At 45.2% G+C, this 144,179-nt stretch overlaps 4 protein-coding genes, 1 long non-coding RNA gene and 1 pseudogene across 5 annotated transcripts; 2 read left to right on the top strand and 4 right to left on the bottom strand.

Annotated features, from left to right (window-relative positions):
• LOC8034385 overlaps nt 1-1,336 on the bottom strand; it is a 2,329-nt pseudogene extending 993 nt beyond the window's left edge.
• Nucleotides 1,337-1,378: 42 nt separating this feature from the next.
• Nucleotides 1,379-2,206, bottom strand: LOC120836079. Its single transcript, XM_040220263.1, has 3 exons — nt 2,163-2,206; nt 1,686-2,077; nt 1,379-1,626 (listed from the first exon to the last, which is right to left on the bottom strand). The coding sequence occupies exons 1-3, from the start codon at nt 2,204-2,206 to the stop codon at nt 1,379-1,381; spliced, it is 684 nt and encodes a 227-aa protein (XP_040076197.1).
• A 32,212-nt stretch (nt 2,207-34,418) lies between these two features.
• Nucleotides 34,419-36,434, top strand: LOC115317802. Its single transcript, XR_005717660.2, has 3 exons — nt 34,419-34,550; nt 34,614-34,820; nt 36,267-36,434. It is a non-coding gene; the product is annotated as an uncharacterized LOC115317802 (long non-coding RNA).
• A 3,346-nt stretch (nt 36,435-39,780) lies between these two features.
• Nucleotides 39,781-49,846, bottom strand: LOC120848293. Its single transcript, XM_040220264.3, has 9 exons — nt 49,225-49,846; nt 48,941-49,145; nt 47,339-47,639; nt 46,251-46,620; nt 45,965-46,138; nt 44,146-44,332; nt 43,246-43,488; nt 41,814-41,985; nt 39,781-40,003 (listed from the first exon to the last, which is right to left on the bottom strand). Exons 1-9 carry the CDS (start codon nt 49,582-49,584, stop codon nt 39,781-39,783), a joined length of 2,235 nt encoding a protein of 744 aa, XP_040076198.2. The 5' UTR covers nt 49,585-49,846.
• A 1,809-nt stretch (nt 49,847-51,655) lies between these two features.
• Nucleotides 51,656-110,715, bottom strand: LOC115319715. Its single transcript, XM_040220238.1, has 14 exons — nt 110,655-110,715; nt 102,908-103,084; nt 97,742-97,830; nt 96,101-96,227; nt 94,903-94,938; nt 82,326-82,456; nt 79,459-79,533; nt 79,203-79,363; nt 74,004-74,053; nt 71,559-71,670; nt 64,428-64,592; nt 61,889-62,030; nt 58,166-58,273; nt 51,656-51,916 (listed from the first exon to the last, which is right to left on the bottom strand). The coding sequence occupies exons 1-14, from the start codon at nt 110,713-110,715 to the stop codon at nt 51,656-51,658; spliced, it is 1,695 nt and encodes a 564-aa protein (XP_040076172.1).
• Nucleotides 110,716-134,405: 23,690 nt separating this feature from the next.
• On the top strand, nt 134,406-139,194 carry LOC120848823. The gene is made up of 8 exons (XM_042293541.1): nt 134,406-134,434; nt 135,877-136,246; nt 136,357-136,530; nt 137,208-137,436; nt 137,819-137,852; nt 138,106-138,347; nt 138,526-138,661; nt 139,146-139,194. Exons 1-8 carry the CDS (start codon nt 134,406-134,408, stop codon nt 139,192-139,194), a joined length of 1,263 nt encoding a protein of 420 aa, XP_042149475.1.
• The last annotated feature ends 4,985 nt before the right edge of the window (nt 139,195-144,179 follow it).

The raw sequence follows: 144,179 nt of genomic DNA, 5'->3' as shown, positions 1-144,179 counted from the left end.
TAGAGTCGACGATGGACAGTGTACTCTGCATCGTCGTGTACGTGCTACAGTACTCTGCACTGCATATATCCAGTTCAAAAGCATGTTTCAAGCACTGTGGTATTCAGCAAGTGTGCACCATATCGCTGCAAACAATTATGCAGCAAGCTCATAAATGATGCGGTGTACGCTAGGCGAGTGCTAGCACCGGACTTGTTTATCACACAGAGATTGTTTGTGGAAATGATGATGATAATGAAACTGCACCCCTATTGTTCGATCTCCTCACCAATATAGAAAATGTAAGGTCGAGGGAACACGGATAGATAAGCAACAAACTAGATGCAAGATGACTTTGCTTGAGGAAGTTTTGGTGCTCCAAGAACCCATGTGCTACTGGGAAGTGTGGCAGAAAAGGGTCGATCATAAAGGTGCAGATAAAGTTCCGGTAAACATTGATTCACCTTGCCATCATTCCTTCTGGACTGAATGCCCGAGACTTGGAGGCAAATTTAATGAGCACGCTGTTGAAGGATTCTACAGAGTATGTTTGGGACCCAGACGACAGGTGCTGGATGTCCTTGATGAGCCGGGGGTTAGAAATGATGCTCCGGAGCTTGTTGTAAGCTGGTGAGCCTGGAATCAGTACACAGCTTTGGCAAATATTGTTGACAAATACTGTATCTATTCTTGTCCCTATCAAAATCACAAAAGGGTTATATGAAAAATTTATTGAATACTGAACTTACTCACAACTAGCCAAGAGCGATCAGTGAGTGGCTGGTGCAGGCACTCGTCGTAAGGTCCACCATGGCCGCTGTGCTTGTTCACCACATGATTAAGAAGGCTCAGTCACATACTCACCAGAAGTGGGCCGTTGCAGTCCCCCATCATGGCACAGAAATAAAGGTGATTGGTGACAGGCTGGACCCACACCTCCAATTCCTTGCAGAGGCCACTCCGACTGGCTGCCTGGAGCTTCTTCACACCTTGAAAAGTGTTTGTTTTTTAGCTATGCCTCGACCTGGACATTCCCATATAGGAAATCACTAATAACAACTCACTCCACAAACTTTTTGAAAGGTGCCACGTGTCAAAGTAGTGTGCTGTGCCACTCTCCAGGGTCCTCATGTGGTGCTGCACACCCGGGTGACGGTCTGCATAAGGGTTTGTTTGGTACAGAGCCTGAAAAGAACAAATGAGCTGGCAATCTATCTGGCAATTTTTACATACCTGACGTGAAAGAGCTAATCGTAAAGCCTTGATCTTTGAGCTTGTTGAAACCACGGACGAAGGCCACCTTCTCCGTGGCGTTGCTTGAGGCCACTTCATCAGACTGACACCAATATGTATACATTTAATGGCTCAGCAGTCACTGTACTCCGACATAAAAGGATTATCAAAGGCAAGTGATTGTAAATAAGGGGCATATCAGTATATAGTAACCTCCTTTGCCTTCATTAGTAAATCTTACCTCACCAACCTGTACCTGCTCCATGTGGATGATTTTTTTGGTGGTCGCCTCGTGAAAGGTGTAAGTACAGTACTTCGCTGAGAACCCTGGCGAGTCACAGCGCCCGTCACAAGCCAGGTCGATGGCCTTGCCTCGTAGTCCTTCCAGGAGCTCGGTGTTGCGTCGCTCGTACACTTGGCAAGCAAATATGCTTTTTAAATGCCACTCTTAATTTATGAAGCCACTTCCTAACTGACCAGTTTCACGGCAGACAGCAGGTAACCCTCCTGGTAGTAGTAATAGAGGCGGTCCAAGATGGTTGAGATGTTGATGGACCTCAGCAACCTCAAGGTAGTGGCAACATCGGCGCCTGAAAAGAGAATGGCCGCACAAATCAATGGATTGCCTGCTGCTTTGTTACCCACCTTTGGCTGGCTCCTCCATGTTTCTTTGTGCTCGTTGGTACAGGTGCTTGTTATCGTTAGTAGAGTGCCGCTGACTGCAGTGGTGTTGCGGCAAGGGGCAAAGCACTTGCGGCACACCCGGAAGCGCTCCAAGAGGCAGTCCTCAAAGATAATGAACTTGCGCTCCTTATGTGAGGGCACCTTCTCGGGGTCCTGTTGGTCACTAAAAATGTAAACACGACTGTAACACACACTGGAGATTCTTCTGAAGTATTACCTCAGGAAGCTTTCGTCTACAGAGAGCACATAGCTGCTGTCGGGCTCACCACGAGAACAGACTCCTCCGTATCAGCACCTGCAATGTAAACATGTTTAATATCGTCAAGAGTTGGCCCAGGATCATAATGAGAAAGGTGATCCTGGGCAAAATTTTGCGTTTTTGAAGGGTAAATTTGTGACCAGCATTTGCCTCTAATCATAAGAACCCGTCCGAGCTGGTTTGCTTGAAGCTCGGTTAACTTTAATTGCGGTTGAAAGTTAACTGTACTCAGTTGCTTCCATTTATTCCCGACGTCTCATCTCTGTCAGTGATGTCCCAAAAATATCTATCCAACTAGCCGAGTTGGGTTTTAATTGTGGTCATCTTTAAAGCAAACCGGCCGTAGTGTGGCATTTATCTCTTCGTCTATGAGGCTTGTGCGCCTCCTCACCCAAGTCAATGTCGCTCCAATGTTCGGAAGCTACGTTTGACTCTTCCTCCAGGTCGGTGCTCATATCACTGTCGATGCTCATGTCACTGTCGATGCTCACGTCAATGTCGGTGTCACTGGATTCATCTGACGAGTCCTCCTGCTCACGATCGCTGCCTGCATACCAAGGCCCATCAAGTACATCACTGGAGCTTACCTGGCCTTCACTGTTCTTGCCCTCAGGTGGTATAGGTGTCGACCTGCGACGGCTGTTGTCAGTTTGATTGCTCAGTTGGTCCGGGACTTGCAAGCTGGAGGCCGACCTAGGGATGGGTGATGGCAGCCTTGCTTGCAGAGCTCGGCCAGACTGAAGCTCCGTGGTAGGCTCTGATGGTCCAGGCGATGCTCCTGGGGACTCTGCACCTTGCTGCGATGAGAGTGCTGCAGCACTGCACTTTTGGTCGACCTGTGTACCTGGAGATATTGCCACGGATGAAAGCGACGAGACAATGAACTAAAAATGAAGGTTTAGCGCAATTGTGCCAAAAACAAAAGGAAGAACAAAGGCCGGCTAGCGCGTGAGTGAATGTGCCTCGTTGAAGGGAAAATTTGCTGGTATATTCAGCTGATGAATTTTCAGCCCCTTGGGGCACTCTGAAAAGCCGGTGCCCATTCGACTGGCCGAAGTGAGTCGCTCTAAGTATGTTGCCTGGTTCTCTCAGAGCGCTCTTAGATATTCAAATCGCACCATCCTCTGACTCGTAGCGCTGTCAGGTGCTACGAGTCGCTGCATGGATAAATCGTTTTGGCTAAACCCTTTGTATGAAGCGGTAGCTTGCGCCATGGCAGTGCAGAGGTTCTGGAAGTTGCCCTCGGAATCCTATTCTGTATCGGCGCTCCGGCCGCTCAGAAAAGTTGCCATGCAGTCAGCTGGAATGCCGTTCTTCCAGCTTGGATTCGTAGGTACTCTCGGATTTGGCAGATCCGACACGGAGAATTGGAGCGCTTGAAAAGGATCAACCGAATATACCACCAGTGAATCGGCATAGCCGTGCCCGGCTCCTTGTATCCTACACTCAGGGCAAGAATAAACATGAATCTTCTAGATTTACGGCGAAGCGTTCCTTCTCGGTCATGCATGCGGCAATATGATACACATCTCAAGCGCAATGTGATATACACACCGAGTACTGCCTAGGTTGATAAACTACCATTCATCAAATATTCGGTCACACTCGCAGATGGGTGCTACAGGCTCGGCAGCTTCCTTTTGTTCGCTGTCTGTCTGGGTGCCAACGGTTGTACCAGGCACAGAACACGTGCAGCAGTAAGACTACAACACAAATTGCAAGAGATTGAGTTTTCCTTACTGGCAACTGCACTCATTGTCAGCTGCAGAGGTGAGCAAAGTACAGAAAAGAAAAATGCCTGTAGCTTACAGGAGTGAAGCCTCCAAGAAGACTGGCGCAGCTAGGTGCAGCTGCTGGGCTTTTTGAGCCGCTTCATCCCGTTGGCAGCTGGTGGGACGTGTAAAAGTGGGCAGTGGTAGGTTATTTCTGTGACCTGTGTCTGATTTAAATGTGAAGCTATTAACTAGAACGAGTTTATTGGCGTTAAAAGAATATAAGGGCGTCATCAGGAGCTTTTAATGAAAACTACACTGTAAAATCGCTTTTTTTATGGTAGTGGCTATTTTTTTTTTTTTTACAGAGGGAAAAGTAATATCCAGTGGTACACGCACGACGAAATGTCCCTACAGCGTGCAATTCGCTTAACGAGTGTCGAGAGAGAGAAATGTTGAAAAGGAAGGAAGCCTGCAACTTATAACGAGTATTGATGAACCATTTATGTTGCCGAAACACACGTGTCGTTTCGAACTGAATCGAATGTAAGGGATTTAGCGAGCGACGACGACAGGCGACAGGTTAGCAACGAGCGACGGACATTTTTGAGTGTCGCTTGTCGCCCCGCCCGGTTTCCAGATTTGTAAAAAAAACATGGTTCATGTCCCGTGGTCGCTTGCTCCGCCGCTTGTCGTGCGGTTTGCCCTGATGCACGACAGCGGATTCTCGTCGCTGTCGCTGGTCTCGTCACTCGACGAATCGACGAGACGCGATTTTTCGAGATGCGAATATTCCCCCGGCAGTTGCCACATGCCTTCAGAAAGCTAGTGGGAGGTAGCTGCCGGCAGAATTTCAGGGGAATTGTTTTTGCCGGCTGCCGATAGAATAGAAACTGCCTTTTCGCGAAGCGTTACAAACATTGGAAGTTTGACTGTGCCTCACTTACCGGTGACGGAGCCGTTGCTGCTGTTGGCGTCGGCAAGAAAAGCGTTGGGACCGTCCCTGGCTTTAAAGTCGCGCGTTGGGTTCGCTCGCAGCGTGGCTCGAAGGCCTCCGGGGCGAAGTGACGAGAACACACCCTGACATTCTTCTCGCCAGGCGTGCCAGACGTACGCCCGATCGCCTCTAGCCAGATCGCTCTCAAATGCTCGTCCGCCGGTACCCCATGTTTACTGAAATCCTCCTGTTGGTCTCGATCACGAGAACTGCAGCCTATCGTCGAGCAGCGGCGTCGCTTTCGTTGAACCGGCATGTCACAACAACGCCTCCTTTGGTCCCAAACAACACCGCGCCGACCGCGCTCCGCGCCCCTTCGCAGAAAAGATGGCGGTCTTTGTTTGGTTTCGCAAGCGTCAAAATGGAAGTGATGATTTTCTTATACTTGAAGTTTCCCAGAAGTCAAAATATTTTGTTATAAAAGAAGTGCAAGAAAAAAATGAAGAAAATAAATAACTTTCAAAGACCACAGAAAGCTTTCGAAAGAGCGCAAGCTCCACGTCATAAATAAGGACTTGTCACGTGATAAATACGGACTATTTTTCCGCGGTGTCCGCGGGCGCAAACTACAAATTCGTTTTGCGCCGTAAATATAGCTCTAAAATGTTTTTCTTCGTTGTAAAATCGTTTTATGGCGTCCTTTTTCTATCTAAGCCGTTTAAAAAAATGTTTTTTTCCCTTTGCATGTGTCCTTTAAGCTTGATTTGCACTTTACACTGTACTGTGCCCCCAAAGATAAGCTAACTACCATTAAAAGTTTTATGCTTATACAGCCTTTTGAATATGCATTAGAGTGATGCTGCTAGTTTCTTCACAAAAACACGGAGAGGAAAGTTCTCTGTGGAACGAATTGAACAACGAAAAGTCCAATATCTCTTGAAGAAATGTATACAGATGCATACAGTAAATAAAATATTTCAGATTTTTTTTCTCTCAAAATGATTTATGAAGTGCATATTTCATGCATATTTTCGCAAATGCATAGTCTAATTATTTATTGTGCAAAAAACGGTTTAAGAATAAAAGAATTTTAAATGAAATATTCTCGTTTTATGCTTAGAAAGTCTTTAGGCTAAAGCATCAAAACTTTTTCGGGCTCATGAATATAATTCGTCGGGCTCACACCGGGGTTATGCTTACATTAAATGAAAAAAAAATTGTCAGGTTCAGTCCCGGCTTGAGCTTCTGTCTAAAACTTCAGCCGGGCCCAGGTCTGGCCCGGGCAGTGTCTCTGCCGGTCCGGGTCGGGGCGGGCCTAGAAATTAAATATTATGTCAGGTTCGGGCCGGGCCCGGGCCGTGTCCCTACCGGGCCTACAAATTCTGGCCCGTGCAGTGCTCCAAGAGCCCCTGCCTCAAGGACACGCAGCTCCATGGGGAGGCACTAATTGGAACTGACGCCCGGCGGCTTCATATCACTGCCATTTTGCGTGGCTTCCTGCGAAATTTCAAAGCTGGGATGCCTCAAATCGCGGCTTCAGTAATTTATCTGCCGTTTGGCGCGGCTGACGACGTTGGCTCGCACCATGGACCAGTTAACGCTTTCGGATTAATATTCTCGATCGCTGGCGCCCGGAAAGCCACTTCGCGACTGCCCTGGTGGCTTGTCCGCCTGCCCGCCGGTGACCTGCGTGGGTATCGAAAAGTAGGGATTGTTTTTTGTTTCCAGTAGAGAGTCGCCTCCTGGAAGCCCTCGAGACCGGCGTAATTTCAAAATTCAAAATCTTCAAAGAAGAATTTTGGATTTATAAAGTGTTTTTGCTATCAGTTGAGAAAGGAATGTTAATGCGGTCTGCCAATTTGCAGCAACATTGAAGGGTATAAAAAATCGTCAGGAGTTACCATTTAATGCCACATGGCGAGGCAAATAGGGGTGTCGCGAACCGGTTGAAGTGCAAATTCGACCAGGTTCAACTTGTTCAAACTTTTATTATAAGGTCGAGAAAGTTTGACTGGGGTTTGACTGTTATTCGAATGCTCAAAGGGCTGTATAAGTTGAGTTTATATTGGATGGTGATCACTAAAGGATCAAGTCATACATTCTACATTTAGTAAGGGCAGAACAGTTTAGTTGTTTTTGTAAGATAGCAGTATTTAAATTATGCTATTAACTTTTAAGTTAATAAAATATCTTCCGTTGATTTATAAAATAAAACAAACAATTTCGTAAAAACATTTTTTCGAAACCTAGTCATGCTTGTATCGAAGTCTAACTACACTGCCCAGAAAGTCTAACCTTGTAGAATCGGGTTTCAAGGTCGAAGCTTCGTCGACCCAGCCGAACTTTGAGGTTCGACGAAAAAATCCGGTTCATGGAAAGTTCGGGACATTTAATGTTCTAACATATCCATAAGCGAAGCTCCGCCTCCAAAACTCGAAGACAAATGGCGCTACTATAGAAATGCGGAACTTTTCCGGCGTCACAGAATCCGTATGAAAGGAAAGCGCGCTTCTATAACCATATGCATTTGCTTGGAAATAGCAAACATGACGTCGGTGTAACAGCGCACAACAACGGAAACGAGGGAAAGGAACGAACAACACAGCACATAATTTACAGCTTTCCGTGTCGTCCATTCCTCTCCTTAGCTTTTCTTGTTTTGCGCTGTTGCATTTACATGATGTTTGACTTTCACCAACTAGCCCAGCTAACAATTGTATTGCTTTGTTCCGCTTAGTAATATTTCACTTAAAGGGGAGGGGGGGGAAAGGGCTGTAGATCTGATCCTTCCTTCAGTGAGGGCGAAGCGTCTTCTGCATATCTTAGGTTGCAACAAACTATAGTACCGAAAAGGCGCAAATGGTTCTTCCAGTACCCAGTGGGAAGTTTCTTAGGGTTGTTAACAAACGCTGTAGAACAACAAAGTAGAGATGCTTATTTTTATTTTTATTATATAGAACGAGATGATCTTCGAGTAGCGGGGGTAACATGTGTGCTTGGGTATCCAACTATATAATGCAAATATATGTAGTGAAGGAATTTTGGTACTAGAAACGTGTGCGATTTTTGACCAATTAGAAGTACCGTATTTTCCGGGCTATAGTCCGAGGACTATCCACGTTTAAAAGTTGAAATTTCTGGCTGTGCGGACTATCTACGCCTGCGGACCATACAGGAATTCCGTTTTTCAAGATCGTTCATTGTGACAAGACGTGACGGAATTTGTGAATGCCAGAGTAGGTTACTTATGATTTGTGTATAATTCAAGCTTCTTTGTGAGCCAAAAAATTCAGACATCTGCCAAGGTGTGCTGTGTACCTGAAGATTTTCCTATCGACTAAGCACCAGGTGCGCACTATACACGGCATGCGGAATATGGACAAGGTGCGGATTATCTAAGCAAAAACTTTTGTTTTCGGCCTAAATTGACCCCGGCGGACTATAGCCAGGATAATACGGTACTTGCACGATTTTGAATTCTTGTTATCTTGAATGTCCCGTTGTTTGATATCTGGGACTACTGTAAACCGTTTATCATAAAACGACTATCTAGCACAGTGGTTCTCAACCTTTGAAGTTTCGCGGACCTTTGGTGGATCGGAGGAAATGATGGAGAACCCCGCTCGTGGTGAGGGGAGGAGAAAGGTATAAGTTAGATATAATAATAATTTAATAACTGGGTATAACTAAGGGCCAGTGTAAAGTAGACTTCTTTCATGGTCATACACCTCAGAAAACTCACCCGAAAATTGGAGCGTCTCTTGTGAATGTAAGAAAATACAACTTTTATTGCCGGGCTTAGGGACCCCTAGAATGCCTTCGCGGACACCACAGGGTCTGCAGACCCTCACTTGAGAACCACTGATCTAGCATTTTAATAAAACAAGCTGCAACAAAGAAAAAATTAGGAACTAAAACGGTAAGGGGGGAGCAGCGAGCCGCACTTTATCACGCGAAGAGCCGCATGCGGCTCGCGAGCCGCAGATTGGTCACCCCTGCTTTATAGCATCTTCGATCAACTCGTACCAGAATCGCTCTGAAAACTGGACAGTGCGCAGCGCTCCTCGGTCGCGTAGCACGAAGTCGGTGCAACATCGAAGACAAACTGCGCCGCGGTGGTGCACCTAAGGCCCCTGTATACACCAACTCAACTCTCCTACGTCACGCCGCGGTGGTGGCGCGCCGGACGCACTTCCGGTCTGGGGCGGTGGGCAGAAGTCGCCGTGCCAGACATGCATTCCTGTGTTCCTTCGGAAGAAACGAGACAAAAAACCTGCCTTCTCGTCAAAATGCTGCGATGGGGGCTTTACCAAGAGAGTCTGGAAAGGTTTGAAGATCAGTTTTCATGTGTTTTTGCACCCTCCGTTCTTCCGAGAACGTGGATAGCAGCCGTGAAAAGGCCAAACCAGACGCTGTCGCACTACAATTGCGTGTGCGGGCCACAATTTGTGGTCGCCAGATGTATTTGCTTTGTTCCAACATGAACAAGAGAAAACCCCCAAGTTGTCCGGACCACCCACGCATTCAGTGCGTCTTCAAATTCACACGGCCGCCTGATCGTTCGAACTTTCGTCTGCTCTTTCAAACTTGTCTGCTTTTTGTCGTCTGCTCGTTCAAACAAAAGCGGCCCGTAGACCAAACTTTGACCCGGTGAGCAATAAGGCTCGGTGTAAACAGTCGATACAAGATGTTAATTATTGGTACCGGTGGCCATCGCCTACTTGTTACGCTTGGTCTGTTCCCGCTTCCGATTTTCAGTATCGACGTCGATCATCGCCGCTACCTTTTACACTTTTGCAGCACGAGCGATGTCACGACCGAAAATAGCTACAAGAATTTCATCATGGTTTTGGCGTCCATTCTGCAGCGTTCATGCGAATGAATCGCCGCACGTCAAATTATTTACGGAAAGTTAAGCGGCGTAACGAGCCTTGATAATTTCGCTCAGACGATTGAATTGGTAAGACATTGCGTTGACGACGTAGAATCGACAATTCCAACGCGAAAAAGAGTATGCAGACTCACACAGACGCCAACAACGTGACATTCGAATGGTTTGTTGACGCGGGACGCGGTGTTTCTTGCCCGTACTCCATTGCGCGTGCGTTCGAACTGTCGTCTGCTCTTTTAAACTTGGCTGCTTTTTGTCGTCAGTTCGTTCAAACGACAGCGGCCCGTAAACCAAACGTTGACCCGGCAATTGCGATAAGAACTAAGTGCAGGCCTCAAAACACTTTTGAAGGTTGGTTGGGGTAAGTCGGCTAAGTGTAAACAGATACAAGAAGTTGTTGATCATTGTTACCAGTGGCCATCACCGACTTGTAATGCCCGATTCTACTTGCGGATTTCAGTATCGATATCCACCATCTCAGCTACGGTCCACGCTTTTGCAGTCCGAGCGACGTCGCGACTGAAAATAGCGAGCGGAATCTCATCGTGGGAGTCAGACTTTAGCGCCCATTCTGCGGCGTCCACGTGAAATGAATCGCCGCACGTCACATTATTCACGCAAAGTTTTGCCTCGATAGTTTTGCTGAAGCCGCTCAAGTAGTCAGACATTGTTAGGAGGACGTCAAATCAACAATCCCAACGCGAAAAAGAGCACGGGGACTCCCACCGACGCCGACAACAACGCAATTCAATGGTTTGTTTATGGGCGACGGCGGGCCTCTTGCCCACCATCCACCGCGCATGCGCGGCGCCGGTGGCGTCCGCTAGGGGCGCTCCGGTTTGTTTGTAAACATGAGTTGGTGTATACTGAAAGGTCGCGCAAACCATTGTCTGAATTGGGGGAAAGAAATTTCTCCTCGCCGATGCCCTTTCCCTCTCAATAGTTCTCTTTCCCCTCACTTCAACTGGATCTGGCGCGACACGGGACCGTTGTCTTCCCGTGACCTCGCGCGATTCCGTCGTCTGCTCGAAACCAACGCCATCACTGGGCGAGGCTTAGAGGTGGCTCCGTTTTTCGCGGCCCGGCCGTAGGTTTTTTTTTTTTTTTTATATATTTTACCACAACCTCCGCGGCAGCGCGATGCCATCATGCTGCGCTGTAGATTGCACAAACAGCATTGCGAAAGAAGACCGTTTTTGCCGTCCCGACGGGAAAGGAAAATCCTTAACGGCGAAGACAATGGCTCCACCGGATCCGTCGGAAAAGTTTCGAGTGCCTCCGAGGGAGACTTTGCGCGGTAAATCATTGTCAAACTCTGAATTGTATTACCTGTCTCTTTCGGTCCCGCCAATGAAGATCACCTAGTACGACTATAAGTCGAGACAAACACTGAACTATATTACCCTCACGGAGGACTTTCAGACGTCTTTTACCGCGTATTTGATATTGAAAACCGACTCGCTCGCTCTTAGCTCGCTTGCTTTCAGTCGACCGAGTTGAGAATGGTGCGTGAGAGACTAGGGCGCCACTAAAATAAAGAGGGTTGTAGTGTTACCGCGTGCATCTTGCGTCAGTGAGAGGAGAGTCACCAACGATCGAGCACCTCGCGATTTTGTTTGTGCAACATATTTCCTCGATCGGTGCTTCACCAATGGGAGCTAAAAATATGCGATACTGCATTTATTTTTCAGGATCACTTCACGAACGATCAGTTTGTGCCAGTGATCTTGGCAAAGACTTGGCCTCAAGAAACTCAAGCCATATGCAAATTTTTTTTTTTTTTTTTTTCATTTTTTCACACCGACCTTTTCCGAATGTGAAATATTTTGCCTTGTAGCAATAATTATTTTTTGTCTTCATCTTTGTAGGTGATTTGTTCTTTTGTGATTAATAATACATCAATTATTGACAATAAAAGAATGGCTCTTGTATTTAGAAAGCTTTGATGAAGGATCTCTCTGTCCTCGTTTTGTAACTCACGCAGTAGGTACGCCCGCGGGTATGCGGCAAAGCTTATACGCTTGGAGAGTGAACTCAAGGGTGTACCTTGCGCGTGCTAACGTCAAAACACTAATATATGTGATAAATGAAAAACGTGCTGGCAAGGCAACCGCGAGCACGCGCTATCTTTTCATTTTAACGGAGGGGATACACGTGAGTGTATCTGATGGGTAGTTATATGCCCGAGGCGCGTAAATAGGCGGACGTCGCATATTCTACCGCGCGCATGTTCACAGTTGCAGGTGGTATTCGAAGCTTATAGACGCTTTGCAGCAGCTGTGCATGGGCGCCGCCATAACTGACCTTCAGTTTTTGTTCACTCTTATTCCGTTCGCTTCACTTTATCATTACCACAGCAGGACAGGTTATTGCAATTTTAGATGGTACTGTGTTCTTGTGCCCAGCATAGGCCCTTGTGAAGACCCGTCAACGCCCGCTTCAGTGGCTCGGTATCTTGGTAAGACAAGAGAAGGGCGGCAATGGCGGCTCAATCTGGCGCCTGTGCAAAGCGTCTATAACATGGGTATGTAGTAAACCAAGCTGCTGGATTGACAAAACTATCGGTGATGCTAAACATTACCGAAAAGTTCTGTTTTACACGCGTTGTGGTGTCATTTATTTGCCTAACTCGAGCGATGCCGATTCTCCAAATGCACCTCGTTCAAGATACTAAAAAGTTTTAGTAGGGCGTACGTTAAGGACTGCGAGCCTTGCGGGCACGTGCCCATTTCATGCTCAAAGCGACGGTACGAGCTCCCGCAAGCAGCGCAGTCCTTGCCCACGAAACTATTTAGACGCAGGGAAAGGTGCATTCTATCGTGTGCCTGCTCTCAGCTTCTGCTGCTATAAACGGGTGAACGAAATATATTGTCGTAGTGCATGTCAATGTTCTAAAATACTCGACTACATTTTTTTTTAATCGTTTGCGTTTAGCGGAATTGGAGAAATTCTTCTTCGTCTTCACGCCCGAGCGATTCCAACTCTGCTCGCGCTATTATATTTGCCGATAGAGACGTCTTTCCGTGCTTTATAACTCCAATAAAGGTGCACAAACGCGAGATTCTTCACGTTAAAAAACAACACTGTCTTCATATCTGAAAAAATAAAAAAATAAAAAAAAAATCTCTAGTCCGCTGTATGCAATGACATGTTCGGCCCAGCACCCGGTTGTGCCACGCACACAGGCGGGCGCAGTCGCGCTCCTTGTGGACCCCGCTCAGACATGGCGGCGGGGGGCGCGGCGCGGACATTGGGCGAGGAGGATTGCCCTCGATGGAAAGGAGGAAAACTAGGGGAGAGGAGGAATTGCGCTACCTTTCCGTATACAGGGGCCTTAGGTGCACCGAGGTGAGCTCCACCTTGAGTCACCTCGCATTTTGTTCGTTTTTTCTTGCGTAGGTCTCTCCTGTTTTATTGACTCGCGGATTTGGCGATCCCACACGAATGAACATCGTGGACGTGATTGTCGATCGGGTCACGAAGCGGGTGACAATTCCACAGGTATATGCTGCCCATCATTGGTGGTTCGAGAAAGAGAACCACGACATAATGGCCGTACCTCGGTGTCATCGAAACACCTCTCAACGCTTTCCACAAAGTTCATGCCTTTCGGACGCTCCTTGCCACCGCAGCATTCGAGGGTAATCGCGCCGATGGCAAGAAGGTCGTCGTCTCGCTCTCAGAAGAGCTGAGGATTTAATCGAGTGCAGCTGCGAGGCGTGTTCGTCTTTGCAAGGTCGCCACCTCGATCGAGTGCGCGTCTGCTATTCCCGCCATCTCCTCGATTCCCGCTCCTCACTCTAAAAAAAGTTTGTGCGTCTGCTTTCCCGCACAACACTCGGAGAGCCAATCATCGCAACTTACGGAAGCAGCTCAGCGAATGACATTGCCGAATCCTATGTTTAGACCAAAAAACGCAGTCTGAGTTGTGACATTAAGCAATGCAAAACGTCACGCTTGCATTGCTCAAAGTCACAACTCAAACTGCGTTTTTCACTCTATACTTCGTCTCATCCTACAATGGACTAAAGGCCAAAGCCACGGGCCTCCCAGGTCCAATCACGTTCCACGCAAAACTATGACACGCTTAGCATTGATTTGGCTTTTGGACGAATAATGCTCCAAATCTAAAAACGCCGCGTCATTTTTAAAGCTTCGACACTACAAAGAGCCAGTACGTCGCGGTCTTCTTTGCGATGTAAAACTGTGGAGTCAGTCATTGCTCGATCCGAACCACTGTCCGCCCATTCCCATCAGTGATCCAAGACGCGGGCACCGATACGCGCATCGAACCGAAATGCCAAGCAATGCCTAAGCTGCTCGTGATTGGATCTGGCGGTTCGCAGCTTCTGCCTTTAGTCCATCGTCGGGTGAGACCAAGTGTAAACATATGTTTCGGCATTGTCATTCGCTGAGCTGCCTCCGTAAGTTGCGGTGATTGGCTCTCCGAGTGTTGTGCGGGAAAGCAGACTTACGGGCTTTTCTTTAGAGTGCTAGCCGCAATGTCTGATGGGGCTGCATCCCGGCGCACCGTCGATTTTCTTGCTGCGTGTTGGGGCAAAAGCTGCACCGGGAGGATGCGCTCCGTTGATCGAGGACGTTCGGTGCGCACTGGTGCACTTGATCAAAGATGATGGGGCGAACCTCGCTGCCCCGGTGCGCACTGGTGCGGGTGATCGAGGATGCTATTAATAAAGGGCAACTCCGGTCGAAAATCAAAAGGAAATAAAATGCTGGTATCACTTTAGCGACACAAAATACGACCCCAGCCAAAATATTACGTCAAGAAGACGCCGCATTCCCAACTAATGTCTATAATAAAATTGCGACCAGCTGCGAGCAGCCGCTCCTTAGCGGGCCGCCAGTGGGTCATCGATCGCTAAAGCAACCTTGAGCCGTGACGTCATGGTCGTTTTGCTGTTTAAAATAGTTTTGAAAGAAAAGGGAAGATATCCTGGTAGCAAAACAGGAAAAGTGTACGATTGGCGCGACGATGAAATAACTTCCGCTTAGAAAGGAATACAGGTCTTCTTTCACCACGAAGATTTCGTAAAACAAAAGGCCAATGCTACACTCAGTGCTTTCTGTCCTAGAGTTCCTCGATATGCCCTCTGAAAGGGGAGCAGAGTTGCGCATTCGTTTTCCCCGCGCCACCACGCTGCTATTCGCCGAGATCCATCAAGTGAACAGCAAAGCATCCGGCGCCGTGCAAGAAATTCTCCGTCCGCGCGCCCACCACATCTGCGTGGTCGGTGTTTCCGTACTGTGCGTCCTTACCTACGTCTGCTTCGAGTTTCGCCGCGTCAGGTGAATTCCGCCGAGGTGCCCGCGTCGGCTAGCGGTCCTAGGGGACATTTTGGCGTCCGCTTTGGCGTTTTCGGGTTGCCGCACGCGACAGTTTGAGGCACACGCTTCCGACCTTGCATGCGACGTGACTATCCGTTCGGCTCCGCCCAGGAGATCCAAGCACTCCAGCCGAGGTCCGCGTTCATAGATATCTGGTTCCAGATTGACGGTTTAGCTCGCACGAGCGAAGTTAGGAGCTCGTTGATGCTATCGCGTCCATTCTTTCCTGGCCTTCTTTTTCGAATGGGTCAGCGAAGTCCACGCGTCCGGCTTCCATCGCTCGTCCCGTTTTCTTGTTCGTCCCGCCAGACCCTGTACGTCATCATGACGTTCGCGCTAGCTGTGCTCTCATTAACTGGATGCTTTCGACAGTCCGTCGGTCATGCGAAACTATCTGGCACGTTTGACGTCGGCGCGAAACACATGCGCGTCAAAACTGTCCGATCCGACGTGCGAACAGCCGGAACGACGTTCGGGGACGAGGGATTTCGTAGCACCGGAGAGCGTCAAAAACCCTCGCCTCCGAACGTCGTTCCGGCAGTTCGCACGTCGGATCGAACAGTTTTGACGCGCATGTCTTTCGCTAGCGACCAAATTTTTCGGATCAGGCAGTCGTACTGCCCGTTGGACAAAATACTCGACAAAAGTACTTAAGTTAAGTTACTAAATATCTGCGTCATAAAGTATTTAAAATACTACTCAAGTTACTTTCACTGTAAAGTATCTTGAGTAGAGTACAAATACTTATAAATGTAATTCAATTACTTTTGAAAATACTTCCGCATTGCTTAATTTGTATCGACGTCATTGACAACGACAATTCTACAGCTGCGCAAATGTGGTTTACCAGAATGGTTTATTAGCACGCAACAACACAAAACGGCAAAAAATGCATCGTACGGTTATTTGTTGCAGTCATATTATAAGGAGCAGGATATTGTCACGAATGAAAAATGATGAGGCGGCCAATAACTGGCGAAACTAAACGTTTAATGGGGTGAACTTGTGCCCAAAACAAAATCGAGTAAAAAGCGTCGCAGGCGTCGATGTCGGCGAAACAGCAGGATCGAGCGCTGCATTCTAAAAAAAAAGGGAGTAGTACTTCCTCCCTTAAAGAAGGAACTCGCGTGTCCGCTATATTGCTCTATAAAGGGAGGAAATTTCCTCCTACAAAACGTGGAGGAAATTCGCTCCCTTAAAAAGGGAGAAAAGTTGCCACCTTTTTTCTCTCAATGGAGGAAACTTTCTCCCCTCGTGTAATTGATATAGCTTCCAACAGATGGCGCGCAAAACGGAAAAAAAAATGTCGGAGAGGCGTTGTTTTTTTCTTTAGGTTCCGCCGGCTTTCGAAGGCTACATGGGAGAGATGCACATGCATCACTGAACAGAAAGAATACATAGAACACAAGCAGATCAACCACGTACACAACATGAACAACGCAGCGAACACCTCGCCCCCTCGCCTCTCTATGTACGCCAAGTTCGCACTAGCTCTATATATGGCAGCCTTATTTTTGAATCCGACTTTTTCGGTGTCTGCCATCATTTGGCGCATAAACACGGAGAGGCGGAGTAAATATTACTCTTACTTAATACATTATTTGAATTGTCTTGTGGAATAGCCGCCATCTTTTAATTCAACACCCTGAGCAAAGCAAATGTAGATCATTAGGCTAATTCACTAAAATGTAATAATTATCTTTTGAATAAGTTCGATGAATCATCTTGACAATGCAGTGCTGAAATGCAGTACCCTGTGCTAAACATTGCAATCAAGCTATTGCTTGATTGCAGTGTTCAGTGCCAGTGTAATTATTTTCAGTTTTGGTGGGGTAATTAATCATTTTAATTGTTGCACAAGCTCAACGGATTTTCAAACAAATAATATTACTGTTTTTAACAAGACTCGTTGCAACAGCAGAGGAGATATCTTGGGTCATGCTTTGTCACCGGTGTTACAGAAATTTAGAATTGTTTTAATTTACTAATCTCGAGCGTTTTTCCTATAAAAAGTAACTGGCGGGAGTGATGAAGACTCACGAACCATGACTTTGGTATCCACAGCAGACAAGTACAATAAGACTGTCTTTGGTGATATAATGCAACCGCTTGAAAACATCACATTGCCCGAGTCAGAAAGTAAAAAAAAGCCCGTGTTGAGAGTTTTAATAAATCGTTTAGTCACTCCCGCTGCTCCATGCGCAATCCGTTATGGCTTCCGCTATGTATAGCGTAGCGTAGCCTCGCTCTCATGGTCTAGTAGAACGTTTGCAGCCCGGTGCAGAATATAGCGTTGCGAGAGCTAACGCAACGGAACTCTTTCGGACACTAAAGCTAAACTAGAGGTTCGTAAAGCAATTGTTAGTAATCTTCTATTCATGTCTTTATCTAAATAGTATTTTAATTGATTATCGAGTGCTTATGTTCATGTTTGATCCTTTTATAAGTACGCCCAGTACGTTTGCGACGTGTTTGAGATCCAGGTTGTTGACGCCGGGTTGGCTTGGTCGTGTACTACAGCCGCGCTCGTTTCGCGACACAAAAGGAATGGCGCGATAATAGACCAAGTCGGCCACATAAAAAAAAAAAAAACGATTTTTTTCTTTTTTTTTTTAGGGTGCGAGTTTTGACATGTAGCAGGAGATGCGGCGCAGCACAAACTAAAAAGACGCAGCGGTGAACCGTCGGCTGTGGGGAATATTTCGTTCCTTCAAGACCGCGGATCTGCCCTCCTCCCCCACTTTGCCCCGCCACCAGAATGGAATGTCTGTACTACCCTTTCTTCCAAGTGGACTCTTCCCGAATGCATAGTGGACCTTGCTTTCCGGATCCGCTGCCTCGTCCCTTCCCCGAATCGTCATTTCAGTGTCGTTTCTTGTGCGGGGCTATGGTTCTTGGAAAACGCGTGTTCCCGCAAGCCACAACGCAGTGCTCGTTCCTATCGACGGGATATGGTTTTCTGTTTTATAGAGAACTGAAATAAACGCCTCATGGATTACCTTTCGCTGTATGGTAGGTACGCTTTATTTCAAAAGTATACGTTTCTCGCGGAGGTGACGGCAACCAAGCTACCAAGCGCTCAAGTTGGCGTCCCCGCCATTAAACGTGTTAGCGGTGGCAGCGGCGGTTCGACCGCCGCTGCCGCCACAAATATAGAGGAGGAATTTTCGTCCTTTTTTCAAGCGCCACGAGGTCGCGCTGCATGTGGATCGGTGAAAGGGAGGAGCGGGGGCAACTTCCTCCCTTCCGTTGGCGACAGGGCGGAACATCGCTTTTTCCTCCATTTCTCCTCCCCTTTTTCTTTTAGAGTGTGGGGCGAGACTGACTCCTGACCGCCACTCAGACCATCTTTTGTACCCGCGTGGATTTCTGGAACATTCGGCGTAGAACATTCGTAACTCGATCACACGACAAGGTTTTCAACTTGCGAGAATGTCAAGTTGAAATAATAAATAAAACGAGGAGTCAGTTCCCTGGAATCGAAACCGGAGCCTTCGCGCGAGAGTCAAGCGCGGCAACCATTCCGACACGCATTCGCTCTGTAACGCGCGTGGCAATATCACCGATAATGTTACAAAACATCTCTGGGACAAAAAGAAAGGTCGCTTTCAGAAGGAGATCAGACCGTGGCGCCCCAAGCGGTTAACTTTAGAACTACATGGATAGGGACAACAAATAGAACGACTCAGCACTCGGCTGAAATGACCGAATGCGCGCCAGCGTTCGGCTGGAGTTCGTGTTCTCCGGTGAGGGGAAGGAGGATCTCTTTTGATACCGCAACGGCTTGCATGAACAATGCAGCGTGCACGGTCTTCAGCTTATCACAAAAGCCGAAGTGGGTCAAGCTCGCATCCTCTGGCGACTGCTTTCGGTAGAGATCCCGCACCTAACGTCATTTCGTTATTTGTTTGTATTTTTACATTACACTGTGCCCCGCGCTCTATTGGGCACGTGCACAGTCATTGTGTTGGGTAAACGCCAAGGTGTGGAGACAACAAACGGGACAATCCGCCTCGCCAATAGTGACTTCACTGAATATCACGTCCTGCGCGCACTTTAGAAACATCGTTTAACTTTAATCCATATTCCCTATGGGGGGAGTTCACTGTAAACGAACTTGGGATAGGGATATAAATGAATGGATAACAAAAAGAGCCTACATAATAGCTACGGCAGTGGTCGCTAACGACCCTGTTAGTGGTCGCACCTTCAAGTAGGTTGCGTTCAGAAAGGCACTCAACGTTGGGGGACGCTTCGTTGGCATTTTGAGTGGTCATCCAGCTCGTAGTTCATTTTCTGTCCTGTTCTCTGCTTAACAATGTTTGTTTACAGACAGTGTTCGCCAGAGCAATAAGTGCTGGACTAGCGACAGAACGAAAAAAATCCTCGACGTTTTGCAGCAGCGTTGTCAAATATACAAACAAAAAAGTATTATTTTTCATTCCACCTTTTTTTTTTTCTTCTATTTGTTATTTTCTTAAAGTACAAGTCCGCATTGTTGTCGTAGGTCATTTCCCGGACTGCGTTGAGCCTCAGTGTGGCAACCTTTACTTACGTAAAACCACCACTTTTGTTTGAGGATTTTGGGGAGAAACTCTAGGAAACAAAAGGCGCCTTTGGGAAGGCAAGGGGAAAACCTTCATTGTACGCGCTTTGGGCTGAAATATGAATCAGAATCGGGAAAAAATAGACGTTTTCTCGAGCTGAATCAAAGTCACCGTAGCTAATCGGAGCTAGCACCATGATTGGGTTGCTCAAAAGAATGTCCACGTTTGCTCGTGCCACGCTCACGCCACTTAATACCGCAAAACTCGGAAAATGGTGGAATGTGAAAAATGTATTTGAGATAATGTGTACAAGATACTCAGAAATCTAATTAAGATAGACTATCAAATACTCTCGATCAAAAGTATTTGCAAGATACCAAGATACTTCAAAAAGTATTTGAAATGCAGTATATTGAGTAGAGTATTTGAGATAGGCACAAGTCTGGTACTGCCAGATCGGACGTCAGATCGGATGGATTTTTCGCTCTCGTGTCTCGCGCTTTACGGTCGCTCCGCCGACGTTGCTCGCGCCCCGGCGTATATTCCCCTGCTTTCCGCCTCCTTTTCCTCCTCTCCTGTTTTCTATGCGCGGCGGCGCGCGCGGCGCCGCTATTCGTCAGATTTAGTCACGTGAGGAGCAAAGCATCCAAGGCGTGCGGGAAAGCCGGCGCTACGGCCACCCGTTGAGGCTGAATGCGCAACTCTGCTACCGTAGATAGCTATATAGAGGAACTATTTTATCATAGTGGTAATTGATTAAAATCGTTCATAGCAGAAGGTTAATTCTTGCAGCTTTTATATGTAATTGTCTGGGGGTATGTTTCTGCGGAAAGGAATCGTGCTTTTTGAATCTCCTACAACCTACTCAAGACTGGTCTTTTTCCCCTTCATCAAAACGCTTGCACCATGGTGTATTTACACGTAAAGGAACTCTATTATTGTATAGACAGTAACATATTATAGACCATTTCCTAAATTACCAAAGTGCCAATAAGCGCGCGCGTGCTAGCGTTTACAAAATTACTTTTCAGAGAAAAAAAAGAAAGAAGGAAAACTTTGCACGCACGTTTGTTTTTTAACGCCTTGTTTTGGTTATCTGCATACTTCACATATACCCGCAGGGGGCACCTGTGAAAGCAGGTATTTGGAGAGTGGTGTCTCCACGGACCCCGAGCTCCGCAGGGGGCGCCTGCGCCTTAGGTGCTTGGTGCTTGGTGAGTAGCGTCACCACGGACCCCAGCCACATTGGCTACATAACGGACCCTGAGTAACAAGTGGGTAAGACCCAGCCACGTCTGGCTGTGCGTGGCGAGCCCGTGTCCGGGGAAAAGGGCATCCTGGTGGTTGAGCCGAACCCGGGGTAGGTTTGGACCCTTCGGGGCCCCCAGGGTCAGGCAACACACCACTTTGGCCCCCGCTTCTCGTAGACGGGAGTCCTGGTAAGGCCCGGCCAGGATGATTCAGTCTAGTCGCCTTTCCTTCTAATATCCCCTCCGATCTTTCACTTTTACCTTTCCTGTTTCTTTTTCTTCTCTCTCATTTCTCTTACTCCCTTTTCACCCCTCTTTGGCAGCAAGGGCTAACCTTGGGTGGAAACAGGTCCTGTCCCTGCAACCACATTAGGGTATAGTGCCCGGGCAGCACTGGTAGAGTAATTGTGTCAGCCAAGCCCTTCTTGCTATGGCACATTACCTACCCCCTTGTTGGGCTCCGTGGTGGGCGGTGCACCCGGGCACTGAACTCCCTTTCCCATCTTTATGGGTTCCAAGCTAAACAAAAACTCTGATCGGGCTCTGAAAAGGGCCCGCACCGAGGACAAACTTCTTAAAAATCGTACCACGGCGCCGGAAACCTTTCCAAAATTTTTGGTTATGCACTCAGACAACGAGGACAAACCGCTGGCAAAACTTTCTCCTTTCCTAGTCGCAAAGACTTTTGAGATGGTAGTTGGAAAAAATTTCAAAGCAAAGAAGCTTTTTTCTGGTGACCTCCTTGTTGAAGTCCATACTGCAGAGCAGAGTACTGCATTACTTGCCCTCAACGAAATCCAAGACTATGCCGTTTCTGTTACCATTCACCGCTCTTTCAATAGCACGCAGGGCGTCATCTCCGAGGATGATCTACGTGGAAGCCCGAACGAAGAGGTCCTTGAAGGTCTTAAAGATCAGGGAGTCATCGCTGTTCGACGGATCGCTCTTCGTCGTGATGGCCAGGAAAGGGACACTAAACATATAGTTTTAACGTTCAACTCAACAACTCTCCCCTCCGCAGTCAAGGCTGGCAACCTTAACTGCAAAGTGAGGCCCTACATCCCCAATCCAAGACGTTGCTTCCGCTGCCAACGTTTTGGCCATGGGTCAACCACGTGCAGAGGAAAAACGACATGTTCCAAATGTGCAAGCAACGATCACCCCACAGACAACTGTTCTAGTGACTCACACACCTGCTTGAATTGCCGAGGACCTCACCCGGCATACTCTCGTTCGTGCCCTAAATTCAAACTGGAAAAGGAAATAATAACTCTAAAGACAAAGGAAAACTTGACTTACCAGGAAGCACGTAAGCGTCTCTCCTTCCTGCAAGGAGGCACGTATGCTGAGGCGGCAGCCAGGGGGGCTGCTCCGCCAAAGACCTCTGTGCGTACACAATACTCTGCTCAGGATATGGTGGCCCCATTTAGCCCCCCTTTCCTTGCAAAACCAAGGGTGGATAACACACCCTTACAGACGCCCATGACGCAAACAACCGACACGTCGGTGCGTCTCAGTGGTCTCTCGCAACCCCGACAGCGTGCAGAGGAGGCACCTCGGGGCTCCCCATCCTCCTCTTCTAATCACTCTGGGAGCGCTGCCAGCACATCGGCCACTCCCAACGCCAAGGTTCAGGAGAAGGTGAAATCTAACAAATCACCTTCATTTGGACGCTCCCAAAAGGTTGTGCTCAACCTTCCCATACTACATGGAAAACAACATAGTACACCTCAATCAAACGCTCTTGATGCATCCGAGTGTAATCGTGGTGCATCCTGCTCGCATCATGAAGCCCCTGGTGTACAAGGAGGGATGGCTGAATCCTGCACTGATCCTGCAGATCAAGCTTCCCCTATGGAAGTTGACAAGCAACCAAAAAAGAAACAGAGCCCTCGCATAACAGGACCGCCCTAGCATAATGCCAGTGAATATTGTGCAGTGGAACTGCAGAGGAGCACGCTCAAACATTGAAGATTTAAAGGATCTGATGCAGGCCCTAGACCCAGAGGTGACCTGTCTTCAGGAAACCTTCCTTTCCGAGTCCGCCTCGTTCAGATTTGGCAGATGCACAGTATATCGTAAAGACCGTCCTCCGGATGTGAGAGGTGGAGGAGTGGCTCTCATTGTGCAGCCATCGTGTCCTTCAGAGCAGATTCCTTTAACCTCAAACTTGGAAGCAGTTGCTGCACGTATTTACATCGGTATCACGGTAACTGTATGCTCTCTTTATCTTCCACCTAATGATCACGTTGACAGAGCTAGAACAGCTTGCGAACTCTCAACCCCTTACCAGCTTCTTGGAGACTTCAATGCTCACAATAGACTATGGGGAAGTCAATTGGATGACTCTAGAGGCAAAGTGGTGGAGAATTGTTTGCTCAAAATTCACTGAATCTTTTAAATGACAAGTCTCCTACGCATATTACCCTAAGCTTACCTGTAAAATACTCTGCCATAAACTTATCATTTTGTTCAGCTTCTCTTTTTACGAAATTGTCCTGGCGTGTTCACCACAATCCATATAACAGTGATCACTTTCCCATTGTCATCCAACACTCGTGCGCTACTCCTTATGTTACGAAAAGAGTGCCTCGGTGGGTCTTTGAGAAGGCAGACTGGACGAAATTCAGTGAACAGGCCCAGATTCCCGAGGATGGTTTCACCGCACTTAATATCGATGGGGACACGTCTGCTTTGACAACTGTCATAATTGACGCAGCAACAGTTTCAATTCCAAAAACATCATCACGGTTTCCAAAATACCCAAAACCCTGGTGGTCTCCAGAATGCACAGAAGCCAAGAAAAATAAAAATAAGTATTGGGGAAAGTTCAAGAGGTACCCCACTTCTGAGTGGTTGATCGCCCTTAAAAGAAGCAAAGCTGAGCTCCGCCGCATAATCAGAAGCCAGAAGAAAAACTCCTGGTGCAAGTACACCTCGGAGGTTACCCAGGACACATCAACAAAAGAAATCTGGGACAAAGTCCGGAAGATGGAGGGCTTATATAATGATATTTGACTCTCTATTCTCAAAGATGGAACAGTTGAAGTGTGCTCTCCCACAGACCAGGCAAATCTGCTGGGACATACTTTTTTCAGTAGTATCCAGCAAGTCTTCATATCAAAAACTTTTTCTAGCTTATTGCACGCAAGTAGAAAGAAAACCACTGCCAATAAAACTCAGTAGCGAGGAACCTTACAACGAAACTTTATCTTTTCGAGAGCTGGAGCTATCGACCCTGCATTGCCGGAATTCTGCAGTTGGCTTAAACAACATACACTATAAAATGATTGCTAACTTATCCCACGATTCCAAACTTGCTCTTCTGAAGTTCTATAACAGTATATGGGAAACGGGGGTGTTCCCAACATCCTGGAGGAAAGCAGTCGTTATAGTCATTCCAAAGCCAGGCAAAGATCACACAAATCCTCAGAACTACAGACCAATAGCTCTCACCAGCTGCCTCTGCAAGGTGCTGGAACGTATGATAAATTCAAGGCTTGTTTTTTGCCTAGAGGCAAAAAACTTACTATCACGAGCTCAGTGTGGTTTCCGCAAAAACCGCTCCACCCTCGATCATCTTGTGTCTCTGGAGATGGAGGTTCGCTCGGCCTTTGTGAGGCGTGAACATCTGGTGGCAGTTTTCTTCGATCTTGCTAAGGCATATGATACAACATGGAGGCATGGTATTCTTAGTAACCTGGTGTCAATGGGTTTCAACGGTAACATGATGGTGTTCATTAAGAACTTCTTAACAGATCGCACTTTTCAGGTGCGCCGGGGAGCTGTTCTTTCTGACGAGTTTATGCAGGAAACGGGCGTTCCCCAGGGCTGCATTTTAAGTGTCACATTATTTTGGTTCAAATAAATTCACTCTCCCGTGAAATTTCTCTCCCCATCGAACACTCTTTATATGCCGATGACCTTAAAATTTCTATCAGGACTTCATCTCTGCGAGTTGCCGAGCGACAACTCCAGCTCTGCATAAACAAACTGGGCAAGGGGTGTTTTCGAAACGGATTTCAGTTCTCGGCAGAAAAAAGTGCCATTGTACATTTCACGCGGAAACGTGGACTGTACCCCAATCCCAAACTGTCACTAAAGGGCACACAACTTACTTGTAAGGACTCTCAAAAATTTCTTGGAGTCAATTTTGACCGAAAATTGACATTTGGAGAACATATTTCCTATCTTCGCAAAAACTGCCTAAAAAAACTAAATATTCTTAAAGTGCGTGCATACACATCTTGGGGAGGACACGTGGAGTCTCTTCTGCATATTTACCGGGCTACAGTACGTTCCAAACTGGATTATGGTAGCTTTGTTTATGGATCGGCTAGACAAAGCACGATTCGACAGCTTGATCCTGTTCATCACCAGGCAATTCGTTTGTGCACGGGAGCTTTTCGAACATCACCAGTGGAGAGCCTATACATAACAGCCCATGAACAGCCCCTATGTCTTAGGAGAGAATTGCTAGGTCTATTTTATGCAGGTAGAATTTCAATGTACAAGGACAATCCAGCCTACACTCATGTCCTAGCCCCATCTTTCACTGAGCTGTTTGCTCGACGCCCATCAGTCGCCCAACCATTTGGAATTCGTGTGCAGCAAGTTTTGTCGGACACTAGGTTTTCTATAAGCAGGGTTTCAACTTTTCGTCCACCACTCCCCCCTTGGTATGACCCAAGCATTTCCTGTGATCTGCGGTTAACTAAGTTCCAAAAGCCATGTACTGCGCCTCTGGTGTACCAACAGTGTTTTTTAGAGATCCTTAAAGAGTTCAAGGACTACCGGGCTTTTTACACTGATGGTTCTAAAATGGGCGATGCTGTTGGAGTGGCCTTTGTTTCTGGGACCACCAGAAATGCTTTCCAGCTGTCTCCAATAGCATCTGTCTTCACATCTGAATTATATGCAATTATTGTTTCGCTTAAGCACATCAGAAAGTCCCGGATCAAGAAATCACTGATATGCTCCGACTCCTTAAGTGCACTTATGTCCATCTGTGCTATAGAGCCTAAGAAACACCCGTTTATTGTAGATATTTATACGCTGTTACGAGAAATCCAGTCAATAGGCGGACACGTTCGGTTCCTCTGGGTTCCAGGGCATAGTGGCATCACTGGAAATGAGCTTGCCGACAAAACTGCCCGACAAGGTCCATTCGAAGACAGAACACGGATGCCTTTGCCCTTAAGTGACATTCGCCGTGAGATGTCCAAGAGTGTCGCGACAAAATGGTTGCGGCAATGGAAGAAATGTGAAGGTAACAAGCTTCATACCCTTCACCCTACTACAGATAAATTTCAGGACCATCGTCACCTCTCGCGTCATGACAGTGTATTGTTAACACGACTGCGCATTGAACATACACGCTTAACACACTCACATCTCTTAATGGGCAATGAACCTCCTACCTGCGAAATATGTGACTCAGACCTTACAGTAATGCATCTGTTTGTTTGCAGGAAGCTGGAACCTTTCCTTAAACCACTTTTAGCACCACTAAGAAGATTAAACATTTCATTTCATCCGTGTTTGGTGTTAGGTCCTGAACCTCAGATTCCACTCAAAGGCTTATTCACGTTCCTTCAAAAAAGTGGCCTCAAGTCACTTCTCTAGTATACATGAATTTTTGGAGCCCTTTACGCTCTATAGGCCTTATTACCCATTTGTATATTAGCTAAACATAGCACATTAGTTTTACCCATAAGCACTAACATACTACATATTACATCAGCTAAACAGGATCTTGGCGCTATTTAGCCCTCGTGTTGCCCTTGCGCCATAAAACACCAACAAACAAACAAACAACTTCACATATTTCATGCAGATGCGAACGCGCGCGTGTATTCTGCTCAATATGGGTAGACTGGAAAATGAAAAGCAGAACCGTCCAGGAGTCCTCTTTTTTTAAATGTCCTTATTTAACAGAGTGAGGAGCATTCTGGAACTTAATTCGGTCATTTTCAAAGTTCGGGCCGGTATTTGGTTGCTGAAAACCTTGAACTGTTTTAAGGTGAACTGCAGTAAATAACCATTCTGATGTTAGCCTGAGACTGAGGCAGGAAAAAAGGAAGTTTCAAAGTAGAAGAAAAAAGGAACAGTCGAGGATACGTCTCTAACACAGCTAAAGACAAGTTTATTCGGTCACCCTCTTATATACTGGGACCGGACATTTCATCGAACGCCGTTTCGTCGAACGCCGTTTCATCGAAGCCCTTTCATCGAATGCCGTTTCATCGAACGCCGTTTCATCGAACACCGTTTCATCGAAGCCGTTTCATCGAATGCCGTTTAATTGAACGCCGTCTTATCTAACGCCAGGGTGACATTCCCGCTTCCTGAAGCTGGTCGGAGGTGCCCATCCGGGCTTCTGGAAGTTTTTGGCTTGCATCGCCGCAGAACATCAACTGACGGAAGATAAGCTGGACGCGATGCTGAGTACCCAAGAGCCTCCTCGCCAGAAGAAGGCCATAGCGGCAAGAAATGAGAAGGTCCGTCTTTTTTATGAGAACCGACGGAGCATGGCTGTGGGGGACTTTTTGAGAGCAATTGCTCATCATTTAAAACGGTGAATGGCTGGCGCACGAACACATGACCCCCTTAAAGTTTTAAAATAAAATTTGAAGTGATATACTTATTTTTGATTTCATTGAGTCTCAAAACTAAAAAAAAAATGTTTCGTTGTAGTTTCATAAATAGCACCTCAGCTTTAGCTACTGCAAGCTTCGGGCAGTAAGAAAGTATCAATAGCAAGACATGAGAGGCTAGGAGGCTCACATGGCATAAGTTGTTGCGCCTGCACAAAACCTAAGTCGCCTTCTGGCCTCCATGAGTTGGAGTGAGCTCTTACCGGGAGTGCGACTTTTTATACATTTGTTACAACACCCTCAAGGCTCATCGAGTAATACAGGATTGGTGAACAGATAAGCACAATATGCGAAACAAACATAAAAATCGGTACAAATATCCTCATGGGTTACTTGCATCAAAATAAATTGCAAGAGCTACAAGTTTGGACATCAAAAAACCTGAAGATGAAATGGGAGAATGACACGAAAATGCACTCGATCCGTGCATAAAAAAGCATCTTTCACATTTTTTTATATAAAAGACATTCGATGAAACGGCCGTCAGCGATTCGATGAAACGTCCCTTTTTTCGATGAAACGGTGTTCGACGAAACGGCGTTCGATGAAATGTCCGGGAACCCTTATATACACTCCACAATCTTCATCACAGAACCTTGACGACCTTCAAAGCTAAAAGATAACAAAGAACTCATCTCTTTCCACCACAATATTCAAACGACGTTGAAACCCAAGCAGCACAGAGTTGGCCAGTCATCGGCCAATGGCTGGCAATGGTCCTTGGCCAAGTGGCCAGACAGTGGCCAGAGACTGGCCGGTGACTGGCCTTTATCTGGCCACTGGCCATCAGCCATCGTCTAAGCAGTGGCCAAAGAATGGCCACTCTCTGGCCACTGGCCAAAAGACCATCGCCGGACATTGGCCATTGCTTGGCCAAAAATCGTGCTGCTTGGGAATCCTACAAAGCCCCCCCCCCCCCTCACCAACACAACCTAGCTCCACTCTCCCGGAAGACAATCGTCCTTCGCGTACATAGCACACCCTCCTCCTCTCCTCCCCGGCCCACAATCCCAAAACAACCCGGCAAGAAAAGATACCAATCCACCTGATCCAAACCGAAGACACAAAGGAGGAAACCACTTACACCCTTCCACAATCAACAACCACTTAACAAAACTCTCAAATCCGCAAGAAGGTTTTTGCACTGCTGCTAAGCTCTAACGACACTTGACTAATGCAGTTGCCCATTGATTTCATTCTTATTGTTTCCTTTACAACCCTTTTGATGTCGTTTACTTCCCTGTGTATTATTTCTGTTTCGGACCAGCGTGGTATACAATTATTACATTCTTGAACATGTTTCGCTATTTCCGAATCAGTCGCGTTGTTTTTGACATTTCTTTTGTGTTCACTCAATCTATCATTTATACACCTCGACGTTTGACCCGCATACTTAAAACCACATTCCAGGGGGATTTCGTATACCACTCCATTATCACGCGGAATAGACTTTTCTTGATGCATTTTTGTGCATTCCCTTACACCCTTGTGGAAGGGCGTGAGCTTCCGTGTGATAATGGAGTGGTATACGAAATCCCCCTGGAATGTGGTTTTAAGTATGTGGGTCAAACGTCGAGGTGTATAAATGATAGATTGACTGAACACAAAAGAAATGTCAAAAACAACGCGACTGATTCGGAAATAGCGAAACATGTTCAAGAATGTAATAATTGTATACCACGCTGGTCCGAAACAGAAATAATACACAGGGAAGTAAATGACATCAAAAGGGTTGTAAAGGAAACAATAAGGATGAAATCAATGGGCAACTGCATTAGTGAAGTGTCGTTACAGCTTAGCAGCAGTGCAAAAACCTTCTTGCGGATTTGAGAGTTTTGTTAAGTGGTTGTTGATTGTGAAAGTGTGTAAGTGGTTGCTCCTTTGTGTCTTCGGTTTGGATCAGGTGGATTGGTATCTTTTCTTGCCGGGTTGTTTTGGGATTGTGGGCCGGGGAGGAGAGGAGGAGGGTGAGCTATGTACGCGAAGGTCGATTGTCTTCCAGGAGAGTGGAGCTAGGTTGTGTTGGTGAGGGGGGGGGGGGGCTTTGTAGGATTGTCAAGGTCGTTTGATTATTGTGGTGGAAAGAGATGAGTTCTTTGCTATCTTTTAGCTTTTTAGGTCGCGAAGGTTCTGTGATGAAGATTGTGGAGTGTACATAAGAGGGTGACCGAATAAACTTGTCTTTAGCTGTGTTAGAGACGTATCCTCGACTGTTCCTTTTTTCTTCTACTTTGAAACTTCCTCTTTTCCTGCCTCAGTCTCAGGCTAACATCAGAATGGTTAATTTCCACCAGCTCGCCTGCGCACTCACTACAATATCAATGCAGTAAATATTAGTAGCAAGTCTGATTTAGCGAAACAGCGCGAGCTCCCTGGCTTCCGCAGTGCTTTGGTTGCGCGTGCCTGCGCGTCCACATTTGTGTTAGCAAGGGCGGGAAGCTCGCGCTGAAGACGGAGCTTCCAGTCTCAGCTTAAAGGCCGGTTGTCGCATACTTCCCACACAACTTTAAGTCCGGTTCTCACATACATCACAGACCATGCTGTTGCAACAGCGAAGCGCTGTTGCAGCGCTGTTCACGAGGCATTAGCTACTTATCGTCTGCCATGGGCACCAGTTTTGACGGTGCAATACAAAGCTGGTGAACGCTCCCGTCAGCGCGGGCTTAGCGCAATTCGTGTGTTGAGAGCCACTCACTCACCAAAGCACCGAAGTATAGCGGATCGGCCTAAACGCGCTGCTTTGGATCTACTGCATGAGTGGGCTTGTAACGGCGGAAGGCGCTACCGCGCTACTCGCCCAATTAGAGAACGACAAGCAGCAGTAAAAGACGGGAATAATAGGCAGTTTTATGATACTCTTCAAACGTATGATTTCGGAAATATTATATTTACAAAAATATAATTAAAACGGCGGTTATCGCACAGAGCTTTGCATGAGTCAACAAAGCAGAGGCGGAGGAGCCAGAGAACTTCAAGCGAAAGCGGCGGTGGTGTCTTCTACTAACATCCCCACAAAGAGTAACCTCTCCGACCAGCATCTGGACTCACTAACCCCTCTCTAGTTCACTGTATCGGCGTCCTACACCGTCAGCAGCCCATACATTAAAGACTAATTCATGCTTTACGGGTGCGTCGGCACACCTTAGCCCGTGGCGGAGGGGTACCGCGTCGGGCTGCGGAATTAAAGGTCGCCGGTCGACGCTTTTTAAGAGACATAAAAAAAAAATTGTGTATGCATTGTTTTGTATATTTATGATATCTATGGCGGTGGTGGTGGTAAAGCTTTAATTGAGTCTACAACGCCTGCGACGCTCTTTCGCTAACTACCGCCCTGGTCCAAAAGGGTTCTGGTGCAACTCGGTGCTAAATAATGTGGGTTTTTCTACCTTTCGTGTCGCCGGTTTTAGTACCTTTTGTGGCTCGACGTGCTTTCTCTCAAGAATTTTGAAAGGTCGACTGAGCGATAAAACATATAAGGTTTTCCTCTTAATAGAAAAAAATCACTTCAACCCATTGGCCACGCGGCTGCGGCTCATCATATATCATACGCGAGATTCAACGACAGCTTTTTTTTTTTCGCAACATAGCCTCAAATCACCTATTTTGTAGCGTGCAAATTCGCGGAGCCTCCTCGACTTTGAGCTGCTTATTCAGCGAGGCGGTGGCGCATTCCCCCAACTATTTAACCTTCGAGCGAAGTAAATCAAAGCAATGGCCGCGCGGTCTGTTTGGAAGCCGAAGTTAATTGCCGCCGCGACCGTCCGATGCGCACTACAACGGTCGCGGGGCTGCGGGGTGCGGTGTCGATGAAACATAAAGTGTCGACGAAAAGTCTGCTGACTTTTCGTTGGTAATGAAAGGCGTAGATGAAGCATATGCGAAACGATGGACCCTACCGTAAGTACGGGTTTCCACGGTGCGTATGATTGATTGCAGACGAACGCACATTTGCCGGTGAATCGGGGGCTCAGTGTGTGGAGAGAAATCTCGTGATATGTTAGTTGTGTCAGCACCTCGCGAGCCCTCGACTCATCACATACTGGCAAATATGTCGCGACCTATTAAACGCTCTTACGGCGCCGTCAAAATACCGTGAGCAACAATTAATCAAGCACTTTTGATAAAGATCGTGTGCAAAGAAAGTCCCGACGGCTGGTCAACAAGACGCTTTTGATGAATCCGAAGTGAAACATAAAACTTTTGACGGACCATTCGACCACCTCTGATGGCCCATCAAGAATGTCCAACAGACAACTGGCGCCGTCAGAAACTTCTGAAGGACCATCTAAACGCCTCTGATGGTCTATCAGACTTTTTTGTTGGTTTATCAGACTTTATTAATGGTCCATCAGGAAGCCTGATGGGCAATCAAAGAAGTCTGAGGGTCCATCAGGACAGTCGGAAGGTCCGTCAGGATTAGGCTGATGGTCAATCAGGAAAGCCTCATGGTCTTTTCGATCGGGAGGTTTACTACAAGAGATTATACTTCGTATCAGCTTAGGTCTGAGCGCGGCCGATGTTATGAGCCGAAGGGCCAATCAAACAGCGAAAGAAGCACAATGTCATGGCATGCTTTCTGTAGTTAATAAGATCAGCCGGTTTTCCTCGTCTTTCTGTGCACTGCTCCTCCGCCGATAATCAAACGCAAAGAGTACGTCATGACGTTGCGCTTTTCACGCTGTTTGATTGGCCCTTCGGATCATAACATCGGCCGCGCTCGGACCAAAGCTGAAACGAAGTATAAAAGATAAATGTTTCTTTTCTCCTAATTATCTAATGGGTGTCATAACATCAATTCGAGTGCCTACATACATCTTCCTGGAAGAGGGCACCAGAACTAACTATAAGTATAGAGGTGACCCGTACAATTTAAATCATCATGTTCTTAAAGGGGTACGGAAATGAAATTCCAACGCTCATTTTTTAGCTTTAATGGGTTGCATGTGGCAGCATAACCTCAAATATACCAGTTTTTCGTTGAAAGGCACAAGAAAACTAATTTTAAAGCTAATTAGACGTTATTTAAATGTGCACATGGTGGATGCATGTGGAGCCTATCTGGGAGGTAATCTAGCAACGTTGGGGAACTTGCTACGTAGTCATGACGTAGACAGCTCCATCGGAGCAGCGCCGCTCTTTGGAATTCAAAATTTTCCTACAAAGCTTTCCTCAACTCTCAAATCGCGCATTGTACCAAACCCTCGCTTGTGTATCCGGATACATCCATTGTCCTCCTAGAAGATGAGCTCGTCGCTCAAAATTTTGACAAAAGTTGCTTTTCCCACACCGCCCACCCCTAAGCTGACAGCGCTGTGGAAGCTACGTGCTTTTTGGGTCAGAAACACGCTCGTCACCCACGGGTACTTCGAACGGCTCGGCTGTAACGCGTTGACGCTATTGACTCCACCATAACGCTTACAATGCCACCAACGGCAAGGCTCATAACCACGCCAGGCTTGCTACGTCCGGAATGCGGGGAAGCTTCTTTCTCTGTTTTTCTTTGCTCCAGATATCCCATGACCCATCGCGCTCTCCGTTCGCTTCTCTTCGAGCGCTTGCTCGAGCACGTGGACCGTTTGGAACGAAAAATACAGCCAGTCGTTCAAAATACAAACGTGCGTTTATCATTTACGGTTTGTGTGCGGTTGCATGTGCAGTTGCATTTTGATATTGTATAATTTTGACTTCTGTTGGCTGTCGGGACCCACCCACAAGCACCCTCGTGCTTTTGCGGGCCCGTACGTATCTGTATGTTTTCGTTCAGAAATAAATAAATAATAATAAATAAATAATAATATTATCCGTCGTGCTTGACTCATTTGCGAACGAAATTTGAATACTTCAATTTTTGTTTCTGTACCCCTTTAAAGGGCCAATGAAACAAATTTTGGGCTTCAGTAAATCAATTTATATTAGAATTTTACTAATAGCATATCGCTCAGTGGGCCAAAAGAAAAAGGTAGAAAGTCGAAAGCCCGACTTTCGGGACGTAAATTTTGAAAACACAGCGGACTATTTCGTACTTCCTTCCCTTCGTAAGCTCTCTGCCTTCTCACTGTGATACATCCGCGGACCCCGCAGCGCGTCACCGGGCACCCGCAGCGCGTCATCGGTACCAAACGCACGTCTCACGGCACCGGACCTCACTTAGTCCCTTCACCCCCAAGCTGACATTGTGGTGGAAGCTACGCGCTCGCCGGACCAATCAGCCGCCTCCCTGTCATCACCTGACCTCATTTTCTGCGCGTCGGTATGCGCGAGAGATCGTGATCCCGTGGCAAACGTGTGGCTGGCCCAACGAGCGCGTAGCTTCCACCGCACTGTCAGCTTCGGCGTGAACGGGGTGGTGAAATCAACTTTTGTCTGAAATTTTGAGCGACGGGATAATCTTCTAGGGGGACAATGGCTGTGTCCGGCTATACAAACGAGATTCCGAGCAAGAAGGACTCCCCCTTTCCGTCTTCTTGAACTGTTTGGTAGAATGCGCGATTTATGAGTTGAGGAGGAAAGCTAAACAGGAAAAAGTTAGAAAAGCGTTTCATGACTTCTTTAAAGGAGCTGTGCAACAATTTCAGGGCTTTGCTTAAATAATTGTGGAAGTTGCTGCCTGACACTTCTGAAGTGAACTACAGAAAACAGATTTTGCCTGGATACCGTAGTTTTTATTTAAAAAAATGAAAAAGATCCAGGTTTTTGCCGCCTCTCAACTCGTACATCGTCTTCCGGGTCACGTGCGCAGTGACGTCGCTTGGGTAGGCGCGGGGTTCCGGGAAATTCCTCTCTCTAACGCCGTCAGTGAGCGGCGAGAACTCATCCGCTCACGACCACGTGACCGCGTCACCGCATGCTTGCGATCAACATGGCCACCGGCTCCTGGAGAGGCGAACTCAACGAGGTCGAGCTCCAGACGCTGGAGTACAGCGAGTCACTGGGGCTCGTTCCGTACGCGGGGACGCCGTCGAAATGTCTGAGTGAAGAGGACGCGCGGGCGGTGCTCGACGGAAGCCCCAGCCCGACTCCGGACCCAGATTCGTGGCGGCTGACCACGACGGCATGGTAATAATTGCACATGCTGTTTGCAGGTAGCTTTCGTCTGACACTGGCTTATTCTGATCTCAGGTGCTCGTGCAAGAGGTGCGGCATCATGCCGACGCCTAAAGAGTGCATCTGCTGCAGGGAGTGTCCCCCCGCGGTCGCGACTCGCCCGGGAGGGTGCATCACGGAGCACAACAACTTCGCACCGATCTGCCTCCAGCCCGGCGTGCTCGAAGTCGCGTTCTGGGCTCTGCAGGAGGCAGGTCGTCACCCGGCGCCGCGAGAACAGAAGTGCGTAGTTTGTTTGAAATTTCCTTGTAGGAAAGTGTTGCTCATTTGATAGACATGCTTCCTGCGCTCAGGGATTGCAGAACGCGACCCCGCTAGCACGTACTGCATACGCCAGCGCAGGTTTTCCCTTATAACCAAGAGAAAGTTATCTCTGGGAAACCTTCTCCTAAAATTTTGTTCGGTGATTTTATAAGTTCGACTAGAATGTAATAAAACGCCAGTGTGATGCACACGGCAAGTCTTTCGCGCACAGTACCGACCCCACTCCCGTCTGCAAATATGCATGCAATGACCATGCAGACGAGCTGTCCCCTGCTGTGTGAAGCTTTGCATAGTTAGGATGCTCACTGGAGTGGAACAAAATGCTTGTGGCCTACTCTGTGCAGACCTTTCTGGGATCCTTCGGAATGTGCTGGCCAAGTAAAGAAGCTCGAGTACTCAGTGGTCACGGAGCCTCTCCTTAGTCCAGCTTATACTTCCAGACCTCACTTCATACTAATCCCAAGCGAAAAGGAAGCAACGGAAGCGAGCGCAAAACTTTGGGCCTGCTAAGCACGCGTTCGTGAAGGCAAATCGTTGTCGAAGACAGCGCACTCGTGCCTGTAACATCAATTTCAGTCATACAAAAAGAAGAAAAAAAAAAAGGAATAGTTTATCAAGGTCTAATTTTTTGGGTTTTCCCTTTGTGAAAAAAGAAAAGGTATGCCTTATTTTTTATAATGCAGGAGTTTTTAAACATGTGACAGTCTGGGGCTGACAAAACATTTTGGGTGGCGCACACGCACGTCACCATGCAGATATTCCCATGGAAGAACACAACACCACGTTTAGGAGACTGCATCACAACTCTCTGAAGTTGCCCAGTTTATTTGAGCACAAGGTCTTGTGTAATAGGACAAAAGGCGGGTGTGCTCTGCATGAAGTGGCCCTATTACCCGCTTATATTGTTCAGCCAGAAATCGCAAAGTACAGACAATCAGTAAAACAAAACATTCAAGCTCGACACATGATGCTGTTTTTTATTACATGCGGTCAAGTCTCCTATGTGCACAAGTAACATGGTCAGGCATTCATTGCATCTTATTGCACCGTCCAGCTTTTGAAAACATCACATCTCTGTAGTCCTGCGTTTCACTTAATTAGATACTCCAAAGTAAATCTTGATGTATTTTCATTTGTCACATGCACCTCAATTCCATAAACCTGCCCTATACTCGGAGTCCCAACTTGTGTGCAGTGTAGGCACAGGCACGAGCGCGTGGCTTCCAAACACACCCTCCGCGTGCAAGTGCTTGTGCACACAAAACACTGTGGAAAGCTGTGCCTGCACTGCACACAACTTGAAACTGAGTATAGTATCATCGAGATGTGTAGTGTGTCTTGGCTGGCACTTCAAACATTTGTATCGGTGGTAATTGACCAGCTTTGTCCTTATAAATTTTCCAGGCTTCGTTTTGCGGCCTATCACCAATTCGTGCGGTGGATGTGGCGGAGGCTGGGACGTCGCAATCGACGTGTTCTACCGGCCTGCGTGGTCAAGAGGATCCACGATGAATTCCCTTCGGAAACGTATACGGGGTTTCATGATGTAGAATAAAAATGTTGTAAACGCCACATTGTTTCACTAAAGTTTTTTCAAGCATACTACTTTATGCACCCAGACAACAAAACATTTCGACTGATTAAAACAAACATACAACTTCAAGCACTGATGCTGGTTTTCCCGCAGCTTACAAAGCATTGCAATCAATTTTGCACTGTTCATGTAGTCATTCTACATTCAGTACTTCCTACAGCTTACGAAGCATTGCTGTTTATTTTGCACTATTCATGTACAATGTGCTGCAATACGAAGGACCCACTGGGAGAGCGTGACCGAGGCGGTGGCTGGCGGGGGCACTGCGGGCAATTTCATTCTGCTTCAAGGAGAGGATGCTCACTCGGGGCTCAGCACAAACTGATAAGCACATCGCACTTTAGCCGAGGCTTGACTCGAGTGAGCGTCCTCCCCTATCAGTTTGACACAAGACTTATTATGTGAAAAGGGGGCAGACGGGATGTAAACCAAACGTATCAACTAAACACACACAAAACAAGGCTGCAAGGCAAGGTCCCAAAAACATAGTGCATTTGCAGGTACTCAGATTGTGCTACATATGAAGTGGTACTCGCAGCTTGCAATCAGTGTAAAAGGTGATGTACGCTAGACAATAATGTGCCAACATCGGACACCCTGTTTCGTGTCCTTGATTTGACATGCACTAATGCAAGGAAGACGACTCCCCCCCCATGAATGCTCTTGAGGACCCTTGGGGGTTTGTGTGAGAACTGCTGTATCCGAGTGTTGGTGTGCCCTGCATATGGGCACGCTGACTGGCTGTCCCAATACTGTAAAACCCTTTACTTTTGCAAGCCCTTAATTTGGTGAATTTCGCGAATTGAAGGATTAGTGAAATTTAGGAGCATGCGAAAGAAAACACTGGCCTCTAGAGGCCCTCAATTCTCACTTTTGGAATTCACAAAATTCGGGGGTATGTTCCTTTGCCTGAATTGCAAAAAAGTGGGGACTGTGAAAATAAAGCCAGACCAAGCTCATACTTCGTTCCCTCTCCTTCAACCTGGTAGGCACAAACCAGGCCATGCCTCTTTGGTCTACTGTACTGTAATGAACAGTTCAATAGTGCAGTATCCTAGGAGATTCTAACACATCCATGGACACATGATCCGAGATAGCTATGAATGTGTAATAAACATGTTTTGTTCCGAATCATAACCGGACGAAATTCATCCCTCCTAAACGCAGACAACGCTACAAATGGCCAAGAAAATGTGCAAGAACAGCATAAGGATCGCCCTGCAATGAAGTGGAATGGACCCCAACGCATCCAACAAATGACACCTGCCTAGCAAGATGGACTAAGGCGTGCTCCCCCCCATTCCCCTCCTTTGACGCTCGTGTCACTGATACCAATAATGTCGGCACTGAGTGGTCAATGTGGGTAAAACGGTTCGAGGACTTTGTGGTCGCCTGTGGAATCAAAATGATGCCAGGAACACCGCCTTTCAGTTGCACTATATCGGAGAAGACCTCTACGACACTTGCTGCATGCTACCAGAACCTCCAGTGACTGCGCCTGTCTCAACCGCAGCAAAGTTCTGCAGCGACACAACTGCTCTATACACAGCTACACGCAGGAAGCTCGACGCTTACTCCTACCCCAGGTAACTACGAGCTTCGAAGTTTACCGCTTTCAGCAGACGAAGCAGGTGGGAAGCGAGTCACTCAACCTGCTTTACGCTTGACTGCGGCAGCTTGCGAGGCACTGTGTGTTCGTTGGCCTGGACACCGAGATTAAAAACCAGATCCTCATCACGACAAAGTCCTCAAGGCTGCGCCGCTATACCATACAACACGACCTCGACGTACAAGGAATACTCAAGCAAGGCCGGCTATTCGAAGAGGCGAAGCACAACGTCAGCATCATAAAACAAAACTCTAGCAGCCCGACGAAAACAAAAGAAAGGTGCTCGCAGTGAACACCAAGCCATCACCACCTCATCTGTCAAAGAACTGGGAAGTGTGCAACATGTTACCAGTACTTCCTAACCCTGGTGACAAAGGCTACACCGAGATCGAGGCACAACAAACAGATGCAGCGAGGAAAAGATACGACAAGGCATATGTCAACAAGTGACATTACGCACAAACGTACAACTTCATTTCAAGTCAACTCGCGCTCTGCAGAGAACAGCAGCACAACAAATCCACTCCATTTTATGACCCCAGGTCTTTCACTGTTATCTCATTCCGAGGATCCTGCATCAAGGCATCTCGAAACGGAAAAGTCGTCAGGCAAAATGCCAGCTTCCTCAAATACACAGTGCGAGCGACCAGAGCCCCACTCCAGCTCATGTTACAACAGCCCCAACTGCAACAAGAACTCAACCAGCAAGTGGAGTGCGCTGGTATTGTGCTTGCAAAGCAAACCATTACTCCGTTGCGTTGGGCGCCTTCTTTCCAAAACGGCTGATTCTGGCAGCAACCAGATCCTCCTTTGGTGGTCTGTCGCAGCTCCGGTTCAGGTTTGGCAGACGCGGCGTCCTCGCATCAAGCTTGAAGACCTCCCTCAGAGGTCCGATGTCCTTGCAGATTGCCACGGCCCAAGCCACGAGCTTTCCGACGTAATCTGAAAAATTAATTTATCATATTTTTTGATAGCTTTAGTTTATATCAAAACATTTTACTTCCAGTTATTTCAGTTTCGGTGCAAAGTCGGTAGCACCGTGATACAACATATGCGCCTTCATAAATTTCTGCTCAGAATTGTATACTCTACACATCTATATCACATAAAACAGGTGTCAGCTCGCATTTAGATTTATACCCGCTGTCCCGGAAAGAAAAGTTTGCACGGGTGAAACCTTCTTCCTCCTCAGCTGCCTATTTTCCACCTTGCGTGGGTGATTATGGCCCTCATGTGAAATTAAAAAGAGGGTGCCTCTCATTAAATTAGAAGGTGCTGATGCCATGGAGTAGATGACATACTATCTTTTTGACATATAAATCCAATGCCGTGGGGCAGAGGACACATCTTGATGCATGAAGCCAATGCCGTGAGCAACAGCAGTTTATCTGAGCACTTAACTTATGGGCAGATACTGTCCTGGTCTACAGGGTGTCTGATGTCAAATTCTGTGACTTTTCCAGATTTTTACCTATTTCGATAAAATACTCGGACTGTTTCGGCAACATTCAGCATGGCTATGCTGATGTGATACCGTCGCGCCCTCTTCTGCGCCACTGTGACACTTTCATTGGTCATTTCCCTTGATTTAGTCAACTTTTTGATGATTTCCTTGATAATTCCCAGACTTTTCCTGATGACTGAAATCTTCTGAGAATTCCAGGTTCTCCCGGTTGGTACACACCCTGTGACTAATCAGTCATCAGCTGTAGTCACTACTTAAATTGATCTCCTAATAGTACAGGAATAGCAATTAAAAAGACCACAGAGTAGAATTCTTTCAGAATACCATATGTGACTTTTGTCTTTTGGGGGCAGACGGTGTGATGCCCTTTCCTGGCCTTGGGCGATCTCACTGCCCACTGCCTTTCACCCGCCTTAGTAGTGGCCTGCTCCCTTTCGCTGTTCTCATTCCAGTGTAGCGCTGCTACACGGGTCCTGAACAAATAGAGAATGCAGACAAACAAAATGTGGTGCAGCTCCCACAAACAGTATGTGCTTTGAAATGCCGCCCGGTATGTTTTGATGAAACTTCTGCATTCTTAGGTCTTCCTTAGCAGTGGAGATAGCAGTCATGTCATTTGGGTCTGTGCTGGAACCTGCACACTGCCACGAATCCAACGAAGGAACGATAAACAAACAGGGTGAATGATAGATTTAATGGGGGTGAACCTGTGCCCAAAGGCAAAGAAACAAATTAGAATAATGGAACGTCGCAGGCACCGATATCGGCATGAGAGCAGGGTTGAGCACTGGTGATGAATGGCTCCATACTGTCCCGCCAACTCTTCTTTCATGTTACACTGGTTTCTTGAACATCCGAACGAACACGATCGGGCATAGAACTTTCTAAGTCGGAACTTACCACTAATTATGCAATCATTCTAGAACCTTTCTGTAAAGTAGCAAAATAAAAGCACCCATGGTTCCGGGTATTGAATCTCGGCCACCAGCGTGAGAGCCCAGTGCACTGCCCAGTAGGTCAACCAGGCTATACGTGCAGCTACATAGAGTTGATATTTAGCAACTCCGCTCTATCTACTGAGAAACAACGGTGATTCTGACGGAGCAGGATGTTAAAAAAAAGAATTAGGCCACCATGTTACACCCTCACACTGAGACTCTCGTCTTTCTGAAGAATTCCGAAACACTGAAAGAACTTAAAGGGCAACTCCGCTTCATTTTTGGTTTTGAAAAAAACAATGCAGTCCTCTTCAGTATCGCCTAGGAAGACCACACGTGAAATGTTACGACGCAGTTCTGTCTAAATGTTTCTTAAACGGTCCGGCAAACTTTGCAACTCGCCAAGTTGCCGAAATCGGCTGACTTGAGCGGGCGAATTCAAACGCAACCAACAGCGCAGTCAAGGCTACGGCATGGGCAGAGCCAACATTGAGCTAAATGTCATTATCATGGCCCCCTTTAGCTTGTTTTCACTTATCCGGGCGAGCGTAGTGCATGACGTCAGCAACGTTGCCTCTCGGCGCTTAGCGGTGTCCACGTGATTGGTGTAACGCGCCTGCGCAGCGCGTTTCTTGGGAGCCGTCCGGCCGCCCGCCGTGGTCCCGCCGTCTTCCGTGTCACAACCGCCATCATCGCCTCACCGATTGTGATTATTGTCTCTCGGAGTTTCATCCATACTACGGACACCACATAAGCCATAAGTCTGCACACCACATGTGCAGACTTATGCCGCAGTTGTGCAGACGTCGTTGAATGCCGTAGACACCAAAACGTGGCAAAGAGTGAGGTGCAGACGACACTCGCACCAGCCACACGCCCGACCCAATCCTGCCCGTCGTTGGGCCGAGGATCACGTGACATCTCATACCACGTGATGGTACGAGATGGTACCAACACTTGGCGGCCCGAGGCCAATGTTGCCGGGCGGAGCCAAAGTTTCGGTTTCGATTTCCGCTCGTGTTTAAAATTAGGTTTGAAAATATATATCCCATTTTTTGCGAAGCAAACGACGTAGTGTGTTTTACTAGGTCTTTTTAATTTGAAATTACTCATTATCCCGAAATCTTCGAAATTGAGTGGAGTTGCCTTTTAAAAGGGTTTCTTATTATTCTAAAAAAATAAATAACAGTGGACGAATGCCGAAAATGACAACATATCCTAAAACGGAAAGCAGTGAGCTGAAATGCACATCACAAATATATCACCTGCTTTCCGGTTAGCTATGTGGGTAGTCACCAACACCTCCTTTCTCTAACATTTCTCTATGTGTTCTGTGAGTACATACCTGGCGAGCATGCCTTTTGTGCGAAAGGCAGCCCACTTGGGTGCAAAGCGGTTGAGCACACTATGGAAAGATTCCAATCCATAGGTTTGTGTGTCAGGGGAAAGCTGGCGCAGGTCCTTGAGTAGGGACTTGCTGGACACGACGTCCACAAACCTGGCATGGGCAGGTGTGTCTAAAACAAACAGAAAGCAAGATTAAGGCTTGCAGCACGAAATTTTACCTGAGTAACATTTAGTCCATTTACATTGGAACAATAAACACGATTTTGAAGTTTTATTTGACGGTTATAATATGTTCCGGGCACATCCCTAACAATGTTGGTAAGTTTTAGGTGGAACTGATCCTTGTGTCAATTTAGAAATTCCATCAAACTTTGCACTAGGAGCAATGACAGCGACATCCCGAAGAGCAGGAGAAGCAGTTGGTAGGTGTGGGAGAAGACAAAAGAAGCGGCTCCTGTCCGCGCGCCAAGAGCAGAGACGTCGCACCCGACGTCTCTGCTTTGCTACCACTCGCCGCAAAAGTCATGCTTGACAGCCACTAAATGCTACCGAAACCGATTAATTCGGTGTTGACGTCACTTCTGATTTCGGAGGACCAGAAAATGAAATTGAGGATAGCTAGTTTCGGTTTCGCCAGTTTATTTGCAGGCATGAAATATGCGTCGCCGAATTCTATAAAACGTTGAGGAGCGTGTTCAGCCTCCAAGGAGTTCAAACACACTATTTTCTAAACCTTTTTTTTTTTAATTGTGTTTATGGTCCCTTAAACATTACTGCATTTCATTTAAGTCTATATTTCTTTCATTTATACACTTTACTCATTCCAACTCAGTCTTTTCTTTAAATGGTTGGATAGTTACAAGTAAGGGTGCAGTCCCGGAAATCATACATTCAAGTCTATGTAAAATAGGTGCGGTAATTCAAAGTCTACAGTCAAACCTAGTTAATTCAAAGGCTTGTTTTGCATGCAAATATGCTGACTACGCCTAAAACACTACCATGGCTATTTGGCAACAAAGCTGTTGGCAGTTGAAGGTGTTTCGTATAACGGATATCTAGATGTCGACACATTTCATAACCTCTGGTCAATATTTTGAGAGTGAAACTGTGAATGGGGTCAGACATAAAAACTATCGCATTGCTTGTAGTTTCAAGCTGCCGAGTGCTGAAAAATGAGAAAGCTGCATTGCCTGTTGTGAAGTACTCCTTCAACAAACCGAACACTGATGACGTTTGCAGATACATTTGCGATATGCATAGTGTTTACTAAACTGCCAACAGTGGAGGACAAAAAAAAGTATTGTTTGAGTGCTTGCTCATAACTCGAAGGACATTTCATTAGAAGAATTTCATTTTTCCTGTCTGCTCCAAATCACCGAAAGTCAACTTGCTAAGTAGAACCTTTAGAGACATGTGAAACGTCTACTGACCTGGCACCAGCCATTCACCATCTTCGATGGGCTCATGAAGGCACTTGGTGTACATCCCGGGGTGGTCTGCATGGACGTCGACCACGTGCCTTGTCATGCTCGACCAGGCACCCACCAGCAGGTCAGGGTTGCCCCGGCTCGCCGTCGCACACCAGTACATGTGGTTGACCGCCGGCTGTGCCCACCCAACCAGCGAGCCACAGTCATGGCTCTTGCTGGCTGCGTTAAGGCTCTTCTTGACACCTGCAGTTCGACCAGTGTGCAGAATTAGCACTTGTCTAGTTTTTCGAACAGCTCATCTGCAAGAAAATATTCAACACAGGAAAAGGAAGCATCTCACTTGCAAAACATATTCACGCCTTTTTTCACTGCTGCCTTTATGTCAGCTGGTAATGCAAACTGCCCATCATATTTTAATAAACTAAAGAAACAAGTGATGTGCATGCGAAAAGCACAAGAGAAAACATCATGCTGCTAGAATCATAGTTTTAAGTCTGTTTATAGTTCATTTAATTGACATAATTTAGACACTACAAAGAGAAATGAATCATAGTCGAGATTGTGTAGGTGAAACCAACAGGCATAGACGGTTTATCCCAATTACAAAGCCACATCAGCTTCTCTTCAAAAGAGAGTCACAACACAAGGGTTGACTACCAACATATAAAAAGGCAGAAAGAAGTAGCACTGCTAGGCAACACGGCTTGCAGACATGCCAAGGGCATTTTGTCATCTACCTTTCTCAGGTTTTAAACATTGCCAACTGTCAACAGGTGCCCATTTATTACCAAGTGATAGTGCAGACGCTGGAGTCACCAGAACTTTGCTTCTGCCATGTCGGCAGTCAGTGTAGGTTGTCTGTTTATGTACGGTAATAGGACCATGAGAAATGCCATTTACTCTTTGACACATGCCAGACGTCGAAGAAGTGGAGGACAGCCGGCTCTTTCTCCCTCATGTGCTTGGCGATTGAGCGGTGCCTGTCCGTGGCCAGGGACCGCACTGTCAGCTCCTTCTCCCTTGCAAAGGCCAGGGACCTGATCAGGCCTTCCTTCTCCATACTTCCACTGTTGGGAACCGCCTCACACTGTAATCAGAGGATAGTAGAACAAGTTATTTCCAGTTGCTCTAATCAGTACATCGTCCACTGCATGTATTGACATATCCTGCAGCATTACCGATTCAGCACCGGACGCCAGATAGAAATTTTGGTTTCAGAGCTTGGGATCAATCTGACCATTGCTGTATTGGTAATGCTGTCACGAACAGAAGCAGTGGATGTTAGTAAAACTGAAAAGCTGCTTTTTATAAGGCGAATCTGTGCCTCCAAAATGAAAATATTGTGCACCCTGCAACGGTGGCAATGGGCCTCGGCCGGACGACTGACTGTAGGCAGGCGCTATAAGTCACTTTTATAAACACGCTACCGTCTACCACATTCCTACTACACCCGTTTTCACGTGAAGAACACTAGTAAAAAAAAATCCGGCTTCTCGCTGAGCATCATTAACTTCCCCCTTTATGTAGGAGAATTTGTGGGTGAATTGTAGGTTAGATATATGTTATCTTATTAAGCCGTACACACTCCAAAAGCCAAAAGCATTGCTTTTTCCTCCGACAACTAAATCTCATAAGAACTACTTTGCGCTGCATATGAACAATGTGCAAAACTTGTTTTTTTCTTGAGGTGAAAACGGGTATAGATAGTTCAAGAAGAACAGATGTGCCAACAGACTAAAACAAGAACTTTCGAGATTGTTCTGGGTCCTCCCAGTACCCTAAATAAAATAAGAATTAAAAATGTGTCCGCTGCTGGGAATTGAACCCCACGCTACGGTGTCCAAACCATATAGGCAAACCGCCCGGCTATGCCTCAAAAGCTGCGAACGCATCAATACTATACAGTGTGGGCCCACTGAATCTGACCTCTAAACAGACCACAAAATTCAATGTATTGCACTGAGATTTAGTACTGGCAGGTGGTGTTTGCCTACTTGGAGGTGCTGCCAATGAATGGTGCAACCTGAGACACGAGGATGCAGCACCTTGCGACGCCACATCCCATACCAGAAATGGGGCTAAAACACCGCAGCTTGAATAAATTACAGACACATACTGCACTAAAGGACACATCAGAAGCTTTCAGAAGATTGTCTGTTATCTAGGCACACCCTCGATGCTTCTGACATCTGTAGGTAGCACATCCAAGTAGGCAAGCACAGTCTGCTAACACTGTCACCATAGAATGCATATAACACTGACAAACAGATTCTTGCAACCTGTTTAGAAAGGCCAATTCATCGGGCCAATGCTATACATGTCTGGAACAAGAGCTTTGTGAACTCTGTGGGTCAAGTACTTCTGTGACATTTCGTAGAGACACATGGTGGGTGAAAGGGCAAGAAATGTTTGAAGCAGAAAAGGTCTACCGAAGATTGCGGGTGACCATAATACAAGAAACGAAATTTAATCTTTTTCAAAAAAACCCGAAGTATAAAGAAATAAAAGCTGCCTGCTTGTGTTTTTCAGAATCACTCCAAGTTGCCGAAAGCCACGACGACCTGGCTTTGGTCACAACAGTGCCAAATGACATTGCCAAACACAAAAAGTGCCAAAAGCATTAGGTTTAGTTAGAAGCTTTGCTGTGCAACTGAGTGTATTAATTCTGTTTCACAAAATTACATGTTATTGTAATGAGGACGATGGATCCCTTCCTTACCTCTCCTACCTGAACCTGTTCTAAGTGAACGATCTTGTTCACGTGGGGTGCATGAAGAGAGTACGTCAGATATTTTGCGCTGTAGCCTGGGGAGTCGCACCTCCCGTCACCAGCAAGGTCAAGGGGTTGGTCACGGAGCTCTCCCAACAGCTTCTCCTGCTCCTCCTCCCACACCTGTGGGAGATAAAAGTAAAATGCTTGGTACTTTAGCAAGCAGTGTGGTCAAACACTGCATTGGGATACAAAAGCATGTCAGATAATGCTCATAAGATAGCATCATAATCACCTGTTCAACAGCTGGGATCAAAATTGCCCGCTGGTAGTTTGTGTATGTCTTCATTGAGATCACCACGATGTTCATTAGGCGGAGCAGGCGCAGCGTGATGGTTGGGGAGGCCCCCGTGAACAGGACGAAGCTGGTGATGAGGAGGTTCCCCAGAGGCCTGCCGTTGATGTAGGGCTGACTGTCCCAACGGTTCTTATGCCCAGCGGGGCAAGAGGTGTGCACCGTCAGGAGCGTGCCAATCGTGCTCAGTAACACACTGCAGGGGCTGTAGCACGTCTGGCAGACCGCAAACAACTGCCGCAGGCTGCTCTCAAACACGAGGAACTTTCGTTCTTTGTAGTCTGGCTCTCCGGACACAGTGGTGGCACTCCTGGAAAAGTTGTGAGTGCTTACTGATCAACAGTCACTTCTGTGCTTGGCTTACAAAAACTAAAGGAGCAATGCTGCCTTGTTCATTTTCTGAACCGTTCACTAATACAATTTCAGAAACATTCGGTCCAAGATGAACCCTACTTATAACAAACTTCCAAAAAGAATTTGCAAAATGGTTTAGTCAAGTTTATTTATTTGTTATTTATGGTCCCTTAAAATTCAGATTGATATTTACATAAAATAAGTTGGGATCACAATTTGATGTTGTCTTTTCGTATATTTGTTAGCATGTGAAACCATTGCAAAGCACTGGCAACTACCCCTACCTGTTCTTGAAAAGAAAAAAAAAATTCTGTGCTGTGAAACATACGACCCGAAAGGTTTGCAATCAATAGCAAAGCCACCACAGTCGTGTGGAACACTTCTCGTTCTTCTTGCTATGGCCTGCTCTTGATCCGTTGTATTGGTAAATTAAGCAGCAGTACAAGCTGGAACAAGGGTACTCAGGCAGGAGGCAATAATGCCATGCTAGGAGCACTAGGTCCCTTACTGCTGCATTGTGGTGTTTGGTTCTGTGACTCGGCATGCAAGGGGCAGCCTAAGCGGCATTTTGATCAATTCAGCTAGCACAAGACATGTGCCAGCACATATTGGTGCCAGCTGTAAATGTTCATTCATATTTAGCCTGCCTCATCCCAAGAGGAAACCATTCTTACTCGACAAAGCCTCCTTTGGTGGGTGGCTCCCACAGAGGGTCATCGTCGCAGTCGTCGCCGTCGTCGTCGTCCTCTTCTTCCTCCTCCTCCTCGTCCGAATCACTGAGGACAGGGCTCATTGCACATGCTGGGCCCGGTCTTCGCGGTGGCACTGCAGAGGTAGTGGTGGTGGAGGCGAAGGCTGCGGCAGTGGTTGTGCTGTTGCTGCCGGCAGTGGTGCTGCTACTGTCGGGTGTCTCCAAGTCCTCGGTCTGTACCCAGTGGGCGGTGATACCTTTGGCGTAGGCATTCCACTGCGTGCCTGAAGGGCAAAAAGAGGTTTACTTATCCGACTCTTCATCCTGTTTGACTAGTACAAGCCTCCACAAAATGGCATTCTAGCAGTAACATTTTTTTCTTAACATTTAGAAAGTGGAGACACATAAGGGACGTCCCTTATGTGTCTCCACTTCCTAAATGTTTTGAAAAACACCAACACGCTCGAATAGTAAAAATTTTTTGGTTATTCCACATTGAAATAAACGACAACCTAGACCTGGAGAGTGAAATACAATGGAAAGTCAAAGAAGGTGAAGGCCAACCAGGGCTGTGCATGCACACTGACTTTCGTGTTAGCTTTCAAGGTAACATGTGCCTTCCGCAATGCCGCCTGGATACAGGGCCCAGACCCCGGCCCCCTGCATCGGCTGCAGTTAGGCGGTGTGTGGTGTGGGCCTGGTGAGAGTATTGCGCCGGTGCTCGGCTGAAAGTGTCTCAGTCGCGCTGGCATGGCATTTGGGCTCGGCTGGAAAAAATATTCTGTTTTCCCGTCCCGAATGGTGCTGGGGGCTCCGGCACTGGGACTTTGTATCTAGGCGGTGTTACCTGCCTCTCCTTTGTTTCGTTATTTGTTTTAATTTGCATTCTATTGCTTCGGCTGGCTGGCTAGCAAACGCTGATAAGTAAGGGCTCCAGCCTATCTGTCTAGCTTTGCAGGTCACCTAGTGTACCGCTACCTTTGCTAGAGATTATTATTATTATCTAGTTACCTACAACAAGCAGCAGCACGTTTATAGGGTTTACCTGGCCTAACGACAAGAAGGAATAAGACTACATCCCTCATGTCCCAGTTAAATTAAGAAATAGTACAGTACTAAATTTGCGTAGAATTTATGCTGTTGCTGGTGTACCATCAAGTGTGTTCATATGTGTCATCTGAGGGCACTTTATGTGCTCGTTCGAAATTTGTCCACAAGTTCTGGGGGCAGTAGATGTCATGGCGTGGGCTAGTGTTACATTCTGGAATGCATTACCCCTTCCTCTTTTTTTCTTCCCGTAAACACATGAAAGGTGGAGTTTTGGACGCAATGTTCGACACTTTCCACAGCAAGAAGGAATTCAAAATCGTTTGAGCTCGAAGCAAAATGAAACCGCATAGAAAAACAAAAACACCATGCAAACGCGAAAAAAAAAAAAAAAAAAAGCACATTCGCGCAGTATTGTCAATATTCGCGTGGAGTGCCGTCGGAAGGCACTTGGCAGAGCAATGAAGACCCTTCCTACAGTTTCTCCTGCAATATGACGTCAAGCACGCGAATACAGGCGGCTTTTTTTGATGCGTACCGGTAGATCGCTTTCCCAGCCATCGGTCTGTGCCCACAGAACTGTCCTTCGTGCCAGGCGGCCTCGGAGTCTGTGCGGGTCCCGGATTTTCATGCAGGTCGGCCTGGACCGCTGTGTCGCGTGTCGCCGGTCGGTGACGACAATGACAGCTGTGCTCGCGAGGTGTGGTCCTCTCGAAGCAATCCACCTCCACCGGCTCATCGTTCTGCAAAAGCAAAAATGTTCGTAAACCTGTGCTCGAAAGGTTCACGACCGTGTGCCGCTCGCGAACGTGCGACACTTACCTCAGTTCTTCGGCGCTTCGACGTTGGCACGGCTGGGTCCTTGGCAGGGGAGAGGCGCTTCGCAGTGGGGGGCAGTCGGAGCGAAGGAATAGCATCTGGCTTCAGGTAGACGTTCTTCATCGTCTGCCCGGCATCGCGAAGAACACTTGGCAGGCGACGGTAGTCGCGGTCGCTGTCGAAGTGTTCGGAGCACACGCGCACGTCTGCCTGTCCAGGGTCCCTTCTACCAATCCTTCCACACCACTCACTTCTGAGACGTTCTTCGCGTGGTAAACGATGGAACTGGAGCTTTTTAGCACGGACAAGAGGGCTTTGTGCAGTCCGGTTAGGACACAGGAGAACGGAGCACCCGGTCGGCATTGCCGAGCGGCGACGTTCGAAGTCGAGATCGACACGGCGGAAAACCAAACCAAAGCGCTCGTTCGGCTCCTCGTGCTAGCCGCTGATGCTGCTCGAGCTGTCGGTTTTATTGACCTCGGGTAGATGGCGCCACTAAAAATTTCTGTAATTGATACTACGTTTTTCAAGCATTTATGTTGTTGGGACGGCAATATTTATGGAAAAGATACCCTTTATTGAGCAGGTATTTGCAGAACTTTATATCTTTTATACAGGTACCCAAGTGACGTCACGCGCGTGTTTCCCATGGCGGCCGCTCGCGGCTGCAGGTCTGGGAATATTCTAATTTTTACCTCGCGATTACGCGGCGAAATCGCAACATTTCGATGAAAGGGGGTGTGTTTTCTGTCATTTGTGACAAGGTGAACAATATCAAAAGCAGAAGATGCCAATTCTTTCAACGTTAAAATCGTTGCACAGCTCCTTTAAGAACGACCGAGTAGTGGAAATGCTCGAATGACCACTTTTGGTGAAGTTCATAATACAGAATAGATCGAAATTCGATTTTCACGAATATACTAAAAGAGGTGCCAGTTCGTTTTAGATAGTTTAAGTGGGATGATTTTGTAAACGTACATATTTATAATAAAAAAAACACTAAAATAATACCTGTCAGTCCTTGGAGGTTCCACGTTGGAAAGCGGCAATACCCATAGGGAGTTCTATGTGATATAGGCATGTATATCGCTTGTTTGATCCCGAATTTCTTCTGTGATCTAATACCTTTCTACAAAAGTGCAACTTTTTATGCCATTATTTGACAGCGACGAATGTTTTAAAATTTATGATACCCTTTCTACGATTGTTTTATTAATAATTCATTCATTCATTTCACACTTAAAGGCCTCGTTCAGGGGAATTACACGAGGAAGAGAAAGTTCAAAGTTATAATAAAAATTAGCAACCAAACAAACAGGTGGTTCTCAGCTAACAGTGCTGCACATGTAGCTCGTTATTGGGCAGGAGCTCTGACCTGTTTGTTTCCTCATACCTTGGTGTTTACTCAACACAAGGACTGTGCACATGCCCCCAGGCCTTATGGACATGTCCATGTCATCTTCTACAATAAAGCGCGGGGCACAGTGTAATGTAAAAAATACTAACGATCGACGAAGTGAGGTTAAGTACCGGATCTATCCCGAAAGCAGCCGTCAGAGAGTGCGAGCTTGACCCACTTCGGCTTTTGTGCTGCACTGGGCACCGTGCACGCTGCATTGTTCATGCAGGCCGGAGTGGTAACAAAAGAGCCCTCCTCCCCGTCGCCGGAGAACGCGAACTCCAGCCGAACGCTGACGCTGCGTTCGGTTATGTCGGCCGAGCGCTGAGCTTTAGAGCTCCCCATCGGTGGAGTTCTAAAATTAACCGCTTGGGGCGTCACGGTTTGTCCTCCTCCCCAATAACTATACAGAGTATGGAGTGAAAACGCACAGGTAATTTCAGTTCATAAATGTTAATTCTCTAATGAAACCGAGCATACAAATAGAGAGGTTTATTGTATGTCTGAACATGATTATATAATAATAACAGGAACAGTATGCCTAAAATTTATCTTTAGCACGTTTCTCTACTCCGTATAACCTTACTGTTTGCCGCAACGAACATTACGAGCAATATCTGCCAACCCAGCAATCTGCGTGTACCACGTGACCTCTCACAGAGCGTCGATCTACGTATTCGGAAGGTCACATGACCCACTCCGCGCTATGGATTGCCGCCGGTGCCTCATAGCGACCGTTGTGGTACATGGCAAAGTGAAACGGAGTATAGTGCTGAAGTATTAGGGCGTTTCAGCAGATCCTTCCGGTAACTCCAATTACCAAGCGCCCTTGCGCATGCATCCTATCGTTCTCGGGTATCGTTATCGGAGATCAAAATCAACCAAGTAAAACAGACTATATAGTTACTAGACTGGCGCTCCAGCTATCACTTTATTTCTTGCATTTTCGCGGTCATAGTTCAGGCAGGTGAATTTGACAATCTCCGTGTGAGTCCTTGAGCGGGGTGGCTCTGTCTGAGATTCGGCGCAGTTAAATTAGTGTGGGAGCGTAGCCCTGGCCGTCTCCACGAGCGAATCCGTCACCTTGCCCTGTACTGAGTCCATCCTCGAGTGATGGGTTCTCTTCGAGTCGGGGATTGTTTTGTCTTGTCCCATGTTATGCCGATACGACCACCAAGGTCTCCGTGTCCTCCGTGTCGTGGTGGTTGTCGTTGACCGGGTTGTATAACGTGTAGGCGGCGCTGGCCTGGATGACTGGTACATCGTCTTCTTAACGCATCGGTGTTGGACGCAGTGCTGGAACATCAAAACATGTTGTAGTTTTGAAATCTTAACTCGAGTGACTTAATTTCGACCTGCTTCGCTCTCGCCTGGATTCTCGCTTCCGTTAAACTCCACACAGGAGGGTTAAACTATTTAGGTTGGTGACTGACGTGACGCAAGTCATATTGAAGCGTGGGAATGAGATCACCATTTGTTACCGGCACCCACCGAGTCGCCTAAGGAAAGGTACAAAGGACACCGTCGTCTTTCCTGAAGCGGAAGGCGAGAGAGCCGCATCGCTATACTCCGATTCACTTTAATGCCGACCGCAGCCGATGCTACATTTCAATGTAACCAATAAAGAAGCGACAAACTGAATTTGAATATTTCGTGGGCTTTCATTTTAGACTGATTAAAAGAAGCGCGCAAACCATGTCATGTAGCAAACACCTTAATTTTTGTGTTTATCAATGTGTTCTGCAATTATCCCATTCACATCTCGACCCATAAAACTCATTCACACCTCGACCCATAAAAAAATAATTAAAAAATTTAGCAAATTAGTATTACCAATTTAAATGACTGGGCACAGTGAAAAACCGCACCTTTGTAAGGTGCTTGATAACATACAGTTGCAATATTAATTGAAAAGTATTGTGTTGGTGAATTAGATACGAATAAATGAAAGCATGAAAACATAGAGGACGGGGCGGAAACAGAACTCCTCTTTCCATCCCCGTCTTCTGTGCTTTTATTATTTCGTGTATTCGCAATATACGGTTCATTTCCCTTTCTGAGCGCTTGTTTTTTTTTTTTTTTGTTTTTTTTTTTATTTGGTGTAAGTTACCTGGGACACCCTGTATTTATATCTTATACCATGGTCCAAATAAAAAAAAGTATTGCATCAGACCCATTTTTATAAATAAGTATGTTTTCCTCCAGCTGATGTGTTTACTGCGCGTGTACAGGAACCGTTTCAGGAGGTGTGAGGCGATGGGAATGTCCAGGTCCACTTCCGCTATTGTAGCTCTCAAATTACTCTGACCTTTTCAAGCGCTAACCCCTCTCGTCACATATATCTTACAAAGAAAGTCTGCGCTTGTACTCCAATGGTACTTAAAAAATAACCTAAAATCCTGTCATTCCCCGCAAGCAGTGACAAAGTAATAAAGGGGCCCTGGAATCCTATCTATGCGTCTACCTTTTTTTTTAATTGGTTTCCACTTCTCTTGTGGTTCGGGCAAGTCAGGGCACAGAGACAATGACTAAATATCAGTTCGTCATATTTTAACCGGACGACGCGGAAACCTCCTCCTTCTTCGGGGGCGGTCTGCTGTGTATAACGCGCGCGGCATGTGACGAAATCGTGACGTTGTTGGTCCTGGTCAGCCGAGGAGGGAAAGCTGCCTCGTTCCCGGGCAGCTCTCTCTCCTCGGCCTCACCTCCTTTCTCCGTCTTCCCCTCCCTCCCCTCATTCCTCGGTCACCGCGGTCCACGGAGGAGGGAAAGTGGGGACAGAGGACCAAGGATGTCACAAAGGAGGTTATTTTTTGCTTGTTTTTGTAATTTTAATATGCCTGTAACTTTTAAAATAAAGTGAAATTCGAAAAAAAGAAAAAGTTCACTAAGTTACTACGTTCAATGCACTCAGTATCGGTGCAAGTTAAAAACCAATGAAAGGTCGTTACAGGGCCTCTTGAACGCTGTCTAGGGCTTTCAAAGCGCCACACGCCAAAATCTGCACGTACGTGATCATTTCGAGAAATACCCAGCCGCAGCCGACGCTACGAGGTAATGAGCTCTTTGTTTATGATTAGTTCAGCGATGATAGAACACTCACATGGACATAACGAACTATGTGTTGGTAAGTTCTTGACGTTGTCTGACTGGATCCATCAGCTCGCAGCCTCGGCTCCGCCTGGACTTAACAGGGCACTAAACTACTTTCTGTGATAGTCTATTTATCTATTTATGGTCATTACTTAATCTATGGGATCTAAGCATCCTAACAAAATCAAAGATTAAATTCATGAGCGGCTGATTTCTCTATTAAAATTGGCATCAAAGATAAATTATGTGAGATCCTGGTCGCGACATAATTACTACACAAGCACATAACATTCTCTAAGCAAAAAGAGGTACGGTTACAGAACAAGGATGGACGGCTTGACAGTGCAACGTCCATGAATGCGAGCGCTCCCAAACATGACCCGCCGTGCTCCGCAGAGTGGCGCGGTCTACTGTGTATTTGCTGGACGGCGACTCCATACAACTTAATACATAACAGATTACCTCGGAATAATCGCAGACACCAGAGGGTGGCGTCAGAGGACCTTTAGTGTCTGCCTAAATATAAAAAGTTCATTAACACATTTTAAACAGTTATTTGGGTTGTAGTGATTAGCCCTTATAATATTTTCCCTTGGCCTTATACCTCACTGGCCGAATACGCATCAAAGTAACATTCACTGTTCTTTTTTAAGAAATCTGTTTGGACAAAAATGAAACTCTTATATATAGCTAGTTTGTTGGCAAAGTTTGAGAGTTTATAGAACAATTAGCAAATGGTGTTTGTCCCCATCATTACCAAATAGGTGATCTAAATTGACTCATATCGCAGTAAAAGTTTCTAAGATTATTTATTAAGTACTTAAATTGCCTGTTGATTGAATACGAAATAAGCGAAGAGATTATAACATTTTGTATTTATGCGCTTCTTCGACAGCGTTCATGTACATTAACGCTTCGAAATCAGGTTACACGGTCCGAAAATCGGTTTCTCAACGTATCACTGTGCGATTTACTACAGATGTGCAGCTCAGTGGCTATATTAACGGACTAGATGATGTCGTTAACGAGATTACCTCGTTAACGTATTTACTACAGAGTTGCGGCTCGGCAGATTTATTAAGGGACAAGATTACCTCGTTAAATTGTAATAATAATAAAAAAGCTGTTTTAGGCATTCTGCGATGAAGGCATTCGGACACGATGACATGACCGCGCTCGCCTAGTCGTGTGTGCTGCCGACAGATGACGCTACATAAGACTTCTAGTGCGGGCAGGGCTGCTGCAGCTAACGTCCAAAGTGCGAACGCAACGCGCGTCGCTGTGGGAACGGAGTAGCGGGAAGAGTGCTGAGAAGCGGCAGACAAAAACTAATAGGAGGTTGGAGAATTGGTGGCGAAGAACGCAGGAGGAGTTACATTATATGTGTTTTGTTTCTAGAACTATTTTATTTTCATCTTGGCTCGATATGAACAAATTGTTTTGCAACCGCTTGTTTCAAAGGGAGTAGTCTTAAAATCGTCGTCATCATCAAGATTACGTGTGCGGTGCCTCAATCCAGGGGGCTAAAGCGCGAAACACATGTACGACAAAACCGTCTGATCCACGTCCGATCAGGTAATACGACGGTCGGAGGCGAGGGTTTTCAACGCTCTCCGGTGCTAGGGAAACCCGCGCCCCCCAAGGTCATTCCGGCAGTCCGCACGTCGGATCGGACGGTTTCGTCGTACATGTGTTTCGCACTTAAAACGAGAGTGGAACGCGGCAAATCCTTGGCGCTGACATCGCCGGCTCCGAGAGAAAAAACGAGAAACATAACAACTGAACAGCGGAGAAAGAAAGCAGACGAAATGCTAAGAGTGTTCGTTTTACCGCGGAGGGCTGAAGTTGCTCGAGCGCTTGTCAACTTTATTTAATTTTACGCAATGCGAGCTTTCGTTGTTTTCCTGCAAAGCAAGCTAAAAAGTAACAGGGTAGAGACCTTACATGTGTTGTTTTGCTGCTTTTTTCTTCATATTAAAGCGACGCCAGTGGGGTTCATCGCGACCGCCGATGTCCGCGTCTACGCCCCGCCGTTCGCATGGTCCCTCCCCAATCGAAAAACCGTTTATGGGGTCCACCATGATTTCTGAAATGTTTTGCCGTACCTTTATTTATTTTTTTTGAGTTTGAGATGTTCTTTCAAGTTGTCTTAGGGTCCTGAAGTAGCCTTTAAGAATTTCTAATACGTGTATAATGACCCTTCATAGTTTTTGGGAGGCCTGTGGATTGTCTTACATTGTTTTCTGTGGAAGCACAGCACCCATCAAAATCGTTTTAACGTGACTGTGGGAGTGGTCATGTAACCCTCCAGGATGCGTGCGTCGGGGAAGCCGCTTGGCCAGTCTGTACTGGGCGAAAGCAACGAGCGGACCCTCAGTGTTGTCTTCCAGTACCATGCGTGGGACCTATCTTATAGAGCAGCTCAGTGTGCGGATCAAGGAAAAGGTATCTCAGTGCCCTGTTTTTTGCGCCTCTTCGTCCGTCCCGGCTTCAGAAACTTGTCCAGCGAGTGAAAAAGAAGCCGGGGACGACACCGCGACGGCAGCCGGGACGACACGTTCACCATGCTCAGAATTTCTCAACGGCGGTGGACGTTGATTTGGCGTTCGTGGTTTTCGCTAAACGTCCTACTGAATGAGAGTATCTGTGCGTGTGGTAAACCTGCTTGACTCTATTGAACTACCGTACATCTCAAGAATTTACCCAGTGCATTATGAGTACTTATAAATATATTTTTGTGATAAATAATTCAGTTGTTCCTATTTGGTTTGATTGCTTTTGTCTACAGCTGCTGGCGCTCGGGTTTGAGTACGCGCTGGTTCTTATCGTCTTTTTCAGTTATATTGTGCGTATAAAACCCAATGTCAAAAATAGACTTCCCGTAACTCTTTAAACTGAATTATTTCTTCTATGGCTCCGAGTAATTTGGGTGTCTGGGCGGTTGAAGAGCTGAAGAGGTTTGAAGGGCTGAAGGGCTTGATGAGCTGTAGGGCTTTGAATGGCTGAGAGGGACCATTTACACAACAGGGCTAAAGTGTCCTTTGCAAAGGGTTGTAGATTATCATATTAACTTTATGCCTTGAACGATTAATTTTATATAAAAAATGTAAAGCCATGAAGGATTTAAAAGCCTGCATGCTTATTAAGGCTTCTCTTAAATTAATTAATTGTCACACTCTCAAAATTGTACATAAAACAAATGTGCGCTGGTATAGTGAAGACATTCGTAAGATCGTCTGCTAAGCACGGCGCTGGCGCACCAACGACGTTTCCGACATCTGTTTCAGGCACATGCAACTAGGAGAGCATGTTCATGACATCGGCTGCGAATGCCGCCGCAAACTGCCCGAAGCTCTACATTTTTTTTAAATGGAGTCCTTTATATGTTTACTCCAAGATTCTACCACATAGCAGCATGCATCTGTATTAAATCGCAGCGCGAAATCCCAACAAATCAATTATTGCGAACCGACTAAACGCGTTCGAAGCGTTGGTGTACATGCGCTGGTTACATAACAGGTGCGTATGCAGTCATGTTTCGTTAATATGGACACCTCCGTACCCGTAAAAATCATCCATAATGTGAGTTGTCCATATTAACGAGACAAAAATGCATGTGTTTTCCCAGTTTGTCCCCGAATGTGGTGCTCATATAGTGGGGTATTCATATTTGCGGGGTCCGTATTAACGAGACATGACTATTACAATCAGTAGGATCAACCAGCGCCCCAATAAAAGTCACCTAGCATCTGCCCGTCTATTGATTCTTAAAATTCAACAACCTTGATCATTATACCTCGTGGGCAAGCTGGTGATACACAGCGTTTGGCCAGGTTGCCCGCATGTTAAATCATGTCCCGTCCTTTCCACCGCTAGTAGCTACGTGCAATCGGCAAGGCGCGTTGCCCTCCACCACTCATAAAAGGCCGGCGCAGAGTGTGCACCGGGCCTTTTTGGGTCAGGCGCGCGGCCATAACAGTCAACAAGCGTCAACGTGTTGTTGAACCAGTGCATTGCGTCATACTCCGAGGCGGGTGCAGCAAGTGTAATCTTACGAACTACAGTAATAACTCAACCTCGGGGGGTGTGTGGAAACGATATATTAATGATATTATTGAAAAATGCCTCGCAAGGCTAGTTAATGATACCGACGCAGCCTATGTGCCCTTCAGCTATATAATTACCTCTGCTAATTTAATAGACAAAATAACCTGCACAACGTGTTTACAATTTTATAAAAAAAAACAAAAACTTTAACAGTATCCGAATGATTCTATGATAAAAAGACAGGGTTAATAATTCTGTTATTACGTGACTAGCCGCTTTTCTTTCACCACAGCCGATGCTAACCCATACATATTTCAACAAGCGAATTCTAGTGAACTGAAATGTCTTTCCATCAAATGTCTTTCACGGGAAGTCTCCAGAATACAAATTAAAAAGGGCCCTTACAAATCCTCGTTGACATTCCATTCCATCCGTAAGATGAGCTCGTAGACATCGGTGGTTGTAATTATGAGGACAGCACCATATACTGCAATCTGAGGCATTCAGGGATTCCTGTGGATAAGAGTGATTGACAATGTGGCGGGAGCGTTACAGAATCGCACTGTGATGGTTTCATTCAGCATCTCTCGCTGCACAACGTGAAATATTGTAAAAATAAATCAACGTAAGAGATTATTTGCCGTACAATATAGAGAAAGGTCGGGCATTTTAATAGTAATGAAGGAATAAAGGTCCTGGCCTCAGCATGCCACACTGCACAGTTTGGTACCAATATAGCAAAACTTCTTTTCCGTCAAAGTACACTTACCCTAAATAAAAAAATAGTGTTTTAAGCCTGGTGAAACACTGCTGAAGAGATTGTGACCTGTGTGAGTTTTGAAACGATTATTGGTACAATTGCAAGATGGCATCCTGCTGGCTTCCTAGGAGGACAATCATTGTGTACGGGATAATTATATTGGCAATTTTGCGATTGTCCCTGCTTAAATAGTCGACCAAAGTGATGGCAGCTTTCAGAACTTTATATGTCTGACTCTGTCAGTTGCGTCTTGCGTGTAGCATAAATCTGCCCACGTGCTTCCTTATTTTTCGAATAAACATAACAAGGTCCCTTCACCCTGAATTAGATAGGCTTAACGTGCTGCAGAAGTGATTTGAAAGCTTCTTCTGAATCCCAGAAGCTGCAGTTCTAACAAACACACGTATGCATCAGGACACATTGAAACTTCCCCAATTCCATAAAGAGCGTCCACAATTTGCTCCAGACTCCAGAGCGCGAAGAAAACAAAAACGGACTGGCACACATGCTAGTTCCCGAAAAAATAAAATCCAAAAGAGTTTCCGGCGAAAAAAAAAATCACCAAGGGAGCCTGCATTTCAGTTATTCGCTTTCATGTTGTTTCCTGTAAGCTTGCTCGAGTACAAGCCCTACATTTCGTAGGGCTTGTACCCATTTCTACACAATATTGAGTTACTCTGAATGGGGAAAAGGACAAAATGTATTTCGGGAAGTCACGCCTGAGTACAGCAACAAGTATCACCGATCGTTCGACATCAATATTTAGTAATAGAAGTAAATTTAGAGCCAATGGACAAATGTTATGGTATTATACTCCGTTCAACATCAAGTATGACCACATGCCAACGCTATAATCCGATGGAGCGAATGAGTCAGCGCCAGGAGTGCGCCTCATGACTCTTGTTGTGTTTGTGGGTATGCTACCACCGGCTGAACCAATCACGCATTGTGAATGCTGCGTGATCCTGCGCTTTCTAGTGCGCGTGATTAGTTCTGCAAGTGACAATAAACGCTCGAAGACGACGAGCGCCGTGACGGTGCACTTTTGGCGCTGCTGGATTGGGTACATTGGATCGTAGCCTTGTCTGGGGTCGAACGTAATGTGAAGTGTTGAATAGGTCCAGAGCATGTTTTGTATGAACTCCGCCAAGAGAATGCATGTAACTGTCCAGATATCGGTGGCGTGCGCGAACTGTAGGGGCGCTTCTCCAGGTGCCATCATCATCGTCTGTGACGTGCAGGTAGGTGATACCGGGGAGGGGACGTATAATTTTCGGTCCGTCAGATCGCTTCATTCGTAGTTTGGGTAGCGCGGCAAAACCTGTTTCACAAGTTGTGTTTATTTGGTGGTGGTGGTCAGCTATTCGCTTGTCAAGTACTAAAGCGCTCGATAATAAAAATAGAATATCCAGTACTTTACCACAATGCAACGCGATGCAACAACTACCATAAATCAGTGAAATACACTCCTTGACACTGTGGTTTCGACCTATGACGAAACTTTTGAGTTTGCTAAAGCTGGACTTACATGAAAGCAAAACATGACAAGTCGGTATTTTCTTCCTTATTTGACGAATTTACTTGCGTTGTATGTGCTTTGTTTTACTTTTTGCAGCCGTTTGTATGCATGTCTATTTAGTGTATTCACATCTGTGTATTTTGATAAAATTGTATGTAACTAACCCCCCCCCCCCACACACACACACACAATATCGCCTTCCAAGAGAAATGTTAGTTATAGTCGGTTACAAGTCAAGAAGGTAGGAGAAGCTCCTCCCACAAGCGCGATGGGCCCGTTTCAAATCTCTCCGCAGTCGAAAGAAGAGCTCACTGGAAACGCTCCTTGTTGCGCTCCAATGAATTCCAACTTGTCTCCGGGCCCACTTTTTAAGAAAGCGACCTTTGTATTCATTGGAGGGGAACCGAGCCACTGAAAGCATCCTTTGTATCAAACGAAGGAGGAAGCTAATCCCCGAAAGTCTTATTTGTTTCCATCGGAGGGGGAAAACTCTAATCTCCCTCTCGTGGCTTCCACAATGTTAAGTCAAAGTCGAAAGATAAAGCAAATAAGTACAAAAGGCAAGACCCGCCTCACGCGTTGGCCGCGACGTCACGGGAACGATGGGACGCTATTGGATGCGGAGGTGGCGGATGGATCTATGATTCCCTTTGAGGGGCATTTGCCGCTACGTTCGTAACGTGTAACCTACTATAGTAATAAAATATATGTACTGTCGAATCACACATAGACGGAAGCGTCGGTATGGACGAGCTCGATTAACCAAACCAAGTGGGCGGCGCCACGCGAAATAACAGCCCGGACCTGCACAGCAAGTCTCACACGCTGGTGACTAAAAAAAACAATAAACAAAAAAAAAACCAACGAGATACTCGACCGATACTAAAGAATAAGAATCAAAGACTCTGCGACCTGAGTAGCGCAGGCGGTCATCTGAAAATCCAGCCTTGTTCTTGAACAACAAAAAAAATGTATTTAAAATTGTCTAATACAAGAAAAAACATTTAAAAAAATGCCATGCACTTTTGTTTTTATAAATTAACACTTATAAATCGGTATAGATCAAACCTAACAAAACCACTCTGCATGCGCTTACCCCGTCGTCCGCAGGAATCACACGCTATGCCGCAGGAAAGCGCCCGCGAGGTTGCGCCATCGAAATATCTTATCACCAGTAGCATAAAAGCGTTGAAAGATTCATGGGCAGTTCATTAGCCCCCTCCGGCCAAATAGTATTCAATATAAAATGCTTGTGTTTCAGATATGACATAACTTTCGTCTTGCTTAGAATAATCTAGAATCAACCCTTCAAAAAATGAACGACGTTTACGATTCTCTGTAACGCCGAATTAGAGCGCAGCTCTTGAGGAGGAGGGAAGGGTGTACGGAGGGGAGGGTGTGCCCCTCCTCCCCTCCTACCACTTGGCGTAAAAGTTTCGCTAAATTTCCCGCTAAATTTATCAAAAATTTACCCTCAAAATTTAACCGCGAAATTTTCCCACTAAATCTAGCGGGTAAATTTAGCAAAAAGTTTCCGGCTAAATTTAGCGGGGAAACTGAATTGACGTTGAAGTCTCGTGACGTCAATTTTTCCACTAAACTTAGCGGTGAAACATTTCATAGTGCAACGCGTGGTGACGCTGATGCTGAAGCCGACGCCGAGGGCGACGGCGACGCGGCTCAATCCGGAAATGTGCGGCTATGAGCGGCGCTTTAAAAACAAATACCCGTCAACCATGTTTTGAAATTCAGGGACATTTCATATATTTGTCGCGGTTGCCGAACCCTAATGTAATGTTTTCTGCGTAGCTTAGCTTTATGAAGACTCGCTTAAAGAGGCGGAACTTACGGGATGAACGATCATGCCATCGAAGTTTGAGTACGTTCTCTCACACAATTGTTGCTTTGTAATGTGTGCCCCCGGAAGTCGTGTCATGTTGATCGTGTAGTATATCGCTGACGACATATCAAAGCAAGCCTGTCTTACAGTCCTGAAAAAAAAATTAACATTACTTATACACCGTTTTAGTATTTACAATTCCTCAGCTCAGCGTGAGATCGTCCCAGCCCAGCAGGCGCAGGTTCGTCGCTTTGGGACACGAGCAAATGAACACTGAAAATGGAATTGGCCACAGTCGCTCTTTTTTTTTTTTTCAAAAGGTCTATATTCAATGACCAACAAAAATGCAAGACATGCTCCGACCACTGGCGTGCTGTGCGTGCTCCATGTCCCTGAGCTGACGAGAAACTAGTACGTCTGCTTCAAGTGTGAGGGGATGCAGCGGAGCTCGCTACTGATCGACGGAGATGGCGTCGTTGCGACGCGACAAAGCTACCTGCGTGGCGTAACACCATTTCATTCGGAAAACGATCAGGCGAAGGACACAAGCACAGAGCCAGAAATTTAACCCTGTTCTCCTATGCTCCGCCACAAGCGCGAGAGGGCGTGCGCGTTTGTTCGCACGACCGGTGTGACAGTTTTACGAGCTAAATCTTCGCTTTCGACGACGAAGTTCATAACATCCTCACAGTATTTGTTAAACCAACGAGATCCAATTTTTAAAATGTTAACAAGTTTCTCGTCGTTGCCTCCTTCGCTCTAAAACTGCGTCGTGCAGTCAACGCCTGGAAGGAGAGGTTAGCGTGCCGGTTAATCTCGGTGTCACGTGAGCACATTTGATTTTATTAGTGACCGGCGTTACGTCTGCGTCGGGCTGGGTCTTGCGCACAATCAACGCATCGAAGGTTGCTCAGCATCGGACTTGGGTCCTATCGCGGAGTTCATCGAGGAAGGGGAGAATGTTTGCAGGCTTTGGTTTTTTTAAGTGGCGTGGACTAGCGCGCCTTTTCCCCGCCGTGACATGGCTTCCTATGCTAGCGATCGCGGACACACGATTTGGTATCAGTGCCGCATTTCACAGTATAATGAATACTGGTTTGAAGGATTTTTTTTTTTTTAATTTTGTGTGAGGCAGCATGTTGGCGGTGTTACTCCAGCATCTCACGGGGGGTATTGCATTGAAGGAATTTACCGTGGTGTTTCCAGAAACATCGCAAAAACAAAATGTACAAGAATAAAAACACGCTGACAGGTTCACACTTTTGCGACGCAGTTTTCGCAGTGAGTTAAGTTTGCGGCAGCAAGCAAACTGTTGCGACTGATTTTTTGCATGGTTATGGAAAAAACACAAGACGACTGAATGATATTATTTGTAGTCTGCTAGCGCAGCCCTGGTTCGGTAGCTCAACAAACCCCATGACCGGCCCGAGACTAAAGGCGTCTCCAAACCAAAGACGGAAAACGAGAAGCTACACTCATCCGGTTTGTGCAGGTGGGTTATACGTCCAGGAGGGCAGAGTATAGGGGGGCAGAGTATACGGGGCTAATCATAATGATCAGTGGGCTAATTAAGTAATTACATTTTTCGTGAGTGAAAAAGTGAAAGCCGTTAACAACTCCCTGCAACGCGGAATTAGAGCGCAGGTCTTGAGGAGGAGGATCGAAGGGTACTGAAGGGAGGGTGTACCCTCCTCCCTCCTCCTCACCCTCCTTATCCTCCTCCTCTCTTCATTCTTGAATCTCATTCGGGGGTGTTACGTGACCTCGGGGGGAGAGGGCCACGTGACCTCGGGGAGGGGGGGGGGGTCATTTGACGCCCCAGGTCACGTGACCCCGAGGAGGGCTCGCGCGGAGCATTATGGGACATTTCCCATAATGCACCGCGCTGTTACGCAAACGGCGACGCCGCTCAAGCCGGAAACGGGCGCTTAAGAGCTGCGCTCTAAAAAGACAAACGGTTGCAATTTGAAGCTTGCTGAGCGATAACAAAAATCAATAATAGTTTGAAGTAAAATGACGTAATAATGCACTAGAGGTACCACTCGTGCAGCAGGTACAATTAGCTGGAGCTACGCTCAGAGACGGAAAAGTCGCGCGGGCCCGTCATCGCACCAGTAGCCTTGCTCCTGCTTCACGAGTGGTAACTTTAGCGCACTAGTGCGCTTGTCACGTGCTCAACGCATTTCTAAGAAATATTAATCTAGTGGTTTTTGATGACTCTCAGCATGATTTTAAATGAAACCATGCGTTTATTTTCACTGTTTAGAAGTTAACTAACAAATGGTGCCTTATTGTCCGACTGATCGCTGCGATTAACCACGTATACAATGTTTCCCTGGCCGCATAACGTACATGCACGAATCGTATAAGTGTAGATTGCGCGGCTTATTTTAAAAAAAAATCTATTAATCTTTCAAAAACAGCATGTATTATTAATCCTCGAACGATCAATATTTTTCAAGTTAAGTTGCTTAGTACAGTGGGCGTGTGTACGATGAGGCTGAGAGGTAGGGCGGAGGAATAAAATCCAATAATATAAAAATCGTACCTCAGGAACCCACGCAAGTGTTCCACGGAGCACGTAGACCATTCTCCATTGCGAGCGCCGTGTGCAACTGGTGCCATTGTGTAGCCATCATGTGCGTTGCATACACGATTCCGGTATGCATCAGTGCTATATACAGGTTTGTCTCCATCATGTACCATTCCAAGTCTGCCGAAGAAGTTAAAAAAGCGGGATTTGTTAAATGACGTGCTCGTGAAATGCCTAAAGCAGGCAGCATGTAGGCCCACGTATTGTGTCAAAACGCGTCATATTTGCCTGCTATATATATATATATATATATATATATATATATATATATATATATATATATATATCAGGGATATGCAAAATACATGCAACTATGTATCGAAATACAAATACAAAATACTTTGTCAAAAATGTATTTATTACAAATCTGATTACATTTCCAAAAAAGCATTTAAGTACAAGCTACAAATACAACCAAATGTATTTGGTCTCCTCCAAATACTTTTCCAATTACATTCCTCAAAATTTGAGTCAGCGACTTCAGGGCACCTGCGACGGGTTTCTGGGGTTCTCATTTTAATTTTGCATCGCACTCCTCGGGAGTTAGTGTGCGAGGCTCTACTAGCGTAATAGTAATAAAAAAAATGTAATCAGACTGGACGTAATAGGTGCAAAAAGTACAGAGCTTCAAGCAGCTTTTTTTGTCGATTACATTTTGGTATAGACCAACAAAGGACCGAGACGACCAAGACGCGCAGCACTAGCTAAAGAATTTTTTTTTTGTTGCAACTCGCACCAGTTACGAAAATCTGGACGACCCGTGCATTTAGAATGTTCCAGGCAAAAATATGAATACAATTTAGGCTGGAAAGCATCACAAGTTGTAACAGGCACTTATTTAGCCAGTCTACCTGTGAACGTCGATTTCGTTACTATTCCCGCCCTGGACTAGCACCGATATCACAAAGTTACTAAACGCTTATGCTTGATTGAGAGACACTGCATTCAGTGCATAACGTAGTTTTCTTCCTGCTCTGGACAGTGACAATAAATTTGAGGGATGTATTTTCGCTCAAAAAATGTATTTAATTCCAGTTGTATTAGAATACCCAGGTTTTAGTATTTAAATACGCACGCCGAATCCATTAACCAATTTGTAATTAAATACAAATGCAAGATACACAAAGCATTTGAAATACGTATTTGGAATACTACCCATCACTGATATATATATATGGGTGATTTCTTCACAACTCATTCACGGATTTAGGGTTGAATTTTTAATTTTGACGAAAAAAATATATGTTTTGGGGCAATTCTTATAATAAAAGAAGACGCAAACGGCAATCTTGTCGGATTTTTTCTTTCAAGTTATGGACCGTTGAAGCGGGCAAGGTGGAAACTGACATTTTTCCAGCTTATCGGAGATGCCATATTTCACTCCATCCCTTTTCCCTACTTTTTACGCTACATCAATATAACTTTTTGGGAACACTATAAACACAGGCTTTTCATGCCAAATAAGCGTCTAGGTCAAAACATTCTTAATGATTTTTTTTTATTTGTCAAACCGCCTCTCTGCGACGATATTTGACGAAGTTCAGCAAGCTGTGCTGTGTGACCTAACCAAGATAATTTTATGATCTTTATATCACCGTAAAGCTTCAATTAAGCTCTTTTTTTAGCATAAATTGGATAGCTCGCAAAAAGTATATACTGCGCTACATGTTCATGAAAAAACGAAAATCTCGAAAAACTGGCAAGTTTGGAGTCGATTTTCTGAAAAACCCCACTTTTTTATTTCTTTTATTTTTTATTCAGAGTTAGTTAATATAGTAATCTATCAGAAACTACCAACAGAAATTGTATCATATTGTTTGTATGGTCGCTATTAAGACTGGAATCTCGTGCTATGAGCGTTTTGAACGGGACTTCGCACAGGCGCTCTGCTGAGCAGAATTTTGGCCTATCTAAGGTTTTGTATTTATCGTTAGCAGTTACCTCAATATCCAACCATAAACATTAATACATTTTGGAGTAGTGTACTTAAAACAATTTACTTCGAATTCCGTATCCACAAGTGCGGGCACCAGCGCTTACTTCCTCCCAATACTGGGGAATGCAGATCGTCAGAGAATTCCTTGGAGCCTTTTGCTTTCGGCTTTGAGTTTGAAATACCGAACTTGACATGTAATTGTCATATTTTCTGATGTCAAACAGATATGCAGTGTATATACATATGTACGATTTAGTACTCGACGCTTCGGAAGTACGGTTTATTTTGTGTGCGTACGGACTCTTTTGTAAAATAACAAGCATTTCGTAGCGTCTAAGGCTTCAAACGTGTTGGTCATGGGTTTAGGTTCCATTTCTATATTCAGTGATTTATGCCGGGTTACTTATACTTTCTCCTCTTGACTTAAGTTTGTCCGGGAGTCTATAGGTTACGTATCTTCTCTGTCAATACATAGGGCGAAGCTCACACACCTTGCAAATCACGCCAGTGTCAAGTAAATAAATATTGTTAGGATAAATATTTTTGCTTCACGGTCTTTTACGCTCAGATATTGAAGTAAGTACTAACATTAAATAGAAAACCTTACATTGGTCAAAATTCTGCTCAGCTGAGGGTCTATACGAAGTCCCGTTCAAAACCCTTACAGCACCAGATTCGAGTCCTAATAGACACCATACAAATAATATATTACAATTTCTGTTGGTAGGTCCTGACAGATTACTATATTATTGGAAATAAAAAAATGAAACAAATAAAAGGTAAAAGTTTTTTTAGAAAATCGACTACTAACTTGCAAGTATTTCGTTAGAAAAACTTGCAAGTTTGAAGTCGACCTTCTAAAAAAAAACACCTTTATTTTTTCATTTTTTATTTAGTTAGGTAATATAGTGGTCTGCCAAGACCTACCAGCAGAAATTGTAATATATTGTTTTTATGGCGGCTATTAGGACTCAAATCTCGGGCTGTAAGAGTTTTGAACGGGACTTCGCATAGACGCACAGCTGAGCAGAATTTTGACCTATGTAAGGTTTTCTATTTAATGTTAGTACTTACCTCAATATCTGAGCGTAAGTGCCAGTGAAGCAACAATATTTATCCTAAGAATATTTATTCACTTGGCACTGGCGTGATTTGCAAGGTGTGTGAGCTTCGCCCTATATATTGACGGAGAAGATACGTATCATGTAGAGTCTCCCGGACAAACTTAAGTCAAGAGGAAAAAGTCTAAGTAACCCGGCATGAATCACTGAAAATAGAAATGAAACCTAAAGATATGACAAAACGTTGGAAGCCTTACACGCTACGAAATGCTTGTTATTTTAAGAAAGAGTTCGTACGCGCACAAAATAAACCGTACTTCCTAAGCGTCAGATACTAAATCGTACATATGTATATGCACTGCATATCTGTTTAACATAAGAAAATATGACATTTACATGTCAAGTTCGGTATTTCAAACTCAAAGCCGAAAGCAAAAGGTCCCAATGAATTCTCTGACGATCTGCATTCCGCAGTATTGGGAGGAAGTAAGCGCTGGCGCTGTGCCTGCACTTGTGTATACGGACTTCGAAGTAAATTTAAGTACACTACTCCAAAATGTATTAATGTTTGTGGTTGGATATTGAGGTAACTGCTAACGATAAATACAAAACCTTACATAGGCCGAAATTCTGCTCAGCAGAGCGCCTGTGCGAAGTCCCGTTCAAAACGCTCATAGAACGAGATTCGAGTCTTAATAGCGACCATACAAACGATAAAATACAATTTCTGATGGTAGTTTCTGATAGACTACTATATTAACTAACTATAAATAAAAAATAAAAGAAATAAAAAGCGGGGTTTTTCGAAAAATCGACTCCAAACTTGGCAGTTTTTCAAATTTTTCGTTTTTTCAGGAACATGTACCGGAATAGATACTCATTGCAAAACCTTGAATTTATACTCAAAAGAAAGCGCTTAATTGGAGCGTTATGTTGATATAAAGACCATAAATATATGTTGATTAGGTCACACAGCACAGCTTGCTGAACTTCGTCAAATATCGTCGCAGAGAGGTGGTTTGACAAATAAAAAAAAATGATTAAGAATGTTGTGACCTACACGCTTAATTGGCATGAAAAAGCCTATGTCTAGAGTGTTCCCAAAAAGTTTTATTGATGTAGCGTAAAAAGTAGAGAAAAGGAATGGAGTGAAATATGGCACCTCCGGTAAGCTGGAAAAACGTCAGTTTCCACCGTGGCCGCTTCAACGGTCTATAACTTGAGAACAAGAAATCCGACAAAATTGCAGTTTGCGTCTTCTTTTATTATAGAAATTGCCCCAATACATATATTTGTTTCGTCAAAATTAAAAATTCGACACTAAATCCTTGCCTTAGTTGAGATGAAATCACCCATATAGAATTCTTTATAAAACCCTTGTACGATCAAATCTGGAATATGCATCTTCTGTTTGGGACCCTGGTCAGTCTATACTAATTGATCTGATTGAAGCCGTCCAAAATCGTTCTGTTAGATTTATATTTTCGAATTACCATCGGACAGCCAGCGTAAGCACTATGAAGTCTAATCTTTCTCTCCCTGAATTATCAACTCGTAGAAAAGTAGCCCGTCTATGTTTGTTTCATAAAATTTATTTCACTAATGAGACGCTGCGTGGCAAGCTAATTATACCTCCTCTTTACGTTTCACCTAGACTTGACCATCAACACAAAGTTGGCATCCCATGTGCTCGCACCAACGTCTTTCACCATTCCTTCATCCCGTCTACATCCTTTGACCGGAACCACCTGGCTGCACCCGTAGTCTCGATCATAGATCACGTCCTTTTTAAAAAAGCCTTGGAAAGTATTTTTTTCTAACCTACATTGATTGTATTTCCTGTGTATCTGTGTCTGTGTTTTTTTTTTTTTGTTCTTTTTTCGATATCTCATGCAACCACTTCCCCCTCTGTAATGCTGACGCCCTGATTGTAAAATAAATAAATAAATAAATAAATAAATATATATATATATATATATATATATATCATATCATATACAGTTTTAAGGCAGTGATGCTCTTTAGGAAACTACATTTGTGATTTAGCTTTAGCTTTAGCTTTAAAACTTTAGCTTCATAAAGCTAGAGAGAGAGAAGCCGACTAGTAATCGGTTTGGCAGAGTTGACTTGTAAGGTATAACTCCAAAACTCAACCCTGCCGAATCGATAACTTTTAAGTTGGCAGTTCCTGGCAAACAGTACAAATATTCTAAAGGACAAGTCTTGTGTAGCTTGCTCATACAGTGCATAACCGCTCTGGTGATAGAGGCAGACCTGCAAACAAAGCCTGGTTTGGTTACAAAAAAAAAAAAAAAATGCTGAATGATCCTTTGTTTTCAGTAAGCCGCTGTGCATCATGATACCTTCTCCCTGGCTTCGTTTCCAATTGTTATTATTTTCGAAGGGCACCATATTTCACGAACGACGTTGTCGACCTCTTTGGGTGTATTTTGTTTGTTTAGGGATTCTCTTTTTTTTCGCATCAAAACAATGACACCATCCCAATATGTTCTGACGGGCGAAGGCACGAAGGGCTGTCCTTCATTAGTAGTACGCAGACGAAGCCCCCAGGTCCTGTATTGGCATCCTACGGGAGGCAGAGTAGCGCGTCTTTTTGTACGTACCGCCGCGCCGCTATTCGCCCAAAACGGTCACGTAAGGAGCAAAATCCAAATGCCGTGAAGGAAAGCCACCAATACGGCTGTTTCGCCGACGTTGCACGTGCCCCGGCCTATGTGTTCCTGCTTTTGCCTCCTTCTCCTTTCCTGTTTTCCAGGAAAGGAAAAGAAAGGGCGGCATCGCGGCGCCGCCGCTATTCGCCGAATTCGGCGAGCACAATCCGGGGCTGTACAGGAAATGCGGCGCTACGGGGATGAACGCGCAACTCTGGCTCCCGTAGGGAGCCTATACAAGAATTGTAGAAGAAGGTATCTGTCGTACCGCGAATTCTTCAACCCCAAGGCGGAGTCCACGGTATGTCGGGCGTGTGGAGAGGGAACAGAGACACCGGAATACCTAGTGCTCTTTCGTGAGCGCCGGCTGCCACGCCCGATGAACTCCCTTCGGCTTTGACCCGAAATAGCGCTACCAGACAGCCTGGGTTTTACGATAAGGACACTACACCCAAAAAATACAACAGACGGAGTCTGCGGCAACCGCTGCATGACCAGCACAGCCGCTTCAGTAAATGACATGAAGGACAACGCCATCTGTGAGCCGTGTGTGCAAACAACGAAGACGTGACTGCAACACCTGTAGCGAAAGGTTCTCGACAGTGAAAGATAATAATATTAGCATTCCTTTTTTAGTTTTGGCTAGGGCACATTTTTTTAGCTCGCCCAACACAAAGGGAAAGCGGCATCATCATCATCAGGTTGCTCAGAACGTAAAGAACGGCGCTCCAGGGGTGTTTTTTGGCAACTGGGACAGGCCTTTAGCAATAGTGCGTTTTCACTGCCTGTCAACTGGCCCGCGGATAAATAAATAATGGAAAGTTGCAAGGCTGTATCTTTGCGTAGGCTATCAGCGACTGTATAATTTACAAACCTTCCTTTCATTTTCATCTTCTACACTCCTGATATAGTGGTGTCTAGTTAATATGAACACTTCAGTTTCCCCGAAACATCGTCCACAATGCGAGTTGCCCATAATAACGAAACAAAAATACATGTTTTTCCCCAGTTTGTCCCCAAAAATGGTGTCCACATAGCGGAGTATCCATATTGAGGGGGTCCATATAAACGAGACATGGCTCTGTTTATGTAAAACATTTTAGTGTCAAAATTTCCGTATATTGCAAAGGGCAATAGCTGTCAATGATCACATTTTTCCAAAAAGAAACAACAACGCTAAGAGCACACAGTTAATGCATGGGTGTCGGCAAGGTGGTTAAGAACTGGCGTTATTTTGTTTGGAGATTGGCTGTTTTAATGACCTCTTGTTTTCTTACTCCTCAAGGTTAAAAATGAAAAAAACACCAACGTACTTTACTTTCTTAAATTGCCTAACGGCGTTTAAAATTTATCCTGAAGCTAGTACAAATACATTATTTGATTAAGGGTGAAGTACACGGGTCATGCGAGTACTTACGAGTGCCCGAGTTCGTGCACTAAAGTGGGGACCATGCTGTGTGTACCAGGTGTGTCTTCTGTTTCGGCGGCTCGCAGATGTACACTGCACATTCCTCCAAGAAAGGCAACACCTGCAAATAGTATTGACATAGCTTATGCGTACTAAACACTTCTCTATAACAAATTCGAAAGATAATAGCAATGAACTTGCAAACAGTTTTTTTTTTTTTACGGTGACTGCAGTTACTAGAAAGTAAGAAGGACTGTGCCTCACTTCAACAAAGAATACTATGTAAATACTTCTATACACATGTAGTAAATAGAGTTTATCGTGAGACACCCTTCCGTGTTCTCATATTCCTGCCTTGAGTCGTCCTTTGGTACCCGTCTCGGCCTGGCCCTGGCTGATCGTCCCTGTGGAACTCCTCGGTCGCGACAGCCGTAAAGCTGGAGTAGGTGAGGAATGTCTTCCGACGTTACCCTGACATGCCGACGTCACCGCCACCATGCTAGACAGACCTTTCTATTGAGCGTGTCCATGTTCCTCAAACCTGTCACACGCGAACTTTCTTGCGAAATGATATGAACCGTGCCGAAAAGTGCTAGGGCTTCGACGACTTTTTTGCCTTCTAAGAATGAAAGCAGCCAAAGCAGCTTGGGAATGACACCCTTTAACTTCGTGTCGATAATTAAAAGTTTTTTTGTTTTCTATTTACGCTCTGTTCTTTCGCGGTTTGCAACTTTTCTATGGCTTTGGGGCCAGCCACCGTTACCATCCACACATGGCCCATCTGAAACTGGCCATCGTCGGGGCCCTGGGTAAACCCAGGGCCCCGACGAGAGTGTCACCGGCTTCGTAGAGGACATTCCTGCGCCTGAGCGCCCGCGCCGACCCTCGGGCTACAGAAGAGAAGAAGCTACGAATCCTCATGCGGGGCGTCAGAGAAAACATCTTTGTGGCTCAGAGCATGTGGAGAAAAAGCTCGCGCTGCAGAACCCAGGGATCCTGGGTTCAATCCATACCCCTGACCTTTTCGATCTAGGGGAGCATCGTACCGGCGTGCGGTCGTGTATCACTACCGCGTGGTGCACGTTAAAGACCCCAGGCTAGCGGTCGTACTGCACTGGCTAAATCGCTCACCTACAGCGAGCGACTCGTCGCAACTTTGAAATGGCTGACCAACTACAGGCTGTATAAATATCCACACCACCCCAATTATTTTAGGGGATTTAACGAGAGGAAAGTTATAAGAAAATTTGAAGCGGAGGAGCGTAAATGATTCTAGGCTAGGTGGTGCAATGTACTGCCCGGTACAAAAAGTACGGTCAATATAATTCATTCATGCATCCATCCTAGGGTGGAAGACACGCCTACAGTTAGCGTTCTTGTCATTTTCCCACGGCCTATCAAGAAAAAGGTGGCCTTCTCAACGCCTCGAAGGATAATAGCGTTTGGCTAGGGGGAGAAAAGCAAGGTGGGCTTATTCTGCTACAACCAATTACCAAACGAGGAAGCGAGGTTCGTCTCCACTAAAATCAGGAGAATAAGGCCTTCATTGAAAAAAAACAACAACAACAACGTCGAAATGCTATCGCGATTAATGTAGTCTGCAGCAGAGCACCACAGAAACAGCATCATTTTTACCCCTCTCGGACTTCAAGGAATAAAAATCTAAAAAAAGAAAAGAAATCACTCTATCGTCCGGTCTACTGTTACAGTGCAGGCGGAGACTTGTCGATTGTCTAGTTATGATTAGAAACGATGATCGGTGTGCGCGCTGCGCGAGAAAGTGAGATTTTGTTCTTTTTTTGCCCATGATTGGACGGCAACCTCACGAGGGAGGAAAACATCGGTGTGTTTCTCATGAACTTGGATGCCTTTGTCCGGTTTGCAATTAAACTCCTTTTTGTTTGAAGTGCAACCTGGTTCTGGCGTCGTGACAGATGTATATTATTCCACGCGGCGTGAGCTCAAACAATTACTGCCCCAAGCCTTTCAGAACATTTATGCCACATCAGCAGGGTGATTGGTGGAAGGAGAGTTGGCGCACATGGGCCAGAAGAGAACTTAATATTTATCCTGGATGCGGCCTAGAACATATCCATCTAACTTCGCGAACACCGCTAGTACTTCTAACCTATCGCGGGGTGCCCGTTTACACGCGGCTAGAACTGTGCTTTCGACGCGGCAAATTTTCCTGAGTTTAATTTAATTGATAAGAACAATGTTATTACAACCCGGAGAGCACACGCGAAGTTCAGAGTTCAAGTTGAAGTTCAGTTCAGTTTAGTTCAGTTTATTGTACCTCAAAGGCATTTCAGATGAAAATCATTACATGAGGGGGGATAAACTTACATATACAAATAGCAGAGGAGTGGCGAGAAGATAAATAATAGAAATTACAGAAATATTCACATTGTGTTCAGTAAAAATGCCTCATACACGGTAAAGGTCTGCTCTTACCCAAGACGCTGTTAGAAAGCTTTCCATTTTCATAATCTGCAAGGTCCAACCTGGAAAAACAAAATTCTAATCATTATATATTTCGAAACACTCATTGAGCTTCCTTTTTTGTGTGTGAGCTCAGGGAAATAGCCAACTACTGCTTCTCTTCGCATCTCGGCGTGTATTTGATCCCTTCAGAACTCCCTGACACTTCAGCCACCAGGCCGGCGCCGCTTGCACTCAACGCATGTGGAGAGCCATCGATATCGTTTGCACTTTAATGGCGGACGCCTCCTGCGCCGATTCTTCGTAAAAGCGAATGCCTTTTGTTGTGGCGACGCAAAAAGGCATGTGGAAGGCGAGGTGGAGACGCTTTCAGACGATTGATGGTCCTGTTACCTCTTTTGGTATTGCAAACACGGCCCATGAACCGCGTGATACCGATCAAGCAGTTAGAAACCCTCCACAGTCTAGGCACACTACACTAATGACTAAGCCACAACGTAACTCTTTTTAGACTGATAGCTTTACCGGAGACACTATGCAGGGATTTCGGCGCCGGCGTATGCAGTCTCTGTTCGCAGCGGAGATAGAGAAACACTTCATCTCTCCCCACATGGCGCGAGGGGAAAGATGTCGGATGTTCGCATGGGCCGCGCCGCGCGAAGAGAGAAGAAGGGAGAGCTCCGATGACCCGCCGATGACGGCGCGAAGACGAGGAAGCGTCGTCTTCTAATGATAACTTCAAAACAGGGCCGTCTTGATAGATAAAGCGTCTCAGCTGAGACCGGAAAATGGAAGTACTGCCAAAGCCAGTGCACGAGGTGAGCGGTACTCAAACTGCCTCTCAAGAAGCTCGCTTTCTCCAGCCTACCTGTGCGGTGCTTTCTTTCACCCAGTATCAGCTGAGACGTTGTTCTAGCAAGCCGGCTCATCTCTGTTCAAACATTTCTCGAGTTGTGCGAAATCCCACTTTGGCAGTATCCAGTTGCTACGCGTAATGTTGCAGTATTTTAGAAACTTCTACCGGGTTCGATTTCTCAATAACGTCTCTACTTCTGGAGCAGAACTTGAAACGTAAAACGTGAAACGTGTTGTGCCAAAACGCGTCGACTTCCACCCTCCTTCCCGCAGAGCTTCGCGTCTTTTTTCTACGTGCGCCTTTTCCTCCGCTCATCGCTGAACGTCCAACTTCTATCTTCCCCTCACCTCTCAACAAGATTACGGAAACCTGCGTCTTTGTTTGCGCCGGGCTGAATTTTTCTGTCAATGTGCGTAGAAGTGAAAGCGATAACTGTAGTAGTTTCGCGAAATGCGGACAAAATGGTGTTGCCACGTAGCGTCCTCATATGCGTCAAGACACCATTCCGCCCGCATTTCGCGAAAGTACACATCCATACTTTCACCTTTTCGCACATTGTGGGCAAAACATGAACCACCCTTTTTGCTTGACGTCTTTTGCGCTCGGTGGCGTCACGTGTTCAAGGAGTTGTGAATGGACCTTTTCCACATACCGACGGCACCAGGCGGTCGTTGCACGAACTAAAAATGGAGGAAGTGACCTACCCGCGCTACCAATCGATAATGGGAACTACGCTACCAGTTTCTTCGCTCTCCGAGCAGCGGCGCGTGCCCAACGCGACTTTAAAGAGTGGGCATCCGTGGCGTCCACTCAAACGTCGTGTTTTCCTTTCCGTCGACGTTCTTTTTTTGTGTAACACAATTATATATATGCTGCAGTTACGTATTCTACTCGCTGATATACAGCCTCCTTCCGAATTTCCTCGATTTTTCGTTCCGACTTCCGCCGCTTGGCATCGGACGCTCGCGCGTGCGCAGAACGCTTCTCGGAAAAGGTCCATTGTCACTGTCCGCTGAAGAAACGTCGAGCCTGGCCAGTCTCCGAGCATCTAATTTTTTCTCCATAGCCAGTACGATTTTTGCATCAGCCTATAAAGATTGCAAAGATCGAATGACAAAGCAAGAAGCTCGAGTGGTTTATTAAGAAACATTGAAATGAAAAAAAATGTATTTTTTAAGGACATGCATATTTGGAACAGATTTCGTTTTTGGTATTTTATTCACGAAGTTGTTGTTTTTTTAGTAATATTTATTTTGTGGGACGCAATTTAGGTGAAGGTCACGGCCAGCTCTAGCCCCCCACCCACAGATCAGTGGCCCCATCCATTTATATTGGCTTAGCTCGGCTGGTCGGCCGAACACGCTAAGTAGCCCGGTGTCTCCCCTTCGCGACATCCGGTGCGTCTAGTCTGGCATATGACAACGCCTGCTAGTTGTGAGAGCAGACGCGCAGCAGCCTCCAGCATCATCTGCTATTCTTCCACCGTCTATCGTCGTCCGCAATGCCCGTAGGACGCGAAAATAAATCTGCGCGTCGGCGTCCGTTTTCGCCTTCGTCCGTCTGGTATCGCCCCTGTCTAAGAACTTCTGCAACGCTCGGAAGACGCGACAACGAAAGTGGCGTTCTAGCGTTCCATTATGCACAAGTCAGGGTCCAATGCAAGCGTCTGATAGCATCTGTCGATGTGCGGTAATAAGCAATCGAGAGGAATAATAATAATAAAAAAATTAAGTAAATAATTATGCAGTCCTTCCAGTTTTACTTTTCTTGTTTGTTTTCGCATGGCGTCTGTGAGCAAGGTGGGTGAGCGTCATGACGTACAATTAAAACGTTACGTAAAAGTATTCCCTTTTGCTGGTCAGCTCCAGTGGAAAACTTGAGAGCTAACTGCCTTTCAAAGCGAAGTGACGGGAAGATACGAAAACGAACTTGATGCGAGCCAAACGCCCAATTGGCTCCATCCAAATGGCTCGCAAATTCTAGCCCCTGTAGGTATCTTCTCGGTACTAGACCATGGTTCCAATCACAATGGTTGCACAATACACAAAGCAGCGGGCCGGCTTTTAGGGGAACCAACACCTTTATCTACACCAACGCGCGCAAAGGAACAAATCAAATCAGGTCAAGTAACATCGTTGACGTGGGACGTTAGGCCTGGGCAAGTCCCGCTGCGAACCCAAGCACCCGCAGAGCACGACGAAAGGCGAGAACTTGCGACAGTTGCTTTCTGGAAACTAGGGCGGTTGAGAAGATCGTGGGCTAAATACGTCGGTGAACGCAGAACGACTCGCGCTCCTAATAATGAGTGTGCTCATCGAGCTATGCTCATTGAGCGCACCACAACCGCCGACAGCCATGTTTGTTATCGTTTCAAAGACAAGGGGGAAGGCGATCTCGGGATATTTTAGCAAACAAAAATGACTCTCTCTAGACTTCTTTTTTTTCTCAAGAATAAAAATATTGCCGATAAAAATGCTATTACGGCATGAAGAAACAATTTTTTCAACGAATATTTTACACGTCAATCAACACTCAAACCATTGAAAGCGAAGAAAATGTACTTAGTTATCTAAGCACCGAGCGGGGCCTACCTAGAGCAGGGCTACCCCAACGTAAATTGCGTTTAACAGCATATATATAACTCCACCCAATCTTGTTTTTCACAAAAATATAAAAAAGTATGTTCCCCATCCAGGACTTAAAAAACGAAAAAAAAAAGACTTGCTTCGTCATATAAGTGTCACTTTAAATACGTTATCGGCCATGACCGTTGTGTATAAACATACACAAGATGTCCCAAAATACCCTTGAAAAAGAAAAACAAAAACATAAAATAACCGAGCGCTTAGCTGGAGTGAAACCAACTGCACGTTGTTAGCATGCGTCTTACGAAAGTCCACGAAGTTTTTAGTGCACCTCGTTGTTTAATTAGTTAAGACTAATTAATTCACTTTATAAGTATTCTTTTAGAGCTAGTGTGAATTGGAAAGTTCCAGAGCTTATTGAGAAATACCTAACTCATTACTTAATTAAGAACAGTTCGTGATAAACGGGTCGATACGTTTTGAGAAAAGCGAACATCAGTTTCTTCAAGGTTAATAGCCGCGTTCCACTAGAGCGACAGACAGCGACAAACGACAGCGACACACGACAACGAGCGACAGACGACACCGACAGACGGCCTGTTTGTCAAAGTCCGCCATCCCACTTGGCGGACACGACGCAGAATACAGGGACAAGGAAACTTGTTTCCTAGTGGGACTGGAGTTGTCAACAAAACACTTCGAAATACACAGACAAACTGAGTCTGGCGACGCGGTTTTCGTGTTTTGCTCTTTGGGCATAAAACGCGCCGACAAGCACGGTGTAAGATGAGACGATTACTTTATTTGTTGATTAAAGCATTCACTTGTCTTCATTTGCCGTTGGCGACCTTCCGCAAACAGTCGTGACAATCGACACCAAGCTTTTTCCGAGCTAGAATACCCGAATCGTTCCTTTTTTGAGTCGTTCGAGGAATTCTAGGTGAGCGCCAAGGAACTTCACGCCGATTTCGAGGATGTTTATAACCTCGTATCCGAATTATCAAGGGCAGGCGTTTTTTCGGAGGACAATAAGGCATCCCGATTATCACAGAACGTAATGACAAGTCTCTCGTCTGCCGGAATGGCTTGCCACGGAACGTGGTGTCCTACTTCGTGTTGAGAGGTCTTACTTTCGTTAGTCCTCAAACATGAGTGGGGATCCATCCTGATGCAGGGCCGTAGACCTCGGCGTCTTGAAGCACCACCTCACGCACCAAGTTTTCGCGAGCAAAACCAACCACAGCAAATTCCCTTTCGCAACCCGACCGCCCGGCGCAAGCAAGCAAGCCGCGCCAGCGACCACTACGAGCAATCGAGGGACCGGAACTGCGGGAACGAGGAGTGGCCGCCAAAGGCTTCTCTGAAGGTCGAGCGGCGAAGCGAGCCACGGGAGGAACGGGAGGAAGGGTAGAAGGGTGGGAAGGGAGGCGACAGAAGGCACAACCGGGCGAGGAGGATACGTTTGTCTCCGAGACATGTTCCTCAGTGGGACTGCTGGCTGCGTTTCAAGTCCACCGACAGACAAGAACTCGTCCGTCGTCGATCGTTTGTCGGCGCGTGTCGGCGATTGTCGCGGGCGTTGGTCGTTGTAGTGGGACAGCATCGGCGACACGGAACTTTGTGGTGTCGTCGAACAAAAATCGGTGTTTGTCGCTCTAGTGGGACGAGGCTATAACCAAACGTTGTATGTCTTAAAATTGTATCTGGTTTGCCTAATCACTAAAATTTGGTTCTAATTTCAATTAGTGCGTATCAATTGATTGCTCTTACCCTGTAACCAAGACGGTGACGTCTGCAATAGCTCTGACCTTATTGGTGTAAAGAGTATTCGCAAGATTCTTTAATGTTTTCTGAGAGAGCATGTATTTTTTCTTGTGAGTATTTGGCCTCAAATCATCTCGATCCACTACTACTTCCGTAATACCGTTCACCTGGAGAAAGAAAAACATGATATTGCGTAGGCAGTCTCTCGGCAACGCAGAAAGAACCGGGAATATTTCAGAGAAAATTATAAGAGGTCACATACCCCTGTCATCGTAGCAACACCAACCAGAACGAAGCGAACCCGTGGATTCGTAATAGCTTCGTATCTCAGGTTTATCTTGAAAGTATAGAAAAAGTAAAACGTATTTCATATTAGTAAGCAGGTACGTGGTCGCGGTGAGGGAGGCCTATAAGTATAAGCATAGTCTCCGCTATACGGAGAAAGCCTGGCACAACGACGACGGAGCCATAGGGCACGCGGCCGCAGCAAAAAGGAGAGGAGGAGCACGCGGAACGGTGACAAATATGGTAGCGCACAGCAGAAAAGGCAGAGATAGTGTGCGAGCGCTTGGGTCATGAGCGGCCGCTCCCCGAACCATGTTTGTTTTCGTGTTCTCGTTACCGTCGTTTTCGTACTCCGGGAGCAACGGCTGCGAAGATTCGAAAGGGCGTTGGCAACAATGCACCATGCCGACGGCGTCGGCGGATTTGTCGGCGTGCCAGCGGAGTGGGTTGTCGTCGGACCATCGTGTCGTGCAGCGGAAGAATCATGCAGTTTTGACTAAACGAAACTGACGGCTGCGATCGTTCCAGGACCGGTGCGGAGATGCGGACCCAGGGAGGAACGGGAAAGGGTTGACGTTGAGTTTCTCCTCTCCACAATACCGAAAAGAAAAGAGGAAAAAAAAGTGTTTCTGTGTTCGGCCGTTCGCTCTTGTGTGGCGCTAGCAGGCTATCTTCCCTCCGCTCCCGATTCTCCGCCCCTCCTTTCCCATTTACGGCGGCCGACTCTTTCGCGACGTGCCAGGTTTGCTCCACATATAAGAGGCTATGGTGTGAGGCATCACCCCCCCCCCCCCCTTTCCCTGAAAAAAAGTTTGTTCAGACTATTTTATGCGAGCACCCGGAACCATAAAAAATACATACATAAGAAAAGGACATATCGGAATGACTACGTGGAAATGACAACTGTTTCACATTTTCTGAGTTTCAATTTTCTAGCCTGCTCGTATATATCCCGTATTTCTTATGAAAAAATCTTGTATATTTATATACGCCTCTCTGGTAAGATTTTTTTTTTTTTTTTAACGCGATAGCGTTAAGGAGCTCGTTTTGCAGGAAAGCCGGGGTCAGCACTGACGGAGCAGGAAATTCCTGATTGGTCGATAGGGTCATGACGTCACAGCCACATGACCTCGCCACAGGAATCTCAAACAACCCACAACATTCACGTGAAACGCGACGTCACGCGTGGAATGGAAGTAATTAAAACAGGACATGTAATGCGATTGAAAGTTCGCCGCGTGTGTCAAATGATTTCACTTTGTAAAGTAATACATTGCCTTAAAAAATTGAAGAATTTTAGGCCGAGGCGCGATTCAAGACTAGGACCCTTCGCGTGGTTGCCAGACATGCTACCGACTAAGCCACGCAAGCACGCTGGCACGGCTTGGGAACAAGCGGGGGTTCATATGTCTAGCTATTGCGTTCCACTCATAAAGGCGAAGCTTAAGCGTCCTCCTGTAATTTTTATTATCTAATTCAAACAGGTAATTCAGGTAGAAAACGCTGAAAATACGAAAGTCAACATATTTTCAAAGACATAAATCAATATGGCCGTAAAGCGAGTCAGAGCTCCCATATGCTTCTACTTCATGGAATTTTAGTGTTTGGTGGACCACCGCTGAGTTTCGCGCGACTAAAAGGGCTTGTACACTAAACAGCAAGAAAAGGTTTTGTTTACATTCAAGCGTGTCATTCACGTCTTTCTGCTCGACGTCAAAATTAAAATAATCCTAGTAAGTATGCACCGAAAATTAAACTTGGAAATTGTTTCGAATGGGTTTTCGTTCCTGTGATCGCTGACAAGGCAAGCCACATTTCAAATATTTCGCTTCGTCTTGGGCATAAAGTTATTACTAATAACCCCATTCCGTTTGAAAATAGCGAGCGCTCGCAGATCAGAAAGTCGGAGCATCCGGTGTCGGTGGTGTAGCGACCGAGCGACTGCTCTGAGGGGCACACAATGTATCTGAAGGAGCTGCTCTGCTCGCTGCCGCTGGCATTCCCGCTGCGTGGCCGCCACCGCCGCTGCTACAGTGCTGTTCTAGCTGTTCCTCCCCTACTACCACCCCCCGAAGCCTCACCAGCCCCTTGCACAGCACGAACGTCGTCGTGCTGAACGGGCGCAGCTCGTATTTACTGCCATAATTTACGAGGCAACCGATCGACTTACACTTCCCTCGGAATAATAAGTATAACACCATATACGAGGTGCTTTTTACATATCTTAATTGCAACACCGGCTATTCGGCAACACCTCGGCATAGTTTTGTATCGCATCGCCAAACTTCGAGCAGCTTGTAACGAGGATTGTAACAAAACCGCATCCCTTTGACATTCTGGTAAGTCTCTACCGTCAAGTACTGCTGGTGCAGTGGCTTTCGGGGGCTGCGAAAACAACGTCAACGCAAATATCAATTCTGAAAGGTTACAAATGAACACAGATCGAACTTCTCCGGAGCAGAAACTTTCTTAGAACCGTTAGGCGCCCTGAGCAACTTTTCTACGCACGAGTTAAAGCCACGCGGCGAGCGCTCCACCGGCTCCACGTCTACTACGGCACACTAAGAAATCGGTCACATTTCGCGAGAAGCACAAAAATCCGCTCAGCGAGCGAGCGCCGAGCGCTGGCTGTTTTTCATTGGGAAGGGAATATATAATCGACAATGTTAGTAATAAAGTGAAAATGTTGCATGTTGATTCCTCTACTTGGTGTGAAAAATGTCCTACATAACGTTACATTGAGGTGGTGTCTTTCGCGCATCAATACAGGCAGACGAAATGTGTTACACAGAAAAGTAAACAAACATTACACTGTGAATAATTTATGAAAGGAAGAAGTCATACCATTTCAATTGTTAGTGCTGCATATACTAAAAGGCTCGATTCCTTGGGAAAGTGTTTGCTGTGGTGTTCATCGAAAACAAAATACACCTCGGCAAGGAAAAGATCGGGGATATTTACTGGGGGTCGGAATGCTGAAACACAATAAAATTTAGGTGTTAAAAAGGTGTCTCTTATTGATATTTTGTTACTAGCGGCAGGTTAGAAATCTTTTCCCAAATATATGCACTTGGTTTCTATAAGAGTCGTAAGTTACGTACGAGTCAACACATTTATTTGTCCAAGAATAACTCACAAAATTGGAGCTCGCTTTGCTATCCTGACCTCGGATATCTTTTTTTCTCTTTCGTATTTCTCAAACTAAATGTAAATCCTTCAAACGAATCAAAGATTACCAGCGAAATTTCAGAGAACAAACGACACTTTCTATACATTGTCATCTTTAAGCGAAAAATAAATATTTTTATACATAAACACATGTTATTTTATCCTTTCTTGCGTCTTAAGGTATTATTTTTTGACACTTCGAGTAGTGGGCTGTTCTAAATCTTCCAAATGTCCTTCATAATTTCAACTTTTTAACAATTTATCTGTCTTCGAAAATACTACCTTTACGTAGATTATTATGTCATATTGTACACATTTTTTAATTGTACATTTATTTTACGAACGCGTGCAGAACGCGATACCGGTAGTGCGAATGAGTTATTTAAAATACTTTATTTTTTTTCGCACAGTTGAAAAATGTCATCAAAACTATTCGGCACTAAAATGTGCTGATACCCTCTTTTTTGTAAGGCAACAAACTCAGTGGCGCCATCTCTTGGGCAGTCCTGGCCCAGGTAGCACGCCAGAGGAATGCCCAACTTGGGCAAAGGTCTGGCAAACATAAGGGCCCAACTTTGGCGCAGTTAGGTTTTTGCACCATGGCATTCATCAGTGTCAAAGTACGGTGCCTAACTATAGCCTTAGTTGGGCGATCCTATGGCATGCCAAAGTTTGGCTCTTCTCCGGTACGCCAGAGGAATGCCAAAGTTGGAGCCATACTTGAGCCATAACTGCCATAGTAAATCCTAATCTGGGAATGCGGGGCGTGCCAAGGTTTGGCATTTCTCTGGTCTGCCAGAGGAGCGCCAAAGTTGGTGCCATACTTCAGCCATAACTGCCAGAGCAACGCCTAATTTCGGTAGTTGGGACGTGCCAAGGTTTGGCATTTCTCTGGTCCGCCAGAGGAGCGCCAAAGTTGGTGCCATACTTCAGCCATAACTGCCAGAGCAACGCCTAATTTCGGTATTTGGGACGTGCCAAAAGTTTGGCTTTTCTCGGGTCCGTCACAGGATTGCTGAAGTAGCGCAATACTAGAGCTATAACTGCCAGAGCGATGCCCAATTTGGGTATTTTGGACATGCCAAAGTGTGGCGTTGCTCTGGTCCGCCAGAGGAGCGCTAAAGTTGGTGCCAGATTTGAGCCATAACTGCCATAGTGAAACCTAAACTGGGAATTCGGGGCATGCCACGGTTTGGCGTTTCTCTGGTCCGCCAGAGGAGCGCCAAAGTTGGTGCCATACTTCAGCCATAGCTGCCAGAGCAACGCCTCATTTCGGTATTTGGGACGTGCTAAGGTTTCGCGTTTCTCTGGTCCGCCAGAGGAGCGCCAAAGTTGATGCAATAATTCAGCCATAACTGCCAGAGCAACGCCTAATTTGGGTATTTCGGACACGCCAAAATTTGGCGTTTCTCTGATACGCCACAGGAGTGCCGAAGTGTGCCATACTTGAGCCATAACTACCAAAGCAACGCCTAATTTCGGTATTTCAGCCTCGCCGAGTTTGGCTTTTCTCTGGTCCGCCACAGTTGTGCCAAAGTAAGTGCCAGACTTGAGCCATAACTGCCGCAGTAAATCTTAATTTGTCGATTCTGGGCATGCCGAAGTTTGGCTCTTTCCTGGCTACCCACTGAAGTGCCAAGTAAGTGCCGCAAAGAAAGCCGAGAGGCCAGCCCAAGTTTCGAATATCTCTGGTGTGTCACAGAAGTGCTCTTTTACGCGTCCCAGAAGAGAAATAAAATAAATAAGCGTTGGAAGCTCGATAGTAAGATGTCATCACCTCCGTTCCCAAGCAGCACGGCAATACTTTGCAGTATCGTGCCAGTGCCGGCCAAAAGTCGGTTCCAATATCGCTCAACTGTCCAGTTTTGCACCACCGTTTGATACCCGGCAGGTATTACCGTACAGCTGTTTCGCCCCGGCCTAGCGTTCACGCAATATTGTGCGAAAACTCTACGATGCGTCTACTTCGCATTGGCCGAACGTCGTGCAAGTATGTGTACGTTGCATGTCATTTGTTGCATATCCAATCACTTATACGGACAAACAAATTTTTTCGATCGCTCCCAGAAGTTTATTAAACAACTATCATTACACACAGTGTATTCTCAACATATTTACAAGGTCACACTTCTCTGTAAAACGAAAAGCAAATTATAAAATACAATTAACACTGTCCTCATGCCAAGCAAAACTCATCACACGTAAAACCGCGGGGAATGAAAGGAAAGCAGGACGACTATCAGAATCATGCCTGCAGTGCACTTACTAATAAAAGAGCGGTATCATGTAATCCTTGATAGATGCATAATCCAACTCAGGCACCCCACAAACACATTCGAGGAAGAAGGTTGCGCACATTCAACTGACGTCTCGTCGTCGGCGAAGAGCAGTTTTTGTCGAAGCGTGTCCAACAAACACATCACAAGTATTCCACGAACTCCGGTGCAAAAAATGACTGTTACCGAAAAATTGGCATGGACGTATTCCGACCGTTTACGACGAAAAAACACGGCCGCGTCTGCAACGCACGAAAGCAACAGAACACTGAAGAGCCCAGTTCGAAAATCGGACCTACGTGGCCTGCTTATTTCTATAACTAGGCAAACGGCGAAAACGACAGCCCCAGAGATCCCATCAGCGTGACAGAGAAAGTCACGTGACAAATTTTCGTCCAAACGTTTTTGTCCTACGCGTCCTATGTAGAGAGGTCACGCTGAATCACGCGTTTCGCTTCATCCTTTTGATTTGCTGAAAGCGGCTGTCGAGCTCGCTGACAGCCACACGAAGACGCAAAACCAGGTGGGGAGGATTTGCAAAAGGCGAGGTCGAAGGGGCATCAACAACGCATAAAAGGAAAGGCCGCTTCTGCCGGTGACCTTGTCGCCTTGCCTAGCCTGTCAGCTTTCGGCTTCAAGTCCGAACTCGTCGACCCGCATGGACGTCAGGACACCAATTTGACATTGACAAGGCATCGACCTTGGAGGGGGATAAAAGGTGGGAACCGAGGAAGCTGCTGGAAACTTGGTTCATCTAGAACGACAAACGCGGAAGTGATTCATCGCTGGTAAACAAGAACCGTGGCCCCCTGCCGCACGTGTACACAAACTTTATTCCTAAATAGCCGAACTTTTTTGTGCGACTCTCACTCGCTCTGTGCTCTACTGAAGATGCCTCCCGCATTGGAGGCGCAACGTTTAATTAAATTGTTATTTTTGTTATGACAAGCCGTTTTTGTTATTACATAAATTAGGAGCGCAACCGGGATATTTTCTCCCGTGAATGACGATCGGGTGCTTGGACTCCGAAGCAGCTCTTTCGGCGTCCATTTGATGTTCTCGGAGTCGGTCGTTGAGGCATCGCCCCGTTTGCCCGATGTACCTGGTCCCGCAGGACAGGGGGATCGCGTACACTTCCTTCGCTTCCTCTCCTTCCGCCAAGATTTCTCTTTCCGGTACTCCCACGGAGCGGGCGGGTTTCGAGGTTGAAGCCGAAAATAAAGTTCGCTCTTTCCACTTTTTTTTTGCGTTTCCTCCTCTCCTGCCCTCCTTTCCTCCCTTCACCGCCCTCCCCCGAGGGGCCAACGCGGAGAATGAATTAGGAGACGCCTCCGTTAATCCGGCATAACCCGCCGTAGAGGGGGCGTGCTGCTTGACTAAAGATTATCTCGCTGCACAAAAAAAAAAAAAAATAAATAAATAAAAATAAAAAATAAGAAACGTCGCGGGCAGCGATTTAATGCGCTTTGCCGAATGCGTAACGCTTCGCCCGCCTTGAACAAGCTGGTATGCATTGGAATAACATTTTTCGAAGCGCGGCAGGTTTAGTGTAGGTCCTATCATAATGGTCCTGCAAGACTTCCCTGTCCGCCACAAGCTAGCCAATAATTCAAGGACATAACGACGGCCGCGTATTCAAACAGTGTAAAATAAAATGTATATATATTTATAAGAACACCATCGTCTTCACTGCTTGGCTTTCAAATTTTTAGCGTCGCAAATAATCGTAATCAAAATATTTTTTTATAATTGAAGACCCCTCGCCGTGCATCGAACCCAAAATTACACTTACGTGAAACATGATTCGGCGCGGGAGCAACTCGAGTCACCGTAATTTTTTTTTTCTTGACATGGCTTTTAATTTTTAATCTAACTGAGGTACCACTGGCAGAACACGAATCGCATACTTGGAAGGATCTGAAAACTCATATAGCTGGTTGAGTGAATGCAATACTATCGCATTCGTTGAAGCTCGATTTGTTGATTCGAACTTCAACAAATCACACGCACCCATTCTCCCTATTTCTGTTTACCCAGTCATAGTCGTTGCCTCACGATGCAATACGAGTACAAGTAACGGCAGTTTATGCAATGTTGACGATACACAGCCGTGATCGCACGGTTTTTTGAAGCGCTATAGAACGAGCACAAGCGTCGAATTTCGGTACTCTGATTGATTTCTGTCTTCCCGCCGTGACACCACACGAGAAAAGCGATTTCGTTCCGTCTGTGAAACTAGGAACAAAAAAATCAAGATATAATCCCGTAACAAAACAACGCGAAATGGATCTCTGCAGCCTATACCCAACCGTTCGCGAGGTGACTGGGCAAAAGCATATATTACCTCCGTGCCTTTACCCTCTGCGCACCGCCAGAGAGAGTCATACAAACTCCTTTGCGCTATTATCAACACGATTGCGTTTGCAAGCCGGTAGTTTGACTCGGCTGGGATTCGTCCCTTCTGACATTCATAGCCCTCTATGAAACCAGAAAGGTAGATACTTTTCTCCATTGGGTTGGTTTGCCCGGGGCCTCCAGTTATTTACGGCCAAAATCACACTAGAGGCGCTTCAGCAATGTTCACTCTGGTCGACACACGTGCTCCTTAAAAATGCCTGTCGTCAACCCTTTCCCAAAAGATACTTGAAGAGCCAATCTTAGAGACCGACGGATAACGAGGCCTTAGACCTCACAGAAATTATAACACAAATTTTGCGTCGTCATTCCCAAACTGGTTGCCGGACGAAATCCAGGGTTGGTAATAGTAACATAAGATACGTACGGCAGAATTCCCTGCCATAAATAAAACGATTTGGCTAACGCCAATGTAACGCGAAATAGGTGCAAAGAGTTTTGCGATAGGAAGCGTAAACCGAAAAAAAGGAAAAAAAAAAAAGAAAGAAAGACTGAAGAAAATGAGAAATTAGAAAAAAAATCTCAGGCGACTTGGCCAAAAAAAAATTCTGTTCATGTGATTCTTCTTGTCACGTGACCAAACAAAAAAAAAAAACGAAAAAAAAATAACACGAGGAAAAAACCATCCCCTGCCCGGTTTCGAAGCTAGCCCCTCTTGATCGTGAAACTAGCGCGCTATCCGTTGCGCCAACATAACTTTTTTTTTCTTTCTTTATTGCAAGTTGCGCCAACATAACTCTGCCTGTAATGCTCATGCATTCCCACACCATAGGCGAAAGCTTAGGTGCCTTCGCAGTTTTTCATGCATGTGTTATTTTTATTTGTGGCAAGGGTTCACGTCCAGAATGCTTTTAGAGTTTTCGACCAAAACGAGTTTTCTTCTTCCGAGTCACCTTCTAGAACCAGTAGACCGCACTGGGTCGTCCGGCTAATCAAGCAGCTATTTTCAAATTCTCTGGCGTGCCCGTCCTCGGATCCGAGGTCGCCGTTTGACAAGCTTAACTTTCTTCCACCTTTTAGCCGGAACCCCACGGCAGCTTTGTTCCGTCCCCACTCCCTCTCGAGAGGATGGCTCGCCCCGAGGCTAATCCCATTCTCTAAACCTCTTTTCATCCAACGCTTGACCTTTCCCTCCCCGTCCCCCGGCTTCGGGAGAGAAGGTTCTTCTCTGCAGAACGTCCCGTTTGTACAGGGGCCTTTAAAGTTCAAAGATTGTCCTGTCTTTATCGTCCCTTTTGTGTCTCCACTTTTTAATGTTTAAAAAGTATCAACACGCTAAAATAGTACAATTTCCGGTATTTCATTTTCATCCCCCAAGTGTGATGCGGGAACCGCGCCATAGAGCCACGGTCGTTTCCGCACTTTGTTATCGCTAGGATTTGACAGTGCTCAATCACGATGCAAGACACGCACAGAGCCACGCTCGCTTTTGCAATGCGCCGCCTAAAGGGGTGTCCAAACAGGACACGACTCCGACAAATCGTGAAAATTGAAGCGGGCTTGAAGCGGGCGCGTCCGCTTCAATTTTCACGATATGTAGGAGTCGTGCGTTTTGTAGTGTCCTGTTTGGACACCCCTTAATAATGATTTCGTCGTCGTACTCAGTGGGCGAGACAGCACTGCAACGGCCACGGCTAAACCAGCTCTTGTTTGCTATCCAGGTTGGTAAAACTCCTTCCTTTACTAGTGTGAAAAGCAATTATGTCTGTCTTGTAGTGCTGCCTCGCCCAGGAGCTTTATTGGAGTGTGTTGCCGCCTGTTTTGATTCACTCTGCTTCCTCGTTCTTCTTTTGAGCGGGGATGTGGAACTCAACCCTGGCCCGCTGACGGAAGTTCAGTTGGCAGCGATTCTTGATGGCCAGAGGACGCTAAACAACAGCATATCAGAAATTAAAAGTAAACTTGACGAACACATTAGACAAACAGAATCAAGGCTATCCTCAATAGAAACTAAAGTTGAGTGTCTCTCAAAATTAGAGCCTGACCTTAAGAGATGCGAGAATTATGTCCAGCATTTAGGAAGAAACGTCACTGCAATGGCTGCAAGGGTTGACGCCCTTGAAAACCGGAGCCGGCATAATAACCTCATTATTTACGGTGTGGCGGAAGACTCTACTGAATCACCCGTTTCGTTGAACCAGAAAGTGGTTACCGAAATTTTTGACAAGAAGCTAGGCGTGAAGGTATCAACGATAGAAAAAATACACAGGCTCGGAAGGCATCTGGACAATAAAACACGACCAATATTAATACGCTTTTCTTCTCTAGACGAAAAAGCTGCACTTTTGAAGAACGCGTTTAAATTAAAGGGTACAACGGTGTCTCTGTCGAACGACTACTCAATAGAAGTAAGAGAAAAGCGCCGCCATCTTTGGACATACGAAAAAGCTAGAAGGGAAGAAGGTATCAGCAAAGTAAATCTAACGAACGATAAGCTTGTAATTAATGGGAAAATGTTTACTTGGAACAGTGAAAGAGAGGAGGTTGTACCTGTGCAACGTAACTGACGTCAAACGAATTCAAAGAAAGCGGTGCAAAAGGATATCACTGTGATGGTCGTGAATTGCAGAAGCGTAAAAAATAAAGTAGAAGAATTATCGGGTTTAATCCTATCTGTTCAAGCCGATATCATACTCGGCACTGAATCATGGCTTGACGACTCTATCTTAGATCATGAAGTATTCCCTAGATGCTTTAACGTCTACAGAAAGGATAGGTCGTTACACGGGGGAGGGGTTTTCTGTTGGTTAACAATAATTTGCAAAGCCACCAACTCGATCTAGCTGAAAACATAGAATCCGTATGGTGTCGGGTCAGGCTGCCCAATAGCCTATGTTTTACCGTAGGAGTTTTCTACAGGCCTCCAAATTCTGATTCTACTTGTATAGACACCCTAAACGAAATAGTTTCTAGTGTTACCAATGAATGTGTGGTACTTGGTGACGATTTTAATCTGCCAGACTTGACATGGAGCGATGACGGGTGTGCCTGTAAAACAATGACTCGACTTATTATTGATGTGAAGTGTATGGTTGATAGTCTAGGTTTTACCCAGCATGTACTTGTACCTACGCGCGGACACAACATACTCGACTTGTTGTTGTGCAATCATCCCGACATTGTTAAACGAATCGATGTCATACCGAGCATAAGCGACCATGCGCTGTAGTCGCGACGCTTCGTTTTCAATCTGCACGTGTAAAGTTGAGTTCAGATCGAAAGGTGTTTTTGTATGAAAAGGGAAATTATGAAGGCATTAGCTCTGAGCTTTCTAGTGGCTTTCTTTTGTTTGAATGCGTTGCCGAAGAAACAGATGTGCACAACACGTGGTTACTGTTCAGGCAGAGAGTGATAAAGCTAACAGAGAAATACATACCATGTATTGGTGCATCCAAATTAAAAAATAGAGCCAAGCCATGGATCAACGGAAGTGTTCTACGATTAACAAAAAAACGAAAGCGTGCTTACGCACGGTACAAAAAGAAAAAGTCAGCAGTAAACCATGGGAAACTGAAAGAACTGACGACAAAGTACAAAGTCACCGTGAGGAAAGCAAAAGGCGATTACCTACAGCGGCTCGAAGATGGAATGAAAAATAACAATAAACAGTTCTGGAAGTTTATGAAACGTTGCGGAAATGACCAGATGGGAATACCTGACCTATTAGTAAATAACGAACTAATTACAGATGCCCGTCAAAAAGCTTGCATCTTTAATGAATATTTTCAATCGGTATTTTTGCCTGCGAACAATATAACGCCAGTAACGCTTACAAACAGATACGATGATATGCCTCCAGTTGAGGTTGGTGTCGAGGGAGTCCTAAAGCTACTAAAAAATTTAGACGAAACTAAAGCGATTGGCCCTGATCAAATTTCGCCTAGGGTTCTGAAGCGCTGTGCTCACGCCATTGCCCCATATCTTTTTATAATCTTCAACCAGTCTTTGCTTGAGGGGTCATTACCGAATGATTGGAAAGTAGCTCATGTAATACCAATACACAAGAAGGGACCCAAAAAAGATGTTACAAATTACAGGCCGATTTCTTTAACATCAATTTGTTGCAAACTACTTGAGCACATTTTGTACAGCCAGATAATGCAACATCTTAGTTACCATAATTTTTTCATAGATTCACAACATGGATTTAGGAGAGGTTATTCTTGTGTCACGCAACTAACCGAGCTCTATCATGATCTTGTCATGTCCGTAGATAAGGGTGAACAGACTGATTGTGTTTTTCTTGATTATAGGAAAGCATTTGACACAGTGTCGCACTCGTTCTTACTTTACAAATTGAATTGTTTGAGCATAGATATTACCACACTAAAATGGATTCACTCATACCTGAGTTCGCGTCAGCAATGTGTAATTTTAAACGGCGAGGCGTCTCATTTTGTTGAAGTTACGTCTGGTGTACCACAGGGGTCGGTTCTGGGGCCATTGTTATTCTTAATATTTATCAATGATATTCATGTCAATGTAACTTCCCAGCTGAGATTATTTGCTGATGACTGCGCTGTGTATACGCGTATAAAGAACGGGGAGGGTTCCGGACAACTGCAGGCTGACCTAGATCGAATAGAACAATGGTGCGGTGAATGGGGGATGCAACTTAACGTAAAGAAATGTGTTCATGTTAGCTTCACACGTAAAAAAAAAATAAATTTGACACACAGTATTATTTAAGCAATGAGCTAGTAACGAATGAGAATAAAGTAAAATACCTCGGAGTCATTTTGTCATCCGACTGCACGTGGGATTCGCAAATTGATGATGTCATTATGAGGGCGGGTCGCGCACTGGGCTTTGTCCAAAGAAACCTAAAAAACGCTACACAAAAAATAAAAGAACTAGCATATCTTGCCTATGTAAGGCCACTTCTAGATTACGCATGCACTGTGTGGGACCCTTCCAAAAAAAATCGCATTGATGGCTTGGAAAAAATACAAAATCGTGCCGCACGCTTCGTCCTGGGCCAGTACGACCGTTTTTCTAGCGTAACTAACATGAAACAATCACTAGGATGGGCGTCATTGGATCTTCGGCGAAAAAATTTACGGTTGAAATTTTTATACAACATTTATCATGAAGCTACTGGTATTAATAGCTCATCATACCTCTTAAAACCAAATTATTTTTCCAAACGTAATGATCATGTGCACAAGATACGCGAATACTGTACTAGGACGGAGCTCTGCAAAAATTCGTTTTTTGTGAGGACGGTCAAGGACTGGAACGCTTTACAGGAATGTATAGTTTGTGCTGCAAATGTTGATATGTTCTTTTCGTTATTATTCGCCCCCTGCAATAATGCCTTCTAGGCGCTGCGGGAGTTATCTGAATAAAGAATAAAGAATATATCTTGTTGAGACGTGCGCACATCCGTCTTGCGCAGTGTTAGCTCAACGGCAGCACTTTCTGTAAAGGCGGATTCACACCGGGGATAGCAGTCGCGCGATCCAACTAAATCGCATCGCAAAAAAAAAAAAAAGAAGAAAAAAGTAATTAGTTGGTCAATTTGGCGTGCGCGATGAGCGAGTCCAATGCCTTCGTTGGCGAGTCGCGTCTCAAAAACTCTCGCTCCGAACGCCGTTGGTTGGCTCGGCCTCTCCGCGACTAGAGTGCATCGCGAAACGTCGGGTCAGCAAGCGACTGCTCAAAACCCGTCACTTTTTGGCCGCGATGGTCGCTTTTGCGGTGAAAGTTATGGCGCGATAGATCGTATCGCCGGTGTGAACGCGCCATAATGTCGAACCAGTCTCACGGCGCGTCCCGATATTGGCTTGTGTACCTACGCGCGAGTGCAACATCTGGCACAATTTGCGTTTGCAAAGCCTGCTCCAGCCGCGTCAAAACATTCAGCCAACCTTTGGACTGCAGAAATCAAGAGACAACCAAAATAAGATAAAGTTGTCAGCCGAATAAAATTTGATTTCTATTTAATTGAGATGAAGACCACCCGCGTACATCAAATACCTCATCAGCCGAACTCCAAGGCAGTAAGCCTAGTTCTGGCACTTGTTTGGCACCTTTGGCCCGTCGCTGCCAGATTACAGCCAAACTATCGGGAAGCGAAGCCTAACTTGGGCACTCGCTTGGCCACTTGGGCCCAAAGATGCCAGATCTCAACCGAACTACGAGGTTGTAAGCCTAACTATGGCATATCTGTGGCGATTTTGGCCCGAATGTGCCTGGTGACAGCCGAACTGTCAAAAAGTGAAGCCTAACTTTGGCATTAGTTTGGCGATTTTGGCCCAAAAATGCCAAAGCTCTGCCGAACTACAAGGTAGTAAGCCTAACTCTGGCACATCTGTGGCGATTTTGGCCCGAATGTGCCAGGTGATAGCCGAACTATCAAAAAGTGAAGCCTAACTTTGGCATTAGTTTGGCGATTTTTGCCCAAAAATGCCAAAGATCTGCCGAACTAACGGGCAGTAAGCCTAAATCTGGCATTTGTTAGGCGATTTAGGCCCGAAGATGCCAGATAATAACCGAACTACCCGGCAGCGAAGCCTAAGTTTGGCACTTGTTTGGCGAATTAGGGCCAAGATACCCAGACTGTTGCCAAGGGAGGTCAGGTTTGGCACTACTTTGGCTTCTTCGGGCTTTTTAATGCCCTAAACTGCCAGACGCAAGCCAAGTTTTGGCTCAGAACTCGGTGCTGCCTGGGGGCATACTTCCGGTTCGTGTATATTTTCTTAATTTTTATGCATCATTTTTTCCCCATAAGATTGGACTATGTGTAAGTGTCATAACCGACAATTTCCAGAAAACAGCGCGTAGATTTGATCTTGAAAATACTGCAAAACCGGTATTATAGTTTAGAACTGGAAGTGTTTTCAGGGCTATTTGCGCACTGCCGGAATCACGTTACAACTAGAATGAGCGAATATATGGCATCAATTTGCGCGACACCGTTTGTTATTCTACGCTAAATCAGAGGAATAAAGCAGAAGTACTCATATAATGTATGACCTGGCTGGGCCGCGTAGTCTACAGTTTACATCGCATTTAGTATGTTATCATAATAATAATGGTGCTTTATTTTGGTTGTGACTGCAAGCAATTATATCGGTCTCCCGGGTGATGTTCTTTACAGTAACATCAAACACAAAGTCTAATATTAATACTCAAATAACAAAACGCTAGAGAGGTAAAATTAATACTGCATACTGATAAATATAACATTAATACCCATCTTTTAAAATAAAGATTATGAAAACGAGTAACAATATCAGTTATCTTGTACATTTTTGTAACCTTTTGGAATTTTTGCTAGAGGAAACACAAATGAGGTAAAATATTGACAATAATAATAATAATATTAAAAATAAAATTAAGAATAATAATTCCCGCTTCCCCTTCCTTTGAGATAAATATGCATAATTTATAGGTAAACTCGCCTTATAGATAAAAGGAGAAAACAGGATATTCGTAGCATTCGCTCTGGCTTTTCGATTTTTAAATTTTTTACCGGATCTAAGAATTTGACTGAATCGATTTCTTAGATACGCAAAAAAAAATCAAATTATAAACGCTTAATAAGTGAATTCACTCACGTTGTCGTCCTAGCGGGATATTCCGTTCCGATGGGACTGCAAAACGAGATACGTAGTGGTATGATTTCTTAATAATATCAGGAGCTTATCGAGTTACATATAAAATAACTTCGAACAGTTGGTATTGCTGTTGTTTTTCACTCGATGAATCATGGTTCAGTTCATGCCGGGTGGAAATTTGTGTCAGTTGTTCATAATTTTGAAAATGTTCAATATTGATTGCGATACTTATGGCGTTTGTTCACATACACTACTGAGAATGTGTAAGAAAAATAGGGTTTTATTGTAGGTATTCAGTCAATCCTTTTTCACTGCCAGGGGTGTACGATACCATTTTTTTCAATATTGAGTTCGCCTAATGGAACATTGATTTGTTCTGTTTTATTTTAAACATTAGTTCTATAAAAGGCCAAGAGCTGATTTGCCAAGCGCAGTTCTTTCAGTTTGCGTAACTACTTGGAAAGTCTGGTACCGAGGATAAAAATATTAATTATAAGCACTTAGAATTTTGATGTCAAGAACATAGCCTCATATATCCTGGAGAAACCTGTAAGATTAATCAAAGTGGTCACTGCGGTAAAAAAAAAGAAAACGGTACGGGCAATGAGAATCGTATGGTGCCAGAACATGGAAACACTCAATAATCCTATAGAGAATTCTAATAATAGCTCCAAGCACGGCAGTGAAAACTCTCCGAACCATGCTTGGAAGCTCAATTGGCAACGGCGAAGGGTGGTATGGAGATTGAGCACACTGGCGCTAGCATATCTCCTCTTTTATCTTTCATGTCAGCGAAACGATCTCCTGTTCTTTTTGCGAAGCGTCAGGCTATGGCAAACCTTACGATTGATATTATGAAATTCACTGTTTTAATTACACAAAAAACACTGTTGATTTAATTAGATTATAGGTATCTGGAAAAGTCAAGTAATTTTCGGCATTCACTCGTCCACGTATCGGTTTGCATTAGTTTCAAGTGAACTACAGGCTTTTTCGGTGGTAGCTTGAAAATGTAGTAGAACGTTCAATCATCCTGTTCGCTGTGACCACAATAAAAGAGCACCGGCTTCTGTCCGCCATTATATGTAGGGGATAAAAAATCGCGCTTTGTTGGTACCATTGTCGTATATTTTTATGATGAGCTGGCGATGGCCGAAAAAGCAACCCTTTTTATGGGAAGTGTAGCGCAGTATCTCACCTATGTAGTCGGTTTTGAATTCCACCGGATCTTCGATTTCGAAAACTTTGTGTGCGATGCGTCCATCTTCAGAGCGTCCCATCAGTGGCAGAGGGGCAATCCTCAGCGTGTGGCCCAAAGACCCTCTCTGCGAGTAACATAGAGATGGCTTATGAAAACTTCTTGGTCCGAAAACTATTTAATAAACTCCTGCCTGCTAGTTTTTTTTTTTTTTATTAAAACAATCGAATAGTGCGAAGTATTTTAGTCGTTTATGTATTGACAAATAAATGATCCTTTAAGATAAAAGATTATCGCGTACACTCTTAGCTACATTAGATTATATTGTGCTTCTCAATGTTGGAGCATATTGTTTGTCAACATATCTGTGTCAAACGATATATATAAAAAAATACAATTCAAATGATCTTTTGCCATAAACTAGCCGGCTCTATGCCTAAATATATTCGGTAGAAGTTTTTAACGTCTTCAATATTTAGATTTTTAGATTGTAATTGCCACTTAATCGGCTGCACATTTTAATCTTTGTGCAGTGTAATTTCAGTACATAGTTTACATTCTTAATTGATGAGGAGCAGCGTTTTCAACACTACCATCTTAAACTTGTTATAAACATCGACGTTATATTATTGTATCTTAAACTTGACATTTTATAAAGGCAGCCGCCAGATTGGTCCTTTCTTTCTGACCATGTTTATGGAAAGCGATTGCCTGGAACGCTGCACGAGATATACCTCGTTCAGATACGGAAATTTTACTCTTATTAAGCAAATGGGAATTTAAAAATATATAGAAGGTTACGAAGAACTAATGTAACTGCGGTTGAACGTTCTCTGTAGCTTGTGCGGAAGAGACACGCTATGGCACCCTGATGCGAGGTCTTCCCGAGCGTTTTTCGTGCTTAAAAATCCCTTATAAATAGGTCAATAAACTTTCCACAAAGGTGTCTTAGGCGGTGTATTTATGATACACATATTAAGTAACTGTAAGCAGCAAAAATAAATAAAAAAACTCAAGGAAAGAAAAAGTCAAGTTGTTTTTATGCACAAGAAACAAATACGAAAACAAACCGCCTGGCTTACGCTCCTACTAACTCCTTGAGCCCCACAGGCTCGCATCTAATGGATCTGCTTTGCGATGCTTATGTCAGAGAAACTTTTAAGATTGTGTTTAATCTTGTATCATCTGTGTCGCACAGCGGCAAAAAGAAGTTGTTTTCTCTTTTTCTTTTTACGCATATGAATAACGTGATTTCTGTGAGTTCAATTTGCTTCAAAATACCTTCAGCCTTCAAATTTCGGAATAGCAACTGACCTATATATAGGCACCTATCTGAAACGCTTAAGATTACCTCGATTATTCACTTATTTTTACGAGTTTTGACCTCTAAATGGTGCTGAAAAGCATCCTGTAGAAGAATTAAAAAGTACAGCTTCTATGCGAACTCAAGTTTACTATAGAACTAAAAACCAAAAACGTCAGCCTAAGTTAATGCAACTCTAATAAAGCGTTATATAATATTCGGGAGTCGAACTTTATGGCAATTCTAATTATACAACCTACTTTGTCTTGTTTCATAAACTTCAAGCATCCCAATTTATAGCAGGAACTTCAAAAGTGTCATAATTTGGTGTTGCTTACCACTTCCACAGATCCGTCTTTCTCCGTGACAGATACCGCTGCCATCTGACTTTGATCACGGTAAATGTCCTTTTCCACTTCTCTGCCATCTACCTGAAAAACGACAGTAAGAAACAGATACTGAGATATGAAAAGAACTCAATGAAACATCACAGTTCTTTCTTAGATAAGCTTGTTTTAAACAGTTCGCTACGTTCAAACTAAACAACGAAAAAATATGATTTAATTCGAACATAAACGTTTGCTATACATTTACCAACTGGCAAATGGGGCGCACTAATTCAGGTTTGTCAACAAGAAATGAACACTCACAGAATGAATATCGATAGAAGACAAACAAAATGTCGGAGAAGATCGCCCTACCTCTCCTCGTGTTCCAGCGATGTTCTACCATTTTTGAAGCGCGAGCGCTATATAAAATGCATAGCAGAATTCACTGCTTGCTGACATAAGCTTGTTGAATCATTTGAAAGGTTTCTGGTTTATATTTGCCGAGTTTAACGCAGAATTGATGTTCGCGCGCTGTAGTTTGCAGTCTGTGGTCTAATCGCCGTTTAGCTCGTATACGAGATAAAAAAAGATCGGCTCTGAATGCTTACAGAACGACGCCCTTTGGCGTAATCAGACATGAAGGTCCCTACATTCGACTGCTACGCGCGCATCACCATGCTGCCCTCCTTTTTTACGCTACAAAACCAAACTCGTAACTTGTTGGTCGCACCTCAAACCCAGCTTCCGTGCTTGGACGCCACTCAATCCTTCTTTCCGCCGCCCCACTCCCACCCCATTAAATAGAAAAAAACAAAACAACGACGACAACAACAAAACAGCAACAAAAAACAACACAGACACACACGCAAACACACTAGTTTTGTTGATTCTTACAGCTCACGCTTTCTTTGGAATAATGGTCAAAAGTAGGTGTTCTGGTCAAAGGCGGATACATTACCAACTTCCTTCACTTGGCGCTAAGACGCTACAAAAATGGGATGAGTGTTCATGCTAGGAAGGGTCGATGTTGCTAGGTCTTGAAGCAAGGAGCCCCCAGGTAAGCTAAAACATTGAAAAATACACGTTCACGATATTGTGCTGGGAATTGTGATATACTATCCTAAATACAACTGTAAATTAATCAATTAACGTAATAATTACTTAGGGTGAGCAGACGTCTCGTTTTGGCCGGGACAGTCCCGTTTTTGGGGAACGCTTCTGCCGTCCCGTATTTTTTTCCCAACAAAAAAAATACGTTCCGTTTTTCCAGGAGTGCATAGTTCCCGAAATTGGCACCAAGCGAGTTGCAGTAAACCGAAATTATGCCTACTCGTTACAAGTATATATTACAAAAAATAACCATAGGTACGTTAAAATATTTACCCACAGAGTAACATTTAGAACCGTTCTTGTCCACGAACACTTTTTCTCGCGCAAAAAGAGGTATGTAGGAATATTTTTTTTGGTTATTGAATATAGCCTGCATGTAGAAGCTCGGTTGGCAACACTACGAAATCTCAGATGGCAACCCCCCCCCCCCCCCCCCCCCGCGGGATGTCCCGTTTGCTACCTTGAGAAATATGGTCACCCTATAATAATGTGCCAGAAAACAAGGACCAGAATGAAGACGAACGGGACGCTTTCTTGTCACTGACCCCTCGCGCTTTCAGTATTCTTGCGATATGCCTTGAAGCCTATTTCTTCATTTTATGCTAAACATTTATTGCAATGTAGGTTGAACCCTAGCTCTAACCAAACTGATGTCGTTGCGAAGGGTGTGCCCAGTACAGAATAATTGTATAATACAGGATAGCGTAGTATGCTCCTAACAAACTCACGCAAACGTGCCCAAGAGTTGCATACAAAAGTTAGTCCCAGCGGATTTGCTTTATCAAACATAGGAACGAATATGTAGAATGTACGACGGGCGCTGTGCATAGGATTCCGTTGACAAGCGGCAAGGTGTACGTTGGCCAAAAGGGCCGATGTATAAATGAAAGTTTGCGTTATCATGCTTCGTCTCTGCGGTCGAAAACGGGGGGGGGGGGGGGTGCACTTATCGCTTCATTTTGCAGATTGTGGATGCCAGCCCTTTTACCACGCCACAAGTGCTGAAATGGGGGAGATCATATGAGTAGGAAAATCGAAGAGGCCTACACGATAAAAAAAAAAAAGGGAGGGACTAGGTGATGTGTAAACCAGAGATTGGTCACTTTACATAACACAGAAATATGTTATCTAAACACTTGATGAATTTGCCATGATGACGTGGAAAGCGGTTGTTTGCTTGGGTGTTTCTTTCGAATCGAAACAATTCACTTGAGATCAAGAGCTTGCCTGTGTACCTCCTTCTACTTTGGCCTTGTTTCTTGTGTGCTGTGTCAAATTCACTTAGCATTAACCGACAGGCAGCATTCTCGGTGACGTAAATGTTTCTGCTAAACTTAGCGGGAAGCATGAATTTGTGTGTAGGTCCCTTGACTTCGGGTCATGCAACATAAATGTTCCGCCAAATTAAGTAGGGAAACTGACTTAGTGCATAAGCCACGAGACATAAATTTTCCGCTAAATTTTGTGGGAACCCTGCATTTTTTAGTAGGTCCCATCACGCAAGGTCACGTGACATAAACCTTCCCGCCAAATTTGTAGGCAAACTTTTCTTTCCGCTCACGCCGTCGCGAAACCCGGGGACGGGCCACTAACAGCTTCCCCTGTAAAATATGCGCGCGACCTTTTATTGTCAGGGCACAGACCTGCTTAAATAGATGCGCCATCGTTTGCCTAAGAAATAACCGCGCGGAATGGTTAGTCACTGAAATTTTGAACGCAGAGCGTCGCGAACATTGATCATGTCACTTCCACTTTGTAGTCAGTGAGATTGCGCTCCTCGACAATAAGAACGCACAAGAACAAATCCCGAAGCAAGAAACGTGAACACAATCAGCCGCATCCTGCGTTTCTTAAGTTGTTAGTAACAAGATGAGGCTACTATATGGTGATTGGTGCCAAGTGATAGCCTTCAAACGTGTGGCGAACTAGATAAAGAGGAGAAAGAGATAGAAAGACGATGCTTCTGTATAACGAATTCACCTTTACAAGGTGGTTTAACAAGTTCTGTCAAACGGTCGGACATTCTAGAAGTTCATCGACGCTACACTGACTTGCCGATCACAAGAGCTACCATAACATCAACCATAATGCGGAAGATACCAAACTTGGACATGTTTCTTGCTGATGGTGAATCAACAAAACCATTCCAATTTTCTGAAGTGTGTCCTTTGGGTAAATGATATTTACGAAAAATATAAAGTGCCCGGAAAATCAAATGCTCAAGAAGGGTAAGCCACGAAAAATAGGAGTCCGGGAAAGGCATCTGAATAACAAAAATCGTATATGGAGCACACCAGTATTTCTGGAGGTTCTCTTACCTTCCAGAAACTTTTAGCAGGTCTGAGAGATTCATTATCGTTTTTTGAGAAATGTGTTGACGTACCCCTTAAGATTGTCTGAAGGGTCTGAGGTCCGTCTTAGTTTCCGGAGAGACATGTGGGGTCTGTTGCAATCTTTCCCGGAAAAGTACGCGGCTGATTATAATAGTTTTAACGTATTTGTGGGAAATATCGCGTGACTCTTCAGGACATATGTGTCTGTGTCAATGTCTGGGCGCGCGCGCCTGTGCGTGCATGTGTGTCGTGCATCTGCTCGGTTTTAAGGATTGAACTACTGCGCATACCAGCAACATTGTCAGTAACTCGAAAAATATTTTTTTTGCATCTTAAAGCTTCGTTGCAAATATTTTCTAAGATGGATTTTGTCTACCGCTACTTTGCCCAGGTTTGAGTACTCATAGTTTTTGTGATCCTTCCGAGGTTGAACATGCATGTAAAACTCAATATCTAAAATAAACCTCCCAGAACGTTGTTTACAGCTGCTTTGTTGGTTCATTGTCTACATTCATTTGGGCGTCTAAAGGGTTTAAAGACTGAGAGGGCCTCAAAGGCTAAGGGTCTGAAAGGTCTGACGGGCTAGTGGCTTGAACGGCCGGAAGGACAAGGAGTCTGAAGGACAGATGGGGCTTTTAGGGTTGCGATGGAGCGCTAAGTGGTGCAAAAATGCTGATGAAATTGCCTGTAATTACAAAATTCGTTCAAAAATTAACACTAATGTCATTATGATTATACACTAATTATTTACGAAAATTCGAAGCATAGTTTTCCACTCCTGTGGGGCCTCACACCATTGACATTTCACAATGGTATTCATAGTCGGAAAATACATGAGTTTGTCACAATTGTATTTTTGAGTTTTTTTCGCTACAATTTTATGATTTCGTGTCTTTTATTTGCATATATTTTTGCCAAGTTATTTTTGATGTTTTAATTTTAGTTCATGGTTTTTCCTGAACAACAAAGGAAAAGGTATAATTTCGCAAATTTATTGTCGCAGCTCATGGCCTTAATGTGCGAAGATATTTATACACCATAAAAAGCATTTATAAATTGAAGTATGAATTAATGAATTTATGTCGGAAATGAGTTCAAGTTTTGATACAAAAATCGGGATCCTGTAGTCAATATAAAATTAGAAAGCAGAAAAAATAAATAATGCACAGGATAATCTTATATGCTAATACTTAATTATATAAGATACATAAAAGCATCAATATTCACAAGCACTAATCATAAAAGCGATTTTCGCGAGCCATGTAATGCATGTATGCTTCATGGCTTGGGCAGATTTGAGGGTTTGGATCAACTTTTTTGTAACGGAAAAAAGACGTGCTCCTGCTTTTTCTGGAAAGAAATGTTTATATATCGGTGACATCGTCAATATTAGGTCAACAAAAGAGATTTTGGCAACGCTTTGCCCGTGACGTCATCTCTTAGCGGACCCCTCCCCCCTTCTCCCCAATCATAAACTATAAACCCGCCCTGTTTCAAAGCATATATTGTTTAGAACGTCTGGCAATCTGGAAATAGAAGTATTACACGTATCTGTTTTTACCCCGAGTTCGAATACGCTGGAGATTCATAACATAATTCGGCATCGCACCATAAAGTTGTTGCTTATTAAGCTTAATTAGCTAAAAATATTGGTTTAACCATTGAGTTAGAGAGTTATAAGTAGCAAAAAAAGAAAAAAAAAGAAGCTTCTACTTCAGATTAACAAAGATACTTACCAAAGTATCCACTTGCTCGTAGCCATTAATTGTTGATACAACTAGATTTTCAGCGAGTACAGAGCTCTTTTTTAAACGCAGAGTAATTTTCTCATTGACGTGAAGTAGCTTTGTTCCATTCATTCCTCTTGCTTCCAGAAGTCTTGGGTAAACAACATATTCTGCAGAAGGTCCTGCGTTTCGGATGAGAAGGAAAGAGTCCACTTGCAAATGTCCACGCGCATAACTGCAATATTTTCCCTTCAGTTTATTTTAACAGCGATTAACTGAGTGAATAAGGAATTAAGTTATATATGGGCACTTAACAGGTATGCACACAGCAGTGTGCCAGGCAAAGCAGATATGTAAAAACCCTTACGCTAGGGTGCCTGCTAGCCTGCAGCCGTGTACGCTGCCAGTCCAAGTAAAACGGCGCTAAAACAAAAACTCAAATTGATGGTTAAGATTTGAGGGGGAACGGTGAAAGGGAAAGATTGATAAAATTTAGGATTATGTCAACACGCCCGATGACATTTGGGTCACAAATACTCTGCGAAGTTCCCGGGACTTTTCGCGCGATCTGGGCAGAGGGCTGCGAGCAGCAACGGTATGGACAGGATGTCTCCAGCGTACCTCGGCAAACCTCACTCATGAGGGCCCTCACTCACCCTCACTCACCCTCATCTTCACAGGTGAGGTAAGGGTGAGTGAGTTTCTGAACCAGGAAAATTCATGAGTGTGAGGGTGAGTGAGGGCCGTGAGGGCCGTGAGTGCCGGGAGGGCTGTGAGGGCCGTGAGGGCTGTGAGGGCGGTGAGGGCCGTGAGGGCCGTGAGGGCGGTGAGGGCCGTGAGGGCCTGAGGGCCGTGAGGGCCTGAGGGCCGTGAAGGCCATGAGGGTGGTGAGGGCGGTAAGGGGTATGAGGGCCATGAGTGCGAGAGGGGCGTGAGGGCGGTGAGTGGCGTGAGGGCCATGAGTGCGTGAGTGGTGTGAGGGCGGTGAGTGCGTGAGGGGTGTGAGCGCCATGAGTGCGTGAGAGCAGTGAGTGGCATGAGAGGCGTGAGGGCCGTGAGGGCCGTGAGGGCGGTGAGTGCATGAGTTGTGTGAGGGCCGTGAGGGCGGTGAGTGCGTGAGGCCCCCTTCAGATCGAGCATCTTTCTCAGCAATTTTGGTGTTAATGGCTGGTTGCTCTCTAGCTTTCCCTAGATCGACACGAATTGCTGAGATCGGATCCGGCTCGAAATAAGCAAGCAACTCAGAGCAATTCGAATACGTTTGAAGCGGCTGCATCCAATCAGGGACGCAAAATTTTCACGTGATACGTCGTGCCGGTGATGATGACACTGAAAGACTTGGTTCTGATTTGAAATCGATCGTTTTTTGGAAATAAACTGTTTCAGAAAGGCGCATAAGTAATCTTAACGAGATTTAAATGAATAAAAACTCGTTTATAACAGTAATTGTGTCTAAATAGTTAAAAAAAAAATTATGATGACGATGGCAAATTGCAGCAATTGGTTGCTGCGTGTGATCGCGGGCGGCCCGTGTTGCTGGTGTTGCGACGTAAAGTTTCTGGCCGAAATTGCCCCATCTGAAGCTGGCCTGAGTGGCGTGAGCGCAGCCGGTGCGTGAGGGGCGTGAGGGGTGTGAGGGCCGCAAGGGCGGCGATGGGCGTGAGGGCGGTGAGTGGCGTGAGGGCGGTGAGTGGCGTGAGGGCGGTGAGTTGCGTAAGGGCGGTGAGTGGCGTGAGGGCCGTGAGGGCGGTGAGGGCCGTGAGGGTGGTGAGGGCGGTGAGTGGCGTGAGGGCTATGAGTGCGTGAAGGCCGTGAAGGCGATGAGGGCCGTGAGGGCGGTGAGGGCCGTGAGGGCGGTGAGGGCGGTGAGGGCCGTGAGGGCGGTGAGGGCTGTGAGTGGCGTAAGGGCCATGTGTGAGTGAGGGGCGTGAGGGCCGTGAGGGCGGTGAGGGGCGTGAGGGCCTTGAGGGGCGTGAGGGCCGTGAGGGCGGTGAGAGCGTGAGGGCCGTGAAGTTCAGTGAGGGTGAGTGAAGGGCTGAAGGTGAGTGTGACTGTGAGGGTGAGTGAGGGGCTGTAGGTGAGTGTAGCTCTGAGGGTCAGGGTAAGTGAGGGGTTTAGGTGAGTGTGGCTGTGAGGGTGAGGGTGAGTGAGGGCGACCTCAAATGCCGACCTCTGGTCTTTAGTGGTAGGAGGCAGAAGAGATTAACTGCGTCGCGCAGTCCTGCCACGCGGAGAAGCTCAGGCTGTCGCGACCTTCTGCTGAGGCACACAACGGCGAACGGGCGAGTTCCGGAAAATTATCCGTAAAGCTATTCATACAGCACACGGATTCGCGCGATCCGTTTTCTCTGCTCTAGGCACCGCCAAGAGCTTTCAACCGTGCGGGGAAAGACCTGTTGGCCGCTCCCGGTGACAACGCACAGATTTTGCGCGATGCGCGGAGCTGCACACTCTCCACTTTCCGCATTAAGTATTGTTGAGGGGGAGAGGATGATGCACAGCAGTGCTCCAGCAGAGGCAGCACTAATAATGTATATGGTGTGCCAGTATTTAAAAAAATCGAATTTAACAAGTCCGGCTAAGCAGTTCTTAAGCTAAAGAATTGAAAGCATATAGACGCTTTGTAGGAGCTGTGCATGGGCGCCGTCATAACCAACCTTCAAGTTTTGCTTCCTCTTAGTACGCTTACAGGACTTCGTCAATACCACAGCAGGGCAGGTCATTGTCATTTTATGTTCTACTGTGTCCTTCTCCCTGGCACCGACCTTTGTGGAGGCTCATCAGCGCCCGCTTGAGTAGCTCGACATCTCAGTAAGACAAGAGAAGGTCAGCAATTGCGGCCATGATCTCGCGCTTGCATAAGCGTCTATTAAAATTGTCAAAAAAGTATTAAATTGATCGAGAGGGAGAAAACGTAAAAAAAAGGAAAGTCACAAGTTTAGTTGATTCTGTCGATGTGACCAGCTGAGACACTTATACAAAAAATATACATTCACGTGCATTTTTCGCGGTGCAAAATGTCATACATGGAGGAAGTAGAAAGCTTGAATAGTGAATGGATCAGGTTATATATTCACAGACGACTCATGATCTCGTTTGCCTCTAGAACGGCTTATTTTAGAGCGCTTTCGAAATGCTTTTTTTTTAAATTTTGGACTCTCTAGCAGCATTTAATGTTATCCACGCCATTTCGACAGATTATGTGATTTCATAATGAAAGCAATCGAAAACACCCAGTTTGCTGAGCTTCACTACGAACCATGAAAAATATTCTTTTTCCGAAACAGGGCAGTCCGTGACCTATAAAAGCAAATGACATTATTTTTGTGAAATATAGTGTAAATCTTTTGAAATTATTATAAGGTTGGCCATTTTCTCGGTCGCCGGGAACGCAACAATGATTGCCGTACAGTGGTATTTGAACATGTTTTTTCAGGTAGCATTCTGGGAACGGCGTGACCTTTTCATATGTTCTTTTTCGTCTCTTTTGAATCCCGTACGCCATTTTCGTTTTTCTTGTGCCAAAGTTGAGCAAAAAAAGAAAAATGCTGGACCAATATTCAAATAAATATAAGTGCCCAGGACGAATTCAGCTGATGTTACGCCACGGCCAAAGTCAACCACTCCGCGAACTGAGTTTTGTCTCCTAAATGCAGAACCTTTATCTCAGCTATGATGCGGCATAATATTTGAAGAAGGCCTATGGTGAACCCGGCTTTGACGTCATTAGCAAATACAAGCAATTCGAGCAGTACATCATGTCCAACTGTGTATTCAAAATAGATGAACGAATTAATGCATGGAGGCCGTTCCCTTTTGATTGACTGGTGACGTGCCGCAGCTAGCCAAATTCTATAATTGGCGTTGCGTTAAGTAGTGTAAAACAATTTTAGTCAGTGTGTACATATATTCCTATTTGTATTCTGATCACAATTACTCTAATCATCGTTTACCTTTTTTTTGTACTTCTTGGATATGCTTTGCTTTAACTCCTGTTCAAATCCCAGGTCCCGAAATAAAAGAGTGGTCTTGATCGTGTGATGTCCTTGGGTGCTCGAGTCATTTACATTTTATGATAACAAGCTCTGGCGTTTTTATTTTCTCTTCACTGTAGTGGATGGTGCATCCAGCTCCTTGTATTTTATCTTATAATTGCTAATACTCAGATATCTGTGGTCTAGCCTCTAGGATTATCAATGGTTTCCTTCTTTATTAAATCAATATCTCTTGCCATGTAGCTATCAATGTTTGGTTCCTTCTGCATTTTGATCCCGCGTCTTTATTACTCTTTCCTTTACAGCCCATGGAGAACGACTCCATCTAGCGGAAAGGTTGTGTAAAGTGGCTCGTCCCTGCGGCCGATATGCGAAGCAAAGGAGGGGATTAAAAATAAAAATTGCCCCAAGTGAAAAAAATAAAAAAGAGGAATCGGTTTTTACATTTTTTATCCACTTCGAAATAAGAGTAGCTAAAAATCACGTAAAAAAACTTTTTTTTTTTGCACTCCAGAGTCATGAATATTGTTCGAAATCCAGCAGCAACATGAAATCTATCTTTCTAATTTTAACATTGCAATTTTATTTACGATATTATATGAATGCGAGATTGACGACATTTATTGTAAACCAACGTTTGTTACCACCTCAAAACGGGTGCATATTTCTTCCACCAACAGAATGCACGGTCCATAGAGTGTTACATTTTGAAATTCGCTTCCGTATACACTGGAAAGTTAACTACTCTCTATTCTGTAGAATCAATAATGGCAGCTAACTTCGGTAAGGGTACGTACGTCGAATGTGGTATGCGTTTGAGAAGAACCATTCACTGTTCACTTTCCTGGTTCCTCATCCTCATTTGTGAAGAGGTCAAGTATTACTTGTATTAAAACATTCTCAAATCTCTTTTGAAATAAGGCATTAGGCATAAATATTTAATGGTGTAAGAATGGGAATTTAATATGGGCACAAAGAAAAGTATGAAAGTAGTTTTGTTACGTATTAAAATTTTTACTTTCACAAGTTTAAGGGAAGCTTTATAGCCACCCCAATGGGTGGCTATAAATATACTTTTTCTGCCGCTTTTTTGACGCGTTTGAGAGATTTCGCATTCGATGAGTTTTCGCTTAAAATGTTTATTCTCCCCCAAAAATGTTTCCATGGCTATCTGTGACAGAACTTGCAGGTTTTCTCGTGGCTAACGCATAAAGCACGTTTAAAAAAATATATATATTTTAGAGCCAATTAATGTACAACATTGCAGTTATGATCTTCCCTTATATAAAATCAAACGTGCGCGTGAGGACGTAGCGATCTTCTTATGTACACACCAATAACACTTTGGGACACATATATAGTGCTCAAAGTGCACGTTGTCAAGCAGGTATTTTTTTATGTCTTGTGGTGTATTCTGTAGCACAACCAGACCTCGCGTCAAACTTTTCAGTCGACTTGTGTGTTGTTTTTCGAATTTCCGCACACATCATTCAGGTCTCTCTCATGGTAGACAAGCACTCTGCAAATCGCTACTGCACAGCGTGGCTTTTCAACCTGACCTTTGTACCGCGTAACTGAAGTAAGTATAGCTCAAGATTCTCAATGCTAAACAAAAAAAAAAGAAAAAGCTTTATCGACCGCAGTTTGCGGTATTGTAATGCATGCTTTTATAATCATGCTCACCGTTATATTTTATGAAATTCTTCGCCTCATATGTGTTTCTCTGTTTCTCTTTCTCCCTTCGCATAACCCGAGACATAGCCTCCTAAATACTGACAAAGCCTGACAGGTCGCCACAAGAATCGGCCGCCGAAATGAAAAAAAGGTGGAGCGGCAGACAGCGGATGAGAGAGCCACACGACTGGCGCCCCGCTGCGGGGCCCAAACAAACTTCTCCCGAGCGAACAAGTGTGTTTTGGTTCCTCGCCGCCGCAAAAGCTGTGCGCTGACGTCCAGGTTCCCCGAGAAATGGCTCTTTGATGCTCTGTGCTACCAGATCCTCGGGCTCTAAATCTGCGACCGGGCCCTATATGGCTCCGTCGTCGAACTGCCAGGCTTTGTGAGTATAGAGGAGGCTATGGCCGAGCCTAAAGTACAATATATTGAGTTCTCTGGTAGCAGATGACAACTATTTTTTTCATAGTTCTAAGATAGTTATCGCTATGGAATCCTAGCAAATCAGGGAGCCGAGGGAAGGTTAATAAGTAGAAATGTGCGATGTGATAAAGGACATAAAGGGCGGTCGAAAATCAAAAGGAAGTCGAGTGCAAGCGTGTGTGGGATCCGTAGCATGTATATCTTTTTGGAATGGCGTGACATCTCAGATAACGTGTTTCATTTTTCGCTCACCACAATGAGAGTAGTAAATATTTCAAGATTCGACGGCCCGTAGCGCCCGGATGAGATCAAGTCGTGTGTGCTTATGGGGAGGTGGGGCTCTTCACTTCTTGGAAAGCATACAAAAGTGTAAACGGAGGCGAAGGAACAGTCGGTTTTGTTGTATTATCATCCTTGACGTACCTAAGAAATCCCACCAAAAGGCTTCTTTACCTTTTTCCGCACGTAGTGTCTACACCTCCGCGTTTTGTTTTTTTTTCGCCCCAACCAGCGCATCCAACAACCCCATTGACCCCCCCCCCCCCCCCTGTCCTTTTGCCACCACTTCCATTTGATTTCCCTTGGCCATCGCTCGTGACATCACTCATATCGTTATTCGCCGCCTGGAGAACCGCCGTGACGCCACTTCATCGGTCGCTCTTGCTGTCGGTGTACTGGTGTGTCGTCCACACGCCACCGCGCCCTTTCGAACCGTCAGGGGCAGTAAAAGTGAAACAAATACCTGTGTTCCGGCTCTCGTACCCACCCACAGCCGCATCTTTGTTTGGTTCGGCCAAAGTGTATTTTATGACCACATTACGTACCAAATGGGCTTTATTTTTTTGTATATGAACGAACAAAAATTAATGTTTTAAATTTGTATGCTAATTCTAGCAATTCAAATCGGCATTCATAACCATAAATATAAATGTTCACTTTATATTTACTTACAACAAAACAATCACGGGAAGAAGGTGTGAAAGATTACGTCCTGCAAATGATGCTTTTGACCACTCTTTCGTTCTTTTCTACTATACACGACCAAAAGCATCTCAGATGTATAATATTCAATACACCCGAAAATGTTCTCAGTTTTGCAAGATTCTTGTTATATATAGTGTCTTTAATTTTGTTATGCTTATTTATGAAATCTACATCCACATTTTTTGTGTAGCGTATATTTATTTGGTGTAACCCTTATAATGATAGTCTTTTAGCGATATAGATAGATTAATATAAACTACTTGACACTCAAGTTCCTGTGAGAGTTTTTGGATGCATATTAACGAACTTTGATATACATTTTGTGTAACTTATCTGCGTTGCTCTCACGAACAGCTTTATAAAGGCTCAATTCTGCATTATTCACTTTCAATATCTACATTATATTGAAGTGGTTGTCGTGGGTCTGCAGGACCAAATCGCCGAATCTCGTTGAGTCAGTGAGTGTCTCTTGCTTCTCGTACATCCTTTCGCGTTTCTTCCTTCTCGTCTCTTCATGTAGCTGGTGTGCAGATTGTTCGATAGCTTCTGTTAAGTCTACTTACAGCAGTGCTACACAAAGACTACAAAACATTTTTGGATCTTACTGACACTGTTAGTGTACTTTCAACGGGCCCATGCTTAGATTACTTTTATAAATGTCCCATCCGTAACTTACCTGCCCGAAGGCCCTCCGCCACCATGGCGCAGATAAGCACTGAAGCTAGAAATGCAGACATCTCTTCTGACGCCTCACTTTACCCGAAACTCCTTTTTAAAGACGAGCACTGGCCGTTGCGTAACAAAGATTAGCGTAGTGACGCCAGCTTTTAATTGCTCATGAAGTGGCTCTTGCGAGGGTGTTGTTTGTGATTCAACAGGATACGGATCTGTGCAGTGACATTTCCGAAAGCTCGAGAGCGGCTTATTACCTCAGAAATCACGTTGAACTTTCGGGATAATTATTGGCGGACCTTTTTGCGTGACGGAATGTTTTCAGACTTTTTTTGCGTCATTCCTTATTCTTACGTTGGTATCTTTCGCACTGTAAACACTCTGTTCACAAGCTTCCTATGAAAGGTCGGGGTGACTTTAGAGATAAAGAGTGAAACGGATAGCACTTCAAACAACCAAAAGGAATGTTAAAAATATGTTTTTAATTTGTGTTTTTTTTATAGGTCATTCTGGCACATGGTGAATATTTTCTGGTTGCCTTGTGTATGAAATGTACACGGAATAAAGCCATTTCTTTGACGCTTGCTGAGATATTTGGTTTCAGGCTGAGACACCACTACGGCTAAATAGACTGAATAATCGACACTTCAGGAAAGCTTCACTTTGACCTTCTCAGTGCTTAGAAACATTGATGCCAGTTATCATAGTCCTCATCTGAAATCGCAAGAAACGATTTTCCTTTCCCCTGAAATATTAAAACACTTCTTAGGAAAAGTGAAAAATGGTATCGCCTGAGCCCTCTGACACTGCGTCTAAAACCTAGGAAGTCGCAATTCCGAGTCGAAAGAAGCTTCAATAGACCCTTTTTGAAATCGCTCTTGGCAACAATGAGCCGCTGCCTGGAGGGCGCTCGCAAGTGATCGGGCGAGGCACTGCCCTTATGGGGTACGCGCCTGCGATCGCGGGCATCATCGCCGCAGGTCGTGATTCGCTATCGTGGAACAGGAGCTTGGTTGACATTTCAAATTGGTATAAACTACGGATAAAGTAAATGAGAACTACGGCGCCCACAAGACGGGCGACCAAAACCGAAAGAGTAGTTTAAGTTTGTGACTGAAAGGTACGTGCCAGTACGTTCGCAAAAACGACGACCTAGTTTTCGAGGGCTCCGTTCTTACATCGGCGATTGATTAGATTGTCCTATTTCAATTGGTGACGCTGTCCACATTGTCGATGGAATCGCTTTCGCGTCTTCGTTCGCGATGCGGTTTACATCGACAATCGAATTGCTTGTCACGCCATCGTTCGCACGATCGCGTTCCTTATCGCGTCTCCAGCAGCAACAATATAAAGAGCGATGGCTTCGGCGGCAGTGGAAGTCTTTTGAGACGACGTTCTCTCCTCTTAGGTCTTTCAACAAATATGAAAGAAAATACTCTTGACTCTATAACGAGCCGGACTATACTCAGTTTTGCACCAAATCTGACTGTTATAGCCAACGCTAAAATTCGATAAATACAATCAAGCAATTGCAAAGTGCATCGTCACGGCGTTCGTTGTTTTTGTGCGTTCGATATCAGCGACTAAACCAAACACGCACTGTGAATGCGGCCTGATCCTCCTCTTATATTGTGCGTGATTGGTTTAGCCGAAGATACCAAACGCAGAAGAAAGAACGAGCGACTTGACGACACAATATTGACGCTGCTTGATTGGCGCTATGTGATTGGTTCGCTCCGGTTGGACTTAGTGTGAAACGGAGTATAAATGACTGATTTGTATTCATGCGGCACATTTCCGCTTATAATTTGCGCAATAGAAAAAAAAACAAAATCTGCCAAAATGGACTGAGGGGCGTGCAGAAGAATAAAACCAAAAAGATATCGTACCGGACCATGAGCGGATTTCGGTTAAAAATATTAATACATTTATGACATTGAAATTTCGCATCGTGTCAAATCCGCGACACCTCAGGCAAGAAATTAGACGATGCAGGTGTCGGTGAAAGTCAGGTAGAAAAACACGCACACTACAAGCGAATGCAGCTGAACGTCTCAAAAGCTTTTGATGAGAACGGACGTAGGCTGTGCGTATAGATAAAATTACCAAAGCAGACGTGAAAACGCTTCTGCGCTCGCCGCATTGCCCCTTAGCCAGATAAACTCCACGAACTGTTTATGGAGTCTTCTCAAGAGTTAGCTAAAGGTCATCTTAGACTAACATTGAACAAATCCTGAATGCTACTCTGTTTTATAGAAGGTATTCATGACATCTTTAGTGCAAGTTTACCCTCAGTCAAGAACAAAAACTTCAGTTGCTATAGTAGATCATATGGAAGTTCAACCTCAGTGCAGAATTAACCGCAATGCACGGAACTCGATGAAAGAGGGAACATTACTTCTGTAAAAACTAAAACCCCGTGCAGGGAGGCACTTTAAAGTCCCTCAAGACTATTATCTTTTAAAGAATGCGAATCAGGTCGCGATTATGCGCCTATCGGCATGCGCTAGTTCGCGGATCCTCCGCTGCCATCTATGTCCAAATAAAACAAAAGTTGGACCTTTCTTCCACGGAGGCCGTAGTTTGCTGGTTAAATTGAGAATAACCTGGTTTCTTCTTTCAGCTCTTGGTGGTATATGAACGAAACCATTATGATCCTGTGTCCATAGGTGTTCTTTTTTTTGCGGGCGGCTACTGGCAGGTCGAAGTAATTCCTTCGTCGTGCCAGTAGCCGACCACTCTGGCTTCCACAGTGCTTTGGTTGCATGTGCCTGCGCGTTCACACTCGTGTTAGCAAGCGCAGAAAACTCGCTCTGAAGGCGGAAGTTTTACTCTCAGCTAAACGGTGACCGGAGAATAGATATTAGGTATCAACAAAAATGCATGGAATCACACGGTTGTACCACCGTGAAACAGGTGAATGGGACGACAGAGCCGAACGTTTTGAAACAGTATTGGCTATTATCAGCAATGATAGAATACAGAGAAAACACTGGGCGCATAACACGGATCCTGACATTTTTACAAATGTTTGCTGCGACTCACACCTGAATATGATTCTAAAGGTATTTAACTAGAATGCTACAAGGGGTACAACTGTAACAATTCCTTGCAACCAGCAGTGACTGCAATAAGCCAGACATGATGTTTCAGCAGTTGACTCTGAATGTTAGAATGCCATGTTATTGCAACATCTTGCTCGTTACTTTTTCACTCCGTTTTTATTTTTTTATTTTTTCGGTGCTCGTATTTTTAATAGTTCCTTTTCATGGTTGTGGACAACCGTCCACTCCATAACAGTAGGTGAATGATGGCTTCGATTTGCGATTCACCTCTTCATTAGCCACGCCAAGCACAATTTTGTTTTCTGCCGGATAATGCTCGTTGCTATTTCTTGCTGCAAGTTTCATCGAAGCATTCGCATGTGGTTATTGTGTAAGTTGCTTATTGAACCTCACTCGCACTAATGACTAAAACGTTTTTTTTTTCAGTCATATAGCACAGCAAAGCAGAGCAACTTGTGAGGGCTGTAAAATGGCTTATCGCTTTAGTTCGACTGCAATTTGCTCCGACGAGCTGTGACGCAAAATACTGACGCCAACTTCGTCGTTAAAACGCGACCCTCCGGCGTCAAACGAGCGTTGTCCTTCCGTCGGGCATGGCGCGTTGGGTTTTTATATCACCAGATTTTGGAAACAATGTTTGATAACAAATAACTCCAACTGGCGTGCTCGATCCAGAATTTAAAAAAAAAGGTGGGCTGGCCTCCAACATTGATTACCTTTTATTTTATTGATATGAATATGCGCCCTAAACGCCTAATTAAAAAGAGTAATTAGTAAAATCTCGCATACTATTTGTCTTTTAGTTGCATTTTTTTAACATAATGTCCGTCTGGTTGCATAACTCAATTGCACAGATCGGATTCGTCTATCAGTCACGGCGTTTGATCGAACAAACAATTGTTTTCAATAAAAAAAATAACCTTGTATATATCTGGTACTTTGTAGGGCTCAACAAACGGAAGCGGAAATCCGCTTCTTTAAAGGAATCAACGTCGGTGATTGTTTGTTGGTTGGTCGTCGAACGCACGACGGCCCACGTGAGTTTTCCTGTGGCCTTTGCCGGTGGCAGCATGAGTATTTTCACAAATTTTAATTCAATAGACTTTGTTCCGGTTTTATGACTACGCAGGAGGTGACATTTTGAGCGAGGCGAAAGGGTTAACAAATAATGAAGCCGCCTCAAACGCGCGTGTGTTTAAAGGTTGAAACATCCTCTTTCGTTTCGTTGAAAAAGTTTCACGTTTTATTGTTTTTGAAACGTTGTACATAATTTGTTATTATGAGCATGTTTCTTGAAAATAAACTGGAGAAAGCGCCTTCAGTTCTCGGAGGATCGAAGTCTAAGGCGTAAGACGAAGTTGTTAATCTGGCCGGTTGTTTCATCGTGAGGCTTAGAAGAAAGGGCCAAAAAGATACGAACAAGACAAATTTAACGAAAAAAGGTGCACTCAAAACTGAACTAAGTAAATGAATAAAAGAGCGATATTTAAGTACTAAGTCATATGGGTCCAATATAAGCCATGCTTGATATATTCGTAATCATTCTTGAACAAATTCGGGGTGGAGTGGATGCAGATGCAGTCTTGGGTGGAGAAAGAGGTGTCTTTAGCTTGAATCCTCAATTTAAACTGTGATCGGTGCTCTTCGTGAGCATTAAAACTCAAATTTATTTTCGTAATGTAACTTACAACACGGAGGTTGTTAGGTTGTTCATTTTAGAGCAGCTCTGAACTGCTGAACATTTTTTTGTATGTTTTCAGTAAACTATCTTACTTCTTTCCCTTCGCCTTTTCTTAAAAAAAAGTTTCAGCGTCTTTTTTCGGCTAAGGTTTTTCACAAAAGAAAATCTTTGTCAATATGTGCTGAACTGCTTTTTGCCGCACAATGTCCTTGAACATGCACCAGTGCATCATGCCATGTCTAATTCACCGCAAAAGGTAAATCCAATTTTAGTATGTAGTGTTGACCCCTTTCTCCGTTAACAATGACGTCATCGAGACAGCGCTTCAGGCTTCCTAGACCTGGCGCAAATTTCCAAAGGTCGCCTAGAAAATGAAAGGCTCTGATGATATACCCAGAGACCCAAGTTAAATTAAAACGGGTATTTCAGGGTGTTCCTGCTCGAGGCACTTCTTAGCATTTTCTTTCAACTCCACCTAACGATACCATCGACAGGTTCACATTTTTTTCCGCTATGGACACAAAAAAGTTTCTCGATTCGTACGAGGCATTGTCTGACTGAAAAAGGTCAGCCCAGCTAAAACCTCCGCGTACTACAAATGAATCTTCTGATCTTCAAGACAACGACAATCGGAATGGTCCACTGCACTCTCAGAACCTATACATCAAGTCATACACTACAACGTTCATAATAATAATATTAGTGATCACGCCTGCATGAGATCCAGAATAATGTTCTATCTGAATTGAACCCCAACTTTCGTTTCTTTTATCTGGCCAAGGTAAAGCCTAAAATTACTACGTCAATCAGTCTTGTATCGATGTTTTTTTTTTTGTGTTTACGAGGCGCATAAACGTTTTGTTAATATGATAAGCTTTATAGCTCTTATTAAGATTCTCACCAACGATGTTGCACGGCTTGTACTAGGAAAATAGTTCATAAAATAATGTTTTCCTTGAAATTGACACCGAATCTTATGAACTTTATAAACACTTCACTGAAACTGTGCAGCTTCTGGTTAGTTTCGTCCAGCTCTGTTTCCCTGACGTGATACCAGACTTGAATGGCGGTTAAGGTCACTTGTGAACCCGTGTTCATCTGGAGTTACACTTGTCCATCTTTACTTTAACATTCCAGAAACCTGTTATCTCGGTCGAAAGGGGACGGGACCCTCGATATTACTTGTACGGTGTACCATTTGTTTCAATCTTGATCAAAAACTCAGAAGACTCGTTTATTTCTGCACATCTGGGCGATGCAACATTTTGTTCCCTATATTACGCAGTTTTAAACTTGAAATGGTATTTTTAATTGGCGTGACCGGAAACAACCATCGCTTCCGGCAACGACTGAAATAGACCCCATTGGTAACCTACCAACACCGACGTTGCCCACATAATGAAGCCACCGCGTCTGCGTCTATTGGTACGACAACGATTCAATGAAGAGGGACATCACTTAGTTTGATGGAGCGGAGATTAACTCATGTCATCTTTGGAAACATCCTGACGGACTAGTACTGTGGTCGTCATTAAGACTGATTCGAGACTGCTCCGAATTTTCTTACTTTCTTATATATTTAACTTGTGCCCGTTTTCCATCTTTGGGTGGTAGAGCGGGTTATAATTCGGATTACGCGCTTTATTCCCGTACTCAAATGGTTGACCGGGACCATGATTTTGGGCAAGCCTGCAAATATGCAGCGAACAAAAAGTTGCATGATTGAAAAAAAATATAAAGCAAAATCTATAAACTTGAAAGAATAAAAAAAATAATCGATGTCAACAATTTTGGGGAAGCAAAAATTGGAAACGTAAATAAGATGTTTGCGTGCAATCTTCAAATTAACAGTTGTACCAATAGTAAATTTCAAAATGAACGACCTATGGAGGCTTTTATGTATAAAAATATTCTGCAGTTTGAACGAAGAACTAACGTAGAGTCGAAGGAATTAGGGAATGTTTATTAAACAAACATCCCCAGCATTCCGAGTCATGCTCCCCTTGCGCCCTATCTTTACTGTTCTCATTAAAACGCAGTAAAATGTTAACTACTGCAAAAATCCTTAAGTTCCCCGGGATATCTATAGAGGGCACTAATAAATTATTATCTAATTCCTATTTTAACGTCAGGATTGTATACTTTTTTTATTTCTGGGCTTGAAATTTTTTTTTTTTTTACGTTTGGTCCTAGCGCCACTTTGGCACATTTTGAATTTCTTCTCACTGAAATGAAGAATCGCAATGTTCCCGAAGAATATAATAGCTGCCGACTCATCGCACATGCCACTGTTAAAATGTCCGTATTTTAATTAATAATTTTCATTCTTCGAGACTTTCTGTATTCGGCCTGCATTTTGCCCTTTAAAGTTAGCACTTCACCGTGCACCACACAGATTGCGGCCAAGCTACCGTTACATAGGCTAATCGAAAAAAAAAACGAGTTGTACGATGGATTTGTTTCATCATATAGACATATCGCTAAATTACCCAAGCAACAAGGAGAATGCAGGGAATGGTGTTCCACGCGCCGCAAGTAACTAACAAGTTCGAAGTAACTAACAAAAAAAAAAGATGTTGATGAGCGCGCGTTCAAGAGGCTGTTTGTTTTAGGCTTTCGCTTTAGAACAGTTACTGCTGCAGACGCCAGCACGTGGGGCTCGTGGAACACCATTCCCGGCGTTCTCCTTGATTCTTGCGTAATTTAGGAATAGGTCTGTCGACCAAGAATGTGAAAGTTGTAATAGGACTACATAAAATTTGATGTTTACAATCAAAATTTGTCCCCTGGATTTTAAATATAAGCAACTGTTATATGGGGTCAGAAACAGGGACTCAAACTGTAACCGTAATCGAAACGGAAAGCCGTTTAGGAACATTTTTTTTTTCAGTAACCGTAAACAGAGCAAATCCGTGGTTAGAAATTTGTTAAAGCCATAACCGTAACCATAATCTGAAATTATTTACTGTTAGCCGATATTAACCGATACTAGCCGAAAAATCGAAAGGATATCTTGAAATGTGGTGGCCATTCGTGAAATCTGGCGTGAGCCAGATTTCACAAATTTTACAATTTCAAACATTTCACAAATTTCACAATCTTTCAATACGATTCCGTTCAATCTAAATTTAGATTTAAGAATACTTAGTTGGAATCAGTGGACGACGTTATAATGAAAAGTCTCTCTTTCTAAATCTGCCGCACTCCTAAATCCGCTACATGTGTTAAGCAGGTGTTTCCTTCAGGGTTTTGACTAGAAGTCAGAATTCTGGGGTGTCCATCCAGCTCGTTTTTTTTTAAAACCAATGATATTCTTTACCTGCAGTAGCCAGTATTAAAAAAAAAGAGGTAAACTGACCATCATGCAGACCTTGCGCGAAACAAAAGCAGCTATTAGTTTCGTCTGGGACTATCTCGTTTGTCATTTTAAGATTTGTCCGATTGTAGCTCTAAACTCCACCACCGACGTTTGACCTGAATTTTTTTCGGAAGACATAATCTCTTTAGCCTTCTCCCCTCCCCCCCGCCTCCCAAATCGCATCATAAACGGTGAAGGGGATAATAGGACCAATGCAGTGAAAAGTGAAGAGGGTATGAAAGAAAACGCACTGAGCGAACATTGAGAGCGCGAAGTGTTGTACTACTCTTCGCCGATTTTTTGAGCTACCTAATCCAGAGGCATCATCTGAATTCGGATGACTTCCTTGTTCAGAAACGCTATCTCGTTACTTTTGAATCACTCTAGTTAATTGAAAAAGTTATACTTTGTTCGCTGCCAAAACCAAGTCGTGCTCAGTTTTTTCCGCCATCCAAACGTAAAGTCAGCGCTGGGCAGCGAGACGCGCGGCCGGCAATCGGGTACGCTCGCATTTGCCTTTCTCGCGTCAAACAGCGAGGAAACAGCGGCGTTCGTGCTATCTAAGGTTGACAATAATCTCTATCTGCGCAAAGTACGACCTTGGCCTACGTCCTGAAGCTTGAGAAAGTAAAAAACGGAAGTACTTGGGATTTTGAGAAAACCGTTTTTCAACTTGGTACGCTCAAGCTGCGGCTCGCTAGTTTCGTAAAAATGTTAGCAAATTCGTTCTCCTTCAACCAAAATCAGATACTTACGCTGGCGGAGAAAGGTCGAAGAGTTACGCAATATATTCTGTTCGACAAATTACCCAAGCACCACAGAGGATGCTCGCAATATGGGTACGGGTGACACACACGCCGTGTTACTTGAAGGAACGTGCCATTTGCTTTAAATTTTCTTCAGAAAAGTTACTCTTGCAGACGCAAGCGCGTGTAACTATTTTTATAGCTTGCATGTGCTCCTTGGTGCTTACGCCATTTTGCAAAATATCTATGGATGCTTTGCACACGCGCCAGATTACGGCCACCATTGCTGACATTCTCTTGTCTAACCAGATCCAGTGAAGCGAGCTTTGACGAGCGTCTACAGAGGCAATGCTTAAGGACACAGTAGAATCTAAAAGTGCAATAACCTACCTTGCTGTGGTCCTTGTGAAGTAAGTGAACGAAATAAAAAGAAACAAAAGTTGAAGGTCGGTTACGACGGCATCCATGCACAGCTGCTGCAAGACGTTTATAGGTCATGCCAGAAAGGTGCTTCTGGTCAGTGTCATATTCAACGTTCGTGAGTGCGGCGTGTACTTTTCTCCGGAAAAACTGTGTACGGCAGTACCTGGAGGAGGTGTTGCCGAGGACGAACGACGCCAACATCCTTCTCAAACGTCGGAGGGCTCCCACACTAGCGACAAGACGCATCAGAACGACGCTTCTGTGACGGTGTTAAATAACCTCGACGTTACCATCGACGGCCACGACGCAAAGGCATTCGTCGACACCGGAGCAGACTATTCCGTTTTAACTGGGAAGCTCTCTCGCCGCCTTCGTAAAGTGATGACGCCGTGGGATGGCCCAAAAATGCGACCCGCCGGCGGACATCTCATCACACTAGTGGGAAGGTGTACTGCGAGCTTGGACATCCATGGGGAGACCTGTCCCGTAAAATTCGTCGTCCTTAAGGGCTGTTCGAGAGACGTCATCCTTGGCATGGACTTCCCCTGTGAGTACGGTGCCTTGATCGACCTTGGAGCAAACAGTTTGACGCTGCGAAAGCCCGTCCTACCTCCGGAGGGATCGGAAACGACGCCAGCCCCGTCCGAGTCATTGCGGATCACGGGAACCTGCCACCGAGGTCGAGTGTTCTTGTGCCCGTCGTGACCGATGCAGTCGCCCGCGGGAAAGTTATTCTGGAAGGCGACGTCCAACTGCTCCTCGGGAGAGGAATAGGTGTCGCAAGGGGCGTAGCAGAGCTGTAGGATGGACGTACTGTGATCCTCGTGACGAACTTTCGACCGGAGGCGCAGCACCTCACGAAAGGGGCCGCTGTAGCACACGTCGAGGAACTCTGGGCCGACACCGAAATCGCCGGGATCTCCGACGAGCCCTCGCCATGTCAGCCGTACAGTACACCGCCGCCACAGCTCGACGTTAACCCCAAGCTCAGTGCCACGGAACGACGACAGCTCGGAGACCTCCTCGACGAATTCAGCGACTGCTTTGCGACGACGTCGAGGGTGCGCCAGACACAGTTGCTAAACACCGCATCATTACCAAGGAGGACGCGCTCCCTGTGCATCGGTCGCCGTACCGGGTCTCCCCAAAGGAACGAGAGGCCATCCATAAACAAGTACAATAGATGTTGAACGACGACGTCATTCAGCCTTGGAGCAGCCCGCTGGCCTCTCCAGTCGTACTGGTGAAGAAAGACGGAACGCTTCGCTTCTGCGTGACTACCGGCGGCTCAACGCGGTCACCAAGAAAGACGTGTATCCGCTCTCCCACATCGACGACACGCTGGACCGGCTGCGCCACACCCGATACATCTCGTCGACGGACCTTAAGAGTGGCTACTGGCAGATCGAAATCGACGAACGGGACCGTGAAAAGACTGCCTTCATCGCGCCCGACGGAACCCAACCATCAGGACGCCGCCAGCCACGACCCGTAGTCGTCCACGTAGTTCGACTCAAGCCGTTCTGCGCGCGTTAGGATTGTGACACCGCGTGTTTATTTCGTTTCACCGTTAAGTGTTTTAGCCATTTCTGTTTTCCTTTCGCGTTGCATCGGGATGATGCGCTTTCAAAAGGGGGGATAATGCCGCCCGCAGGGTCGATAAAGAAACGCTCGGTCACAGACTTCTAGAGGATTCACGTCAATTCTCGCACCAGACGTAACTTTCCTTCTCTTTGCTTGTTCTCGAAAGTGCCAGTTCATCCTCGCCTCGAGCGCGCGACGCTAGAACTCTCTTTGCCGAACTTTGGAGATAATGACGCTCGGTAGATAAGCAGCTGCCCGCGACCCCGTCGAGTCAGTCTCGCTAGCGCTCTGTAGTGCCGCCGAATCGCCGCCCACTTTTCTGCGGCTTCTACGCTCTTTCGTTACTTTTTTTTTTATTTGGCACAAGTTCGCCAATTAAACCTTTATCCTTCAGTTAACTGTTCGGCTTCTTGTAACCTTCATTCGTGACAATATAACATTTCTCCGTAAAAGAATAAAACAAAGACGTTTTTACCTCCTCTTTTGCGAAAGATTATTGCATGCCAACCATTTTACAATCCAGGCAACGGTTCTATCGGAGCTCAACAACTGCTTCATTATTTTCTGCAGTATCAGACACGAATAGCAATATATCGAAAGCCCTCTCTAAACTCAGACTTGAACCTTGTTTAGACGTTTCACTTCTCGCCTTCAACAGATCGGCAGGTTGAGTGGAGCTACGAGAGTAGCTCGAGCTAGATTTCATGTAAAACAAATTTAATGTTTATGTAAAAAAAAAAGCACTGATGCAATTGTGAGCAATTAATGTGATTTCGTCCAATGTCGACTATAGTGCTAGAATGTTCACCATTATAAGCGCTCCTTTTTGGGCGGATGTTTTAGTGGTCACAGACATTTTGTGACAGCGCTTGCCACTTTTGAAGAGGTTCCAGCTCCAGAAAGATACTGAACTCGCAGCGCGTGGGTAGAAAGCATTCCGAGCATAGGTAAGGATGCTTCACCTTACGCTAGTTCTCTCGGCACACAGCTGGAACAAAAGCACCTTGACGTGGCTTGTCTCGAATGCTGCCAGGTTGCGTATCTTTTTTCTTTCCACAAAAACAAAGGTATAACAATATTTTCCATGCATTGTTTTTACAATATACCGCGGAGCAGGGATAACTACCCATTGCAAAGACACTTTCACTCTTGAAGCTGTTAACAGAAGGCTGGAGGTACACGTAAGCGCTTCTTATAAGTCGTGAATGCGAAAGCATGCGTGCCGTTCCTTCGCTCCCTTATTTCGTCTGCGGCGTACTTGCGTCGACGGTCGAGCGCGCGCGCTCTCCTTGCCACACTGACCTTTGGCGTGGAGCGGTGGAGGCCACTCTGAGAGATAGCAGGTGTACAGGGGTACTTCCCTTGTCCCATATGTACCTCCCCAAAACTACGTTTCGTCGTTCTGTCCACTGAAGTCGAGCGGGCGATACCAACTTTCACAAGCTGCTTGGTTGCTGTTGGAAATAACGCACTAAATAGCTAATGTGCGTTTCAAAGACTAAAAAAAAAAAAATTACGGAGGTTTTTGCAGCCGGGTTGAAAAAACCTGGATTCTCATAATGCAGCCTTTAATGAGGGGGGGGGGGGAGGGGGGGAGTTGGCTGGGCCCGTTGAGCCACCCCCGAGGCTACGTGCCTAGCACATACGTTGTGAACGGCCGTGAACCTCCAACATGTTCTAGGGTTTCATGTTGTGCTGACCAGTGTTTGTGTTATATATTAAGCAACTGTCTTGCCATAATTTTGGGAGAAGAGTGCGTTGAGCGAAAAGTATTAGGCTGACTACTTTCACACCTCTTGCATCTTAGACGGTATAAAATTATTGAAATGAATGCCTTAGTAGCTGCGGAGCAGTGTTCACAGGGAAGTTTGTAAGATTCGGTAGGTTACATAGACTTTGACGTTTATTGACATCCATCACATTTTCTCTCTCCGTGGTAGTGGCGCTAGAAGTTCCACGTCACCTAAGATGTCCAAAACCAATAGCTGGTACCGGACAGTACAAGCTTTAATGAATGTTTGCGAGAAACAAAAAAAAAATTTTAGGCCAGCTTGATCATGCTGACAAAAACCGAAAACTTCCCCACATATATTTGCATTATATAGTTTGATACCCAAGCACGCATGTTACCCCCGCTACTAGGGGATCATCTCATTCTATTTAATAAAAATAAAAATAAGCATCGCGGCTTTGTTGTTCTGCAGCGTTGGAAAACTGGTCTCAGAAAGTCCCCAGTGGGTGCTGGAAGAACCATTTGCGCCTTTTCGGTGCTATAGTTTGTTGCAACCTAAGATATGCAGAAGAGGCTTCGTCCACACAGAAGGAAGGATCAGACCTATAGCGCCCCCTAGTAAAATATTACTAAGCGTAACAAAGTAATAAAATTGTGAGCTAGGCTAGTTTGTGAAAGTCAGAGATCATGTAAATGCAATAGCGGTAAACAAGGAAAGCTGAGGAGAGGACCGGACAACACAGAAAGCTGTAAAAATATGTGCTGTGTTGTTCGTTCCTTTCCCTTGACTCCGTCGTTGTGTGCTGTTACACCTACGTCATGTTCGCTAATTCCAAGCAAATGCATGTTTTTTCTTTTCATCAATCAACAGAACATATTTCTAATAACCGAAAAATTAATAGAATAATTTAATATTGTTATATTACCAAAACAACCAAATTGTTCTTCCCTAACTGAAAGTTAAATGTTTGACTTGACATTTGGTCATCCCCATCCAATCCAAGGCTAACTCAGCCGGCCCTTCGCGCATACGATAAGCAGTCGAACCCTAGTCGAACTTTGTCGAACTTTCTAATAAAAGTTCGATAAAATGGAATCTGTTTGAACTCGAACTTCAACAGGTTCGTGACATACCTAGTTGCTGCGCCATATGGCATAAAATTGGAACTCTGCCGATTTTTTTATAGTCATCGATTTAGCTGGAAATTGGCAGACCGCATCAGCCGGCCTCGAGGTTTACAGAAGGCGTCTCTTTGCTGGAAACAAAGAAAAAGTCCTCCTTCTCCCTACCCGCGCACGTCACCGGCGGGCAGGTGGACGAGTCACCCGGGCAGTTGCGAAGTGGCTTCCCGGACGCCAGCGATCGTCATTATTGTTTCACAGCTTCGAGGGCGAAAGAGTCTTTGCAATGGGTAGTAATCTGTGCTCTGCGGTAAATTGTAAGAACAATGCCGGGAATTTTTTTTACCCTTGTTTTCGTGGGAGAAAGAGAAAGCTCAGCCCTGCAGCAATGAAGGCAAGCCACGTCAAGGTGCTTGGGCGACCTGTGGGCCGAGAAAAGTAGTGTCCGGCGAAAGATTCTTTGTTGTGCTCGGAATACTTTATAGCCATGCGCGTATCCTTCTGCAGCTCGAACCGCTTCAAGAGCGGCAAGCGCTGACTCAAACCGTCTGTGACCGCTACAACATCCGCCCAAAAAGGAGCGCTAGTAATATGAGAACAATGGTGCACATTCTAGCAGTAATGTCGACATTTGGCGAAGTCACATCTGTTGCTCACAATTGCTTCACTGTTCTTTTTTTATGAATATCACATCCGTTTTCGGCATCGAATCTAGCTCTCGGAGTTCCACTCACAGGGCCGATCTATTGAAGACGAGAAGTGATATGTCTATCTGGTATTACAGGAATCAATGAAGCAGGTGTCGAGCTCCATTAATATAGGATAGAGCCGATGCCTGGTTTGTCAAATGACTGGCGTGCAATATTCTCTCGGAGAAGAGGAGATGAAGTTTGTATTTGATTATATTACAGAGAAATGTTATATAACGATGAATATATTTTAAAACCGTTAAAATATAATGTCGTATACGAGAGGCACATACATGTACAGGAGATGGAAACTACGGAAAACCAACATTTAATTAAGAGAAACTCGTATATAGAAGTAGCTCCTCATGCCCACTCGTAAATGGGTGCTTAATCGCGTTGCATTCTTTTCCAACAGTAAAAAAGAAAAAACAAATGGTACAACCTATTTTTTTAGCCACTTTTTAACCTATTTTGAATTAAAATTTTTGTGATCCATTTCTATACTTTCGCGCTATTGTATCTTAAAGCGAATATTATTTATTTGGAGATAAATAGTGTATTTGTGTATTTTTTACACGGTTCATTGCAGCTTGATATTTCGGCTGGTGGTTTCAGAGTTTTCTTAATTGACATTTTAGCACGACTTATTAAATAGTAACCTGTCATCTGGCCTACATGACTGCGGTTCGTTTTATTGTATACATTTCATCGTTAACGAGAATCACATTTTACATCTGCTAGGCCACAGCTCTCAGCACGCGCATATCCGTCGCATTAGAAGAGGAGCAAAGTACGCGCGACACTTACGAACGCTGAAAATGTTACTGACCAGAAAAGATTTTCTTGCATGACCGTTGCAGGAGCTGTGCATGGGCGCCACCGTAACCGACCTTCAATTTTTGTTTTCTTTTAGGCGCGAAGCTCCTTAGGGTCTTGCCTTGTCCGTCCGGCTGCCCGTCCGTCCGTCCGGCGTCCGTGCTGACATAAAAAGAGAAAAAAAATGTTTGCGCAGTCGACAGGATTCGAACCTCTGCGGGGATACGCCAGTGGATTTCTAGTCCATCGCCTTAACCACTCGGCCACGACTGCGGGACGAGTAGGGGGCTCTGAGATATGGTAGTAACTCAAGAGCTTGGGTTTCTGTCACGGATGAAACGTTGCATGTAGCCGCTCAACGTCTATACAGGAGAGGGCGCTGCGGTCAAATTCGTATATAATCGCATTAAACTTTGCCTGCATTGGCTCATCATTTATAGACCAGAGAGCGCTGCGGTCAAATGCACAAATGCGTATTTAACCACGTTCCATTCCCTCTGACATGGACCGTTGACTTAAGCGGTGGAGATGCGTTCCCACGGCTTCTAGCGGATCCAAGCTGATCCGCTAGAAAAACCACTGGCTCTGCATTTCACCGAACATAAAGCAGTAATAATGAAGTCGAAACGGCAACCCGGAAGTCAGCACTGCCTATGAACAATAAAAAAAAATCAGCACTATCAGCACTACCTATGAACAATAAAATCAGTATCATCAGCCCCACCAGAGCTTCGCCCCTATCAACATCATTCACCACGTGGAGATGCGGTCATTCTTTATATCGTTCACTTACTTCACAATGACCACAACAGGGTAGGTTATTGCCATTTTAGATTCTACAGTGTCCTTCTCCCCAGCATTGGCCTTTGTAGAAGCTCATCAAAGCTCGCTTCACCGGATCTGGTTAGACAATAGAATGTCAGCAATGGCGGCCGTAATCTCGCGCGTGTGGAGAGCGTTCATAGATATTTTGCTAAATTGTCTACGCACTAAGGAGCACATGCATTCCAAAAAAGAAGTTACACGCGCTGGTATCTGCAACAGTGACATTTCTAAAAAAATCTGAAGCCAATGGCACGATCCTTCAGGTAACACGGCGTGTGTGGCACCCGTACCCAGACTCCGAGCATCCTCCATGTGCATAAATAATTTGTCAAAAAAAGATAGGAATGCGTAACTCTTCAACCTTTCTACCCCAGCGTAACTTAGCTTTTGTTAGAAGGAAAACAAATTTGCTATCAATTTTACAAAACTATAGTCGGTTGCAAGCTAAGAATAAACCGGAAATGCCTTTCAGAGGAAAATGTAATCCTACGCCGAGAAACGCCAGCCAATTGTTTTCATGACGTCACGATTCTGTGGACCAATCGCGATTCTTTTGAAAAAAAAAAAGCTCAACATGGCTGCTGGCCTTAGCAACGCGATGCTATAGTTTCTCGTGACAATTATTCTGCTTTTTTGCACCGTGTTTTACGTGCCCGAGGTTACGCCACGAAATCTTGATGGTATCGGCTTGCGTTTGCAGCTGTTTTTGCGCGACAACTTGAGAATCCACCGACGCTATCGCCAACGAAAATTTCGAAGCGGGCGCGAGGCTTAGCACTGCTGAGAGGTATGTTAGACGGTATGTAAGACAGTATCTTGGACAGAAAATGAATTGGGAAGACGGTACATTGGACATAAATTTCTTTCTTTCTTTACTAAACAGCTATTTCGTTGACAAAAACGTATTCTAACTTATTTAAATGTCCTGAATGAATTAAATAAATATTGTAGTAGTTTAAGACAGGTTTCCTGGAGGAAGAAAAAGCAATGTTGCTAGCGAACTACTTTCTCGACGGCGGAGGCACTTCAGATGGGCGCAATGCGCTTGTGGGTGGAGCTAAAAGATTGTTCTTAGGTTGCATCCGACTATAGCGAGCCTCAGCTTGAGCGTACCAACTTGCAAAAACGTTTTTCTCGAAATCGCAATTGCTTCTGTTTCGTTTTTTTACTTTCTCATACGTCAACCCGCAGGCCAAGGTGATACTTTGCACAAAAAGAGATCATTATCAACTTTAGATAGCACGAACGCCCCTGTTTTCTGACTGCTTGGCACGAGAAAGGCAAGTGCGAATTCACCCCATCGCCGGCCGCGGACCTCGCTGCCCGCTGGTGATGTCACGATTGGATGGCAGGGAAGACATGGGAGAAACTGGGGAGAAGGATGTATTGGTTTTGGCAGTGAACAAAATATTACTTTTTTAATTAACTAGAGTGAATCGAGATGGACGAGATATCATTTTGGAATCAGGGAGCCATCCGTACTTATAACAGGCCTTTGGAATGGGTGGCTCAAAATATCGGCGGAGCGCAGTACAACGCTTCGCGCTCTCAATTTTTGCTCAGTATCCATCCTCTTTTATACCCTTTCACCTTTCACTGCCTTGGTCGTATTATCCCACTTCGGCGTTTATGAGGCGACCGGGGGGGGGGGGGGGAGGGGGGAGGGGGAGGGGCTAAGATGAATATATTTCTAGTAAATTACCGAGGCCATACGTCGGGGGTGGAGTCTGGAGCTACAAACCGACAAATACTAAAAGGACTAATGACATAGTCACGGACAACATTAATAGCAGATTTTGTTTTCCGCCAGCTCTGCATGATAGTCAAGTTACCTATTTTCTTCATACTGGCTACTGCAAGTCAAGAACATTGGTGGTTTTGAAGAAGAAAACGAGCTGGATGGACACCTTAAAAATCTAACTTTTAGTGAATACACTGAAGGGCACACTTGTTTAATACACTTCGCGGATTTCTGAGAATGGCAGATTTTCTATTACAAAGTCGACCACTGATTCCACTTCATTATTCTTAATTCTAAATTTGGATTGAATGGAATTGTATTAGAGAAAAACTAATATTTCGATTTTTCGGTTAATATCGGTTAATATTGGTTACCAGTAAATAATTTGCGGTTACGGTTAGTACAAATTCAAATAAGGGCTTCGTTCCGGTTCCGGTTACTGAAAAAATGTCGTTCCTAAACGGTTTTCGGTTTCGGTTACGTTTACGGTTTGAGTCCCAGGTGTGAACTGGGCTACGTTGTTCCATTCCAATGTTTTGTTTTTAGTTCCTACCAACGCCGCGAAAGCAAATAACCAAACGTGCAGCAAGCAGCTGACAAAAAGTAAAGCTCTTTTCTTTTTTGATTAGTTTCTTCTTGTTGCTTCCGCTTTGTTTGTTGTAGACTCCACACCGACGGCGACCGCCATATGCTGCTTTCCATTTTTCTTTTTGTGTCTTTTCATAAGCGCCGCAACAATCGTGCCGCAACGATCGCCGTTGTTGAAGGAGGTCTTTGCTGGGTGATTTGTAACGTTGTATCGGGTTTCATTCGTCGTTGTTCGCGACTGTTCCCATTTATTTTTATTTTTGTCTGAGTAGGGACCCAACATTCTTAGAAATTTCGGAAAGTGCTTGCATGGTCATTTTTCTTGTTACATTTTGTTTTTGTTATGCTCCAGCGGCTGGTATTCTTGCTTTGGTAATCTTAGCATGTTGTTTGCGCACGTTTTAATGGTCACCTATTCATATAAACAAATGTGACAACTCAGCTTGTGACGGATCAACAGTAACCTTTTACGACATTGTTCGAGTAGCTAAACACCTTTTTTTCCGCCTACCAGAGGCGCTTCAAACGCGTGTGATCACCTTAGTGGCGTTTAAGGCCCTTAAATATAACGCTCTCTCTTTGTTTCTGCCGCCGTCGTTATTTGATTGTGGCTGCAGTTGCAATCAGTGGATTCCACTTTGGAAGCTGACTGGCCGTAATATTTTTTTTTCAGCTGTTGAGTTGGACGAAACGGGTTTCGCAAAGCTCGAAGACGTCGCGGAGCCTATACTCTTCCATTGCGTCGTCTGCTTCCGTAGACTCCGTGTCCGCTAGAGGCGCCACTATCACATTCGTCGCCACTCCAATGGGTTTTCGGAGGAGTTTTCAGTATTGGCGAAGCTATAACGTATTTCCTAGGGATGTTCTCTAAGTATAGAATAGCTAATGATATCTTGAGCGACTGAGGATCTAATTTGCCTTCAGAGCTCATGAAGGATGTTAGTAATCTATTATCATTCAGACGGTTGTTGACCACGCCATATCATCCCATGTGCAACGGAAGTGTTGAGCGATTTTAATGGCACTATTAAAGGGGCGGTGCAATGGTTTTAACACTGAACGAATTTGCAGCTTGTATTTTTTATATTGTTTACTTCGGCATAAGTAAGAGAAAAAGTGCCACCATATCCCAAAATACCTCTATTTCGCTGCGTAATCGCAAAATAAAGAGCGCTTTTTTTCCCAACCTGCGGCTACATGGTGGCCGCAAATGGAACCTGTGGTGTGACATCACTCGGAGTGGTTTTTGTAAGTGATAGTGTTAGGCAATTGTAAGCTTGATTTAAGGTTAAGTTTTAAAAAATATTGTTGTTTAGGCATGCATAAACGCTTCAAAGGCCTAATATTGCCACTAAAAGGGTATGAATTATTTGTGGCTCCATCTACCGCAAGTCAACAAAACCTGCCGTCGCCGTCATCCGTCGACGCCCGAGGCGCCTACGGCGGCTACACGAGCAACCCGGACACCCGGACGTTTTGTCTTTCCCTCGCTCGACGGAGTCCGTTCGTCGTGGTCCGGGTATCGTGGTGTTGTTATCGTTCCTGGTTGCTCGACCTCGACTTCGACTTCGACTGCCCGCCGCGGCCGCCGGCGATGCCGACTGCGTGTTGTGTTCTGCTGTGCCCGAACCGTGACTTGAAAAGTCTACGGATCCGAGGCAAAAGTCTCACATATCATCGCCTCCCGCTCGAGGAACCACTCAGGAGTGAGTGGTGTCGGAGGATCGGAAGAGACCCTGGGAAGACAGACGTGCGCGTATGCTCCGATCACTTCGACGAGAATCGGGACTACCGTTGTATAAGAAGTATCCTTCGTGATGCCGGGCAGACGATGCCGAGAGCCCTCCTGAAGCCGGACGCAGTTCCTACTCTTCGACTGCCCCCGCGACGAAGCCTACCATCCCCCCAGCGAACGAAACAACGCTGAAACGTCGCAGAACTTTGGTAAGCGGCGCTTTTTTTTTCGTGAACGGTATTTACAGCAGAGGTTTTATCAGAAGTTTCGGTTTTCCAGGGTGATGAGCCGGTTGATGACCTGTACTGCTCCGAGGGCGACGCACCTCGTGAGCCTTGCGAGGACTGCTGCCGTTGCGGTCCCCGAGCAACCACACACGACGCAGCTGTTCAGACGTCCCCCTACAAAAATATGTATGGACGTCCTATGTCCATACTTTTGCCGTTCTATTACCTCTTTGTCCATCCTATGGATTCCTGTAGACAGTTCTTAGACCGTCTATGTACCATTGGTTTGCCACAGAATGGACACAAAAACGCTATAGAGATTTCGCGAACGAAAAAGTTTTTCATTCCTTCCTGTTTCCGTTCTATGGTCCCGGTGAGTCTATGGTCATCCTATTGCCTCTCTATGGTGTGAGCTATATAATAGGGCATTAACAAAGTGATGCCGGGTAGACGTTTTCTTTAGGTGTAGCGAGGTGTCCGAGTTAAAAAGTTGTAGAGGCATATCCAACCTCAGGGTACACTCATTGTGGAGATGGAAGTGTTTAGTATGTGCCGGAATAATGTTTTTACTTTCTCAGTGGGAGGTAGGTATATGTGGGTCGCTGCGGCCCCCGTAGATAATCGCAACTTTCACAACCCATAGTGGGCGCACTGGTGCCTATCAAAATTTGGGTCATCTGGATGATCGTCGTTACAAAGCGGTATATTAGGCTGGGTCTGCGCGCGACGCGTAAGTAATTGTAGTTTTGCTATATACGCGCAGTATCGGAGACTTACTTTATGTTGTTGTTTTTTTCACGTCAGGAAAGTGTAGGCAAGCCATTTTATTATGATGGCAATCATCCAGGAGCTAGGGAGTGCGATTCTCACACCGCGGTACCACCATCGCTTAAAGTGGCTTTTCTATGGACCCCGTAGGGACTCCGTGCAGACCCTGTATGGCTTCTCTGCAGACTCCATAAGGAGCCCGTGTAGACCCTGTATGGCTTCCCTGTGGACCCTGTATGGCTTCCCTGTGAACCCCCTACGTACTCCCTATAGACCTTGTATGGCTTCTTTGCAGACCCCTAAGGACCCTACACTCTTTAAAAGGACTTTTACACAGCACGTTTTTGCGTAAAAACAAATAGGGAAAAGCTCTTTTTGTAGAACCCTTTATTGGAGATCAGTACAAACTGACAAGAGCGTGATGTTTGCATACACTTTTAGCTTACAGGGTTTTGCGGCACAATTAATATTTTTGTTTACAGCCATGCCTCACCGGCGACTTCAGGTAGCGCGTCCCGAGTTGGGTGCGTCCTAACTTCGGTGGCAATTCGCGGCGTGTCCGCCTGGGAGACGGGGTTGGCATCCCCGAAACCCCTCTTCTACCGTATATGTTTCGGCGCCAAAGTGGCCGATTAAAGCCAAAGCAGAACAAACACATGCTGTCGAATATCGATAGTCCCAAACCAACACACGCAGTCGTGCAGTTATCCGAGTGGCCGCTGCGGGTGGAATGGTGGCGTTGCGATCGCAATTAGTTTGGTTTTCGAGTACAGATCGGGTGCCACTTTTTCAGAGCAAGCTCTTTAGCAGTTTCCCAACTGACTTGCTCTAGAAACGTTGGTCGGTGCGGACCCCATAGCAGACCCCCTGCAGACTGAGTGGCTTCTCTGCGGACCCTGTAGCGACTCCCTGTAGAGTTTGTATGGCTTTTCTGCAGACCCCATGAGAACCCTGTGTAGACCTTGTATGGCTCCCCTGTGGACAACCTAGGGACTCCTTGTAGACTTCGTATGGGTTTTCTACAGGCACCCTATGGACACCGTAAAGACCCTGTGTAGACACCCTATAGAGTCCCTATGGACTCTATATGGCGTCTTGCCATAGAGAGGGTATAGGATGACCACACATCATCCATAGAATAGGACGTCCATAGAACGTCCGTTGGCCAATATTCTATAGGGCAGCCATAGGACGACTTCACGGAGGCAACAGAGGTCGTGGTCCGCCTATAGATGCCTTTTGTCCTCCCTATGGACGCTGGTCTATAGAACGTCCTAGAAGTGTCCATACATATTTTTGTAAGGGTCTGCTGAGATCCCGAGGCCGCCTCAGCCGCCTGCCGTGAGAAACGCTTCCGTGGGAACAGACCCTCGGCGGGGAAAGCAGACCGTCGGTAGGCATAAAATTGGTTTGCTCTGTATGTTTATACAGCCTTTATGGAGATGCGTCTCAACGGGTAATCGGTCTCTTAGCTGTAGATGAGAAATTTAGCCAGTGCAGTACAGCCGCTAGCCTGGGGCTTTTAACGTGCATCACGCAGTAGTGATCACGCGAACGCGTGCCGGTAAGAAACTCATCCAGATCGAAACGGCGGGTATCGATCCAGGAGGTTCCCAGCGCAAGCTTTCGCTCCACTCCGAGCTCAGACGCGTTAGCCCACTCGGGGCATGAAACTGGAGCAGCCTTCATTAGTTTACTTGACGTCACGTGGTAGATTAAAACGATTAAAATATGTTCATGATTAGAGATTAAAACAATTAAAATATGTGCATGATTAGTTCCATATGCCATTATATTGTGCGCTTTATCGATAGGATGACAATGAAATCGTGAGCGATCGAAAGCGTCGCAGCGGTCGGCCTGCCACGATTGGCCGAATGCTGTCTGTGACATCAGCAAAGGTTTTCTCATCGACGGATATAAGACTAATGTGATAACTTCAAATTGGACGGTGTTGGCAGTGTTGGTTTTAGAGCGCATTGATTTCAAGCCTCCACCATGCTTTTTACAAACATCATCCAACTTGTTTTTCGCAAAGTAATTACGTCAGGGGCCGGGGGGAAACCATAGGAGCAGCGACGTAGCTTTTAGACTTTCCATTTCCAGTCATGGTGCACGGCGTCGTGCGTATAGCTTTACTCATGCAAGATGACAGCCCAAAATATAACGGCACATTCTAAGTGTGCATGTGCAGCCCCGGGTTTTCTTCACCTTTTGTGTATTTAACTTCTATTTCATACTGAAGTGTTGTTTGCTGTCAGATCAAACAGGAGATATTATTCAAGTTCATCGTTTGCTGAGAAATGGAGCTTGCGCCGGAGTGCATTTAGCAGAAACAGGAGCTTACGCAAACCCAGGCGGAATAAGGAGTTAGATATTGATACCTGTGCCCTTTCTTCAGGCACACAGGCAAACTTCTTCGCAAAAGGTGTGACCAGCGACTGGGTCCAGACTGATGGTAGCGGTGACCCAGCCATCAGTGCCAGCACATCGATCCCAGTCCCCAGCGCTTCAGATGACGATGACAGCGACGAGGAGGAGGAGGAGGAGGACGATGACGAGGACAAGGATCCCACGTACGAGCCGTTCATCAAAGAAAGCTGTGTTGGGTAAGATTATGCTTGCTCCTTCGCTTGAAACAGACATTATAGGAACATGGAAGTTCTTAAAGGGACACTGACAGGGTATTTATGCCTGGGAAGGTTTTTATTTGTCGATGGCAAATTAGACCCCAACTACCCCGAACACAATTTGTTCGAAATTCTCGAAATTCGATTTTCTTCCGACCGAAAACTGCCTATCGAGAACTGGCCGGTTTGAGTCGTGCTCACTCTCTTTTCCAATGTGATGTGTCGTTTTCTATAGTTTAGACACAACCACAAAATATAATCAAAGTCGTTGGTCATCGAAAGCACACACTAAATACTAAAAAAAGACAAAAATATGATATCTATTTTTTGTGACTTATAAAAAACAACAAATGCGTCGATTGAAAAAAAAAAGTGGCACAGCCTTGTGATTTCTTTTAAGTTTCTCCTCCTCTATAGCTATTCTTCCTCCCCAGTTTGGTTTCGGTTTTGAGCTGTTTTTTTTTTTTTACTTTATTAAAAATATATGTGACGCCGTACCAAAATATTGATTCGGTAGTCTTCTGACACCATAATCGATCGCCTGGCAAAACATAAATAAAATTTGTTGGGGTGTGTCAGTGTCCCTTTAATTTATCATTTGAAAACTACAGTAGCTACAAAATAAAACATCTAAAATTGGGCCACAGCAAAAGAAAATTTGGGAAGTGTGCCGCAACTGAAATGAACATGCATCCGCCGTGGTCGGAGGCACAAAATCTGTCTAAACTGACAAGCAGAGATTTCTGAAACTATTTGCTCCAATTGAGGACTATTTTTGTCAAAGCCGTTCTTATTTAGACAATTGTCGGATACCCTGTCTTTCTGGAGTGAGTGAAGTCACTGACATTGAAGGGCAGGGACATGAGAGTTTGGTCAGTCAGTACCCACTACGATAGTCAATATCTATTTGTTCTGTTCAGATTCAAGTGGTATGATCATGTTTGAAACCACTGGTGGTTATAGGATGACCCTTGTTAAAAAGCAAAAGCCAATCGCCTTCGTTGTGGTGAATGCTTATATTGTTTTTGTCACACAGAGAAGGGTAGCAATATAAAAAGGAAGTAAAACGCTACGGGTAATTACACAGAGTACACTGCCAGTTTCTAGCATTGCCGCATTATGGTTAGCATGAAGCATAATAATTTATAAGGGTGCCCACAAATTGTAAATTAAATTTAAAACTCGTTCTAGTATTGTGAGCCGAGAAAAAATTCCAGCCCTTATAGTATGTGTTTTTTTGTGTCCATTCATTCACACAACCCCAAGCAATTAGTTTTCACCGATAATCACTGTTCAAAGCATCTACTTACAGTATATAGCTGAGATGCAAATTTTTTTACAAATTAGATTAACAATCATAAGTAGACAAACTTTTCCTATAAATAGACACCAAAAAAAGTATGCAGTGTCAATGTAAGGCAAGAATGTTCTGTTTTTTGTTGATAAGCTGAGCACAGAAATGAGTGTCAAACACTAAATATTCACAACTTTTACAGGAAGGACACCTTCACAAGTGCAGAACCTGGGTACCAGGAGCGGAAGTTCTTGGTATTCGAGAGTTGCCTCGAGCAGCTGTTTTCTGTATGCAAGACTTGCTACAGCCCTTGCGACGTCTCCATGAAGGGGGTTGGTACTCTGCTCGTGGTACGGACCTCTTGCCCTGCAGGGCACACGAACCGCTGGGACAGCCAACCGTACATCAACGGCAAGGGGGCGGGGAACCTGCTCCTCACATCTCTCGTGCTCTTCACGGGTGCCTCCCCAACCAGAACGCTGCGCCTGTTCCAGTTGATGAACATCCAGGTCTTCTCAAAAAAGACCTACTTCAACTACCAGCGAGCAATTTTGGTCCCAGCTGTTGAAGAGGTGAATATGATGCCATTTCTTTCATTATCTCACATGTTTTTTTCCCCCGATGCAGTGTTTCACTGCACTTTTTATGTCATTATCGCACATTTTAGTATCAATTTTCACAGGTGTGGAGAGACGAGCAAGAGAAGCTGATGGAAGAGCTCCGTGACCAGCCCCTCGACCTCGCTGGTGATGGGAGGTGTGACTCTCCTGGCTTTAGTGCCAAATACCTAACGTATTCCCTGCACGTGCCCTCTGTCAACAAGATCCTGCACTTTGAGCAAATTCAGGTTGGAGAGGTGAGGAATGATTACTACCACCTCCTTACAGTAGCTTCGTAATCAGATGCATATTGAAGCCTTCAGCTACACCTAGTTATTTATACTGACACATTTTGCGGCCGAGCAATATCATTCAGTGCTCTTGTGGAAGAAACAGAGCTCCATGGCTTTTGATCAATCACTGTGATTATAAAAAATGCTCGCTGGGGTCTGTAGTCCAGGTTTATCTTAAATAGTTACAATTTCATGTCTTGTATTATGGTCATCCTGCAGTCTCCTGCACACCTATCCTATCCTTTGAATCAATTTCTACACCTTTGCCTATAGACCAACACGCAGCCCTGACATCACGCAGCTGCGGTGGCGCTGTCGACGGCACTGCGCATGTGCAAACGCTTTACTTCACGCAAATTTTGTTTCTGCATACACACTGTGCCCACACCTGGTGTCGGCCAACACAGGCTTGTTTGTAAACAACGTGTAGGTCTATAAATATCAGAAGGAAATTTAGCAGGTCTATCTGAACCACTGTCTTACTAACATGACAATGGTCTAAAGTTGGAGCCAAGCTGTGAAATGAGATATCTGTCCAAAGCTAGATGTCAGAAGGTATTTTATTTAGAAAGCAAATAGTTCAGAAAATGTGAGGCGGCAGAATACTTGAATATGTAAAATATATGTGATAATCATTGCAGAAACTGAAAAACTACTTGCGCCACTTTACGGAAACTTTGCAGTGCGAAGCGGTGCGCTGCAGCGGGCACATGGAAAAGGAAGGTCTTGTGCGGTCCCTTGCTTTCACAAGGGACAACCAGCTCACTGTGCAGTCCCTGGCCACCGACAGGCACCGTTCCATCGGGAAACACATGCGGGAAAAAGAACCGGCCATCCTGCACTACTTCGACGTATGGCACGTCTCAAAAAGTAAATATCACATGTTATGATCCTCTTCAACTTCGCCAGTTTACGCTGCTTGCCAAATTGGCGAAAGCTAGGCTCGAGCAATGTTCCGCTTGACTCGATTTGAGCAACGTTTCGCTTGTTGACAGAAAGACAAGTTTGTCAGCAAGTGTGAATGTAAAACACAAGAGACCTTTCTAACAAGGTGTCCTTGGTATGTCGGCGACTACTGTTTGTCTAGAATAACTATAGGCATTTACATTTTGTTGTGATGATATATATTTTTTTCATTGTAGGGCTGTACAAAAGAAAAGCTGAAGTGGTTTTAAATTTCAGAGAAAGCACTACTATATTCATATTTACTTTACATTTAGAATTGTAATTATTCTTTATATCGTCATTTAAGGCTTGCTTTACGAACAGATTGTGTTCAGAATAGGGTAAAAATTATGCAGCGATACCAATCTTCACCTGCGCCCTTTTCTCTCATATTGCTTGCCTCTGTTCTGGCATGGCAGTTGGTAATGAAAGTCGAAATGAAATAATAAACTTAAATTAAAGTCGAATGATCTGAGGCATCTCTCACAAAGAGCGCCAATATGCGTTCTGTGTAAGGTGGTGAATGTTTTCTTGTAGACCGGATATTGGAAAAAGACAGACTACAGCTGATTTTGTGCACTCGTCAATTTGCAGGCGTCAAGAAGAACCTCAATGCTGCAGGCAAGAGAAGGACTGCAGGTCGATTGCTGACTCGGCCCAACCAGCAGTGAACCACTTGTATTGGTGTGCCGCAGCTAGCCAGGGCAACGCTGAACTTCTCGTGGATGCCTGGTGCAGCATGACCAGGCACGTGGTCAACATCCACACAGACCACCCTGGCATCTACACCACATGCTTCCACAACCCCATCGAAGAAGGCGAATGGCTGGTGCCAGGTGAATAAGTGTTTCACATATCTCTCAGTGTTCTACAGAGTGTAAATGGCAAAGGAGATGGCCTTTAAGAAGTATAATACGATAATATTTACAAAGATTTTCAGGTGAACATACAAAACCTGAATCAACTAAATTTTTCCACAGCAAACCTTGGTCGTGTTTTTTCTTTTTGTTCTAGACACGCCTGCGCATGCCCGGTTCGTTGACGTGGTGACGAGCAAGTCCTTGCTCAAGGACCTACGCCAACTGTCTCCACACACCCAGACGTACGCTTTGGAATCTTTCCATAGCGTGCTGAATGGTTTTGCACCAAAGTGGGCTGCATTTCGCCCAAAAGGCATGCTTGCCAGGTATGTAAATGAATGAATTATCCAGAAAAGAATTCCGAGGTGTTGCTCCATAGCAAAATATGGAAGTTCCATCTATGTGTGTGACATGCATTTTGGTGCACTGCTTGTCATTTTAAAATAAAATTTCTAAAACTCCATTTTCTTTTGTTGTGAAGTGACCCATAAGGATCACTAAACTCTCACTATTTGACATTATATTTTAGTGCCTTGTATGCTATAACATACTGCCAGTTCACAACTGTAGCTGTTAGCAGATAGAACAAAGTATAAAATGATTCAATGCTACAGAAAGCTGGCGGAACAAAGATTCCCATGGGACTAGCAATCCTCATTGCTGGGGTAAACCTAAAAATGCACAGGTTGTGAAGTGCTGACAAAGGCAGCGAGCAGGCACACACCACTTTTGGGATCTGCTCCATACCTTGTTGGATCACATTTTCTATTGCAGGACCCGCATAGCTGCGCTCCACTATAACGAAAATGGCAACCGGGAGTAGGCCACCACCCAAACTGGTCAGAAGCAGTGGAAGCTGAAGTCCCCGAAAGCCAGGAAAGGGCACCATGCTGCTCATCCCGAGAAAACGAAGGCCACATATGGTAATCTAAAAAAAAACATTTCTACCTTATGCTTACAAGTTAATGCCAACATTATCAGATCAGTTTCCGTACAAAGTGACTAGCTAATATGTACACTTTGTAAATAATATTTAGCGCACTAATCATTTTGATGTAGTATATACTCATGTATAAACCACTTTTTTTTTTATTCCGCACGGGTGCGGGATATTTATATTTGTTCTTGAATTTTTTCATCACCAAAGGGGGGGGGGGGGGGGTGCGGGTTACGCACGAGGATGGCTTATACATGAGTACGGTATTTACTGTGCGAGTATCTAAATTAATGTTTTATTAGATGAACCATGACAGGCAGCTGAGAACCAGATATTCCTTTTCTCGTTCATGCATTTGTCTTACTGAGGCATACTCGTGCATTTTCTGTGATGTACAATTTTCACTTCTGTATTGGTTTCAAGGTTGTTTTTTTTTTTTCGTTTTTTCAACTTCACCATTTTTGTGGGTTGGAATCTTTGTGTTGTTCTTAGGAAGACTAAATTAGTTATCTATGCACAAATGATACACATTTATTTTTATCATTTTTTAATTGATAACTCTGATTATTCTTTGAAGAAAAAAAAATGGATAGCTGAGGAGGGAAAGAGATGTCAGCCTTGCAAACTTCTTTTTGCAGACAGCAGGGCATGTAAACAAAAAAAATACTGATGCCTGTTACGGTTTATCATTGTAAAGAATATTCTGAACACAAATTACCCTAAGCGCGAACACTGTTTCTTGGTCCTGCCTTTTTTGCATTGTAACATTGTTATCTAAGTGCTACCATTGGAAAAATGCTTAATGTTAAAATTTGATTCTGCAGGCTACGTCACCAAGCTCCTGGCTCAGGCTGTGGTGGTCTGTGAGGAGATGGGGTCTCTGAGACAAGCCTTTGAGCTCGATGCGGAGAAGCCAGACCCGCCCTGCCTGAACCAGAGCACCGACAGGCCACCGAAGGAAGACCTGGTGGCAGCGAGGGTCAGCCGGTTCGCAAGAAGACCACCGGGTGCACTTCTCCCACACCAGACGCAGTCCCCGTAAGGCTCGGGATGCCCAATCTTTCGAGCTCCGACAGGGTGCAGGGTTTGTGAGACGACAGCTCTATGTGCATTCCTGTGAGGTGCATGAGCATCAGTCTTTCCCCACCCCCCCCAGGAGCAGACATAAAATTCCTTCCTCCTTACATGGAGTCACGCAAAGCCCCGGTGGGCACCCTTCTCGTTGGGATCTTGACACCGCAGTTGTTATCGCAGCTGTCTTGTTTTCTCCTTCTTTGGAAGGCGCTGCGACTCTCGAGTCTGAACATGTGGATGCGCTTCCTTGAGATTAGGGCGTAGTTTGTCGACCTTTCCTGGACGAGGCAAGGGTATCTGGTGGTGGCTGTAGAACATGCAGAGCCAATATAGTGTGTTGTTGGCTTGGTACCGGTTCCCTGCTCATGTCACCGGATGAAGGGTTCTCAATTATAGGAGACAAGAGTGCAAAGGACAAGTAGAAAAAAAAAGGACGGGACAAGGCGCTGATGAAGGTTTCTCTGTCTGGTACTTCTGTGTACCGGGCTTAATGTGATCCAGTTTTTGACAAACCGCTCCGTTCTTGCACTTTATCATCCAAGACCCGTGTCCTAATCCCTTCGTTCTTGTTCTCTCCATCCAAGCAGGGTTTCCCTTGAAGTTGCAGGCGAGAATGGATTGCGCTACGGCAACTCCTCTCAATGACTTCTCTGCACGGCAGTCGGACGCCATTCTTTCAGTCTCATGGGGCTGTAGGCGTATGAGCGCGACTGCTGTCTTGCCTGTCGAGGTGGAGACTGTTGTGTGCTGTTTAGCAGGAATCTTACCAACCAGCATGAAAACGTGCCGGTCTGGTTTTTCGCCAATGCCTGCTTCGTTTCCAAAACCATTCTTTCTGCAGAAGTGTAGTAAGTTGGGCGAGTTGGTATGATGACATGATGAACAGAACAGCGCACACAAAGACAAGGAGCATGCTGCATACTTCTGTCCTTGTCTTTGTGTGCGCTGTTCTGTTCATCATGTCATTCTTTCTGCTTGTCCACTTTTAACGGGATGGTACGGGGCACTTGTAATATATGTGACCCCATTTCTTTTGAGGAAGGCTTTGACATATGACGAAACCAAGGACGGTCCTACGTCACAATCATTTCAGGGATGCGAAAAGGTTCCCCAATTCCTCATTGAGTGTGACTGACTGTACGTTGAGCATGCTGCATACTTCTAACCATTTGCTGTACGCGTCGACAACAAGTGGTAGCATCTTTCCTTCCATGGGGCTGGCGAAGTCGGCGAGAATTGTGTGCCAAAGTTTCGTCGCGCGGTTCCAGTCGGGGAAGGGCACCTTGGTTGGTGCCTTCTAGAGCTGCCGACAAGTTACATAGCTTTTAGCAAGTCTTTCAACGTCACTGTCGACACCGGGCCACGGAAAATAACCCCATGCATGTGCCTTCATGGCTACTACTCCTCTGTGACCTGTATGTGCCAGGTCGAGCACTTCCTTCCGGGCCTTTGTGAGAATGACCACTCTGGAGCCTTTGATGAGACAGTTTTCTTGCACAGAAAGCTCTGTTCCGAGTTTGCAATACCGTGAGAATTGTTGCTTTGGCAGTTTATGTAGTTGTCCCCATGAAACAACTGCTAACTCCCGCGACAATACTGGATTGTGTCAGGTCATTTCTGCGAGTTGACGTGGCGACAGTTTGAATCTTGGTGTGTAGGCTAACATGAGAATGTCTGCCGGGGAACAGGGCTCGTAGACCTGTGCCAGAAGCGGCAGCCTGCTGAGTGAAGAGAATAGGCTGGTGATCTGTTGTAACGGGCACTTGTCGGCCAGCAATGTACTGATGAAAATGACTTAGGTCGAAAATTACGGTCAAGCAACTGTCGAGCTGAAAGTAACCTTTTTTGCAGGCCCCAGGGCTAGCATTGCGAAAGCTATGGGAGCCTCTCTGCCAACTTCATTTTCCTGGGCAAGCGTGGCATTGATTCCATACAGTGACACATCTGCCGACAGAACAAGTGGCTTTGTCTCATCGTAACGGGCGAGCTTGTACAGCTCTGCGGCAACAGTCGCTCTAGTTTCCAAGAAACGGTCGTAGAATGCGAGAAGCTCGAGGAAAGCTGGAAGAGCTGTCTTGTTGGTTAGTTTGGGTGCCTGAAGGATAGCTTGCACCTTTTCAGTGGTGTGTGACCATTAGCATCAATTCTGAGTCTTAGAAACTCAACCGGCTGTTTGCCAAAGCGGCACTTTTCTTCCTTGAGGCACAGACATGCCTTGCTCAGCCTTGTTAGAACCTGGTTTAGACGTTTTGCATGCTCAAGGGCATCTTTCCCGCTTGCAATGATGTCTTCAAGGTAAACACTCACCCCAGGGATTCCGGCCAGTGTGGTAGCCATCATGCGCTGGAAGATGGCCGGTGCAACGTAAGTTCCAAACGGAAGCTGTTTCACCTTGAACAGTCCCTTGGTGGTGTTGACAGTTACGACAGCAGCAGTTTCGTCGTCAAGTTCAGACGCAAACTTGCACAGAGCCTAGAACACATGGATCTTCTCTCGACCTGGTTTTTTTGACAACTCCGGGGAATGTTTTGGCCGCATTCGGTTGTATTCCACTTCGCTAATCAAAGAGCAGGCTGCACCGGTGTAGACTTCGAATCGTAGAGGGACTCCCCTACAATTTAAGACACACCTATCGTCCACTTGCTACGTGCAATTTGTAGGGGGACTCCATGATCGACGTGTCCAAAAGAGGTATGTTAACACTGTGCGTGCCTTGCTTGGCATTGGGATGCAATTCTTTGTTGTCCTCTTTCCGCCTGCCTTTTCAATGTAGCCCTTCTTGAAGCGGTATCAGCATTTGGCTGTCTTGACCTTGCAGGTTGAAACCTCGTGCCAGTTGTCACTATTACTCTTTCTGCACTGTACTTTCTGCAGTGGATGCACTTTCTGCTTGTAGCAATCGGTGTGGAGTGAAGCCTAACCCTATAGGCCACCCCAAGGAACATGGCAGAGACTTTGGGAAACTGAAAACGAAGAAAGCTTTATATACAATACTTACACCTGGTAGCTTGACGGAGTCCAACTTGACGCCCTCTGTCGAGTTCCACCGCAGAGTTTCTTTGTATCACTGCACAAAATCTCCCAGTTGCTTCCCGACGTTTCGGCCTTGAAAATGCAGCTCTTGGCGCACCCACTGTCTCACCCAATCGCTGTTGTCTAGCTGAATGAAGACTCGGCTTCTTGTCCGAAGCCTAGACTCCCTTCTCATCTCGACGGCGCTCTTCCACGAAGTTGATGGCGCCGTGATGAAACAAAGACGTAGCTCTTCCACGGCAGTGCCTCGTCAACGTCTTCACCTGAGTCCCTGCTCCGCCTCCTGCAGTTTGGAGAGCGTCGCGGTGACTCATCTCTCCACCACCAGATGAATGCCGCTACCACGAAGTCCAATGATTATATCATATTCAGGAAGCGAGTGCCAAGCCTGGAGAACATGCGGACAACAAATGGCTTCTTCCCTTCGTAGAGATCACTCCCTCTTCCCTCTCCGCCCTGCGGCACTTGTTCATAAGACAGAGCAGCCGGCAGGAGAAAGAGTTCACCGCGGGAGAGGAGGGTTCATAGTAACATTGTGTATTGATGAAATTCAGCGGCGAGGCTGCTGCTCCTTCTGAAAGCAGCGTCTTGCATAACATTCATCCGGCACCTGACGCTAGCAGTAGCAAGGTACAAAGGCGCCGCTTTCCCTTCGACCTCCCCCAAGTCGACACGTGCGCTCGGCAATCTACGCCAGCCGAGGCCGCTATGCACGGGGAATTCCCCCTCCGTTCTCCTTTTTTCAAGGCTGCTGTTGACATCAG

Source organism: Ixodes scapularis, unplaced genomic scaffold (genome assembly GCF_016920785.2).
Source record: "Ixodes scapularis isolate PalLabHiFi unplaced genomic scaffold, ASM1692078v2 PGA_scaffold4__175_contigs__length_147842914, whole genome shotgun sequence".
Lineage (NCBI taxonomy): Eukaryota > Metazoa > Arthropoda > Arachnida > Ixodida > Ixodidae > Ixodes > Ixodes scapularis.
This window is presented reverse-complemented; position numbering and strand designations above follow the sequence as displayed.

What these genes read in the sequence shown, in the direction of transcription:
- LOC120836079 (XM_040220263.1), bottom strand. Translation starts at nt 2,206, where the DNA reads ATGTTTACATTGCAGGTGCTGATACGGAGGAGTCTGTTCTCGTG. An exon ending in CGGAGGAGTCTGTTCTCGTG is followed by an intron (nt 2,078 to 2,162) that starts GTGAGCCCGACA and finishes TGTGTGTTACAG; the next exon opens with TCGTGTTTACATTTTTAGTG. An exon ending in GTCTGCCGTGAAACTGGTCA is followed by an intron (nt 1,627 to 1,685) that starts GTTAGGAAGTGG and finishes TTGCTTGCCAAG; the next exon opens with TGTACGAGCGACGCAACACC.
- LOC120848293 (XM_040220264.3), bottom strand. Translation starts at nt 49,584, where the DNA reads ATGCCGACCGGGTGCTCCGTTCTCCTGTGTCCTAACCGGACTGCACAA. An exon ending in TGATCCCAGCTGTTGAACAG is followed by an intron (nt 46,139 to 46,250) that starts GTGATTATGATG and finishes TATCTCCCACAG; the next exon opens with GTGTGGGAGGAGGAGCAGGA. An exon ending in CGTCTGGCATGTGTCAAAGA is followed by an intron (nt 43,489 to 44,145) that starts GTAAATGGCATT and finishes GTCGAACTGCAG; the next exon opens with GTGTCAAGAAGAGCCTTAAC.
- LOC115319715 (XM_040220238.1), bottom strand. Translation starts at nt 110,715, where the DNA reads ATGTCTGCATTTCTAGCTTCAGTGCTTATCTGCGCCATGGTGGCGGAG. An exon ending in ATTCAAAACCGACTACATAG is followed by an intron (nt 94,939 to 96,100) that starts GTGAGATACTGC and finishes CTCGTTTTGCAG; the next exon opens with TCCCATCGGAACGGAATATC. An exon ending in TGGAATGTCAACGAGGATTT is followed by an intron (nt 51,917 to 58,165) that starts GTAAGGGCCCTT and finishes TTGATGTTCCAG; the next exon opens with CACTGCGTCCAACACCGATG.
- LOC120848823 (XM_042293541.1), top strand. Translation starts at nt 134,406, where the DNA reads ATGGAAGTTCTTAAAGGGACACTGACAGG. An exon ending in CGTATGGCACGTCTCAAAAA is followed by an intron (nt 137,437 to 137,818) that starts GTAAATATCACA and finishes TCGTCATTTAAG; the next exon opens with GCTTGCTTTACGAACAGATT. An exon ending in CAGATTGTGTTCAGAATAGG is followed by an intron (nt 137,853 to 138,105) that starts GTAAAAATTATG and finishes GTCAATTTGCAG; the next exon opens with GCGTCAAGAAGAACCTCAAT.